The sequence below is a fragment of the Corythoichthys intestinalis genome, chromosome 4, assembly GCF_030265065.1.
Source record: "Corythoichthys intestinalis isolate RoL2023-P3 chromosome 4, ASM3026506v1, whole genome shotgun sequence".
Taxonomy (NCBI): domain Eukaryota; kingdom Metazoa; phylum Chordata; class Actinopteri; order Syngnathiformes; family Syngnathidae; genus Corythoichthys; species Corythoichthys intestinalis.
In genome coordinates this window covers 28,766,215-28,896,481 of record NC_080398.1, presented here as the reverse complement: position 1 = coordinate 28,896,481, position 130,267 = coordinate 28,766,215, and the positions used below count along the sequence as shown (strand labels likewise).

General features: G+C 39.3%; 2 protein-coding genes across 5 annotated transcripts in view; one reads left to right on the top strand and one right to left on the bottom strand.

Annotated features, from left to right (window-relative positions):
* The window catches only part of si:dkeyp-69b9.3 (myocardin-related transcription factor A), a 39,707-nt gene extending 31,738 nt beyond the window's left edge, over window positions 1-7,969 (top strand). Inside the window, exon 16 of the mRNA XM_057833144.1 lies at window positions 1-7,969. This exon is cut by the window's left edge and continues 702 nt beyond it. The gene's annotated coding sequence lies outside the window, so the exon portion shown is untranslated.
* A 70,970-nt stretch (window positions 7,970-78,939) lies between these two features.
* pitpnc1b (phosphatidylinositol transfer protein cytoplasmic 1b) lies at window positions 78,940-129,782 on the bottom strand. Of its 4 annotated transcripts, none has more exons than XM_057834839.1 (10): window positions 129,391-129,782; window positions 118,762-118,905; window positions 112,190-112,278; window positions 111,951-111,958; window positions 111,776-111,847; window positions 103,582-103,674; window positions 98,069-98,224; window positions 94,070-94,133; window positions 86,602-86,679; window positions 78,940-81,737 (listed from the first exon to the last, which is right to left on the bottom strand). In XM_057834839.1, exons 1-10 carry the CDS (start codon window positions 129,393-129,395, stop codon window positions 81,592-81,594), a joined length of 855 nt encoding a protein of 284 aa, XP_057690822.1. In that variant the 5' UTR covers window positions 129,396-129,782; the 3' UTR covers window positions 78,940-81,591. The 4 variants fall into 4 exon arrangements, with proteins under 4 accessions (XP_057690822.1, XP_057690819.1, XP_057690818.1 ...); XM_057834836.1 differs by having other exon boundaries at window positions 118,762-118,910; window positions 129,391-129,773; XM_057834835.1 differs by lacking the exon at window positions 129,391-129,782 and adding an exon at window positions 124,772-124,960 and having other exon boundaries at window positions 118,762-118,910.
* Between the last annotated feature and the right edge of the window lie 485 nt (window positions 129,783-130,267).

The window sequence follows — 130,267 nt, the reverse complement described above, 5'->3', positions numbered from 1 at the left end:
AATAATCCCTGCAACCTCAAGCTTCCTTCTAATATATATTCTTTTCTTTGCTACCTCCTCTTTATAGCATTTCATCTTACCTTTCACCCTTCCTCTAGTTCATCCTTTCTCATACAGTACCATCAATCCCTATCACTTCAACCTTTTCTCTATTCCTTCTAAATGTTACCATCCTTGTAGCCAAAAGCGTCCTTTTCGTCGTTCCCTTCTTTCTTTTTAGTGTTCTTACCTTCCTCCGTGCATGTCTTCAGTATGTTCTTACCTTCCTCCGTGCATGTCTTCAGTAATTTAATCTTTCCTATTGTCCTACTTCTTACCCAACAACCTTTCTTCCCGCCTTGTTGCTTTTCTTTCTTGCTTACTACCTTTCTCTCTACCGCTCCTCTCATCCAATCATCCATGTCTCTTCCATTCATTGACTACACATCCTCCTATTCCTATTTTTCCTCTAATCAGTGATTTACAGTATGCATCATTCCTTCCATCGTTCCTACTTATTTTTCCTTTCTACCCTCTATCATCCGTCCATTCTCTCGCCCTTCTCTTGGCTGGATGGAAAGAAATCCATCCATCAGCGCTGTCAGAATCATTGACTCCACGCAATGTCGAGAGTTTGATTCATTGCAGTGTTGAACTGAAAAAGTTATGATGGGAGAAACACACAGACGCAAACACACAAATACAGGCCGTCCTCAGAAAATGTACTCACCTATTTACTTGCCATTACTCATTTCGTTTTGGTGTGTAATTGCGCACATATTAGTCTGATATGGTAAAATTAAAAAATAAAACAATACATTTTAATTTAATTTAACTTCTCATCCATCTGTTGTGATACTTCCGTGACATTTTTGTTATTCCAGGAGGACAAGTCAAATAAACCCTAACCCTAAACCCAAACCCATTTTCTTTCCAGAAAATCTACTTTTATGTTAGCCATTTTTTACCGCGTATCTAAATGTTCAATATTTTTGTCCAATCCGATTTTAGCTTCGAAAATGCCAGAGCAAGCTAATCTTCCCATGCAAATCAAATGAGTCCTCACATGACAGGCATGCCAACTGGTTAGGGGTGAAAAAGGTGACAAAGTAACATGGACACACGGCATGCAAGTGCATTTCATAGTGCAACCAGAGACATCTCGAATTAAACACAGTACATAATTTAACATATACAAGTCTAAATCTCTCATCCTGAAATAAGAACATATAAGATGCATTAAGTAGCAAATTATACAAAATCTAAATTATAAAATATACAGTATGTCCCATTTGCATTAAGCAGAGAACAGCTTTACAGCATAAAATATGGATTTACAGGTACAGTATAAATTCCATTCACTTAACTATTATGTGATAGATAGATAGATAGATAGATAGATAGATAGATAGATAGATAGATAGATAGATAGATAGATAGATAGATAGATAGATAGATAGATAGATAGATAGAATAAACAAAATTACAAGTCTTCAAAAGCATTAACTGTACTGATCATAACTTTATTTACATTCAACCAAAGCAATTAGTCCCATGGTCCTTAACTTCGATTGATAGGGCATCATACTGGATAAACAGAAGTACACCTGTAGGCTGTTTTATGAACGGGGGTGTGTACGAACAGCGAAGGAATGGTGGTACTTTCAAATGCGACCTGTAGCGGAGCTCTCCGGTTTGATAAACTCTTGATGGCTAAACAAATGAAACGACCTCCACAACAAGGCAAAACTCTTCCCTTTCTGTAATTATCGGAGAGTATAGAGGGGCCTTAAATATCTAGTTGTCAAAAATCATTGGTGACCATTCAGAACTTTACCAACAAAGCCCTGAACATGACTTGTATCGAAGGCACTAGTTCATCACTCTAGTTACCTCATTGCTCATGATTTATTTATTTTTTTTAATCGTTAACAAGCGCTTTACAAAGGGGCCTTAAATAACTCATCACAACGCCAATTGGCGACAATTCAGATCCCAACTGACGTTCGCTAACTTTACTAGCAAAGCCCTGTGTGAAAGGCGCTAGTTAGCTCCTCCGCAGTTAGCGCTACCTCCAGTAACTGCGTTCTACGAGGCGGTGAAATATCGAGAAATATCTGAAGTCAGTTATCAAGAAATTAAGTGAATACTTGTGTTATGGACACCATTACAAGCGCATGAATTGATCAAACGACACGATTAAAGGATTTATGAAGACTATTATAGGCCATCACTCAAACTTTTAGCTTTAAGAAGTTAACAATTTTTGACATTAATCCCTTACCTTGCCGCAATTTCCAACGGGTCCGAGCGAGAAAGTGGGGGGAGGGGGGGTTGGCCTCCTCATTGCTGATTGGTGATAACTGTCTCCCGTCTCTCCCTCTTGTCAGTTATTTGTTGTCACGAGAGGAGAGTGGCGGTGATAGGTCTAGGTCAGACATGTCCAAAGTCCGGCCCGGGGGCCAAATGCGGCCCGTTGTCAAACTTCATCCGGCCCGTTGTCAAATTTCATCCGGCCCTCAGCCTCTATCATAAAATCAATAACCTCTGGCCCGAACACAGACTTAATGAATTGGTCAGCACTACTGCAACCAGCATATGAAGTAGTTTACACACAAAATGCTGCCCCTCATTTACCCACTAAAAGGCAGCAGCACTTTAACCCTTTATTGCCAAATGTATCACATTTGATACAACTAAAATGTCATGATTTTGAGACTAATTTAGAATTTTGACTAGGGCTGTCAAACCATTAAAATTTTTAATCGAGTTAATTACAGCTTAAAAATTAATTAATTGTAATTAATCGCAATTAATCGCAATTCAAACCATCTATAAAATATGCCATATTTTTCTGTAAATTATATATATTCTCTAAAATAAATTGTTGGAATGGAAAGATAAGACACAAGATGGATATATACAGTACATTCAACATACGGTACATAAGGACTGTAGTGGGCATTTCACTCTACTGTCATTTAAATCTGTCTATGCTGTCCTCACTCCGAAGCGTCTACTTTTTCCAAAGCTAGACAGCCAGTGAACGACACCTTAATAATCAGACTTCTTCCTTTTTCATCTGATTTATTAATAAAATAGCCTCAAACCATTGTCCTCTTTAGACCATCATAAAATTACAACAAAAAAAAGTACACAAGCATTGCATTAGCAACAACGTTAGCTTAGCACGCTATACAGGTTCACTAAACATAAACAAAAAGCGTCTCATACAAAAAATAGAACATTTCGCTTACTAACATAACATGTACATTCTTTACAACAACCATACTTACGGACAAATCTTGTCCAAGGATCATATAAGCACAACATTACAACGTAGGCTTCAGCCCGAGACGTCGTGCAGCCATATGAACTGGCAAGAAAAAAATAAACCATGTCGCAAAGCGACCACAAGAGTTCGCTGTTGTGCTGCAGCACAAAAAGCCTTGCTGTAAAACTTACCAAAAGGCAGAATACTGTCTGAGCGGGACATGTGCGTTAATTGCGTCAAATATACAAAATACACATGCATTTGCAGGTTCCATGAGAAAAAAAAACACATGATTTAGCATGGGTTATAGATATAGAGCGCTTATTACACATATTCATTTTGACTTTTCTTTTTACAAACTTGAAAAAAAGGTTTCATTAGGACTTCATTTTTCAAATTTAGGGATTCTCTGATAATTGCTTCATGTTGGAGGTATTTAAGGGCTAAGCAACCTTACTCCGTGTGACCCATTACATCTATTTTCTAAAATGGTGACAATCAACAAAAAAAAGTAAGTTGACTGTGACGGCCGACGCTTCAAGGATAGGTGGAAATTAGACTATTTCTTCACTAAAATACGCAAAAACTGTGTCTGCCTCATTTGCAATGAGACGTCGCTGTTTTTAAAGATTTCAATGTGAGGCGATATTACCAAACAAGACACGCTGACATGTACGACAAGATAACAGGGAAGATACACAGTGAGTAATTGAAGCAACTTGAAGCTAGTTTAATGTCACAGCAGCAGTATTTCGCAAGAGCCTGAGAGTCGAAAGAGAAAAAAATAATTAAGCAAATGTGACACACTGAATGGCTCGCTAAAATTTGCTTAAATATGTTGTTCTACGTAAAGGACGTCAGATAAGGGTGGCCCCCGACATCCATTTTACCACACCAAATCTGGCCCCCTATGCAAAAAGTTTGGACACCCCTGGTCTAGGTCATTGGACTAGAGTGTAGTTTTGAGCATGGACTATGGTTTTGAAGTTAACGGTTTCACTCGCTCATTGACATGCCCCCCCACCACTGTTTTCTCATCGGATCTACGTGAGTCAGAAGAATGACCCATTTTGATTTCAAAACGGCGAAATTTCGCCGAAAGGTGGCAAGTTTGCATGCCTGCATGACCTCAAAGACATCAGCATTTTTTCACTCTGACCGGTTTGTCAGACGACTACATTTATTTTCAAACGTAGCAAAAAACAAAGGTACATGAGTAAAGAGCAGTAAAAAAGTGAGTACATTTTCTAGTACACCCCAAGTAAATACAGAAGCTTTATTTATTCATTCAATGCCAAAGATGTTTTTATGTCCTTATTGGCTGTACGAATGTCTAAGGCTGTTCTACTGTGAATTCCAAGACTGTAGACAAGGTAAACTCATTGGCTGCCATTGACGGCGATAGATGCACAACCCATTTGAACTGTTCAAATGGATCTTTCGTCTATCGATGCCACCAATGAGTTAACAGCACTTGGACTCGACTAGGAACAACAAGATCAACACACGGGTGGATTGACACATAACAGCACGATGTTTGCAAAGCCAACAACAACAAAAATCAAACCTGCCCTTGGCACACAAATGCAAACATGCTTCCAACATGGCAGCACTGGGACAATGTTGCTATCTGACTTATCTAGCTGCTGTTGAATTAGTGAGTCGCAGCCGTGTGAAAGCCAAACAGAACACACGTGAGAGAGTGAAGCACCAGACTTTCGTCTTTATGCCAGACACACAGCCGGTCGGCATGTAAAGAAAGCGAAAATTAGCTGGCAAATGCTTCGAAACAAGCAGCGTGTGTGTAGGAGAGAGTGATGACGCAAGCACATACTGTACGTGTGTTAAACGTGTAACAAAACGGTGCTTTTTGCGGCTTCCATGAATCACCAAATGCACTTCTTCTTATAAGTTTGAGTTAGTTCATGGTATGAATGGGTGTAAATAGAACTGTGGTTTCAAACTCGGGTCTGAAACGGAATGTTTTTTTTTAAGCAAAGCCAGGGCTACGAACAGAAAAAAATGAATTTTGTTAATCTAATTGCGCAGTTGCCAAAACAATTGTTGGACGTTTTGAAAAGCAACAAAACAACACCTTCAACAAAAAAGAAAACCCCATTTGCTCCAATTCAAGCTTTCCGGACTTGGATGAATCTGCAAAAACTATTTAGTAAGCACTTTGGCATTTTTCATTGATTTTGTGAAAGTCAATTAAAAATGATTTAGGCAGTGACACGTATTGCCCTAATCTGTAGAGCATTAATTTTACATTTCCAGAATAAATGAAGTAATCTTCCGTGAACTAAGTTATATACAGTGGGGCAAATAAGTATTTAGTCAACCACCAATTATGCAAGTTCACCTACTTGAAAAGATTAGAGAAGCCTGTAATTGTCAACATGGGTAAACCTCAACCATGAGAGACAGAATGTGAAAAAACAACAAAAAAAAACAACAACAAAAAAACAGAAAATCACATTGTTTAATTTTTAAAGAATTTTTTTCCAAATTAGAGTGGAAAATAAGTATTTGGTCACCTACAAACAAGCAAGATTTTTGGCTGTCAAAGAAGTCTAGCTTCTTCTAACGACTCTAAGGAGGTCTAACGAGGCTCCACACATTACCTGTATTAATTCCACCTGTTTTAACTCTTTATCGGTATAAAATACACCTGTCCACAATTTCAGTCAGTCAGTCAGTCACACTCCAAACTCCACTATGGCCAAGACCAAAGAGCTGTCGAAGGACACCAGAGACAAAATTGTAGACCTGCACCAGGCTGGGAAGACTGAATCTGCAATAGGTAAAACGCTTGGTGCAAAGAAATCAACAGTGGGAGCAATTATTAGAAAATGGAAGACATACAAGACCACTGATAATCTCCCTCTATCTGGGGCTCCATGCAACATCTCACCTTGTGGCATCAAAATGATAACAAAACGGTGAGCAAAAATCCCAGAACCACACGGGGGGACCTAGTGAATGACCTACAGAGAGCTGGGACCACAGTAACAAAGGCTACTATCAGTAACACATTGCGCCGCCAGGGACTCAAATGCTGCACTGCCAGACGTGTCCCCCTGCTGAAGAAAGTACACATCCAGGCCCGTCTGCGGTTTGCTAGAGAGCATTTGAATGATCCAGAAGAGGACTGAGAGAATGTGTTATGGTCAGATGAAACCAAAATAGAACTTTTTGGTAGAAACACAGGTTCTCGTGTTTGGAGGAGAAAGAATTCTGAATTGCATCCGAAGAACACCCTACCCACTGTGAAGCATGGGGTTGGAAACATTATGCTTTGGGGCTGTTTTTCTGTAAAGGGACCAGGACGACTGATCTGTGTAAAGGAAAGAATGAATGGGGCCATGTATCGAGAGATTTTGAGTGAAAATCTCCTTCCGTCAGCTAGGGCATTGAAGATGAGACATGGCTGGGTCTTTCAGCATGACAATGATCCCAAACACACAGCCAGGTCAACAAAGGAGTGGCTTCGTAAGAAACATTTCAAGGTCCTGGAGTGGCCTAGCCAGTCTCCAGATCTCAACCCCATAGAAAATCTGTGGAAGGAGTTGAAAGTCCGTGTTGCCCAAAGACAGCCCCAAAACATCACTGCTCTAGAGGAGATCTGCATGGAGGAATGGGCCAAAATACCAGCAACAGAGTGTGAAAAGCTTGTGAAGAGTTACAGAAAACGTTTGGCCTCCGTTATTGCCAACAAAGGGTAAATAACTATTGAGATGAATTTTTGGTATTGACCAAATACCTATTTTCCACCATGATTTGCAAATAAATTCTTTAAAAATAAAACAATGTGATTTTCTGTTTTTTCCACATTCTGTCTCTCATGGCTGAGGTTTACCCATGTTGACAGTTACTCTCTAATATTTTCAAGTTGGAGAACTTGCACAATTAGTGGTTGACTAAATACTTATTTGCCCCACTGTATTTGAAACGAACATCATAACTTTCCATGGGAAAATTCAATAACAAAATGTAGTTGCCGTTTCAAAGAGTACATTTTTATTTTTACATTTCTATAGCATTTCATATGGAACCCCAAAAGGGTCAAAATTAAATAAATACAAACATTTTCGAGTCCACATAGTAATATAAATACTTTATAAAACCCAAAATGTCAGAGAATCCATGAATCCATCCCCCGGTCCCTGAAACCACTGATCTATACCAACGCAGCTCTGAGTGCAATATAACAAACGTTGTGTTTTGTGCTTCGATTTTTCTGAATCCGAATGTGATCTTGTAGCTCAGTTTTTGTAGTTCTGAATTGTACACTGAGGCGGCAAAGTTGTACATGTTAATTCTCACTGTGCATCTTTTTACGACAATGAACAATGCAGTCCAATTTGCGTTGGTGGTTATGAAAATCGTAACCATCAACAAGCATTTTGTTCTGCATGTAAAAAGTAGAAAAAAAATTAAATAGAAATGAAACTGGCGGGAGAGTAAGATGCTACCTCCTGTGACTTCCAACGCTTTTTTTTTTTTTTTTTTTTTTTTTGGTTCATCTCGTTCCATGTTGTTTTACCAGCATAACTCTAATGATGTATTTCCCTATTTTTGAAACATGAGACAATTTGCCAGCCTACACGTTTGATATGTGTTCATTTCAAGCTGGATGTCACAAAATGACACAGAGGCAATTTTTGCTGCTATGAAAGTGAATTTTGTTTGATTTTATTTATTCTGTAACTTATTGATGCCAAAAATGCATTTGACGCATTGAGAAAATTAAAGTCTTAATAGATTTTCCATGGTCCTCCACCTTGTCATGTTTATTATTACATAGATACAGTATATTCTTAAATCTGGTTATTGAGTTATTAGTTATTAAGTATAGGTAATATGTATTAAATGTAAAACGTATTTCTGCACTATGTTATTTTATAATACAATATATTTGGGCTGTCAGATTTAACGCGTTAACGGTCGGTAATTCATTTTTTAAATTAATCACGTTAAAATATTTAATGCATAAGCAGAATGACCCGCTCATGCATTGCCTCAACAGATTACAATGACGCACTTGAGAGTTAAGAGGCAGAGAAAGGTGTCTTTTTTTGTGTTTTTTCTTCACAAAGGTATACCCCACGCGACGTGCTGGCACTTTGTTTCTTTATTAGCACATTCAGCTTCAACATTAACTCAACTTATGGCTCTCGGCAGGCAGTAATTCTAACTCACTCCTGCATCATGTGAGTAATCAACATTGGCGCCGCGTGCACTTCAAGGTGCCTCGGATAATTCTATATCAGAATATTACAAAAGGCGAATGGACACAGGCGTTCATTGGACCGCGTCGTTTATTGGCATTAGCTTCGGCAACTCCTTCACAACAAACATAAGTATCATTTAGTGAAAGCACAACAAAAATAATATCCCTAAAAAAATGTAATTCACAAAAAGAAAAGTGCTTCAATCTGTATTAATGAGGACCTATTCTCACACAGTTAAACAAAAGTGCAAAGAGAACTGGCATTCCCAATCAAAATAGCTATGCAACATACACATAAAACCTACTCAAGACTTTGTTCAAACACTATTCAAACATTTTGTTTATTTCAACAAATACACTGGATGGCAATATTCACAATATACAAACTATCAGAGGTCAAGTATGTTGTGAAGCCAGCACTCATCATGTGAATTACAATGGATGGACCAGTAAACAGGAAACTACGGTGTCACTCGAGGGACAAAACACACTATTTGGCTTGATTTCTAATTTAATTTAAAACTCGCCATTGACACCTTGTGGTGTATTTAGTGTATCTAGTTTATTTTTTGATGGAAAATGTTTACAAATTTTATTAAAACGAAAACATTAAGAGGGGTTTTAATATAAAATTAGTATAACTTGTACTAACATTTATCTTTTAAGAACTACAAGTCTTTCTTGTGGATCCCTTTAACAGACAGAATGTTAATAATGTTATTGCCGTCTTGTGGATTTATTGTTATAATAAACAAATACAGTACTTATGTACAGTATGTTGAATGTATGTATATATCCGTCTTATTTCTTATCTTTCCATTCCAATTAATAGTTTACGGGAAAAATATGGCATATTTTAGAGATGGTTTGAATTGCGATTAATTACGATTAATTAATTTTTAAGCTGTGATTAACTCGATTAAACATTTTAATCGTTTTACAGCCCTGCAATATATACGAAAATGTAAATACAGGTAGTCCCCAGGTTACAACAAACCCGACTTACGTGATTTCAAATTTATGACGCCGGAGTCTCGTCCGCCTTTTTAGCCCGGGTTGACTGACACGGAGATGACATGGACATTCACCTGGTCGTGGCATGCATGAAGGCAGCCTGTTAATTCCCTGCTCACAGCGCAAAGGCTGATGACGTAACTATCATGGCGGGCCGATCGTTTCCTCTTTCTTCTCAGTAAGATGAAAATCGGTAAACAAACATCGCAATTACCAACTTGGCAAACAAGAAAGATGATTAAAATGAAAACATAACGAAATTAAATTGCCACTGGATGTTAGAGCTAAGGGAGGGAAAGTTTATTGTCCATCTTCGGAAATGTGTGGTTTATTTTGTTGCTGATGCTGACCAAATATGATGTAATGTCCGGATTCTAAAATCTTGTCCCCTGAGCCTCCCCCCACAGAGAGTGCCGAGTTGCCAACAAGTGACAAGTCGGAAAGTGCCCGACCCAAGTAATTCCCGGTACATCTTCCCACGTCTGAAGGCAAGGCAAGGCAAATTTATTTATATAGCACAATTCAACACAAGGCAATTCAAAGTGCTTTACATCACATGAAGATCATAAAAATCACATTTAAATCAACACAACGTAAATCCCGCGTCACATTATGCTCGGATTCTAGTGGTATATATGTCTGAAAGGGGCTTTAGCGTTTTTTTTTTAAAGTCATGTAACAGTCAACTGTCATGTAACTGTAACTTATTTACACTAACACTTCTCAGCATTGATGGTAAGTACAGCACAGTGATCCCTCGCTACTTTGCGTCCTCAGTCCACCGCAGATTAAAGAAAAAAAAAAAAAAAGTATATATGTATATATATATATATATATATATATATATATATATATATATATATATATATATATATATATATATATATATACACATACTGATGAGCTGTCCCGAGCTGATCGCGTAGTCTCACTCTCGCTCCTTCCCTCCCTCTCCCTGCTTTTTGTCAGGCACTGTGGCACTGCACTGGAGTTGCTTGTCAAAGTTAACGATGTTGACAGATGTTTGTGTTTGATCTTGCCAGTCACGAATTTTAAAAGCGCTGCATACGTCAATCATTGTTTAACTTGTTAAACAGTTGCTGTGGCAACTCATTGCGTGTAAGTGAGAGGATTTGAGTAGACTCATTCAAGGAAGCATTTAATAAAACAAAGCATTTTTCTACTACAGTACTTTATTCTTGTTTAAAAATAATTTGGTGGGACAGTAACATCTTTGAAACTTATCATAATTATTACATTTGAAGTGTTTAAAAACCATTCATTAAAATGTATATATACCTAATTTTTAAAATTATACTTTGGGAAAAAAGTGAAAAACATGTCATATGTATCTCTTTCCAATGCTGAATCTGATTTTTTTTTGGGGGGGGGGGGCGCTACTTTGTGGTTTTTACTTATCGCAGAAGGTTCTGGTCCCCATTAACCGCAAAAAATGAGGGGTCACTATCTTATTTTTTACTTTTTAAAAAATTAATATGACTTATTATACACCATTTGGATAGTTATTTTGGAATATAGGAGGAATTTAGGGATACTTAAAGGGTTAATTCCGATTTACGCGGAAATTCGGGTTACATCGCCAGCATAGGAACGGAACTCGTTCGTAAACCGGGGACTACTTGTACATAATATATTAATCATATTAGTGCACAACAACAACAACAAAAATATACTATTTTATGATAGCTAACAATTGTATTTATTTATTCAAACCTAAATAAATGATCAAGAGCAATTCAAAGAGCAAAAGAAGCACACTTGTTTAAATTGTATTACACGGTTAATGATGTGTAATGTTTACTTGTATATGGCCCTCTTTATATACTGTACATCCAACGTTAGGTAATAAAGACTTTCATTATACTAACAACACATTTACACTTTGAAGCAGCTTTAATAGAGCTGCAGCGGGATGTAAAAAGTGAATAAGATCAATGTTTTTATCACTTGTTTTGTGATAGTCTGGAGTTGATACAAATTTCAGTATTTCTTTAATAGGGCACTTAATGGGTAACAAAGAAATACATGAATCTTAATCAAACGACTCCTAAGGCTGAATCGAAAACAGATATTTGGGTCGAAAATTGAAAAACGAAAATTTCCACAGCCCTCGGGTTTTTGACAAGCTTGTCAAATAAGCAAGAGTTACAGTGTATTACAAAAGTGAGTACACCCCTCGCATTTCTGCAGATATTTAAGTATATCTTTTCATGGGACAACACTGACAAAATGACACATTGACACAATGAAAAGTAGTCTGTGTGCAGCCTATATAATAGAGTTAATTTATTTTCCCCTCAAAATAACTCAAAATATAGGCATTAATATCTAAACCACTGGTAAGAGAAGTGAGTACACCCCTTAGTTAAAGTTGTCAATATTAACAAACAACATGTCAACTGTCAATATTTTGTGTGGCTACCACTATTATCCAGAACTGCATTTACTCTCCTGGGCATGGAGTTGACCAGAGCTTCACAGGTTGCTACTGGAATGCTCTTCCACTCCTCCATGACGACGTTGCGGAGCTGCCGGATATTTGAAACTTTGCGCACCTCCATCTTCCGCTTGAGGATCCCCCAAAGATGTTCTATTGGGTCCAAGTCTGGAGAAATGCTTGGGCAGCCCATCACCTTTACCCTCAGCCTCTTCAGTAAAGCAGTGGTCATCTTGGAGGTGAGTTTGGGGTCATTGTCATGCTGGAACACTGCCCTGCAACCCAGTTTCCGGAGGGAGGGGATCATGCTCTGCTGAAGTACTTCACAGTACTTGTTGGAGTTCATGTTTCCCTCAATGTAATGTAACTCTCCACCTTAGCTGCATCTTAGCTGCATCTCAATCTTAGCTGCCTCTTATATTCCTAACCATAAAAAGGGACAAATTCTGCAGCAGAATGGTGCTCCATCGCGTACTACAATCTTTACCTCAAAGTTCCTCAAGGCAAAGAAGATCAAGATCATCCAGGATTTTCCAGCCCAGTCACCAGATATGAACATCATTGAGCATGTCTGGGGTAGGATGAAAGAGGAAGCATAGAAGACGAAACCCAAGAATGTTGATGAACTCTGGGAGGCATGCAAGACTGCTTTCTTTGATGTTCCTGATGACTTTATCAATAAATTGTATGAATCCTTGCCGAACCGCATGGATGTGGTCCTTCAAGCCCATGGAAGTCATACAAAATATCAAATTTGGATTTCACAGCACCACTACTTAATTCGCTTATGTCATGTAACATATTTTTGTATTTGAAGTACATTTTTTTGTTCAATTTTCACACTACTTTCTGTAGGCGACAAAACTTTTTCTTGCCAAAATCTGACCTTTATGTCTTCATTGAATGATAAATCTTTTTTTCAATGAAACAAATATATTTTTGTACATTCAACATCATTTGGGAAGGTTTTAGCTTTCATATGAGCCATTTCTGAAACCAATAGAATCATTAAAAGTCAGGTTATTAGCAATTGTTTCTACAAAATGGATAAGCGGCAAGACTTTTGTCAGGTACTGTATTCCACATACCAATCTGGGAAAGATCCAATCAGGGGAGGAACCTTCCAAATATATACTGCTACGAAAACATCATTTCCCGTCATTATAAAACGTTTAGTGATGTTTGTTGAATCGTTGCTCCTCTTTTGATGAAGCCCATAGCAAAGCACAATTTAAGATCAGATCTTGTTCATGTCTCATTTACATCTCTGAGAAATTATTCAGCAATAATTGAGACCAGAGTGGTTTTCTCAGTTTTCTCAAATTTGTCTCTTGAAAAGTAAGTCTCATAGTGAGCATTACACGAGAGGGTCTTGAGAATAGTTCTGCTGGCATGCTTTTTCAGTAAAGTCTCGCAGTTGTCTCCTTTCAAGATCTGACCAAGAGACAACTATGAATACTTGTGTCTATCTCAAATGTGTCTCAATTTTATCTCCATACTTGGAGTCACGATCTCAGTAATGTCTCAGTAAAAGATATGGATGAGCAAAGTATTTTATTTCTTCAACTGGCCTCAAAGCTGCCTCTTTTACTGATCTCGCGGAGCAACCTTATATTGTGCCAGTCACAAATATTTCTCAATTTGATCCCCTTCCAGTCTGCAATTGCTCATTTTGGGTTTTCAAGATTCTTTCATTGTAAGAAAGAGTAGTTTCTGCTTTGACATGTCCAATCACATCTTAATTAATCTCATGCCAAGATCTGAGAAAATATTATAATTGGCCAAATAATTAAATAACATCTGGTTCATCTTGTTCAATGTAAAAATTAGAGATGTGACTGAAAATTTGGCATCGAAAACTATCGGCCGTTTCAAATGGATTATCGGTTTTTGGTTTCGAAGTTTACCATAAAATAATGTGAAGAACCTCAGTCCTCTTGTTTGATGACGTAATCAAAACAGGCAACACGCTTGCTGACGATGTCTCGCTAAACCTACTGGCTCACAGGCAACATGACTGCGATTTGGAGTTCTTTTTTGTCTTGTTTTTTTGTCCTTCTGTCAATGAAGAAATGAACTGTATTTTTGGTAAAACTTCAGAAATTGAATTATCTACAAGAACCGCTTTGCACTTCGACATTATATTAAAGCAGCTAGTTGCTTCCTGGTCACGTAAGCAGCCCCCGCCTCTTTCTCCTGATTGGCTGGAACATCAGATGAAGTGGAAGTGATTGGACAGTTCAAATGCAAGATTGTACTGCGTGATGAATCAATGAATCAGGAAATACCGTCTTGCTTACTATATACTGTAGTGCATTAACTGAATGCTAATTCTGTCAGTGCCATATTGCCATAATAGCAAATACCAATCAGGCAACTGTTTTCAGTCTTCTGCTTTGAATTTAAATTAGTTTGTAGGCATCTAATCCATTTGAACTGGGATGACTGGTAGCACAGCCTTTTTAATTCAAATGGATTGGACGTCTATCACGGCCAATGGCAGTCAATGGGTTAAATAGTGCAATTTGATACTTCCTCCTCCACAATGGGTGTATCCAAGAAAAAAAAAAACAATGTGCATTCTTTGCTTTGTACACCCTTGGGCCAAGAGTATGTTTTCACAGGGGTAATAGTGCAAAGCTGTGACCAGAGTGTAATGAGGGATTTTCTATGATGGCCTCTTTCTCTCTCTCTCTCTGTTCCACTTCACATCTTTCCAAAAGCACACACACTCTTCAATAACGGCTTCCTGCATGATTTCACGGCAGTCACGGTGAGAAAGGTGCGTTTCATATGAAAAGCAGTGAGATGGTTGCAAAGACGTTTGATGGTTGGCGTAGACGCCTCCCTTTCGGGTCGTGGCTGAGGGGGTGCGATTTCAGGGTGGAGGGGGCATCAGCCAAGCTTTGATCACCTGACGACCGTCACAATGGTTCAAATTCCTCATAACGTTTTTTTTTTTGGAAGATGTGATATAACTTATCTGTAATTTTCAGTGGTGCCTTAAGGTTTGAGTTGAATTCGTTCAGTTACTCAAAAAACTGCCATTGTCAACTGTATATATGTGAGATGTATGGCCAGTGTGCTGCACCTTGTGATGTATCTTGGCCATCTGAGGGCAGTAGAAGACAGATGGAAATACTGTAAATGGAGACGTCTCAGGTTCTTTTAACTCGTTAGTTTGGTCCTAATATTAGTCATTCTTCACAGAGGATAAAGAAGATACGGCTGTTAGTAATGTCAAAATATCCATCGTTGATTAGTCGTTCTTCTGTTTATTAGCTGCCGTTCATGGCAATGGACATCTAATCCATTTGAACTGCGAAAGCAATTATTTGCCAATGAGTTCAAGTCGCTTGTAAAAGAGATATAAGTATTTATATAGTATTTAATATATAACAACCAATAATAGGGTTGTTCCGATCATGTTTTTTGCTCCCGAGCCGATCCCGATCGTTTTAGTTTGACTATCTGCCGATCCCGATATTTCCCGATCTGATTGCTTTTTATTTTTGCTCCCGATTCAATTCCAATCATTCCCGATAATTTTTCCCGATCATATACATATTGGCAATGCAGAAAAAAATGAATAAACTCGGACGAATATATACATTGAACATACAGTACATAAGTACTGTATTTGTTTATTATGACAATAAATCCTCAAGATGTAATTTACAATATTAACATTCTTTCTGTGAGAGGGATACACGGATAGAAAGACTTGTAATTCTTAAAGGATAAATGTGACTTAGTATATTGTGACTAAATATTGCCATCTAGTGTATTTGTTGAGCTTTCAGTCAATGATACTTTAGCCATGCCCAAATGCATGATGGGAAGTGCAACCATGACTGTGCGTAGTGCAACCAATTGATACTGTATATCTTCTCTGCGTTGGGAAATAATTTAGGGTGTTAAGAAAAAGATCAATTACTACCTTTCTTCCCCACATTGCTTCCCACGATATTTCTAATCGTAGGGAGAGGGATTAAAAGGCCTTAGCCAATTAAAAAAAGGCTCCAAAGGCTGCCAAAATTCACTTTACTCATTTTACTCTGCCTTTTAGCTCTCTATGCAGGTAAAACGGCGCCATTACAGACTGAACGCGACAAGGCGTGAGTGGGTCGTGCAGCGCATGCATTAAGTGCGTTAAATATTTTAACGTGATACATTTAAAAAAATATTAATTACCGCCGTTATCGGGATAAATTTGATAACCCTACCTTAAGCCTAAACTAGACACTCTGGATGAGTGTAACATATTGTGTCTGTAACGTTAAATACGATTAGAAAATGATTTAATAAAAAAAAAAAATAAATAAATAAAAAAAGGCATGTCTGATATTTTTTTGCTGATTCCGATACTTTGAAAATGACGTGATCGGACCTGATCGATCGGGACATCTCTAACCAATAACCATCGTGATCATGGATAAGCAGCAGATGACAGCTGTTGTAATCGATGAAGCCATCCCCAATGAGGCCAACTTCAGGAAAAAGGAACACAAAAAACTAGAGAAATACCAAGGGCTCAAGGAAGAGCTGGAGAGAGCCTGGAAGGTGAAAGCAACATTGGTGCCTGTGCTCATAGGAGCACTAGGGGCTGTGTCCCCCACACTGGAGAAGTGGCTCCAGCAGATACCAGGAGAAACATCAGACATCTTCATCCAGAAGAACGCAGTCCTCAGAACAGCAACGATAATACGCAGGACCCTCAAGCACCCGTGCTTCTGGTACAGGACCTGAGCTTGAGATGAACAGGCACCCACCCTATCCTGGCAGATGGAGTGTGAGGGAAGAGTAAGCCGAAAGTAGAAGAAGAAGATATTTATATTTACACAACTACACATTACACTGCACTATACAGTATATTTATATTTACAGTACTGAGACACACTCTCCAGAACAAAGACAAAATGTCAAAAAAGTCAAGAAATTCACAACCAAGATAGAACAGTTTATCCCATTTATTTTCTTTATACTATATTTTATTTCATGTAAAACAAAAAGTGAAAATTTACATTTTCCTACATTGATTTCAACATGTCAGGCAGTGTTGTTTTTGGTAACTCTTTTAATTATTGTTTTAGTTTTTTCGACGAAAGTACTTTTTAGTCTTAATCATATTTTAGTCATTTCGAAATGTGTTCGTCTTCATCCGTTTTTTGGCAACGAAAACTCAGACAAATTTCGTCTAGCTTTAGTCGATAATTACTCAAAAATGTTTTCATCTGTAAAATTACAAATTTTTAGTCCAAAAATAAATAAATAAATCAAGGTTTCCAACCATTTCAAATGAACATTGACAGAGGAGCACATAATTGTAGCATCTAAAAGGACTTCCCCATCTTCTCAATAATAATACACACTCAACAGGAAAATCGTAAATTATTTTCAATTAATGAACCCACCTGGACGCTACAAAGTGTATGTTTAAAAAAACAAAAACAAGCAAGTCTGGAGCCTGCAGAAGACACGGTTGAGTGTGTGTGGGGGCACAGCACTTCACATGAGTGACATGACCAAACACCGCTACGATGGAGGCCAACTACACATACGATAAGAAAAACTCACACATTGTTCACATATGACAGAAACTGTGGCACATTTTAATCTCGATCTCATTTTGTGGGACAAAAACTGGAATTCGTGTCTTAAGCTCGTCATCGTCACATCATTGTCATGAAAAAATTGTTCGACAACGATATATTTCCGTTCTTGTCATCGTTGACGAAAACAACACTGATGTCAGGTATTGATCCCTGAGCTTATGGAGAGGCACTGTTTAAACGACAAGCTCCATCTTGAGTTAAAGCTGAGAATTGCAACAGAGTGTAGACTGAATTTAACCTTCTTGTGCGGACCATATTCAATGATATGTTTTATAATTTACCAATAAAACTGGGCAGCGTGCCGTACTTTGTACACCCGTTAGCCCGTAACTAGGCGTTTTCCATTATGTGTTAAATATAGCGATCAACTTTGGGAATAAAGGCAAGACTGTTGTCTAATAATGCTTTTATTGGATTTAAAGAGCATATGACACCAGAAAAAAAGTCTTAAATGGCATTATTATGTGAATTAGAATCATATTTTGAGACGATTCGACTATATACAACAATTTAGCAAAGCGCAGATGACGAGAAATTAGTCTTTTCATCTGCCGGTTAGCCACGCCTACCATTATAGGGCTTTAGCGTCCCCAACAGGTGGATGACGTCAGCGGTAGACTAGGCTCATCGGTTTTACTATTCAGCCCATTGAGGGGGAATTGTTCAGAACGAGGAAAACGCGACGAAGAGAGCTGCAAAATGTCATTGCTTCAGTCTCTCTACTCCAATATTTTTACAGGATATTCTTTTTATCCAAGTATTTTTCCCCAATAGCTATATAAATGGCTTGAGAAGGACCAGTCAGCCCGTCGAGGGGGAACTATTCACAATGAGGAAAACGCGACAAAGAGAGCGGCAAAATGTCATTGTTTCTGTCTCTTTACTTCCATATTTTTACAGGATATTCTTTTTACCCAAGTACTTTCCCCAATTGCTAAATAAATGGCATGGTCATGACAAATAACAATCTTGTGCTAAATGGAATATAAAATAATAAAAATCCATTTATTCAAGACGAAATGGCAAAATTACTCCATAATGGTCAAAACAGTCGACTTCACCTTTACTGTCACACCTCCCGAACGATATTTTATGACACCTAAATCGGACATATGTAATTTCCCTTCCCCGGCTTCGGAGAATGTAAACAGACCAGAAGGAGTGACAGCTAGCCGACATGCTAACCCGAACCGAGGGATGTTTCAAAGTCTTCGAAGTGGAAAATCACACATAACTAACCTGGATTATTTGACATGATGACCCGGTTGTCGAGTTTCTTTGCGGATCGGCAAACCGCCCGGCGGAGAGCAATTTACAGTTCGTTCCCTGGAGGAGGGTGGCTGGAGTTGTTGTGTAGCTAACGCGCTAACAGCTAACTGCTAATGAGCATGAGGATAGCTTTTTACATGCCTATCAATGATCAAACGTAAGTAGTCCTTTATTTAAAGGAATTTTATAGTGTTTACTTTGTAATCACTGTATTCGTATTTGACATAATACAAAACAAGATGTTTACTCACTTCCTTGTAAGTCCAATGGTCCCACAGTAAATATCCACGGTGAAGGGGAACCTTTTGAAACTCCAAAAAGGCGCATACGCCTCTCCCGCATACAGAATGATTTTTCTGCAGCCGTTTGGCTGGCGTGATGCAAAAAATAAAAGTATTAATCCGCAAAATCAGCTGAATCCTTCGTCCTCATACACAACAGTACACTGTATAGTGAAGAGAACGTCTTCTACCGTACACGTCACAGCGCCCTCCTCCTCAATGCAAGACCGAAGCCGGAAGTCACTCATTTTCATGGCGCGGGATTAAAAAAACTAAATAAATATAGCGATCGCTTCCACACACATCCAAGCGGTCCATATCATTCAGGGGCATAAAATACCGCGTGTATTATGAAATAAACATGCTTTTTCGTGTCACAGGCACTTTAAAGCTGAGACAAAACAAATGAACTTGAATTTCAAAACATGAACTGTGGGATTAAAATGAAATGGAAGAATTTTTCACATTCTGGTCTGACACTTCCAATTCAGATCGCTAAATTCAGTTTCAGTTTTACTGTGAGTACTTAGGAAAAGCAGCCAATCACAGTCAACAAAAGATCTCCTCCAATCAGCACATTCATTCTTGAGCGCATAATTTAAAATTACATAGCAAATAAAGTGTTTTACTCCAAATTATGTTTTATTTATTTATTTATTTATTTTAAACAAACTTTAGAGGTCTTTTTTTCTTTTTGTTTTTGACATTTAAAAAAAAATGTATTTCTAATTTTTCACACAAAAACACAAACACGACATTCCCCACCACCGAATAACACCAACACCAAAACATAAAGAGAGGTCTTTTTAAATTAAAAAAACATCTGCAGATTTTACTTTGACGTCATTTAAACATCCATATCTTTCTTGGAATTTGATAGTCTTGTATTAAAAGGTGGATGATATTCAGCTGGGCCGAGAACCAAAACCGGTATTTGCCATGTGGAAAAATTGATTTTGCCATGTGGCATTTTTTTTTTGCCATGTGGCATTTTTTTTGCCATGTGGCAAAATGGATTTTGCCATGTGGCATTCTTTTGCCATGTGGCAAAATGGATTTTGCCATGTGGCATTTTTCTGCCATTCAGAAAGAATGGAAAATTTGGACGTTCATAGCCGTCAATGGTATAGCCTTATTTGAGTGCCTGTTGAATGTCACCGCGCTGTAATGGTAAGTGCATGGTCAAAAATCACGGCCACACAACTTTTTCTGCCATATAAAAGGAATGGAAAATTTGGACGATCATACCTGTCAATGGCATAGCCTTACTTGGGTGCAGCTGAATGTCAATGCGCTTTAATGCTAAGTGTATAGTCAAAAATCACAGGCACACGTTTTTCTGCTATTTGAAATGAATGGAAAATTTGGACTTGCATAGCCGTCAATGGTGTGCATGGCCTGCAAAAATGCCATATACAAAGAAAAAAAAAGCCACATCCCATAAAAAAGCCACATACCAAAATCCATTTTGCTACATACAAAAAAATGCCACATGGCGAAAAAAAAAAAAAAAAAATGCCACATGGCAAAATCAGTTTTGCCACATGGCAAAAAAAATGCCACATGGCAAAAAAAGAAAATGCCAAATGGGAAAATGCCGTATGGCAAAATCCATTTTGTCCCATTAAAAAAAAAAAAAAATGCCGCATGGCAATAAAAAAAGCCACATAGCAAAATCCCTTTTGCCACATGTACAAAAAAATGCCAAATGGCAAAAACAATGCCACATGGCAAAATCCATTTTGCCACATGGCAAACAAAATGCCACATAGCAAAATCCATTTTGCCACATGGCAAATACCGCTTTTGGTTTTCACTGTCTCTCATAATATTCCAAATGTAAGGCCTGCTGCTGCATTTACAGTATCATAGAAGGGAGAGGAAACGTTTGGCAGCACCGCGAACCGTTCATGGTTGGCGAAATCCATCAAACACTATCATTAGCGCGTGAGCCGCGTGGATTGGGGATGCTCGGCCTCCGGAGGAAAACATGGCAGGCAATCATGACGCGATGACATTCAGCGAGGAAACAAACAGATGAACGAGGAGGAGGTTAACTCATCAACGCTGGACAAGCGACAAATGAGAAGAAAGCGGACGAGGCGGAGACGAAGCAATGATCCACTAAGAGGTGATCCCATCTGATTTTAACCCTTTCCTGCATGGATTAGGGTTTTTTAAAAACCCTTAAAGGTCACTCATTTAACTCATTGGCTGACACTGACAGACGCACAATACTTTTCAACTGGGAAGGGTGAATGAATGAACGTCCCTTCATAATTCATGCATGACTGGGATAAAATCTTAAATTAGGTTAACAAACAAATAAACATGTTATTAGTCATGCTAAATAAAGATTATAAGCGAGGGGCAGTGTACACCCTTGACTGGTCGCCATCCAACAACATACCTCGAGGCGTTCCTTCTTATTAGCCCGCTCAGGTGTGCCCGTAAAGTGACCGAGGCGCCCCTCGAGTGTCAGTTGAGTGACAAATGGCTGCGAGCGCAAAACTGAATTGATTTTTATTCCTCTAATGATGGAGCGCAAAGATCCTCTAAGAGATCCTTGTCAAGTCCCATCAACGATTACATTAAAGGAAATATTCTCAATCGATTTCCCCCCGCGGGTATCTGTGTGCATGTGTGTGTGTGAGAGACCGAGCATTTATAATTTAGAGTAGACATGAATGTTTAAGGGCAAAGGCATGAACTCTTATAATGTGTTATTCAGAACAAGATGTGCACCAGTCAGGTAAAAACAACAACAACAGAGCTGTGTTGTTCCACTCAAACTGAATGCTTCTCATGTGGACAAATCACATGACTGTACTTTAATGGCCAAAATGACAGGCCAGAATCTGCCAGTTCAAATGGATTGGACGTCGAACACTGTCCATGGCACTGAAACATGATCGTTTCCCTCCCATGCTGTTTCTGTAATGCCCAAAATCATGAGGAACCAACCCCAAATCAATAGGAAGTGAAAAATACATAACCCAAAGTAGGGCTGGCCGATATGGACTTAAGTACTTATCATGGTAAATTGAGCAGATTTACCTCGATAACGATAAATGATGATAAATTCGCCCAAGCGGACTGTTATATAATTTGAAAATGTGAATAAATGCATGAAATGAACCATTTCTCATTGATTTATTCACCAGCTTTCAATTTAACATATTTAACAATTGTTCATTCGGGGTAAATATTATATACATATAAAAATATCTTATAAACAATAAGCATTCAAGTACAGTGATCCCTAGCTCCATCACGCTTCAAACTTCACGCCCTTAGTCCAACTTTTTTTTTTTTCCAATTTAATAGAAAAGAAAAACAGAACAAACAAAAAGACAAACAGATGGGCTTTCCCGAGCCGAATGCGTTGTCCCACTCTCCCTCCCTGTCCCTCCCTCTCCCTGCTCTTTGTTGGTCAGGCAGTGATTGCACTGGAGTTGCTTATTAAAGTAAACAATGATTGAGAGACGTTGATGTCTGATGTTGCCAGAGAAGTGAGCTTCAAAGCGCCGCATGCGTCAATCATCGTTTAACTTGTTAAACAGTTGCTTGAGCTCTTTGAATAATAAATATAATTACTTGCCTTCTTTTTATGGCTGGATTGACACAAAAGCGGTTGCGCGACGTCTGTAAACTGGGGTTTCCAGGGTAAAACGGACAATTTAAAAATAGTTCGGGGGCTTAATGCGCCATGAATCTGCTATAGCAGCATATAGACATATTGTTCTATCAATCACAACAGTTCTTTTGGCTTAAAATAAATGGATTTTTCAGTGTTGTCGGTGTTTTCCACCATATATACTGTGTACAGTATATACAGTACGTACATATATTAGGGCTGTCAAAATTATCGCGTGAACGGGTGTTGATTAATTTTTTTAATTAATCACGTTAAAATATTTGACGCAATTAACGTAGATGCCCCGCTCAGAGAGATTTAAATGACAGTACACAGTGAAACGCTCACTTGTTGTGTTTTATGGAGTTTTGCTGCCCTCTGCTGGCGCTTGGGTGCGACTGATTTTATAGGCTTCAGCAACCATGAGCATTGTGTAAGTAATTATTGACATCAACAACAACAACAGCTATTAGTTTATTTTTTGATTGAAAATTTTACAAATTTTATTAAAACGAAAACATTAAGAGGGGTTTTGATATAAAATTTCTATAACTTGTACTAACATTTTTCTTTTAAGAACTACAAGTCTTTCTATCCATGGACCGCTTTGACAGAATGTTAATAATGTTAATGCCATCTTGTTAAATTATTGTTATAATAAACAAATAGTCCTTATGTACCGTATGTTGAATGTATATATCCATCTTGTGTCTTATCTTTCCATTCCAACAATAATTCACAGAAAAATATGGCATATTTTATAGATGGTTTGAATTGCGATTAATTGCGATTAATTACGATGAATTAATTTTTAAGCTGTAATTAACTGGATTAAAAATTTTAATCGTTTGACAGCCCTAAATTTTGTCAATTTGCAATCGCGCTTCAGGAGTTGGGGATCGTGTTGTGGCAGTTTGCATTCGTGCTTTTTTTCTTTTGCAAAGCGTTTACAATTTGGGTTCGTGCTTTTTTCTATTTGCAAAGTGTTTGGACTTTGCATTTCGCCTGACACCGCTCGGCCACCGTAGAATTCTCTTGAAATTGCGTTTTCTAGTTCAGTAAAAGTGATTTAGAATCTGCAGTCAATGTCATTGGCATGTGTTTATTTTCTCTCTTCAAGTTGTTGGCTTTTAGTGTGTATTATTACACTTTAATGCTCTCTAGGGCTTGAAATAATAAAAATATTGTGAGCTCTACACTGAAGTGTCAAAAGGAAGTAAAAACAAAAACAAACTGCTATATTTAACTCTAAAGTACTAAGGCTTAAGATCATTTTTTTCCCTGCCGTGTCTGTCTTTTTGGTTTTCAATTGGCTGTTTAAACATCACGTAAGCCCGCAGTAGGCAGGGATAAAAGTGCAGTTTGGAGAGGTAAATTCACATAAATCCGCAAGGAAGTCGGTGCAGTTAAAGTGAATCAAAAGCTCTGTTGAAGTTGATATTTAGTGCCTGCATGTCAAAGGTGACTTCAAGCTGAAGCGGCACATCAAAAAGTGGTCTCACTCATCACCAAGAGCCGCACCCATGAAGACTTTTTCTTCCCCCTCATTCTTCTAAACATCCAAGACCCGGCGAGGCGAGCCTTGCTTGGTGGCTAATTAGTCCAATTAGTCTTCTCCCCAGCACTAACTGGGTCCAACATCACTTAAAGCCCTGAAAATAACACAAAAAGAACCACACACACACAGTTGGTAAAGCAATACATTCGGTAATAATGTTAAAATGTCATTTTTGTCACTTCATTATCAATATATCAAACTAAAAAATGCAGTTTGTGGAGAAATTGCATGGGAATGCTTTCATTCTGCTTGGTAAACTTCTGTGGATTTGGAACATTTTTTTTAAATTTGGGGGCAATTTTGGGTCACTTCCTGTTGATTTTGAGTTCCTTCCTGTACACTAGAAAATGCATTTTCTGGAGGAAATTCCTATTCATTTAGAGCAGGGGTCCCCAACCGCCGGGCCGTGGACCGGTACCGGTCTGTGGCGCATTTGCAACCGGGCCGCACAGAAATACCGTATTGGCCCGAATTTAAGACGGCTGTGATTACAAGACGACCCCCGCTTTTTCAAGACTCAAGCTTGAAAAAAGACTTTTTGAACACCAAATTAATTTTTATACAGAAAATAATTACAGTAGCCTACATCCAAAACAAATAATTATAACAATATATTTGAGAGAAAAAGCATGTTATTTTGCCTCATTCAAATCCTAATATCTGAACTTTTAAATATGTAAACTAAAGTGCAATCACATTCGTAAATGAATGGCTTCTGGTTTTTGAAATGTAAATATACCAATCTATTGTGATAAAACAACAAAATTGCAATAACTGCATTAACCATCAAAGTGAAGTCTAACAGTAACTGTAGTCTTGAAACAAATCTGAATAAGGAAAAACATTGCAATAAAATAATGCAAACTGGTTAAACTTCAGAGAAGATGAGATCTGTCATGACAGAACATCGCTTAAATGATATTTGCCGCCATCTAGTGTCGTGAATGGGTACAATGTCTAGACCGCGAACATAAGACGACCCCGTTTTTCAGTCTTATTTCAATGCAAAAAACATCGTCTTATATTCAGGGCAATACGGTAATAATTTATTAACGACTGCATTCTGGCCAAATTAACTTTGGCGTGTGCCCCTTAACACACCAGTATCCCTGTCTACTCTAGATATAATTCTACAGGATAGAATGTTGTCATAGAACTGTCATTGGACTGCTAGCAGTACATCTTGTTTTGTATATTTATGTGCGCTTGTCCTCGATAATGATGTATGACGTAGGGCGGGCGTATCACATTTGTTCCTGGAGATAATTAGCCCCCACACTAGAATGACTGAAGAACAGACGTCTTTGGACAGATTTATTACATGAAAAAGGGAACCTAACGAGCCAGAAGATGAGCCTACAACCTCGAAGAAAACAAAATCTATGCTACTTCCCAATCATTGACTCATTCACTCCCAGCCATTTTCACCGGAGTAAGTCCCTTCGCTCCCAGCCGTTTTATTGTATTTTGACTGATTTTGCAAGACCCACAGAAAATTCTGTTCTATTGCTAGATAAAGATGGACCCCACCAAAAGAAAGATTAGACTCTCTTCTTTCAGCAGGAAAAAAGTTAGTTCATATCTTTTGCCATTCTTTAGAAATCAGCATTAGAAAATAGCTTAGTTTGAGCAATTTTCCAATTTCTGATGGAAAAACAGAAATTGAGCTTTTGTGAAAGCATACGTAACTTTGACTTTAACACTGCTATTTTTTGCGTTAGTTATAACCCAAATATCTGAATAATGTTTTCCTTTTACAAAATAACATAAACAACAAGACAAATAGAGCTTTTGATAGCAAAGTAGCAATTTATTTACACATAACTAACTGAGTAATGACGCTGTTGCTGCCGCGACAGCCACTTAAACTTTGCCCTCATAGCCGGCTGTCTAATAAAGATGGAATTTTTTGAGTCTCTGCAGGGTCCGCTTGGCCAACAGCACGGACTCAACGACATTGTCCGCTGCACTGGTGGTCCCAGTCGTTCTGCTCGATCGTCCAGCGCCTGGCATCCCGTGCGTCCTCTCAGTTATTCTGCTCGGTCGTCCGCCGCCTGGCATTCTGCCCGGCCGTTCGTTGCCGTTGAATCGGGTTGTGGGTCTTACCAAATGCACTACTGCCCACCAGTGGCCAGTATTATAGTTTTAAAATGGATTTTCAGCTTTGTGCTTTGGAGCTCAGTTGAATCAGAACCCAGAGATGTCTCTTATGAAAAAAAACAAAAAACAAAAAAAAAAAACAACGTAAATGATGTATAAATACTTCTTTGGGACACTGAAAAAATTAAAAATAGAACGTATTCAGACGTTTTTGGGAGCAAATGAGTTAAAGACCCACGAATTGCGAAGGAATGGATTCGTGACCCGTACTGTATGTGAATAAACCGAGTGATTTGAGCATGTCTGTGCTACAGGAATATCACCTTGTGGAGATCGCAAATCACGGCGACCTTAAACGTACATTTGAGACAACAACTCCACCGAGGTTCTGGATTAAAGTCAGTTCGGAATATCCTGACATCGCTAGGAGAACACTGAAGACTTCCTACACTTTCCAACATCGTTTCTTGGTGAAGCGGGCTTCTCTCACTCTCCCATCTCGGGACCATCTCGCCTCAACGAAACAAGCTCAGGCCTCCCACTGATTCAGAGGGTGAGTTGTATTTTCCCTGCACTTAACACGACGGGGCTAAACACAAATATTATTTTATATTTGCTGTATTTTTCTGCCGCGCATTGCCGGTGTTCTGACAAATTTGGCATGCGCGTCACGTTAAAAATGACCGCGAATGCAGCGATTCCAAAGTACACACTAAAAACTTTATTTAAAGAAAGGAATATTATCTTACGTTTGCCATGTTAGCTGCACACAACAACTGCTCGCAGCTCTCTCACTTAACAACTTTGCCATGTCGTTAAGCATTAATTTACGCCATTTTTGTGTTGCACATGTATGTTTATGGTGTAAAGAGTTTTTTTTAGCACCGTTGGATAACATTGAGAGTCATACTGAATATAAAAGAGGGCTTTTTTCACCGCCACAAAAGCTTTGGGAGTAAAATTTTATAAGGGTGCACAATTTGCCAGTACACCGGTCCGTGAAAAAAGACCAACATCACACCGGTCCGTGGTGCAAAAAACGGCTTGGGACCCCTTATTTAGAGGAATTTCCGGGTAACTTTCCTATTAACTTGTTGGCTGCCATGAGTGTTCTTTTCATCAATGATGACTACAATGAAAAAAATTTTTCATGACGACCACGAGACGATAATGAGCTAAAAACGTGTCTTGGGAGACTAAAACATAACGAGATTGATGCCAGTTTTTGTCGATTTGACAAGAACAAGACAAAAATGCTAAATCTTTGCTGTCACATGTTCACAATGTGCTACATTTTTTGTGTAGTAGTGTATGGTTGTGCCAATAATGGGACGTGCTGGGTCACCAGTGTGTCAGCTCCAGTCTCCAAGCTTGCACACATGGTAAGATTTGTTTTCTTGTCTTGGCCAGAGAAAATATGCAATGTTGCTTTAGCCTATAAAGCTCTGTGCTGAGTGATCATCACACACTAAATGTAACTCGTAGCGTTAGCATAGCATTCACGCTAGCAGTACACTAACGCTAATGGCGAGCATCGTCTTGAGCTCTCGGACAACTTTTTTTTTACATACATTTCGTGGCGTCCAGGTGGGTATAATTAATCGACAGCGATGTACTGTTTTCCTGCTGAGTGAATTATCACCAAGTTGGCTACAATACGTGCTCATCTGTCAATGTTCCTTTGAAATATTTGGAAAGCTTTATTTTTGTATTTTTTTTTTTTGGGAGTAAATTTAATTTTACAGAAGAAAACGTTTTTAGTAAACGTCAACAAAAACTTGACGAAATTATTCTTGAGTTTTCGTCAACAAAAAGAAGACAAGGACAATGCATTTTGAGATGACTAAAATATGACAAAGACCTAACAAGTATTATCGTTGAAAAGACTATGACGAAAATTAAAAGGGCTGCCAAAAACAACACTGGCTGCCATTGACGGCACCCTTCCCAGTCCAAATGGATTGGACGTGTAGCGCCGTCAGTGGCACTAAGAGTTGAGCATTCACGGCCATTTGTCTTGGTTTCAATGAATTGGATGTCTATCGTTGTCAATGGCAGGCAATGAGTAAATTTTGGGTCACATTTTGGGATCATTTTCTGTAAATTGTGGGTCATTTCCTGTTAATTTAAGGGCATTTCGAGGTCACTTCCTGTTAATTGGTCACTTCTTGTTTATTTTGAGGCAATTCAAGGAATTTTTTTGTGAGGGGAAAAATAAGCACCACCAGTGCAGATTTTCTTTGCAGGTCCAATTTAAATATCAACCTGAGTGAATATAAACATTTTTGTGGGAGTTGAATTTACTAATTGTGGCCATTGATGATTGATGAGGATGTTTTTGTCAAATAACTTTTGTGTGCCATTATTTGGTGAACTTTTTATCACATTAATTATGTGAATTGGATAAAAACTGTACTACAACCCATAGCAAAAATTTGCTAGTCATCTGTTGCTTAATCTCGTCTCATGAGACGAATTTGATCATCTCAAATTTATCTCATTCTCTGCTTATTTGTTTCTGAGTTTGTGCTCCTAAGGGTACCCTTAGGAGCAAGTGATGAGTCATAATGAGCAAAGACATAATTGAGACAAAGGAGATTGATTTGAGAAAAACAGATTTGAGCAATATTTGAGAAGAGAAATTCTCTTCATTAAAAAAATGGAGTTACCTCTGAGTTGGGGAACGACTTCTCTGCCACTGAGCCATGCACGGGCTCAGATGCACTGTGCTCGATGTGAGGCGGCACTTCAATGGAAAGCAATTTCAGAAAGTGCGTGGAGCAGCGATGAAGAAAATTTGTTATATTTTGGTTCATTTAATAATATACATATAAATATTTATTTGATATTTTAAAAAAGAATTCCAAATCGCAGACATGTTGCCTGTGAGCCAGTAGTTTGAGCGGGACATCGTCAGCCAGCGTGTTGCCTGTTTTGATTACGTCATCAAACAAGAGGACTGAGGTTCTTCACACTATTTTGTGGTAAACTTTCGGTCTTCGAAACAAAAAAACGATAATGCATTTGTCGCGGCCGATAGTTTCCGGTGCCAAATTTTCGGTCACATCTCTAATTTTTACATTGAACAAGATGAGCCAAATGAACCAGATGTTATTTAATGATTTGACAAACTGTAATATTTTCTCAGATTTTGGCATGAGAAGAATTAAGATGTGATTGGACATGTCAAAGCAGACACTACTCTTTCTTACAATGAAAGAATCTTGATAACCCAAAATGAGCAATTGCAGACTGGAAGGAGATCAAATTGAGAAATATTTGTGACTGGCACAATGTAAGGTTGCTCCGCGAGATCAGTAAAAGAGGCAGCTTTGAGGCAAGTTGAAGAAATAAAATACTTTGCTCATCCATATCTTTTACTGAGACATTACTGATATCGTGACTCCAAGCAAGGAGATAAAATTGAGACACATTTGAGATCGACACAAATACTCATAGTGGTCTCTTGGTGAGATCTTAAAAGGAGACAACTGTGAGACTTTATTGAAAAATCGTGTCAGTAGAACTATTCTCAAGACCTTCTCATGTAATGCTCACTATGAGACTTACTTCTCATGAGACAAATTTGAGAAAACAGAAAAACACTGGTCTTGATTGTTGCTGATTCATTTCTCAGAAATGTAAATGAGACATGAACAAGATCTCATCTTCAATTTTGCTTTGCTATGGATAGTAACACTTTGAAAATTTGAAATGTTTTTGCCATTTGAAATGACTTAAGGACGTGTTTTGGTGCAGGCGTTAAAACAAGGGACCAGACTAAAAAAGAGCCTTCATCACGTTAATTTTTGCAACATTGGAAGTCTAAATGGTGTGATTTGGCCAAATTATGGGTCACATCCATTAAATTTTGGGGCAATTCCAGGTCAATTCCTGTTGCTTTCTGGCTACTACCTGACAATGTGATTTGAATGACCAATGTCACTGTGCAAAGTTGAGTGTGCCATTTGAAATGAATAAGCATTTTTTGTTGAATAATGTACATTTCTGGGGAAGCGTTCATCATTTGGCTTTTTATAATACCACCCTATCCCACGGCAAATTTTGGAATTTTCATGAGTTGGAACGGTTGGAATCGGGTTTAAAATGTGGGAGGAGACATTAGCCTATTGCATTATATGCTTGCTTAGCTGAAGGAAAACAATAGAAGACAAGATTTAAAAACATCAGTTGCAATTCAGGAGCCGTTGGGTGTTGACAAGTAAGCAAATGCAAAGTGGAGCTGTCACTCTACCGGGTGTGTTGAAATCCAGCAGGAGGACTGCGAGCACCAGTGAGTCTCTTAAAATCTACAAGGCTGTGACACATGGCAAATAAGACGTGGGCCTAAACGCTCCAATCATCCCTGAAAGCTTTGGGAAAGCAAATGCTATCATTTCACAGATTCAACCTCTCTCACGCCGTATCTTTTTGTCCCCTCGCTTGTTGTCCAATCTACTGAATGTCACACGCTGCCTGCTGTTTTTATGGCCTTGACACCCTAAGCGGCGTGCGACCAGATCTCTGACAAACTCTGTTAGATTTATCTTTACGACCTCCTCTAAGAAGTCTACTCAGAGGAGACACAGGTCAAGTATTCAAAGATATTCATGTGCTACCCGCTGTGCGCAATATTGAACAATTGCTTATACAGTGGAATTTTATGTAAAGAGTGAAAGATTCTACAAGCTTGAGGGTTGGTTTTAGAATAAAGGAGTAGAAATACTTCGTCCTAGTGTTCTCAAGGCATTGGATTGATTGCTTTTCTGGTTCTCTTGAAAGATTTTTTTGGCTCTCATTCAAGCAGGCTTCATAGGCTGTATTGGCTGAGCCAAAATTGTATTGGTTCGTTCCACTGAAATGGATCTACGTGACCTCTGCATTGTAATTTACATACGTTGCTAATTACGACCAAAAAAAAAGTTCTACTCACGGTTTCCAGTCATTTTTTAGTAATTAGCGTTTTCGTGTCGGTCTTTTTTTCCCCCGTGGCGCAGTGATATTGATACGGCGGAGTCGTATCGTCAGTGTGTGAAGCCATTTTAGGTCACGTGCACCAATAGGAGACGAGGACTGTTGCTATGCGCTTCGATAAACAAACAATATGGCGGCGACCGTGCCAAGCTACAACACGAGCGAAGATGAACCAAAGATAAGAAAACCGCATTCGGAATTTAGTCAAAAGGCATCGAAACGATGCTATATGCATCTCGCAACTGTCCAAGGGCGAAAAAGGGCAGGAATTTGGAAAAAACGTGCAGAGCCCGCGTGGTTGCGTCAGACAATGGCTTTCTTCCCAGGCTCCGTCGGATGATCTTGCTGAAAATGCGTCGACTGGGATTTTTAACGACATTGACTACAGGTAAGCCACACACACGCCTTTTGTTGTGAATAACTATGGGAGTTGTGGGCTTCTGGTCAGATCACATATGAAGTTAAGACTTGCAATGTGAGTTCTGGGCTGTAGCGGTCATTATTATGATGTTAGATTGTTAACTTTGAGCAAAAAGTTTAGATTGACAAATAACATAGTATTTAGTCTGTTTAACCGTAGTTCCAAAAACCTATTTGATAATTTTATTCAGGAAAAAATGGCAGAATAGACAAGCCTATATAATTTGGATTGGAAGATTATGTAAATATGATATGGATGAAACAGTTCTCACATGGTTTATGTGTGTGTGCGTGTTTTTCAGAACTGAAACACCCTTCACTGACAGCTACAACTTCTTCTGTGAGACCGTCGTCCATTAAAAGATTAGAGTTAACCAGGAAGTGCTGCGAATGGACAAGCTTGTGGAAATATGGCTTTATTGGGACCATGGAAAAAGTGCTTAGAAAATTGATTTTTTCAAAGCCAATACCCTCCTAACTTAGTCACCAGCCAGAAATGTATCCTGATGTGAATACACAAAAATACAGATCTAGTGTTGCTGTTTTTGCTTGTTTTAAGTGTTATATTAATTCTGGCAACACGAAATCTTTATCAAATGTCATAAACACATCTACCAAACATTTGAAACAAGTATTGGTGCCTTAGTATACACATAGGTGAATTCAGAATGAGAAATGTAGCTAATTTCTTGAAGGAAACACTTCAACATTAAAGATTTGCACCCAGCACAATGAAATATATATTGAATTAAGCTAAAGGCTTATGTGTCATATTAAAAATATCACAACCTACTATGCAATGAAATATATAAAATAAAAAATGCACGCCATGATCATAAATAGCTGAAAATCAACCCAATTGCTACCACACCCTCCTAGATGTGAATCATGGCAAAAATGGAATAAGACAAAAAAATTAAAGGGTGATCAAAAATATAATGTGCCAAAATCATAAGGTGATACTTAAAAAATGAAAGACATCACAAAAGAAGTGATGGACACGTGTTGAAGATAACTTCCAAGTTTTATTTCATGTTTCACAAGTGCTCAAATGTGAGCACACCCAGCAGCACGGACAAAATCAAGCCACGATGAGAATTCCTCTCAAACGTGTGCATGTCGCAGTTATTGTCTTGATTGCGACTGTTGTTCGATATTTCACATCATCAGTACTTGCTGGACGTGTTGGTATGTTAAAGACAAAGTTCGTTATCCATCTTTATGGCACATAACGTATGTTATACACTAAGTGTATGTTCCACCACTTCCAGCGAATATTGATGACATGAAAGATTACATAACAGACGCAATCAACGCGGGAGGGAGGAATTCTCATGTCAACTTGATGTTGTCCATGCTGCTGGTGATGGCCATATTTGAGTACTATGAAAACATGAAATTAAACTTAGTTACTTCCTACATCTGTCCAAGGTAGTTTTTTTTTTTTATGTTTTTCGTTTTTGACATGGCATTTTGATTTTGGCACAGCCTTTTTTAATCACACTGTATATACACAAAAGGTTGGAATCATTCAAGTATAGTACTGTTGGTACACATTTATTTAAACATGGAAATACACATTATTACACATACAAATATTGAAAAACGAATAAAAAAAAAATAGAAATAAAAGAATAGTAAAACTGTACATGACAACATTACTCCTCGAAATCGCTTTACTCAAAGTCATCATCCCATCCAAGTGTCTTCTGTTTCTTTGGAAACATTCTCACATGCTTGGCACCGATATAAATCAGTACAAGAAAGTTTTGCAGACATACAGGAACATCTTCCCATGTCACAATTGGTTGCCTTTCAACTACAGTTGACTACTTGCAAAACAGTATCGGGCAGGATTTTTAGTCATCCATGTCACTGCCAACTGCCCATCCTCAATGTCCCACCCATTCCCAATGGGTGAAGGGGCACACATTTTAACTGTCAGACAACGTTTCATAATTGCTGCTTGATAGTCTGCTGTCCTGCAATGTTGGTACAGAGCATCAGTTTTGGGGGGAATAGAATGTTCTGGCAAGACTGACGAGGTCATACAGAAAGATCTGCATTTGGCATCATTTTTGGCACATGACTGGCAAAACAGGTGGCACACGTATTTACACAACGTGTTAAATGTTTGTAGGTCAAGTTTAAAACTGCTGCCCAGCTTTGCAAACCCAGTCAGGTATTCTTTTTTATGACGTGCAAAAGAAAAGGTTTTTTTTGCCTTTGCCATGAAAGGCACAAGCAGAGTCACAACCTGTGAATGTATGGATGCCAATGAGTGCTGAACACACACTAGTGCCAGGAGCTGCAGAGACCTTAGAGACGTCAGTCCTCGTTCTGTTGCCTCCTCCTGTGAAAAAATGCAATTTACACTGTAAATCTATCTGCAGACTAACAGCAATCACTGCCACGTCAGTGTCAGGGCTTTTATTGACTACAGCTTGATGTTCTTGAGCCAAAAGGTTTATTTAGCCATTGTCACCCATAACTGGTATGCAATAAAAAAGTTCTACTGGATTCACTTTCGACACACTGTACCCTATATACATTTTATAACAAAGTGGTATTGATATCTGGGCTAAAAAATGGTATCGTTACGACACTAGTTTAAATAAGATTTTTTTTAGCATAAGTTAATAACAATTAACCTTGTAGTAAAGGCGTGCGTGTGGCTTACCTGTAGTGAATGTCGTTAAAAATCCCAGTCGACGCATTTTCAGCAAGATCCTTCGACGGAGCCTGGGAAGAAAGCCATTGTCTGACGCAACCACGCGGGCTCTGCACGTTTTTTCCAAATTCCTGCCCTTTTTCGCCCTTGGACAGTTGAGAGATGCATATAGCATCGTTTCGATGCCTTTTGACTAAATTCCGAATGCGGTTTTCTTATCTTTGGTTCATCTTCGCTCGTGTCGTAGCTTGGCACGGTCGCCGCCATATTGTTTGTTTATCGAAGCGCATAGCAACAGTCCTCGTCTCCTATTGGTGCACGTGACCTAAAATGGCTTCACACACTGACGATACGACTCCGCCGTATCAATATCACTGCGCCACGGGGGAAAAAAAGACCGACACGAAAACGCTAATTACTAAAAAATGACTGGAAACCGTGAGTAGAACTTTTTTTTTGGTAGTAATTAGCAACGTATGTAAATTACAATGCAGAGATCATGTAGATCCAATTCAGTGGAACGAAATCCATTTTCTAAGCACTTTTTCCATGGTGCCAATACAGCCTATCAGCCCTAACTAAGCCTCGATGAATGAACAGATGAAAATTGATCAGATGAGTGATAAAACGCCTTCCAAGACAAAAACTCCAGTGGCATCCTCGTGTTGTACTCAAGAACCGGACCAAGATTTACCCTAAACTAGAAATCACTGAGCCCAGGTCAAACCCAAAACGGAGATCATGACTGAGACTGGGAGGAAAACCAAAAACAAGACTGCGACCGAGTTTGATACTGAGATCAAGACTGAAAAAGCAAAACCAAGATTTAGACAGAAACCAAGAGTGAAATTCAGACAGAGGCCACAACCAAGACTGCAAGCAAAACCAAGATTTAGATTAAGACCCAGGCTGAGACAGAAACCAAGACTGAAAATGAGAATTTGAAACCAAGACTGACACGAGACCAAAACCAAAAGACCAAGAGTGCAATTAAGACCACAACTGCATCTAAACTAAATGGGCTGAAGTTTGAAACCGAGACACGAGATGAAAACCAACAGACCAAGAGTGCAAGTAAGACCACAACCAAGATTAAGACAGAAACCAAGACTGAAAATCAAACTGAGACCACTACCAAGACTGCAAGCAAAACCAAGATTTAGACTAAGATCAAAGTTGAGACAGAAACCAGACTGAAAATGAGAATTTGACTAAGTTTGAAACCAAGACTGACACGAGACCAAAACCAAGACTGCAAGTAAGACCACACCCAAGAGAGCAAGAGTGTAAGTAAGACCACAACCAAAATTAAGACAGAAACCACGAGTGAAAATCAGACTGAGACAAGAACCAAGACTGCAAGCAAAACCAAGATTTAGACTAAGACCAAGTTTGGGACAGAAACCAAAACTCAAAATTAGACTAAGTTTGAAACCAAGACTGACACGAGACCAAAACCAAGACTGCAAGTAAGACCACAACCAAGAGAGCAAGAGTGTAAGTAAGACCACAACCAAGATTAAGACAGAAACCAAGACTGAAAATCAGACTGAGACCAAAACCAAGACTGCAATCAAAACCAAGATTTAGACCAAGGTTGAGACAGAAACCAAGACTGAAAATGAGACTCAGTTTGAAAACAAGACTGACACGAGACCAAAACCAAGACTGCAAGTAAGACCAAAACCAAGAGACCAAGAGTGCAAGTAATTCCACAACCAAGATTAAGACAGAGACCAAGACTGAAAATCAGACTGTGAACACAACCAAGACTGCAAGCAAAACCAAGATTTAGACTATGACCAAGGTTGAGACAGAAACCAAGACTGAAAATGAGAAGTTTGAAGCCAAGACTGGCACGAGACCAAAACCAAGACTGCAGGTAAGACCACAACCAAGAGACCAATAGTGCATGTAAGACCACAACAAAGATTAAGACAGAAACCAAGACTGAAAATCAGACCCCAACCACAAGCAAGACTGGAAGCAAAACCAAGATTTAGACTACGACCAAGGTTGAGACAGAAACCAAGACTGAAAATGAGACTAAGTTTGAAACCAAGACTCACACGAGACCAAAACCAAGACTGCAAGTAAGACCACAACCAGGAGACCAATACCATAGGTGAAACCAAGGCAGTCACCTAAATCAAGACACAACATCAACACAGACTTGTTCACAAGACCGCGACCAAAACTGAGACTAAGACCAACTTCCTTAGATTTAGGACAAGGCTTTAGAATGGAGGTGGCTAATGAACAGATGTTTTATTTACGTATAGGGCAAGAGATGGGGTGTAAGATTTTTGTTTGAGTTACGATCAGGGTTCAGACAGGTTCTGATGGCCCACTTTTACTGTTTGTTCTTCTCAGGTGGTTTTATCATGCAGGAAATCAGGACAACACAACAGTGCCATCATTGGCAGTGAAATGTGAGTCATTTTGACACCACCCGTTTGCTGTCCGGTCTATTTAGTACCAGCTCGTGAGCAAGGCCCTGTGTCAGACACACACTTACACATTGTGAAAGTCCTTGTCTCCATCCATTGTAAAAATGAAAAATATATGGCAAAATTTTGTGCAGACGCATCATTTTCTCATGTACACGCGTTCTTCCTCTGCTATTATTTTGCGGGGAACCAGGGCTAAGGTGTATCCGCCTGATGGCCATGCTTCATCCATGTTAATGAGGATCCGAGAGCTCACGTTTCTCCAAGGTTACACAAACGCAATATTGCAGCACTGTAGGGATTAACCATGCCATGCATCTTTATTCCGTATGCTCGCGGTTTGTCCACGGGTACTCACAGATTACATTGACCTTGCCGCTTGCCGGGATCTTGCTGTGAAAACAAATGCATGCATGTCCATGTTCAGGCGGCGGCTATGCTTGCTTACACATGTGATCAGCAAGGGCCCTTTGCACAAACAATCATTTAATAAAAGCAACCCACTCTGTTACCGCTCAAAGGTGCAACCAGTTTTTCCTCTTAACCTGGATTGGTTCCAAGCCAATGTGAAGCATGAAAGATTTGAGCATATTGTTACACACCACATCATGAGATAGAACATTACAACACATCCAAATGCAAGCATCAGCCCAAAAAGGCAATCTTAAATCCCTGTTTCAAACATTGGTTTGAAGAAAGAAAACCCAAGAAATATAATTGCACTCAAATGGAAATAAAAAGACAGACAAAATAAACAAGACAGCAGCGTCAACGTCAGACAGTCCGAATATCACCAAGCAACCAAAACAACTGTCTGAAGGTCAAAACACACATTAAACAATAATAGGTTGAACACAGAAAGCGCTCACTGAGGACACGATTTACAGCCAAACACAGTTCAATGACAACTGCATCTAAACTAAATGGGCTGATGATTTCTGTTCAAATAGGCATTTGATAAATAGGGGTTGTTAATTAATGTTGTTCCATGTTATTTCATGCATCAGCGAGACGGCAAATCGAACTTTGAGAGGCAGCAAACATGAGAATTCATGTTACAAATACAACATGGTCAATACTGACTGACTCCACGTTGTATTGGTTACAAAAACATACTAAAGCAAATTAATTCCGGACTTAAGTTACAATTATCTTAGAAACTTTGAGTAACTAGCTGCCATTGACAGTGACAGATGATCCAGAGTGGTGAACTATTTTTTACACTGAACCGGTGTTTTTTTTGGCAGCTTTTAATTTTCGTCTTGGTCTTGTGGATGAAAATACTTATTAGTCTTAGTCATATTTTAGTTAGTTTAGTTAATTTCAGATACACTACGAATAATTGTGCCTTTTGCTGTTGATTTTCATGTTTAAATACTATTTTCATAGTGTAAAATATGATGCAGTTTTTGTTTTGTTATACTTCCTCATACCAAGTGCGGGTCAACCTTCCACTGAGCAAACCACTTTCTCCTCCCAATAGATCGAGGGCTAGCAGTTGAAAGAAATGGAATGAAGCCTGTAAATTGGGGGCAAGCCAGTCTGAAACTTAGTCTAAAACAACACTTTGCCTTTAGTCAGTGTATGAAAATAGGGCCCTGTGTTTCTTAACCTTCGCCGTACCCCTTAGACTTCCTCACCGAACCCCTGGTGTTCGATCAAACCCAGGTTAAGAACCACTGGGCTAAACAAAGCTAATGACCCTCTCTTAGGTGCTAGTCACATGATCTGTTCGAAAAATAATTTCGACCCATTATAAAATTTTTTTTTTGTTCATTTCATTCATTTTTGTTGTTTTATTGCTTTACGACTTTTATAGACAACATTTTACCGGCAAAGTCTTAATTTCAAATTCATATATTGGAAAGTGACATTTTCAGCCACCAGCCCCCCGCCCTGGTACCCCCGCTTTATCTCCGCGTATGTAAGTGAACCAAAATCGCGTCAACATTCCAGTCCAAGTGGACTAGACGTCTATAGACCCTACCCACGTGACGTCACAACTCCGTCCTCCTGACTGGTGCCGCCCAATTGTCCGTCAACACATCGTGTTTACCTGTTACGGCTACGTTCATTCCTCTTATTTACGGCGTGTTTTTCTGCTCGTTAACATTAATAATCAAAATGGTGAAGGCGTGTGTGGCGGTCGGTTGCAATAACAGAGAAGATAGACGGAGAGACTTGAAGTTCTACCGGATTCCGAGAGACCCCAGAGAGGAGAGCGAGATGGGCTGCTGCAATTCGACGAGAAAACTGGGCTCCAAACGATTACCACAGATTATGTAGTAGTCATTTTATATCTGGTAAGATGCATTTAATATATATTTAGAGGGTTTTGGGCTGACAACCACAATTAAGATCATTGCTAGGCTAATCGCCGACAACATACACGTATGTATGTAGTGAGAGTGCTATCGCTAACCCATATAAAAATTAAAAGCCCTAGCTCCATTGACAAATGACATGAAATACATTAGACTTGACAGTGGATGTTAGCAAGAACAAAAGATTTTGAATTGAAAATTTTGTAACTCACCTTCCCGAGCACACGATAGATTCCTGCCAAATTTTCGTGGACGAGGACCTGTTTCACCCAACCAGCAACGAAGTATTTATAAGCCTCCAAGCTCTTAAAGTTTTTCAAACTTTCGTGAGAATAGGCTGATTTTGTGTGGACAAGATAGTTGTAAATATCAGGGTAGCTAGCAGATGTCAGGCAAATATGGCGAAGTCAGCGGGTCGAAAAACATCAATTTAGGCATCAAATATGGATCTGGCGAATGGATAAACTGAAGCTTTTCCACATAACGCCTTTTATGCAACGCATCCAGTGAGTTTACGGCATCCGAAAGCACCGGGTCTTCCATGAAATGCATTATAAATTGCTCGATCAATTGAGACCATTGATAATACAGACACAAAATGACGGACAAGGGGGCGGAACAATACAGCGATCACGTGATTTTGTGACGTCGGTGGGTAGGGTCTATTGCAGTCAATGTCACTGAAACATGGTCATTCAATGCCAGCCATGGCAGTTCAAATTAGATGTTGTAATGCTGTCATGGGCAGTGAATTAATTTTTAATGAATGGTCAAAGATTTAACTCATTCACTGCCATGTACAGTGCCCTCCATAATTATTGGCACCCCTGAAAAAGATGTGTTTTTTAGCTTCTAATATTTTTTTTTAATTCAAATAATATGGGACCTTAATGAAAAAAAAGAGAAAAATCCAACTTTCAATACAAGTGCATTCATTCAGTGGGGAAAAAAATCCCGCATAAAGAAAAAATAATTTGACATCAAATAATGTGTGTCACAATTATTAGCACCCCTAGTGTTAATATTTTGTACAACCCCCTTTTGCCAACAAAACAAGGTCTGGGGACTGAGATGGCCATGGGGGGAGCTTGATTTTGTGTCTGGTGAACCATTTCTGTGTAGATTTGGCCATATGTTTAGGGTCATTGTCTTGCTGAAAGACCCAGTGACGACTCATCTTCAGCTTTCGGGCAGAGGGCAAGAGATTTTGATTTAAAATGTCCTGGCATTTCAAAGCATTCATGATGCCATGCACCCTAACAAGGTTCCCAGGGCCTTTGGAAGCGAAACAGCCCCACAGCATCACTGACCCACCCCCATACTTCACAGTTGGTATGAGGTGCTTTTCAGCATGTGCATCTTTCGTGGCACGCCAGACCCACTTAGAGTGTTTGTTGCCAAAAAAGCTCAATCTTGGTCCCACACAAAAATATACACGGTCCCAGGCTTCAACTGGGACCGTGTGCTTTGGTCAAATGACCAAATGTATGTATACTGTATATGTATACTCGGATTGACAGTATCCACACACATTTCAATGAGATTGGATAATTTGAGGTGTGGTGAGGTGTTGCGAACATAGTTACAGAACAAATTAAATTTGACTAATATTGAGCTGTTTTTGTCATGGAGCTCCTCCTGCAATTTCTGGAAGGTGTTTTTCCTTTTTTTTTTCCTTTTGGTGCGATAGAGTGTCAGTCTCCAGCGGTGATGGTGTCACCTCGGTAATGTGGAGACCAGATGTTGCGGGTCTAACAGACTGCGATGTTCTATTCTAGTCTGGAATCTGAATATGCTTTGGCTCGGTATTGAAAGAAGAACATTAGCGGTGTGCGAGGTCAACTTAAGTAATCATGGCTGTTTCCTGAGCTCAATGATTTTTGAAATTGATTCTTATTCCACTATTAATCAGAATGCTGTGTTTTGATTAACATACTGTATATTCTCTAGTAGAATCAGCGGCTTTTCTATGAAGTCTCACTAAGAAGCTGAGCATCTGAGCACACATTGGCGCAACCTCACATCGGCCAGGCGCTGCTCTTTGATACCGGAGCATTTATACCATTTATTTCCCTGCACATCCCATAATACAGGAGCGTGTGGGCTGACTTTTCCCTTGCCTGGTCATCAGTGTAAAACACCTCAGCGCTGTAGACAGAGACAGATGGAGAGCGCAGCCGCCAGCCTCCTGCTCTGCTCCTATGATTAATGCCCACACATACACACACACACAATACATGTGATTGTACATCACTGGCGAAGATGGCATGCATAAATAGGCAAGGACTCGCTTGATGACACAGAGCCGAAACGCACGGCAGCACTTGTCTAATGTTCATGTTAAATGCCAGCGCACCAGGCTGTTTTATGGTTGTATATATATTTTAAGGACATCTTTGAAACATTATCCTTTATTATGACAGCGAAAGAGATGCGGTTTTACATTCATCCATCCAGAGGAGAAAAAAAAGTGCTTTTCTCTAATGTTGCAGGCCATTTTGGTGCAATATAATAGTACTGCAAATGCTCTTTTATGGAATGGAGAAGCGTTTCCCAACCTTTATGCAATAAAAATCTAACAGCACCACCAACAAACAAAAATATTGAAAATATGATAATCTCGTCTCAGTTTACTCATTGTGAAAACTTGACTGGTTTAATTGAACAAAGTTCGTAAACTTGTGGAAAGCAATAACATATTCCCTTGTTTGATTGGCAACAGGTGGTTGAACAGGTTTATTGCTGTTTCGGACAAATTAAGTAAAATTGGATAATTTCTCCTGGAAACCTTGATGATCTTTCACGACACATTTGGGTGCCACAAAATCTTGCTTGGGAATCACAGTGAGCGAGAAACCATATAAAAAACATTTGTAATGGTTTTATTATTTTTTTAATGCTTGAAAAAAATTTACAATTTGGCCTTGTTGTTTTTGGTTCCTTATAAAGTACCGTAATTTTGGTAATATAAGGTGCACCTACAATTACATGACTAGAAAACTGAGGGGCCGTTTACATGGTGACTCTCCGAGAAGACGAAAAATTTCATGTTTGCATTTATATGGGCTCGTCTCCATTCGTCGCATGTCGCAATTTCGCATGAAAACGATGTAGAATTCATGCCAGGCCCTAGGGGGCAGTGCAGAATTACAAGGCGACAGTGAATGATGCACTTTGACCCCACCAAAGTTCCTCAGCCCAGAAAAAAATATGCCCGCCCACTCGAAGCGATGGCATTTTGCTTTTGTTCAAAAGGGCACAAAAATGGAAATATTCAACATATTTAATTTGAATATATTATTAAAACAGTAAATTAAAGCCGACATTCCGCCATATTAGCTGTTTTTAATGTTTAGTAGCACCGCTGCGCACGCCCAATGTGACGCGTACGAGTGCTGACGTTATCGGCGCAGTGTCGCGCCGCGGGAGCCTTTAATATGCATGCGGAGCAAGCCCCCCTCCATCCCCTGCAATCGAATTCTTCCACTTTCGAGGCAGGATTCAGAATTTTTCGTCTTCGCCGACACCATATGCACGCGAGGCCACTCCGCAACACAGTCATTGCGTCTTCGTGTCCTAGAGTCGCCATGTAAACTCCCCCTGAATATGTCCACATGTAAGCTGCACTCCACAGGTGTTCACATTGTTATGCGGGATATTTACACTCAAATACATTAAGCTAATTTGCTGGTAAGAGTCAATAAATTTGCCACAGCAGGGTTCAAAATGTGGGAAAACATTAATCAAATCAAATCTAATTTATTTCTACAGCCCTTTACAACAACACGAACGGTTCTCAAAGTGCTTTCCAACAATACAGTTCATAATAAATAAAAGGCAGGAAAGTATTATCCAATGACATTAAGAAAAAATACGAAAACAAAAACAACGCATCGCATAAAACAATAAAACAGATTAAATCCAAAGCATTAAAACCCTTAAGAAATCAGGCTACCCTAGTCTGGATAAAAGGCGAGTCTAAAAAAGTGGGTCTTTAATAGTGATTTAAAAAGGCCTAGATTCTTAATGGTGGAGATTTCAGGGGGCAGGCTGTTCCACAATCTTGGGGCAGCAACTGCAAAAGATCAATCACCCCACTGTTTTAGGGGCCGTTTACATAGTGACTCTCCGAGAAGACGAAAAATTGCATGTTTGTACTTATATGGTTCCGTTTCCATTCGAACAATGTCGCAATTCCGCATGAAAACGATGTAGTATTCATGCCAGGCCCTAGGGGGCAGTGCAGATTTACAAGGCGACAGCGAATGATGCACTTTGACCTCCTCAGCCTGGAAGACAACATGCCCGCCCAGTCCAAGCAATGGCATTTTCTTTCGTTCAAAAAGGCACAAAAATGGAAACATTCAACCTATTTAAATTAAAAATATTATAAAAACAGTAAATTAAAGCCGACTTCCCGCCATATTTGCTGTTTTTAATGTTAAGAAGTACCGCTGCGCACGCCCAATGTGACGTGTACGAATGCTGACATTATTGGCGTGGTCCCGCGCCGCAGGAGCTTTTGATATGCATGCCGAGCAAGCCCCCCTCAAGCCCCCGCAATCGAATTCTTCCACTTTGGAGGCAGGATTCCAAGGTTTGCGTCTTTGCCTTCCGTCTTCCCCGACACCATATGAACGCGAGGCCACTCCGCAACACAGTCATTGCGTCTTCGTGTCGCAGAGTCGCCATGTAAACTGCCCCTTAGTCTCGCCCTTGGAACTTGTAAAAGAAGTTGGCCGGTGGACTATACAGGACTGATGTAGTCCTGTATAATCCGGAAAATACGAGTAATGACTCAAAATTCTTATTAAAAAGAATGTGTTCAATCAGTGGTTCCCAAAGTGTGGTATGAATACTACCTGTGGTTCATGTGCACCCTGTGGTTCGTAACCTTGCTCAAGGTACCGAACCCTTCAAAATTGAATAATAAAGCATTTTTTTTCCAAATTCAAAACGGTTATACCTAAGCTCACAAGCTAATATCTAAGTGAATTCCTGTTCAAATTTACTATGTATAATTTTGCCTTTTGCTGGTGATTTTTATGTTGGGAAATTTGAAATGAAACTTCACTTTTTAAAAAGTGAGGCTGGAGGGTGTGTTCCAATTATAGAGGGATAACACTCCTCAGCCTCCCTGGTAAAGTCTGTTCAGGGAGAAGCAGTGTGGTTTTCGTCCAGGCCATGGAACAGTGGACAAGCTCTACACCCTCGGCAGGGTCCTCAAGGGTGTATGGGAGTTTGCTCAACCAGTCTACATGGGTTTTGTGGATCTGGAGAAAGCGTTCGACCGTGTGCTCGGAGAGTCCTGTGGGAGGTGCTCCAGGAGTACGGGGTACCGAGCCCCTTGGTAAGTGCTGTTTGGTCCCTGTACGGTGGGTGCAGATGACATAGTGCTGTTGGCTTCATCAAGCCGTGACCTCCAACTCTCACTGGAGTGGTTCGCAGTCGAGTGTGAAGTGGTTGGGATGAAGATCAGCACCTCCAAATCTGAGACCATGGTCCTCAGTCGGAAAAGGGTGGAGTGCCCTCTCCGGGTCGGGGATGAGATCCTGCCCCAAGTGGAGGAGTTCAAGTATCTTGGGGTCTTGTTCACGAGTGAGGTAAGAGGGAGCAGGAGATTGACAGGCGGATCGGTGCAGCGTCTGCAGTAATGCGGACTCTGCACCGGTCCATAGTGGTGAAAAAGGAGCTGAGCCGAAAGGCCAAGCTCTCGATTTACCAGTCGATCTATGTTCCTAACCTCACCTATGGTCACGAGCTGTGGGTAGTGACCGAAAGAGCAAGATTTCGGATACTGGACGCCTCCCTGGTGAGGTGTTCCGGCCATTTCCCATCTGCGGCAGACCCTGGGGACGACCCAGTACATGCTGGAGAGACTACAGGACTGTCTCATAAAATTAGAATACACAATATTCTAATTTCCTGAGACAGTCCAGGACTGTCTCAGGAAATTAGAATATTGTGTATTCTAATTTTATGAGACAGTCCTGTATGTCTCTTGGCTGGCCTGGGAACGCCTTGAGATTCCGCCGGTGGAGCTAGTTGAAGTGGCTGGGGAGAGGGAAGTCTGGGCTTCCCTGTTAAAGCTGCTGCCCCCGCGACCCGACCCCAGAACAAGCGGAAGATGATAGATGGATGGATGGAACTTCACTCGGTTCCTTTTTTTTTTTTTTTTGTTTTCATGTCTACATTCTCATTTTCTTGTCCCATCCTTGCATCACATTCTATTTTTATGGTGTACAATGACGCAAATGTTTTTATTATCTAGGCCAGCCAAGCTGCCTTTTAGTTTGTTATACTTCCTAATACTAAGTGTGAGTCAAACTTCCACTGAGCAAACCAGTTTCTCCTTCCATAAGATAGAGGACTAACAGTTGAAAGAAATTGAATAAAACCTGTAAATTGGGGGCAAACCAGTCCAGAACCTCGTTTAAAATGACACTTTGCCTTAAGTCAGCATATGAAAATAGGGCTGTGTGGCTAAACCTTTGCCAAACCCCTTGGACTTGCGTATCGAACCCCTGGGGTTTGATTGAACCCAGGTTAAGAACCACTGCTGTGGTACAAAAATATTGACAAAATTACTGTTGTATTCACCTTAAACTCCAAAATATTAATGTCTATTGTTTATGAACAGTTTCTTTTCAAATATTTAGTAACAACATCTAAGTCTAATAACATATAACCAGTGGTGGATGCTCGTTTTCAATGAGGAGAAGCTCAAAATATGTCCGCTTGTGAGTGCTTTGTGACGGTAGCGGGTCTCAGAGGCACCCGCTTTTCGGTAGGGAAAGAAACTAGAGTGCCAGAAGTCAAGTCTCTAAAACCAGAGGTCGGGAACGTTTTAGATAGCGAGAGCTAAAACCCAACATATTTGAAAATATGATTCCACAGTATGTGCGTATGTGTATGTTTGTATATACATACTGTATGTGTATGTTTGTATATAAACACACACTGTAAATTCTTTGTTCTTTTTCCAGCTTGTCCGAGTCAGTTTTGTAAGCAGTTTCTTTCGTGAACGCATTTGAATGCATTACACTGGAGGCAGAGGGTGGTCAGGCCCTGCTTTTACAAGCAGTCGCCGAGTTACGATTGAAATTGACAAAGAAAGTCCAACATCGTTACTTGGGGTGTGACAATTGTTGTGCAGTTGTGCACTCACCACAAGGAAAATAATAAATATAAACATAGTGTGGTGGCGCGTAAATTTCCTGGAATAGGAAACCACAATCGGGGACAACAAGGGGGACGTGGCCGTAACAGTGGCCGAGACAGGCGGAGCCTTTCTGGGCTGTCGTTTTGTGAGTCTCGCTGTCCCTGGAAGTGGCGACAATTTGACAGTCCAAAAAAATCATGTAAGTGAAGTGCCTGTGTGACATGGGGTACCCCGCGGTTTCCTTTCGTGGTTTGATATCCCCATATGTATTTTTCATATACTCCAGTTCGCTCGGCATCGAGTCAGGAGGGGTTGGCCGAGTGGTGACTTAACACACAAGGCGATCTCGCCGATCCCCGCGCGACCAGACTTGAAGCATATTATTGCGATGCGCATTTGAAGTGTCAGAGTTGGAATGCACCATCAGCTCATCATAGCTGGTTCATGTCAAGCGAACCGGCGGATTCCACATTTAAGATGACGGGTTGGCAGAGAGCCACATGCGCTCATCAAAATAGCCATATATGGCTCGCGAGACATAGGTTCCCGACCCCTGCTCTAAACACAAGCAGCTAACCATTGAAAAAAACACCAGACAAAAAGTAGATTTTTTGCTAGTTGTTTTAAAATAGCAAGTGTCGCTAAGATGATTATAAAAAGTCTCTGTTTCAACTCAGGACGATGGAATGAAAATTGAAAAATGCCTCCCGTGGATGTTAATTCAACAAGATCACTGATTCGTTCATTCTCCTGTCAATCAAAAATGTAGTGGTACTTGCTGTAAAATGTTTAGGAACCACTTATCTGAAATTTTTACCCGCACACAACTGGAAACCAAGTTATTCAGAGAAGACAGTGTTTGTTTTTAGCGCCTTGTGGTCTGGGACTGGGAGTTTGAAGCTGTGATGGTGTTGCAACAAGAACAGGCATGCTGAACATAAGGCAGTGCTTTGGCAGTAAGGTCATCGTGCACACCGCCCTCACCTTATCACCCATCCCTCCTTCTCTGTGCGCACGCACACACACACTCGCAACAGCTAGCTTGCTGGTACACACATGGGGATGGAATGTGGGAAACAAGGATGGAAATAAAAAGGCTGTGGAGAGGTTAGACAAGGAATGAAACACAACGGGAATGATAATCTGTCTTTCCAGAATTCACAATTCTTGAAAAATAAACCTTTACTATTTTGATTTTCTACTAACATATTCATGAATAATAAGGGACACACTATCGAAAACTTGATTAGCTAAGCTTACAAGTCTGTTGTAGAATTTCTGACGTTACGTATTTGGTGTTTAAAATGCTTAACTAATATTAGCCTGCTCTCAGGAGTAGAAGCTAGCTTTTTAGCTAGGATGACAGTAGTAGTAGTAGTAGTAACAGCTAGCTGCTAGCTAAATTATTGTCATATTGTGATCATATGCATAACTGAGTTACACAAGGTGGCGTGAGACATTAAATCAAGGCTAACTACAGTGGTATGAAAAAGTATCTAAACCTTTTGGAATTTCTCACATTTCTGGATAAAATTACCATTAAATGTGAGCTGATCTTTGTCAAAATCACACAGATGAAAATACAGTGTCTGCTTTAACTAAAACCACCCAAACATTTGATAGGTTTTCATATTTAAATGAGGATAGTATGCAAACAATGACAGACAGGGAAAAATATAAGTAAGTGAACCATCTGCCTAAGAAGGCATAAAAGAGCAATCTAAACCAATTTTTACCAATCATCTTAAGTTAGGCGTGTGCCCAATCACTGATGAGTGGTTGAAAGCTGCCCTGCCCACTATAAAACACACACTAAGTAAAAATTGTCTTGATGAGAAGCATTGTCTGATGTGCATCATGGCTTGGGCAAAAGAGCTGTCTGAAGACCTGCGATCAAGGATTGTTGATTTGCATAAGGCTGGGAAAGGATACAAAACCATCTCTAAAAGTCTGGATGTTCATCAAACGACAGTCAGAGAAGTTGTCTTCTAATGTCTACTAAGTTTGACACTGTTGCTTCTCTCCCAATGAGTGGCCGCCCACCAAAGATGATGCCATGAGTTCAGCGCAGGATACGCAGAGAGGTAAAAAAGAACCCTACCCTGTCTGTTAAAGACTTATAGAAATCACTGGCACAGTCCAATATCTCTGCACAGATCAAATATATGTAAAACTATGGCCAAGACTGGTGTTGATGGTAGGACTCCACGGAGGAAGCCACTGCTGTCTAAAAAAAAATCATTGTTGCTCGTTTGATGTTCGCAAAAAGTTTGGCAAAATATTTTGTGGACTGATGAAACCAAAGTTGAATTGTTTGGGAGTAACAGACAGTATCTTGTGTGGAGGAAAATTGGAACAGCTCACCACACCGTCAAGCATTGTGGAGGGAGCATTATGATTTGTGGTTGCTTTGCTGCCTCAGGGCCTGGAAAACTTGCAATTATTAATGGAAGAATGAATTCAAAAGTTTATCAGGATGTTTTGAAGGAAAACCTGAGGCCGTCTATCAGACAGTTGAAGCTAAAAAGAGGATGGATGCTGCAACAAGACAATGAACAACATAGAAGTAAATCAACTTCAGAACGGCTTCAGAAGAACAAAATACACGTTCTGGAGTGGCCAAGTCAAAGTCCAGACTTGAACCCCATTGAGATGCTGTGACATGACCTAAAGACAGCGATTCATGTCAGACATCCCAGGAATCTGACTGAACTACAGCAGTTCTGTAGAGAAGAATGGGCCAAGATTAATCCTGATCGATATGCCAGACAGATCTGCAGCTACAGGAAGCGTCTGGTTGAAGTTATTGCTGGCAAAGGAGGGGGTGGCACAAAATATTAAATGTGATGTTTCACTTACTTATTTTTCTCTTCTGTCATTGTTTCCATACTATCCTCATTAAAATATGAAAAGCTTGGGTGGTTTTAGTTAAAGCGGACACTGTTATTTCATCTGTGTGATTTTGACAAAGGTCAGCTCACATTTCATGGTGATTTTATGCAGAAATGTGAGAAATTCCAAAAGGTTCAGATACTTTTTCATACCACTGCCTAAAAAAAACAATGAAATTTGAATTTCATTTTAAGTGTTCAATTTGGTCACTAGGTGGGAAAATAGAAAATGGTATTTTAGGGGCTACTCCACATATATTTGGTATTTTCAAAACGGTTTGCAATCATTATTCACAACAAAATGGCATGTTATAATACTTTGTATGTGGATTATTTAAGATTTAAAGGGTAGGAAATAAAATGTCATCCAATTCTGGAATGACTCTTTATTTAAAAATCTCTACCTAACTGCCAACTACGAAACCTCCCTTACTCATCTTAGTTGGTGGTGTTGGAGGTGCTAGAAGGGCAAATTGTAGCTTCGAGTAAGAGTGACCTGTTTGTCTGAGCAAGTCTCTGATGTCTCTCTAATAGGACGGCGAGCGACTGATGCACGGCTTTGTTCCAGAGCGGACGCTTTGGGGAATTCACTGGAATTTCAGCTAATGAGTTAAAAAGTTGATCTGCAGTGACTTGCTGGAAACTCGGAAGGCACAGAGGAATAGCAAGAGAAAAAAAGCTTATACTGTCAATGCAGACTTACATTCCAGCAATTTAGTGGTTGAGCAATTCTGGAAAGAGAAATACAATTTTTTCCAAAATGATTTATATACTCATGTATAAAATTAAAGTCCTGCATCAGGTCACAGACATTGTATCTCAAGAGACTAGCACTTGTTATAGCTTTATTACAGCAATAAACTTTGGAAACAACCATTGTGTGGTGTTTTGGGGGGTGCTGAAATAGATTCACGGCAATTCAATTTATCATTGTCATTTGAAAGGTGTGTACTTTTACTTCATTCTAGTTTGATTGTACTTTTAACACTTGTATGACATTTAAAGAATGTTCCAATGTTATGTAGAAACAATAAGGTCAAGGAACCTCTGAACAGGAGGAATGAAACTTGCATTTTAAAGCAAGTTTTTAATGTAAACTAACAAATTATAACAAGTTCACAGTTATATCACAGTTCATGTTTGGTTTGGTGGAAGAGTACAAAAGTCTAATGGAAAGTTGCCCCATTGACATTATTATAATGTTGCTTTGGCATTATTGTTAAAGGCCATCAATGTATTAAATGTCATACTTTAAAATCCCGCAGTTGTTTTCCCAAAGATCATGCAGATGTCGTGTTTGGCATCACAATTGAGAGAGTAATATTATAACAGAGTTAAAAATATAGAGTGTAATATAATGCATTTAGAGTGACTGATAATGTTGTGGACTTTTGTGTTATGTGCTCTGTGATTTACTGGCATCTGGTTCAAGGATGTACGCCATAAAATGACAGTTATAATAATATAATATAATATAGTATATAATAATAATAATAACCGTATGGCGGAAAACACAGACAAGACTGAAAAAGCAGTTTCTGCTCTTGCACTCCTCTTTAATTAAAAGAACTGCTTTATTTTAAGCCAAAACAACTGTTGTGTTTGATAGAACAATATGTCTATATGCTGCCATAGCAGATTCATAGCGCATTAAGCCCCCAAACTATTTTTAATTTACGCGTTTTTTCCTGGAAACCCCCGTTTACAGACCGTTTTTGTTTCAATCCAGCAATGAAAACAAGTAATTATATTTATTATTCAAAATGTCTGTCATTTTAAGCTTAGAATCATTAATTGATTTCTAATATTTTGTTTAAAAAAAAAAAAAAAAAAAAAACGACTTTAAAAAATTATTCGCTCGCATATTTTAAACTTTTAAACAAATTAAGTCACAATGAAAAAAATGGTGTCTGTAAAAAAGTCACAGATATCTACTTCATAACTATCGCTAAATTGTATTTTTTGTTACTGTCGTATTTCCCCTGATATGTTAGATGATAAATAATCGATCCAAACATAGAAAAATTGAAAAAAAAAAGTTTAAAAGGGTAAATATATGAAAAAGAAAACTCGACCACTCCTTGATGTCTGCGATTTCTGCATTGCGGTCCTGGTTATATTACCATGTTTAACCCATAAAATCCCCCTCAAATCCAGCTGGGGCCATTCACGGCTGTGTCTTGACACTCAGTGATACATGCGACAAGGAGTTTTTGGATCGAAACAAGGTAAGTACGCGATAATATCTCGTTAAAGTCATGGCGTCTGTAATTCTCCACTCGCGTGCTCTCACCTTAATATACAGTGGGACAAATAAGTATTTAGTCAACTACTAATTGTGCAAGTTCTCCCACTTGAAAATATTTGAGAGGCCTGTAATTGTCAACATGGGTAAACCTCAACCATGAGAGACAGAATGTGGGGAAAAAAACAGAAAATCACAATGTTTGATTTTTAAAGAATTTATTTGCAAATCATGGGGGAAAAAAAGTACAGTATTTGGTCAATACCAAAAGTTCATCGCAATACTTTGTTATGTGTCCTTTGTTGGCAATAACGGAGGCCAAAAATTTTTTTTGTAACTCTTCACAAGCTTTTCACACACTGTTGCTGGTATTTTGGCCCATTCTTCCATGCAGATCTCCTCTAGCGCATTGATGTTTTGGGTCTGTCGTTGGGCAACACAGACTTTCAACCCCCTCCACACATTCTCTATCGGGTTGAGATCTGGAGACTGGCCAGGCCACTCCAGGACCTTGAAATGCTTCTTACAAAGCCACTCCTTTGTTGCCCTGGCTGTGTGTTTGGGATCATTGTCATGCTGAAAGACCCAGCCACGTCTCATCTTCAATGCCCTTGCTGATGAAAGGAGATTTTCACTCAAAATCTCTCGATACATGGCCCCATTCATTCTTTCCTTTATACAGATCAGTCGTCCGGGTCCCTTTGCAGAAAATCAGCCTCAAAGCATGATGTTTCCACCCCCATGCTTCACAGTGGGTATGGTGTTCTTCGGATGCAATTCAGAATTCTTTCTCCTCCAAACACGAGAACCTGTGTTTCTACCAAAAAGTTCTATTTTGGTTTCATCTGACCATAACACATTCTCCCAGTCCTCTTCTGGATCATCCAAATGCTCTCTAGCGAACTGCAGACGGGCCTGGACGTGTACTTTCTTCAGCTGGGGGACACGTCTGGCTGTGCAGGAGTTGAGTCCCTGGCGGCGCATTGTGTTAATGATAGTAGCCTTTGTTACTGTGGTCCCAGCCAAAATACCAGCAACAATGTGTGAAAAGCTCGTGAAGAGTCACAGAAAACGTTTGGCCTCCGTTATTGCCAATAAAGGGTACATAACAAAGTATTGAGATGAACTTTTAGTATTGACCAAATACTCATTTTCCACCATGATTTGCAGATAAATTCTTTAAAAATCAAACAATGTGTTTTTCTGTTTTTTTTTCTCCACATTTTGTCTCTCATGGTTGAGGTTTACACATGTTGACAATTACACGCCTCTCTAATATTTTCAAGTGGGAGAACTTGCACAATTAGTGGTTGACTAAATACTTATTTGGCCCACTGTAGGGTTTTGCTGTTTAAAAAACATTTTTTTAAATGCCCTCCTGTCCCAATTTTTTTCTTCCCCCAGAAAATTGAGATTTTAAGCTTTCCAATGATGTATCACACATGCATATCAGACAGTTTTGAAATTTGGCCAAATTGGGGGTCGCAGAGCAGAACTTCAAGTCACCTGAGTGTTTACCGCCGTATACAAAAAAAATCTACCTCATTGTAAAACCAGCTCACAATTTGCACCTTGTTAAAAGATTGTCGTTTATTTACCACCGGCAGCTGGTGCACTGTTTGCTGCTGCCCTTCAACAAGTCCGACAGGGAGCAGATTCAGTTCACCTTGGAGTGAACCGAACAATACATAGGTGCTCCAGTTTTCTGGCTCATTGCACTACTCTGTGGGGATCAGCGATACATGATTGACTGGGTGGAGAATACAGTAAGTTGCTAAAGGCTTCATTTGGAGAAAAAAAAAGTCAATTTGTTTGTGTAGAACTACAACGGCCCCATTTAAATCCAGAAAATGGGATAGATGCAGTGGTAAGAGTAAGAGTAAGAGTAAGAGTAAGCAAGAGTAGCGTTACTTCAAAAATAATATTACTCAAGTACAAGTAAAAGTAGTCGTCCAAAGAACGTACTCAAGTACAAGTAAAACAGTATTTGGTTATAGAATACAATGAGTAACATTGTGAGTAACTGCTTATATTTTTGTTGGATTTTTTTGTTTTTTTTTGTCTGAACACAAAATTGTCCATATGGACTGTTGTTATAATGATACTGTACAAAAACCCATTATATAACCACATTAAGCCAAAGGGGGGGGATCATTGAATTCCGACTAGAGGAAGAAAAATTACATAAATGAAGCATTATTCGTCCAGAGAGTGACTGCCCTCTGGTGGGGAAAATAGTTCAGAGTTTGAATGGTGAAGAGTTCCTTCATTATTACTATTTTGAAATTAAAAGGATTATATCTCCGGTTTTCCATGGTCAATCTGGGAGAGAGGTTAAAATCTACGCTTTTGAATCATGTTGAGGGCAGCGCTCTATGTTAAATACTTCATTTTTTTTTGTGCTTTAAAGACACCACTTGATTAAACAAGCTGTCGTGAAGATAGAACGGCATGCTTGCGTCTGATCGGTATAATGGACTCATTCGATTATTGTTGCGATGTCGCCTTGGTGAAATCGGTAGAGCTATCCAGGTAATACACTCTTGGCATTGCTGGCAATTTTTTTTGTTTTTAAACTATTATGTAGACAAAAGAGGAAAAATGTAACAACTCTTGTATAGCCCAAAGTAGCGGAGTAAGAGTAGCGCTTTTTCTTCACAAATCTACACAAGTGTTTTCCGAAATTTCCAGGTTAGCGGTGAATCAGTAACAGGCACACTTTTGCTCAACAGACAATGTTTGTTGATTAAAAAATGCAGAATAAATTAGATTTATTGATTACATTCCCACAAGGGCAAGCAACAAGTATCAAAAACAAGCAAAAACAATGGTAACGTGACGCTAGATTTGAGTTTGTCAATCCCAGAATCCCCGTGTTTTCGTTACAGCTCAACTAGTTATCCCTTAGCAATGAAAATCGCTTACCGTGACAAAATGAGTGGGAAGCCAGCAACACTCCAGTAAAGCGGCAAAAGGACAAAGCTGGGCGGTCCCTACGCTTAATCCACCAGGGGACTTCACGGGTCGCCCGGAAACGTCCGCCTTCGTAAGGAGGCGGAGAGGCCAACTTCCGCCTCCGAGCGGTGCGGCCCCGTCCAATGACAAACATTAAAGCTACTTTTGGTTCAACCCCCTTGAAAAAGAACTTTTCACATGGGACAAATGAGCTGTGCTGCAACAGATGCAACAAATGGTAAATATTATGGGTGCAAAACAAGTTATCTCGTGAGATTCCATCCTAGTTATGGAACTCAGGCGCGTACTATGGTGCAAAACAAGTTCTCTCGTGAGATTGCCTACTCAAGCGCGTCTCCTAACTATGGGAACAAGGTGAAAAACAATAGATGTTGTTACAATCTATGTCACAGAAGCAATCATACGTCACAAAGGCATAATGTAATATTTTCCCCCATCATTCCGCCCTTTCACCCGGATTGAATTTATCATAAGGCATAATGTGCTAATTCACTTCGGGTCACATAATATTTTCTCCATCAACAAGTAAAAAGTGTAGCTTGGTAAAAATACTCTTAGAAGAACATTTTTCTCAAAAAGTTACTCAAGTAAATGTTACGGAGTACATGTGATGCATTACCACCCACCTCTGGATAGACGGCTAATGTTAGACATGAGCGCTAACCACTAACTGGCGACTGAATTGCTATAATTTTCTTTTCCTTCTTTTGCTGATTGTCCAATCCGTAATATGAATATGTCGTTCAACCCGAATTGTCCTTACACCAGAATCAGCTCGAAGACATGATTTTAATGCATCGTACACTAGGGATGTGCCATCTTATGCACCCCATGATTCGATTCGATTACAATTCAGGGTGTTTCGATTCGATTATTGAACGATGATCAAGGTATTGATGATGATCGCGGTCATTGCGATTATCACGATTATCGCAATTATCGATGCATCGTACATTACTAGTTAATACAATAGCCAAACAAATTTATGTCCATTACTTATTTAAAATATCCTCATGATTCAACAGGAACGATGGAAACATGCCAATACAACAAAAAGCTGCCCTTAAACTGCTTTTTTATTTTTTTAAATTTTTTTCAAGAAAGTGCAAAAACATTAGGCTAACCATTTTAAAGGGAGTACTTATTTCTCTCAACAATACAATAAAATTTACACATTTGCAATGAATTCCACATTTTCTGGAAACAAAGTGTCTTTAGAAATAAGACTTCTTTAACCAATGTACCTTGTTTTCACAGATTTCTGTAAAATTTCGCATGTTTGTAGCGTTACCGCTGTATTTATTCATGATTTTACACGTTCTGCATATGAAATACACTTTAGCGAATTTGCTAATTAGCTTAGCGCTCGTTGCTAACTATTAACATCTCAAAAACAACAACAATAAAGGCTAAACAGTACAAGAGAGTTCGTGTACTCACCTCTAAAAGATGCACACGGGTCTTACAACACACTCAGGACATTTTTAAATTGAAATGCCTTAAAACTACTGCTGGACATCTACAAGACAAGGAGCAACGAATTATCTCTCTTCCCCTTTTGCTCTAAAAAAATAACTTGTTCCTGCCTGCCTGTCTCATACACAAATTTATTTTCCAGCCTTTTCAAAAGGAGTGAATCTTTCTCTCAGTAACAGGCATCATCCATCATAACGTGAGTGCGCCCGTTAATGGTGCCCGGGCGGCAGACGTGCCTTCAATTTCGTTCTGCTATGAGCGGCTGCCATAAAGTTATGAGGGAAAATCATCGTTTTTGAACCTTTATGAATTGTAATCGAACCGTCACGTGTTGAATCGCGATGCATGTAATAATTGACTTTTTGGAACTCCTCTATCGTACACCGAGGGTGTCGGGTGGCTGGGGTTTTGGTGTCGGGACAGTTGCCCTTGTTGTGACAGCTGGGGGTGTGGAGTCTTCCACTACCACTTCGTAGGTACCATAGCAACAATGTATTTGTTGTTGTTGTTTGTTCTTCTCCTCTTCTGTCCGCCTCCTTCCTTTCTGTCCTCCCATAACCCCTTACTGCTCACTGCTTTCTCCTAATAAACAAAACACAATGAAGAACCACAGTGGTAGTAAATCAAACTCCCATGTGATACATTAAAACTGCTCAGACCATAAGGACACTCAGATTTCTATTCTCCATGTCAAAGCAGCTGAGCAGGACAGGTAAAAAAAAAAAAAAAAATTGAAAATGGGTCGTAATATGAGATCATTTGCTCTGAAAATGTTTGGCAATTAGTGTTCAACAGTTTACATGTTATCGTAAAAATTACACACAGTTCCAATTGACTTATCAATGTCCCAACTTATAAGCTAAATGATGTCTCTTGAACTTTCTTTTTTGCCTATTTATATTAGACACACAAAAAAAATGGCGTAATTAGGAAAGTGTAGCATCGATGCAGGTGGTTAAGGATAGCCACGGTGACCAAAGCACTTTCAGAAGCTTATTGAACGGGACAAACAACTCCGACTCCAAAGCACTGAGCAGCTAATTAGATCCTCAGATATGAATGTAAAAGTCAATATCCTTCGTACCTTGTGGTTTTGTTAGAAATAGGTTATCAATACGCTAACAAAACAATCAAGCTTAGAGTTCATTGTCTTCAAGGGATCCTAGGATTGAAAGACTTGTAGTTCTTAAAAGATAAACGTTATTATTCGTTAAAATAATTTGATATTAAAACCCTTCTTGATATTTTTGTTTTTATACAATTTGTAAAATTAATTTAACTAGTAGATCGCCATTGTTGCTGATGTCGCAGGGCTGGGACCTCACTGGGTTACGCTGCCGTACTTCCACTGTGTCACTCGTTAGCTACATAAACATGTCATCGGTTCTGCCCTTCCAATTTGAACCTGAGAGGAACATTAGTGAGCATTACAGCACTGTTGATATTTCACAAAACGAGCAGAAAAAGCAAAATGAACAGGAAAGACGGGATGAGACGAGAGTATGACAAAACTGGTGTTCTGCCAAAATGTGGTACACCGGCGAAATGTCTACATGAGGCGAATATGACACCCAAAGTACCAAAGGCGCTTTCAGCTTGTTTTGTTTAGATGAATACAGACAGAACATACTAAAGATGTGCTACACTGGCGAAATGTCTACATGAGGCGAATTTTACATCCAAAGTACTACAAAGTACTACAGTGCTACTGCCTTAAGAAAATACTTAAACATAGTAACATCAAATAAGGGTGGTTTAAATACGCTACTTGACTAATGTGGTCAACAAATCAAACAATCTGCTTTAATGCTACCACAAGAAAGCGCAATGTGCAAAAGTATGAGATGGAAACACATGCAAAAAGTATTTTGAGGTAATGAAAAGGTAATAAAAGACTCAATAAAAACACAAGTACCCTATTGGCCCGAATATAACACGGCCCTGATTATAAGATGACTGCCTCTTTTTCAAGACTCAAATTTGGAAAAAAAGACTTTTTGAACACCAAATTAATTTTTATACAGAAAATAATTACAGTACATCCGAAACAAATGATTATAACAATATATTTGAGAGAAAAAGCATGTTATTTTGCCTCATTCAAATCTTAATATCTGAACATTTAAATATGTAAACTAAAGTGCAATCACATTCGTAAATGAATGGCTTCTGGTTTTTGAAATGTAAATAAACCAATCTATTGTGATAAAACAACAAAATTGCAATAACTGCATTAACCATCAAAGTGAAGTCTAACTGTAACTGTAGTCTTGAAACAAATCTGAATAGGGAAAAACATTGCAATAAAATAATGCAAACTGGTTAAACTAAAAAGAGTAGCTGAGATCTATCATGACAGAACATCCCTTCAATGATATCTGGCGCCATCTAGTGTCGTGAACGGGGAGAGTAGCTGAGATCGGTCATGACAGAACATCGCTTCAATGATATCTGACGCTATCTAGCGTCGTGAATGGGTATAATGTCTAGACCTTGAATATAAGACGACCCCTCTTTTTCAGTGTTATTTCAATGCAAAAAACACCATTTTATATTCGGGCCAATAAGGCAGTAAGTACTCGCCGCTTTTAACTGATGTGCTGGACATCTCGCTGCGTAGAAGGAATTGCAGAAGACCAGTAGTGTTCGTCTAGCGAGTGACAAACTACGTCATCACTCCGAGCGTCCATTGCGCGCGTAACACATGGCGCCCTCCGTAGGCCAAAACATGTACTAAATATTATAGATTTTTAAATCAGTGGTAATATTTTATGTGTTTCTAATCACATATTTTAATGAAAGAGAAAAATTGTGGCTTATTAGAGCCTACAAGACCATAAGTCCGAGGTTCCCTTTCAGAACTTGTTTTTATGCCATTCGGGGAGACTGGTCCCTACAGTGGACATCTACAGTATTTAAAGTCATCAGTAGTTTCACTCATTCATTTCCAGCCCTGGTCACAGAATATGTGTTGTAGTCGTTAATAAAAGAGGGAAATTGAAATTGAAAACACATATTGATAGCAATGGACGTCCAATCCTTTTCAACTGGTATGGGCTAAAAGCGATTGAAGTTAAGATTGATAGGACGTCTAGTGCCATCAAAGACAGCCAAAGAATTATGGTATGTGAGGTCACAAAAGATTTATAAAAACAAAAAGGCCAAACGTATTTGAATTTGTCTTGATACTTCATTTTTTGCCAAGACGTTGGAGCCTGGAAGTCCTAGCTAGACAGTGAGCCAAGCTCTGAAATGATGATGTCAGACATCCGTGTGGTTTGCTGCCTTTATTCAACTGCTCATGACATCAAAACTTGCAGAATGAAACTAAAATAAAATGAAATTAAATCAGTCTCATCTTCAATAACAGCAATTCAAATTTGCGTTTACAAGTAGCTGCTGATACAGCAATAACAAACAATTAGCATGCATCAGTTAGCGTTCGCACATCATCAAAAACAATCACATAAGCTTACCGCAAGTATTCAACCACAATTGAAAACGCACAATAGTACAAAAGGGGTTATATACAGCTGTCGCCTCTGGACGCTTCACAAGCAACAAATGTGCACGCAGGCTGTCACCTCTTCACTCGGCTGCTTCCTCATGTGTGCGTGTGCCGTCACTGCCGTGTGTGGGGTGGGCGGGTGTGCAAACGCTTTCGCGCGCGGAAGCACAAGCTTCTCTACGCTTCCTGCACCAAAGTAAAAGCATGCATCACAAAACAAAAGTCATCATTAAAAAAAATTAAAAAAAAACAAAATTATGAGATACAGGCATCTTAAAGTTGAAATTGCGTAAGTCAGGTCTGTCGTAACCCAGGGACTACATGTATTTGGTTTTCGGTTTCGGCCAGAATTTTGTTTTCGGTAAATCCATAAAAATTTATATAGTGCGGAACTCAGGTGACTTGAAGTTCTGCTCTGAGTCCCCCAATTTTGACAAATTTCAAAATTGTCCTATATGCATGTATGATACGTCATTGGAAAGCTTAAAATCTCAATTTTCTGGGAGAAGAAAAATTTTGAACAGGAGGGCATTTGAAAAAAAACAACCCTAATAACCCTAACTGGAGATGAGAGCACGCGAGAGCAGAATTAAAGACGCCACTATTTTAGCGAGATATTATCGCGTACTTACCTCTTTTCGATTCAAAAACTCCATGTAGCATGTATCACCGAGTGTCAAGACACAGCTGTGAATGGCCAGAGCCGCATTTTGGGGGGATTTCATGGGTGAAACATGGTAATGTAACAAGGGTCGCGATGCAGAAAACGCAGACATCAAGGAGTGGTCGAGATTTTCTTTTTTCTATATTTACCCTTTTAGACGTTTTCTTTTTCTCACTTTTTCTTTGTTTGGATTGATTATTTATCATCTAAAATATTGGGGAAAATGTGAAAGTAACAAAAAAGATACAATTAAGTGATAGATATGAGGTAGATAGCCCTGACTTTTTACAGATGCCAATTTTTTCATTGTGACGTAATTTGTTAAAAAGTTTAAAATATGCGAGTGAATAATTTTTTTATGTCGTTTTTTTTTTTTAACAAAATATTGGACATCAATTAATGATTCTAAGCTAAAAATGACAGATACGTTGAATAATAAACATAATTACTTACCTTCTTTTTATGGCTGGGTTGGAACAAAGGCGGTTGCGCGACGTCTGTAAACCGGGGTTTCCAGGGTAAAAGGGACAAATTTAAAATAGTTCTCGGGCTTAATGCGCCATGAATCTGCTATAGCAGCATATAGATATGTTCAATCAAACACAACAGTTCTTTTGGCTTAAAATGCAGCAGTTTATCTTATGGAGGGTTGCAAGAGCAGAAACTGCTTTTTCAGTCTTGTCTGTGTATGGCGGAAAACACTCTGGTGACTTGAAGTTCCGCTCTGCGACCTCCAATTTGGCCAAATTTCAAAATGGTCCGATATGCATGTGTGATATATCATTGGAAAGCTTAAAATCTCAATTTTCTGGGGGAAGAAAATTTTTGAACAGGAGGGCATTTTGAAAAAAAAAATTTTTTTTTTTTAAAGCAAAACCCTAACTGGAGGCGAGAGCATGCGAGATCAGAATTAAAGACGCCACAATTTTAACGAGATATTATCGCGTACATACCATGTTTCGATCCAAAAACTCCATGTAGCATGTATCACTGAGTGTCAAGAAACAGCTGTGAATGGCTACAGACGGATTTTTTTTTTAATTTTATGGGTGAAACATGGTGATATAACAAGGGTCGCGATGCAGAAATCGCAGAAAACAAGGAGTGGTTGAGATTTTCTTTTTCATATAGTAGCGTTTTAAACTTTTTTTTTTTTTTTTCAATTTTTCTTTGTTTGGATGGATTATTTATCATCTAATATTTCAGGGGAAATACGACAGTAACAAAAAAATACAATTTAGCGATAGTTATGAGGTAGCTATCAGTGACTTTATTTTTCAATTTATTTTATTTTTTTTGTTTGGATCGATTGTTTACCATCTAACATATCGGGGACGTAATTTGTTTAAAAGTTGAAAATATGTGAGTGAATAATTTTTAAAAATCTTTAATTTTTTTAAACTAAATACTAGACATCAATTAATGATTCTAAGCCAGAATTGACGGACATTTTGAATAATAAATATAATTACTTACCTTCTTTTTACGGCTGGTTTGAAACAAAAGCAGTTGTGCGACGTCTGTAAACCGGGGTTTCCAGGGTAAAAGGGACAAATTAAAAATAGTTTGGGGGCTTGATGCGCCATGAATCTGCTATGGCAGCATATAGACATATTGTTCAATCAAACACAACAGTTCTTTTGGCTTAAAATACAGCAGTTTATCTTATAGAGGGTTGCAAGAGCAGAAACTGCTTTTTCAGTCTTGTCTGTGTATGGCGGAAAACACTCAGGTGACTTGAAGTTCCGCTCTGCGACCCCCAATTTTCAGTCTTGTCTGTGTTTTCCGCCATATATATTTTTTATTGCCTATTGCAAAATAAGTGGGGACAACATTAATACTACAAGTGGATGTGAAATGGCAGCCGCAAAATACTGTCTCATGGGCCGCAAGTTTGAGACCACTGTCCTATGCATGTAAAATGCATGAACGGATTGAAATATGGTCAGCCTGAAAAATCTAGCTCCATGAGAGCAGCTCAAAATCCCAAGCGTTCTGTATGTAAATCCAACATGTATTAACAGCAACACAACAAACATTAGCTTGCAAGCCCTTTGCTTGTTGATAAATGAAACAAATTACTCCCGTAATCAATACAAATTAAAACGCAACCCAAGTTTGGGAAACCTTGTTTACAGCAATACAAACATGCTATTCTAATATATTTCTCTCATGCTGGCTACAGTTATGTAATTAATACTGCTGGTGCAGCAATTAAAATTGCTAAGTTTTATGGCCTTTGCTGATTAAGGCGTTGAAAGCGCGACGCGCCCGAGGCCCTTATTTTCTCTTGTTCATTCTCATTTCTATTTTGTTTAGCGCCTGTCGGGAGGGGGCGGGGGGGTTTAAACAAGACGGCCTTGTTATGCGTTTGTGTAAGGGGGGGAGAGCGAAGTGACAAAGACTTTTTAACACTTGACTCTTTCGTTAGCTGCTACGCAATTAATTACCAGCCGGAGTAGCAGCCATGGGATCAACTGCTAAGAAAATGAAAAGACATCAGTGTAAACACAAAAGCTGCCTCCACTATAGGAGGTTTGTGGCGCAAAGCACATACACACAGGCGCACGCACATCCATTTGCGTTGACACTCATTATCATGTGAAAACAGCAGCGCCGAAATCTATTCCATTGGGGACTTGCGTGCATGTAGTGCCACACTAATCCATATTCACTTTCCTAATTGCCTATGAGTTTTTACACTCTGCCCGCTGCCTGATAAAGTCCGGTTCAAGTAATCCTGGGCTGACGTTACAAATTGGAGACCAAACACGCACACGCAGAAGGATTTCAAGTCATTTACGTGGTCGAGTGGGTTCAAAAGTGGATTGCTAACACTATAATGAGGGGAGGACCTTGTTTGGTGTTACACTATGGGATCTAATGGCAATCCAATGTAGTAAAAGGCTATAAGGGGAGGTTATAACTTTTTTACAAAGGTATTATTAGGGCCCGAGCACCAACTGGCGCGAGAGCCCTATTGGAATGCAAAGCATTCCGATTATTATTATTAGAGATGTCCCGATTGATCGGGATGCCGATCGATCGGCATCCCGATCAATCGGGTCCGATCACGTCATTTTCAAAGTATCGGAATTGGCAAAAAAATATCGGACATGCCTTTTTTATATATATATATATATATAATTAAATTGTTTTCTAATTGTATTTAGCATTACAGACATAATGTGTTACACTATTCCAGAGTCTTTAAGCTTAAGGTAGGGTTATCAAATTTAGCGCGTTAATGGCGAGAATTAATATTTTTTTCCATTTATCACGTTACAATATTTAACGCAATTAACGCATGCGCTGCACGACCCACTCACGCATTGTCGCGTTCAATCTATAATGACGCCGTTTTACCCATACAGCATATAGAGCTAAAAGGCAGCGTAAAATGAGTAGAGTGAATTTTGGCAGCCTTTGGAGCCTTTTTTAAAATGGCTAAAGCCTTACAATCCCTCTCCCAACGATTAGAATAATCGTGGGAAGCAATGTGGGGAAGAAAGGTAGTAGTTGATCTTTTTTTTTTAACACCCTATGTCATTTCCCAATGCAGAGAAGATAAATCAATTGGTACCACGACACACAGTCATGGTTGCACTTCCCATTATGCATTTGGGCAGAAGTTAAACGGCTACAGTATCATTTACTGAAAGCTCAACAAATACACTACATGGCAATATTTAGTCACAATATACAAAGTCACATTTATCCTTTAAGAATTACAAGTCTTTCTATCCGTGGATCCCTCTCACAGAAAGAATGTTAATAATGTAAATGCCATCTTGAGGATTTATTGTCATAATAAACAAATACAGTACTTATGGACTGTATGTTGAATGTATATATTCGTCCGAGTTTTATTCATTTTTTTCTTAATGCATTGCCAAAATGTATATGATCGGGAAAAACTATCGGGAATGATTGGAATTGAATCGGGAGCAAAAAAAAAGCAATCGGATTGGGAAATATCGGGATCGGCAGATACTCAAACTAAAACGATCGGGATCGGATTGGGAGCAAAAAAAAACATGATCGGAACAACCCTAATTATTATTATTATTATTTTTTTCATGGCAAATGAAAATGGCCAATTTTGAGGCCTTTAACATGCACGAAAACTCCCAAAATTTGCACACACATGCGGCTTCGTGTAAATTTTGATAATTTTGCAACATTGTGACAAAATGTAACAAAATGGCTCAGTTGCGCCCCCTTGAATTTTCAAAAAGGCCTCTCCTATTAGGTTTTTTCAACGTAGAGCAATGAAATTTGGGGAGTAGATACGCTGTGCAAAACTGCTCCAAAAAGTCTCTTGCGCCTTATTCCAAACTCAACAGGAAATCGGGTATTTTAGATTGAATGTGAAATTTTTAGCGATTTACAGAGTGCACATTTGAGACCTTGGCGCCTAGATAGTTAGTTGGATCCTCCTCAAAACTGGCAAGACTGTTCATGCGACATAGTAGATCTTAAGTAATCAAAATGGTGAGTTTTCAATCACGGGCCTGACCTGGGCGGGGTTCCAAAGTCTGCCATTTTAATGGCAACACGCCATAATCAGTAAATGACTAATAACTCCCTGATACAAGGTGCAGTCTTTTTCATATCTGCCATGTATGAAGGGTATCCCAGACTGAACATGACTGCAATGAAATATTTACCCATTAGGCCTGGTGCCCCCTATTGGGAACAGGAAACGAAACCAAAATTCCCGTGCTTGGTGAGAGTCGCACCCTGAAGGGTCATGTAGGGATCATTTGCATCAACTCTGCAGTGACAACTAGTGGCATCAGAAAGTCACTCTTTTACTTGTCCATACATACATGTCCAGTTCTTTTCAATTTGGTCATTGTAGTTACAAGACCTTTTGTAAAACTACATTTTAAGGTCCATGTCCACATGTCTCTGTCTGTTGCCATGACGACTCTCTGTTCGCCATCAAAAGTAAGCAGATTTTTTTTCATGGACTTAGGCAGCCTATAGAGCCACGAAATTTGGCACACTTGGTCGAATCGGCTCCAAAATGCGAAAAACAAGGGAATACAGAGAATTTTCTTCACTGTATTCCCCCGTTTTTCGCGTTTTTCCGCGTTTTTCGTAAAAACCACAAAAACCGCGAAAATCGTGAAAAACGAAGGAATACAGTGAAAAAAATCTTCACTATACTTCCCTGTTTTTCTGCGAAAACCGAGGGGATACAGTGAAGAAAATGTCACTGTATTCCTTGCATTTCCGCAAAAAACGTGAAAAACAAAGCAATACAGCAAAAAATTTGTTATTGTATTCCACTGCTTTTCCGCGAAAAACGAAGGAACAGACACAAAAATTTCACTGTATTCCCCCGCTTTTCCGCAAAAAACGAAAGAGTGCCGCGAAAAAAAAATCCCTGTATTCCCCCGCTTTTCCGCAAAAAACAAGGGAATACAGCGAAAAAAAAAAATCACTGTCAAAGCACGCACATGTGGACACACTTTCAGCTTCCCCTCATTGAAAGACCAGCATCCACAACTGACATAGTGTATACTACTGTTTGTTCTTGGTCTTTGAATAAATAAAGTTCTCTTCAAAATTGCGACTTACTAATAAGGCATACATGGACAAGAAGAACGACTGCTTACAAGACACAAACCTCAGGGCTGACGAGATGGAAACTTACCGAGCATGACAAGACAGGAACAAGGGACACGGGAAAACAAGACAACTTGAAACAAAACAAAAAATAATCCAACTCTCCACTTATTGGAAAATGCATAACACAAACTCCTATTGACATAGTACAACTTTTTTTATTCACACTTCTTCAGGGACGCAGCAATTACAAATTGCAAGATCAATACTGGATGCCGATAGCTACAGTATACGATACAATAGCAGTGTAGCTAAATGGTGGATGAAGAGCAAGGAAATTTTGGAAGTCAGATCTCGCACACAAAAACATTATATGCATGCACCCCCACACAATCAGACAAATGAGGTACTATTGTCCATCTTCTGAATGGAGAGCCCCTATTGATTAGGAAGAGAGGCTCGTTCATCAGCGTGGTTAGGCCAAAAGCAGTTACGCTGGAAGGGAAATTACAGTATATTGTATGCAGACATCCACTCCTCCAACACACATTCAGTAACATTTTCCCGGACCACATTTTGGTTGAAAAAATTACAATAGGTAACTCGTCACCGTACACCAAGTGATTGAGCACTGTACATCTAGCGGTCCACTACAATAGATAGACAGTGACCCAATCAAGTTTTAGGCTCAAACATTTTTTTTTACTTACTCAATCCTTCATGACATTAAATCCTTTGTTGCATTTCGACCATTTTGAGGGCAGTAAAAAGCATGAAAACAGAGAACACAAACAGAAAGGAGGCTTCCATGTTGCTTTGCATTGTTTACTTCCTTGAACTGAAAGAATTCGGTCGCACTTTTCGAAGCGCATCTTAGCGTGCTGACCAGGGGTGAAAGTGGTTAGAATTTCTTGCCGGAACTCCCTGACGTGAAGGTCGCCATGGAACCAGAAATTTTATTTATGTATTTCTTTTTCTTTTTTGGGGGGGGTCAAAATTACTGAAATGCAAAGAAAACTGTTTCGGTCAGTTATTTATATAACACATGCAAAAACTGATTTTCATTCCAAATTGTTTGTAGTTTTTCAATGATTGCAAAATAAAAGTTAACAAAAACAGCAATAACCCCAACCTCCATCTCCTAATTTTTATTTTACCTCATTTCCTCACATACTAAATGCCAAATTTTAACTACTTAAGAACATACGATGTATATTAAAATTGAAGTTAATGTTAACATTTACTTTTTGCTGTGTTTTTTAATGATAAAGATATAAGTAACATAAATTCAGAAAAATAAGTACAAATGACTTATATTATGAAGAGTAATATGGATTACATTTTGAAGATCGTGCAAACGTTGACTTTTTTAAATCATAAGGAAATGAATAAGTAGCCTAACATAAATGAACAAATATAAGTTCAAAGTGCACATTGGCAGCTAAGATGTTTTCAACCTTCCCATCAGAGCAAATACAACTAAATATGATAAATAAGCCTCCTTAACTCTTGCATTGCTCTTACAGTATTGCCTTTTTTTTGTTGCATCAATTCAACATTTTTTTTTTTTTTTTTTTGCTGTTTCAGAAAACATGCACATTTGAACCAATCAGAGCTAACTATCTCTGGTGATCACATTTCAGTATGTCAGCCAATTGAACGGATAAATGAGTCCAGGCGTTTTGCTTTGCTGCGTCCATTCGCACATTGATGTGACTCGTCATCGTCAGACTGAGATAACTGCAGCAGCTGGGGAAACCTCCATGCTGTCCGTGCGTGGAATAAAATAAATAATAAATATCGGAGGAAACCTCATTACGCTATAAAAGCCCTTTATTATGCTTGTTGTTAACACTTGTTTATGTCAATCGGATGTTGGTAGATTGCTTTCTTCTTGGAGATAAATGCATGTGTGGCAGCTTTGTATTTATTTATTATTATTATTTTTTTTTACATAGCGTTTTGACAGTTGCCGTCATATTTTCGGAATCAAAGCATCGTATACCGGAACAGCGTTCCCGACCTGAATCTTATACCGGAACTGCATTTCTGACCGTTCTGGCCCACTTTCACCCCTGGTGGTGACGTCACGTAACCTTACGCACGGGTGAGGAGGGGTGAGGGGGTTAGACGGGTGAAAAAAAAAAAGAAACGGCTTTTTTTGCAATGGGAAAGGTGCCAAATGCCAATTGCTAGTGGGTTGCATCGGCTTGGAAAAAAACACACGTTGACCCACTAATTTCAGTGGGAAAGGGGCATTAGTCATATTTAAAAATGTGTTCTTCGTCTAGTTTTAGTCAACAATTCTCAAAATGTTTTTGTCCATAAACTTCAAATGTTTTAGTGCACGAATAAATAAATAAAAAGTTTCCAACAATTTTGAATGAACATTGACAGATAAGCACATAATTGTAAAGTCTACAAGGTCATCAAAGTCTTCATGATAATAGACACGCTCAGCAGGAAAACTACATCATTTGCAATTAATTAAACTCACCAGTTCCAAGAGTTTAACAGTGGAAGTCCCAGAGGTTTTTTTTGGCTATAAAGAAATACCAGAAAAGCTCCAAATGACCCCGATACCAAACTGACTACTTTGCTTTGTCAAACAATAGACCACTCAAACAAGCAATCAAGCAGCCTTGGTGTGAAGGGGGCGTTTCACTCTGGATAGCTGCAACTAGAATCTTTTAAATATTTGCAAATACAGACTTGTTCACTCCTGATTTAGTGTAAAAATGATGAGAGGGCCATGTGGCATGAAACTAAGACTAGCATCCAGAACTTTTTCCATGAACTGTAGCTAAACCAGACTGTCTACATTTTAGAAAATTGAGTGTTAGAACATCTGGGACAAATTCCATCAAGCACCTTTTCTATGTCTTGACAAGTCCAACATTCAGTTGTCAAGGTTCACAGTTTATTTTGTTGAAGCACACATTAACCAAAGAACTTTCCACAGCAGCTCAAACAGCTGTTTTGTCACAGCAAACACAAGATTCAGTATACAGTACATACAGTAAAAAGGTTGTCCGCCCGATTGCCTGAATGAGCGGTCCACTGTCCAACAGAGCCAAGGCAGCCCTGCCTTGCAAACACTCAAGATGCTAATTGGAGCAATCCAACCCTGTGGTTTTGCGAGTGTGAATGGGAATGACTAATGAGGATCTCAATGCTCACAAAAGATATGCTGATTAGAGACGGATGACCCTTCTCTGGTAACAAAAGTGATTTGTATCAACTGATCCACCCTTGGTAGTTCTACTGTTAAGAAGACACTCACCGAGTCACTGCGCTAAATGCTAATGCTAATGTGAACGCTATAAGTTAGTTTAGAAAATATCACACACTGTGAACTTATGACGGAAACTATTGCGAATTTTTGTCTCGTTCTCGTCTCGTCAGGCAACAACTGGCATTCATCACGTTATGTTTTAGTCCCCGAAGACACGTTTTTAGCTCGCCATCGTGACATCATCATCATGAAAAAATTGTTCGTTATAGTTTCGTTATCGTCATCGTTGACGATAACAATACTGCATAAATCAATTCAAAACAGGGGCCTCTAATCCAGATCGGTTGTATCATTACAACCCAACAATTTACATTGCAATAGTATTATATTTTGTAACTAGAAACAGCAATTTCTGGAGAAATTACTCTGGGTCTTTGCTTTGTGGAGATACAGATCTTTGCCCCGCCCAGGTTGGTTTGGGGACATTTTAGGGACATTGTCAGGTCTCTTCCTGTTGATTTGGGGACATTTGGTGGGCGCGGCCTGGTCATATAAGGTCATTTGGGGACAATTGGGGGGCATAGCCTGGTCAAATCAGGTCATTTAGGAACATTTGGAGGGCGTTGCCTGGTCATATCAGGTCATTTGGGGACATTTGGGTGCGTGGCCTGGTCATATATGTCATTTGGGAACATATCGGGGCGAGACCTCATCAAATCAGGTCATTTGGGGACTTGGGGGGGCGTGGCCTGGTCATATCAGGTCATTTTGGAACATTTGGGGGCGTGGCCTGGTCATATCAGGTCATTTGGGGACAATTGGGGGCGTGGCCTGGTCATATGAGGTCATTGGGGGCGTGTCCTATTGATATTGATTTCCTGTTGATTTGGGGACATTGGGTTTTTGTTGCCATTGAAAATGAATGGGAAAAAACACAAAATGAACCTTAAAAACACGGTGCAGTTTTCAAGAAGGAAACGGACATCCACAAATAGAGGAAACTGCTGACAACAAAGAGAGTATTAAGTGATATTATAAAACATTTTTTCACAGTTTCTTCTATTTCATACATTTGAAAGTCACACACAATGATTAATTACTTGTGTTTTCTTGTTAAGCTGTTTACTCATAAGCTTTTTGCATTTCCATTTGATTAGCCTCTGAAATGATGTATTATTAATGCCTTCAGCATGAGTGACAAGCCACCCCTGCTGGGTGTTGCTTGTCTTTGGCTTCCAATTAGTCTTCCCACTTCACTCGGTCCTCTCTCGTCTGTTTCCACCGAGCAACACGGACTCAAAGCTCAAGGTCCCCGCGTGAGAGTTAACAGCAAGTAGCTGTGCAGCCGACTCCGGGGAGCCTCCCGTCTATTCTCTACTATACTATTTGTGGGAAGTGATGGGCAAAGTGGGAATAGTGGGATGATTCAGAGCTGCGGGGTCAGGATCTATGATAATGTACCGTGGGGAACATTTCCATATAATGAACACGGTACATCTTCCTTAGCCGTGCTCTGAAGGGAGGCCCCACGAAGGAACATGAGCGATAAAGAGCGAGATGGAGGGAAGATGACAAGGAGGTGGAGAAGAAGCTCAGGAGCAGTACACTAATGATGAGAGAGAAAATGTAATGGCGGCGACAAGGAAGTAAAAGATGACGAGGTAATGTTAATGCAGTGGAGGCGGCACTTTGTGTTCCCTCTGCAGCCCTGACTGCGTCGAGCACTCGCTCTTGCATATGAGCCTCCTGCTGCCACTGCAGCAAAACATTCTGACACAGCGGCTTGGTGCAGAAAGTTCAACAGCGGTGGGCTGGCCGAAATGCAAACACAGGCACTGACCTACATTCGCAGACTAAATTCCAATATTTGTTTCATAAGATGGTATTGTTTTCTCCCAATGGTATTCATTTAGTAGCATTTCTCGAGGCTGCACGTCTGTGGATGTTGTTTTTTCCCCCAGTGAAATTGCAGCTTGTAAGGTGAGCAAAAGGGTGTCAAACTCTTTGTCTTTGTTACGGGCCACATTACGGTCATGGTTCTCTTCGGAGGGCCATTATGTCTGCCAACTAGGGCTGCTGTAATGAATCGACTAATCAGCAACTACAGTTATGCCTCGCTACTTTGCGCGTCAAACTGCGCCCTCAGTCCATCACAGATTTTTTTTCAATTTAAAAAAAAAAAATGCAGGATTTTAAAGAGATGTCCCATCCAGTCACGTACAGCCTCTCACTCCCACTCCTGCAGCTTGTTGATGTAATGATGAGTGACAAGGGGGCTGCTTTGAACTGGCCAGAGAACTACCTTTAAAAAAAGCTGACTCGTTTAACTTGTTAAACACTGGCTGCAGTGTGCTGTGGCAAATCATTGTGTTGTGCTGTGTGCAACGGACGGTGACACACAAACTTGACCGCCAAAATCTGCAACAGAAGAATTATCCTGAACAACACCCAGGCGAAACCTTTGTCCGGCCCACCGTACCACAGACTTCAAAAAGACTGAAAGTTTAGCTAACAACTGTCGCTTCTTGGGGACATTCCCATGTGCTCGTTGTTTTGCTGACCCTGGATCCAGAATAGCCTCTCTGTTGGGGATCTACCGTAATTTCCTGAATATAAGGCGCACCCGTGTATAATGCGCACCCCAAATTTACTTGTAAAATCTAGGGGAAATTATTGTACCCGTTTATAACGCGCGCCCTAATTTTAGCACCAATAAATAGAAGAATACAAGAAAACAGAGCTCGTGAACAGATACAGGAATGTCATTTTACTGAATGGTGAAACACAGCTCAAGCATAGCATATTGGTAGTTCAAAACATTACCATAAACTGACAATATTTATGGTAATAATATGATTTGACAACTTCTCCAACTTACTAGGAGAAAACAAAACAGATGTGACTTTTCTTTTAAAGGCCGCTGTATAACTTGCTTGTTTCATCATGATGAATAAATGTTTCTTCCATGGATTGATACGGTAAAATGAAAGTGAGAACGTAAGTCGTAAATCCCAGACAGCTCCTCACTGTCGACACGACAGTAACAATAGGAACTATTGTTATTTCGGTTTGTTTCCCGAGGGACAGATATAGTTGACGGACACACACAGGAAGTCTGTGTTGTTACGTTTGTTATGGTCCGAGTTGCGGAGTTCAAGAAACTAAATTCTGTACTTTATGAAGAGTGAAAAAAGCACAATTTAACACAGACTAAATCATTCGGCCGATCAGAGTGAAGTATTACCGAAACAAAATGGTGACGTCACGTACGGTAATGGTCGGCAACGGATCGCCGCTTACGTTTCTTCAACACAGCGTGGCCGTGTCAATAAAAAGAAATCGCTTTATACGTATATACATCTATATATCTACATCTCTCTCTCTCTGTCTCTCTCTCTCTCTCTCTCTCTCTCTCTCTCTCTCTCTCTCTCTCTCTCTCTCTCTCTCTCTCTCTCTCTCTCTCTCTCTATATATATATATATATATATATATATTAGGGATGTCAAACGATTAAAATTTTTAATCGAGTTAATTACAGCTTAAAAATAATTAATCATAATTAATCGCAATTCAAACCATCTATATAATATGCCATATTTTTCTGTAAATTATTGTTGGAATGGAAAGATAAGACACAAGATGGATATATACATTCAACATATGGTACATAAGTACTGTATTTGTTTATTATAACAATAAATCAACAAGATGGCATTACCATTATTAACATTCTGTTAAAGCGATCCATGGATAGAAAGACTTGTAGTTCTTAAAAGATAAATGTTAGTACAACTTATAGAAATTTTATATTAAAACCCGTCTTAATGTTTTCGTTTTAATAAAATTTGTAAAATTTTCAATCCAAAAATAAACTAGTAGCCCACCATTGTTGATGTCAATAATTACTTACACAATGCTCATGGGTGCTGAGGCCTATAAAATCAGTCGCACCCAAGCGCCAGCAGAGGGCGATAAAACTCCGAAAAACACAACAAGTACATATTTCACTTTGTTGTCATGTTAATCTGTTTGAGCGGGGCATATGTGTGTTAATTGCGTCAAATATTTTAACGTGATTAATTTAAAAAATTAATTCCCGCCCGTTAACACGATAATTTTGACAGCCCTAATATATATATATATATATATATATAATTTCTCTCCCCATCCATGTACCCGTTTATAATGCACACCATGATTTTACAAGTTGATTTCGAGCAAAAAAAGTGCGCGTTATATTTGGAAAATTACGGTATTTGCTGTTTGCCTTGCTGTTTGATCGCTGTTGACCTGAATAAATTGTCAACTTGTGTTTCAAAGCCTTCTTCCGGCTTTCAAATTGGAGTCAGTACAAGGGGTTGTTTATTGTTTATTGTCATCATCATCGGTATCATTGACAGCTACAAGATAGCATTGTGATAAGATTAATTAACCCAAAGAAAAGACAAAGGCTGACAGGAGAAGCCTGGGCTTATTAAATCCCGTTCCCAGTAAACCAAAGGACGCAAATCTTTGCATGATAGTATAGACATTTCACATTGTGATACAAGAGCAGTTTTTATTAAAAAAAAAAAATTATACATGAATTATCTTCCAAGTAGTCATTGCTTAGACGTGGCACTTGGGTCATTCAGTCAATCATCCGTTTGCTCATTGATTCGGGGAGAATTTATCTGCTAGGAAATCTTCCAGTTGATGGAGGACAGCCGATGGAGACACGGATGCCCTCCTCCGCCACATATGGGCCTCAGCTATCCTCCGTAAATCCAGAAGTGAGAGTGTTGGCTGGACATGGGCGTTGGCTCGATGTAGGTCACATTGTTGAGAAATTCTTGTCCAAGGTACTTAGGGACCAATTAAGCAGTTCCATGACTCCATGGTTAAGACTAAGGCGAACGTGCGGAGTATGGCCTTTTGCCTGGGTTGTCGGAGTTTCGTTGGAGCTGCGTTAGCACGGGTCTGGCGGTTCGGCTGGCGTTATTCTGGTAATCTGGCTAAAAGGTCAGATTCCTTCAATTGGGGAGAAGCAAGAGAAACAAAAAAATGGCAAAAATGTACCGTTACTGCGATTAAGTGTAAACGGGGATCATCATGTTTGTTATTTGTGTCATCTTTTTAGGAATCAAAAGATGGTCACCCTAGATTAATATAGATCCAGCATGTGTAGTTATTTGTTTTGATGCTTCTGCGCATGCGTAATACTGTATTTAATGGATTTAATCGGAATTGTGCATGAAGCCCTGCGCTCTGAACTGAGCCTTAAGAGACTTTGTGTCACAATTTTCCAAATCCTCATCCTATCATGAGCTTTTAACGGCAAATATATTCCTATGTATTCCTCGATTTTAATTTAACCCCTTCAGACCCGCATAAATCTTTGCTGATTTTTATTCTACTCAAATACCAGAACAAAGTGCAATTTTTTTGGTCGGGGATATTTAATGCTTTTATTGGTTATTTTTTAATATTACATTGTTTTTAATAAGAAATGAGCACTCACGTTTGCCCTTTTGCAGTTGCATTGTCTCAGCCATTTTCAAAGACCCAAAAATAGCTAAGAAGGCGTGCTAAACCTTATGATTTGATTTAGATGGGTAAAATTTTGTACAGTCATCTCCGAGAAGTGGCAAAAGCAATTACCTTCAGTGTATTGATTGATTTAGTGACACAAATGCATCATGTCCTTCAGCAGCATGCTCAGGTCTGAAGGGGTTAAAAAAATTAATTTGAATTTATTTTTAGTTTTTGTTTTATTGTCAAAAAAGGAAATGTCTATTATATTTTTAATTGTTATCATTGTATTAATTTTTAAAAAAAAAAAAAAAGATGTAAAACAGTATATATTTTTTCTTTTTCTTTTTTTTTAAATGACAAACTGTAAAATTATTTCTTCAATAATATTTTTCTCATCATAAGAAAAACATTTAACACAACTATTCTCTGATTACAGTGGTCCTGTGGTTTTAATATACTGTATACAAATGTAATCACTAGAGATGTCCCGATCATGCCGATTGATCGGGTCCTATCACGTCATTTTCAAAGCATCGGAATCGGCAAAAAAATATCGGACATGCCTTTTTTTAATATATATATTTTTTAATTGAATCGTTTTCTAATTGTATTTAACATTACAGACATAATATGTTACACTCATCCAGAGTCTTTAGTTTTGGCTTAAGGTAGGGTTATCAAATTTATCCCGATGACGGCAGTAATTAATTCATGTTAAATCATGTTAAAATATTTAACGCAATTAATGCATGCGCTGCACGACCCACTCGATTGTTGCGCTCAATCTGTAATGGCGCCGTTTTATCTATATAGAGAGCCAAAAGGCAGTGTAAAATGAGTAGAGTGAATTTTGGCAGCCCTTGGAGCCTTTTTTTATATGACTAAAACCTTACAATCCCTCTCCCTACGATTAGAAATATTGTGAGAAGCAATGTGGGGAAGCAAGGTAGTAATTGATCTTTTTCTTAACACCCTATGTTATTTCCTAACGCAGAGAAGATATATCAATTGGTAGCACTACGCACAGTCATGGTTGCACTTCCCATCATGCATCTGGGCATGGCTACAGTATCATTTACTGAAAGCTCAACAAATACATTAGATGGCAGTATTTAGTCACAATATACAAAGTCACATTTGTTCTTTAGGAATTACAAGTCTTTCTATCCGTGGATCCCTCTCACAGAAATAATGTTAATAATGTAAATGCCATCTTGAGTATTTATTGTCATTATAAACAAATACAGTACTTATGGACTGTATGTTGAATGTATATATTCGTCCGAGTTTTATTCATTTTTTTCTTAATGCATTGCCAAAATGTATATGATCGGGAAAATTTTATCGGGAATGATTGGAATTGAATCGGGAGCAAAAAAAAAAGCACTCGGATCGGGAAATATCGGGATCGGCAGATACTCAAACTAAAACGATCGGGATCGGATCGGGAGCAAAAAAACATGATCGGAATAACCCTAGTAATCACATTATAGTGTCACTTATGAAGTCAAAGCACATGATTTACTTTAGTGAGCCACACCAACTGACCAGGATCGTCGCCAGCCTTCACCACGTTTTGGACCACTACTGATGACGTCACCCAGTTTTTCAGGAGCAAAGCATGGAAGTTCGACTGTCCAGCGATTTCAAGGTAGGGTTTTTCACTTTATACGCAATTCCCCTGTATTCTAGGAAACAATGTTACCTGCCTATCAAGTCTGAATGGAAGATAACGGCATCTTACACTATCGTTGCGGCTATGTTACCGCAGACAGTGTTATTATGTTTTAGTAGCCAGCTAGCCAAACCTGAATAGCATTCACGAACCCTGTTTTGCATAATTATATTTGCACTTGTTATGTGTGCTATATGTAGCCTACAATAAAAAGTGCAAGCCCAAGTTCACATGAGCATGATATATAATGTAATTTTGCTAAGTCACGCATGACATTGGTTATTGCCGTCAAAGTATCAAACATTTCCATGCCTTCCCTGTTCCCATTGTTTGCAAAAGTGGCAACAAACGCTGGACTGCATGCGGGCAGATGATCATTTACACATCATACCGGTTACGAACATACAGTGGGGCAAATAAGTATTTAGTCAACCACTAATTGTGCAAGTTTTCCCACTTGAAAATATTAGCGGGGGCCTGTAATTGTCAACATGGGTAAACCTCAACCATGAGAGACAGAATGTGGGAAAAAAAAACAGAAAATCGCATTGTTGGATTTTTAAAGAATTTATTTGCAAATCATGGTGGAAAATAAGTATTTGGTCAATACCAAAAGTTCATCATAATACTTTGTAATGTACCCTTTGTTGGCAATAAGAGGCCAAATGTTTTCTGTAACTCTTTACAAGCTTTTCACACACCGTTGCTGGTATTTTTTCCCAGTCCTCCATACAGCTCTCCTCTAGAGCAGTGATGTTTTGAGGCTGTCGTTGGGCAACACGGATTTTCAATCCCCTCCTCACCCCGTGGCGTCAAAATGATAACAAGAACGGTGAGCAAAAATCCCAGAACCACACGGGGTGGACCTAGTGAATAACCTACAGACAGCTGGCACCACAGTAACAAAGGCTACTATCAGTAACACAATGCGTCGCCAGGGACTCAAATCTTGCACTGTCAGACGTGCCCCCTGCTGAAGAAAGTACACGTCCAGGCCCGTCTGCGGTTCGCTAGAGAGCATTTGGATGATCCAGAAGAGGACTGGGAGAATGTGTTATGGCCAGATGAAACCAAAATAGAACTTTTTGGTTGAAACACAGGTTCTCGTGTTTGGAGGAAAAAGAATACTGATTTGCACCATACCCACTGTGAAGCATTGGGGTGGAAACATCATGCTCTGGGGCTGTTTTTCTGTAAAGGGACCAGGACGACTGATCTGTCTAAAGGAAAGAATGAATGGGGCCATGTATTGAGAGATTTTGAGTGAAAATCTCCTTCCATCAGCGAGGGCATTGAAGATGAGACGTGGCTGGGTCTTTCAGCATGACAATAATCCCAAACACACAGCCAGGGCAACAAAGGAGTGGCTTCTTAAGAAGCATTTCAACATCCTGGAGTGGCCTAGCCAGTCTCCAGATCTCAATCCCATAGAAAATCTGTGGAGGGAGTTTAAAGTCCGTGTTGCCCAACGACAGCCCCGAAACATCACTGCTCTAGAGGAGATCTGCATGGAGGAATGGGTCAAAATACAAGCAACAGTGTGTGAAAAGCTGGTGAAGAGTTACAGAAAACGTTTGGCTTCGTAATTGCCAACAAAGGGTACATAACAAAGTATTGAGATGAACTTTTGGTATTGACCAAATACTTATTTTCCACCATGATTTGCAAATTAATTCTTTAAAAATCCAACAATGTGAGTTTCTGTTTTTTTTCTCCACATTCTGTCGCTCATGGTTGAGGTTTACCCATGTTGACAATTACAGGCCTCGCTAATATTTTGAAGTGGGAGAACTCGCACAATTAGTGGTTGACTAAATACTTATTTGCCCCACTGTATATCTCTCCAAGCATATCGAAAATAACGCAAATACAAGTGGTATGGTTCTGCTCATTTTAGCACATCAAATGTCTACTTCACTGGGCACCAGAGGTTAGAGCAGCCAAAAAATTTACTTAAGTAAGGTTCTGGGTCACTTCCTGCTACTTACTAAAAACTAATCCAAAAATAAATGATGTTATATTTCCCCAAAATCAACAGAAAGTGACCTTGAATTTGCCTCAAACTCAGAAGGAAGTGACCTGGAAATGCCTCAAGATAAACAGGAAGTGACCATTCATGATCGTACAGTGATATTTTTCTCATGTAAAATATGCACTATATCTCCAAGGCTGGGTAGACAATGCATCAGATATTAATCCTTTTGAGTGGGGCAAAAAACAAAAAGCATTGCTGAGACCCTCATAGCTCATACAAGCACACAAATAAGAGCGCAACTTATTTTGATCATCTTAAAAGGCTATGGCGTATTATAATAATGGGATTATTCGAAACCCCCAACAGATGGATGAGTTTGCTGCCTTCACCAGGGCTCCGCTCCCATTGGCTGAAACCCCCGGTGGTGCAGGGCTGCCATGCAGCACAATACAAGCACACACACCACACAAAGTACACGAGCGTGCATGATGCATCTGTTAAATTTCCATTCTCTTCTCTGCCTGGCCTCATTTCACGTGCACTGCCGGCTCGTTCTACACGGAACCGCCGGTGTAAAATCAGGGAGGCGTTGGCATGCGGTGCATGTGATGGCCCGAGCAGCTGGTCTATCCATGCGGGTCAATATTGATCAAACACGCTTGGCGACATGCGTTGGAGTCCATTCTCCTCACCTATCTGTGCTGATTTCACACCTACAGTGAATAATTGCAAAGAAATTGTATTTAATGACACAAAATACACCATGATACATTTCCCACTTGATTCATAGAAAAAAGTATGCTACATACAACAATGTGCTAATTCATGCTGTCTTTTTGTTTTTTTTCTCTCAATGAAGCTAATAATCTTGTAAATGGCTACATTATTGACTCATAATTGAAGGCTAGCCCCTGCCTGACCCATTTGCAACTCTCAGCCAAGAGATCAAGCCCCGATACAACGCCTCAGCGCCTCGTGTCAATACACCTGCTGTGACCTATTGGCCGAGATGCGGAGGGAAGCAGATCCATAGCATTGACAGCCTCCCTCTTCTTCCCCCTGCGCTCTCATTAGATCCACTCTATTAAACACCTTATGCATCTGTCAGTAGGCTGCAGACTGGTGGCTGGGACACAATACTGGAGCCTGGTTGGTGGTCCGCAGAATTCGTTACAGCTATGACCACCAGGCAAGGGAAATTGATAAATAAATCACCATTTTTTAGCTCTTTTCTAAATTCCAAGGCATCCTGAATTTTTCAGGGGTGTTCATTCGCCTCTGTGGTAGTCTTGGGAATATTTTAAAAAGCAAGCCCCTGAAGCCAGTTTCACTTATCTACATAAAATTTGGTGGAATTGTTGATCGTGTGTAGACTCGCAAAAAACAAGTCTCAAAAAACTATGTTAAAAAAAAAACACAGAAACCGTTTTAAGTTCACTTTGGCTATTTCTAGAGGTCCTTGAATAGCAAACTGGTAGTGCTGGAGATTAATTCCAAAGATTAATGTGAAAAAATGTTTGATTTTGACATTGTGTGTGGGTGGAGCATGTGGCAGTAAAATTTGATGACTCGTCATAAAACATGAAACTGTAATAACTCAAGTCCACAAGGTCAGAGCTGAACAAAACTGTGTGATGAAGGTCCCGCACTTGAGATTAGCACAGAATGAAACCATACAGGTTTGATGAAAAATGTGATTAAAATGTCTTTGATAAGGATTTTTTTCTGGAAATACTATTTTCATAAATATAGGTATGTACATATGAATTAGTATTGTTAGGCCTCGGTAGCAAAGTTGCAAACAGGTGAGCAGTTACAGCTTTTCAAGGTTCAAGTAAATTCCAAACAAGGTAAAATGAGGGATTTTGGGAAATATTCTAAATTGAATATTTTCAGAATTCAGGGTTTGTGTGGGTCATTAATAAGCATTAAAAGTTATTAAGTGGATTTTGTCAAAAGTCAGACCTTTAAAAAAGCATTCATAAGCATTAAACTAAATATTCGAGGCATTCATAAATAGACGATTAGAGTATTAAAGAAACTTATTGACGGTTAAAGAAATTTGTTTTGCATAATTTATTAGTTGTCCGATATTATCGGGTAGCTGATAATAATGCCCGATAAAATCATTTAAAAATGATATCGGATAATCTTGACATCTATTTTTCATTATCGGTTTTGGGCGAATATGCAATGTGCCTTCAAATTGAATGTAGAGGCCTTCTGCCTTTGTTCAAGGGCTGGTCACAGCCTAGCACTGCATTTATGCTGACTGACTATGAGATGTCTCTAAACTAAGATGCTTTGTTTTTTTTATGTGCGCACACCATTTGCATTCATGGTGCAAAAATTAAATGGACAATAAATGATTGAAAAATAATTCATTATAAACTCATTACATAACTCATTCACTGTACTGCTGCGTGCCTTTATTATTATGTGATATGGCAGTGCTTTATTGGCATTTTGCACTTGCACTTGATGAAAAAAAAAGCTAATGTTTGCACTATTTTGATGTCAACAATGAATATAGTGGTGCCATATAGGCACATTTTCCAAAACCTCAGTTGAAGTTGTCCCCTTATTTTTCACAATGTTTATGGGAAAACCTTGAAGTTGTTACATTTATCATTATGAAGGTATCCTGTGGGGCAATACAATACAATTAGCCATAATATGTTAAGTCTGCGACCGCATCTAACAGTATCGAACTTTTGAAGTTTAACTATGGGGATATCGGTTATCGGTTAAAAAGTCATTATCGGACAACTCTATGAACAATTTATGCGTGTGAAACTATCTGCAGTTGGGCAAGGGCATTAAATTAGTTTAAAGTGGCATTAAAAAGCATTAAATCAGATTTGCTGATACCTGTAGAAACCCTGGAATAAGAATCATTTTTGTGGGCTTAGAATGTTTTCATTGCCTTCATAGTTGCTCTTCTAGTACTACAACTATCAGCATCTATTACATTCCATGGGAATTATGAAGATTTAGGGTAATTAGGTGCTAATTTAAATGCAAGACCTCCTGGCAAAATACATAGCTCGTGAGAATATCCAAAATGTTCTTGTACCTCACATTTTGCCTCGCCACATACACAAAATATAAAAAAAATACTCATAACTTACACATCTTGTAAATTTGGCCACTCAAAAATCAGGGTAAAATATATATTATATTGAAGTTCTAAATTAAAAAGCCAAGATTCAGTTTTGTGTATCTCTAGTTTATTCCCATTAATTCCCATGCAAATTTTCCGTTTGAATTTTCCAGTTCTACTTGATGGAGGCCTGGGCTCGTTCAATTGCCATTGATGTCCAATGACCATATTATTGACAGCTTACTGAAGAAACATATTTGTGTTTTATGTACATGACAGAAGAAACACAAGTCACGAAAAACATGGACTGTGTTTGATATTGTGTGCGAGTCCTCATTCAGAAGAGGTGGAGCTGAGTCGGCTCAAATGTGGAACGTTGGAATCCACCGAAGTTTCGGTGCTTCCCATTTTCCTCAAGGTACGTTCGTCCGTCACCGACATGGAACGAGAGAACATGGGAGCTGTGGATGTTGGAGCACCTAAAAGAAAGAAATAGCTTTGTGTTCACTAACCAGATTGAAAATGACTCACATAAATTACATGAGAATTGACTAGTTTCCACTATAGTCAAATCTACTCAGGATGGGATTACAACCTACCCTACCTGCACTGAAGTCAGACTTGTGATCGGCTCCGTGCTATTCCAGTAACACAAGCCAACTTTTTACGACTCACCGGAGTAAAATGACATCCATTTAATTTTATTACAACGGATGAATGAAATTAAATTTGCAAATGTGTCTGTGTGCTCAAGACCGGCGAGTAGCGACTGCAAGCACGGGTCATGGCGGCGCGTGCCGAGCTGCAGTCGCTTGAGCAATGACTGCAGATTTGTTGCACCTTGAAGTCTCATCATCTCACACACACAGGAAAGGGAGGATGGAGAGAAAGAGAGAGAGAGCGAGGCCACACTGGGAATTCTACCTTTGATATTGCTCACATCAAGATGGTGATGAGAAACTACATTGATAGTACTGTGGGATTTTGCTTGTATTGAAATATATGTAATATACTGTAGTGTTTTACAAACATATACTGATAACTCTCTGCTTCTCCAGACTGAAAATAATAAACGTGGGGATGCCTTGCAAAACAATCTCTTCATACTGTATTTGCAGAAATATTCCTTTGTTTTTGAAACGTTCAATTACTTAATGTGACGCAGGATCTCTTTGGATTTCACCTCTAATGTCTATGGCTGTAACAAAAACAGGTTTTTCAACAACACACAAAAAAAGCTCTATTAATTTCAAAGGCCAAAAACATTTAAAATTCCAAACTGTATCTCGTCCAACATTTTTTTCCGATTCACATAATTTACACATTAAGAAAAAACAGGAAATGAAAAGGCATAAAAATGTGGTCTACAATTTTTGCCAAGAACGTACGGTTCCACAACAATTTGCCCAAAACACCTCCATTTATTTCCAATGGTACCATTACAGGTTCCTGGGTTACAAATGAGTTCCAGTCCTACGTTGGCGACATAACTCGAATTTCCACGTAATTCGGAATTAACCCTTTAAATACCCCTAAATCTCAAAATAGCTATCCAAAAAGTTTGTAGTTACTTGTATTTTGTTTAGTGTTGGAGGATACACTGCCCTCTGGTGGCAGCGTTGGGTCTGGCTGGACTGTCACCTTGTATGACTGAGAAGCAGACACGTCTGACAAAGATAAAGGACAGCTGCGCTCTGGTATGGCCCACATTAGCCTGTAAGTTGTTTCCACTAATATATTTTGTGCATGTATTTGTAAATTAAGTTTAGAGCAACAGTTTGTGCAGTTAAGTTTGAGCAATTTGCTATGAGAATTGAAAATACTTTAGCATTGATAGCATTTAAACTAGCGGACTTTTGTTAGGCAAATTAGGCTAATTTAATCTACTACATTTTCATAGTGATGAGACTAGATGGACGTTGGAACACCAATTGTTTTGTGTCAAGCGTTTTATTGTAAAAAATGCATGTTGTTTTGAACATAAGTGTCCATATTTGTGTTTCAGCTTTACAAATTGAAGGAAGTAAAAAGGTTCAGAAAGCACAATTACCTTGTTTTGCTGCATGTCAAGCAGAATAACTTTAGTCAGGACATGTCATATTGATAAAGTAAAGCAAAAAATAAGACACTCTGAGGTACAATAAGGTACTTTTTACACGTTACACGTAATTAAAAAAAAAAAAAACGGCTGGAGAAAACATGGCGGCCGGGACTCCGGCGTCGTAAAGTCGAAATCGCTTAAGTCGAGTACGTCCTAACCCGGGGACTACCTGTATATGCTTTCAAATAATAAGCAAAGTCTGTAATGTTAACTTTCTCTGACCAATCAGAGGGAAAAAGGGTACAGAATCACTCCATTCTGAGGAAATAAAAACGCATATTGGAGCCTTGTCATGGACCATTTTCTTCTCCATCCCCCACATATTCTGACTTGGATTGAGATCTGAATTAGTCACAGGCTAAGGCATTGACTTTCCATGTGTGCTTTCACAGACTTTGCACGATGGCAAGATGCATTTTCATCTTGAATATATATTTCATAATCTTTAGTCTTTCAACTAATTTGATAATAATTGAATCCAAAATGTCACATAAATTTGTGCATTTATTGACGATGTAACAACACCCATCCATATTTTTTTTTTCTCCATTTGCTTGGTTGAAAATTTAAACGTTACCGAAACTCTCTTAAAACCAGAGAGTTGCCATTTGAAACGACTTTAGTTTTGGTTCATGTCAAGGATCAGCTTTTTTCCCCCGACACAATAAAACAACAGAGCGAACATCCTTCAAGACAAGTGATTCCATCTTTTTTTTTTTTTTTTTTTTTTTGCCAGTGGTTGTAATGCCAGCTCTGCATCCAGTTGATATGTATGACAAAAACCAGCAGGGGGCAGGGTGCCCACACACACACATCTACACACATGCACATGCACACACACGCCCTGACATTTGCAGCTAAGTACTGCAATGTCTGCTTATTTATGTGGTGAAGGTCTGGTGACGGCACAAGTTCACCAGGTGGCTGCATTACACTGTTTATCAGAGCCACGTAGCGGCATAATCCCTCCATGAGAGCCAGCCTGCAAAACAATCCCCCCCTCTGTCCAACCTCTGCCCACCACCCAGCTCACTCTCTGTTCCTTGCATTGCGAAAATGCCTCCTGACTGCTCTTGCCTCTCGATTTTGTTCTCTCGCAGATGCACGGCAGCCATCTGGGAAAGTGCTGCACCCGGCCTCTGTTCAGCATCGGAGTTATTAATTCACACTGTAATGCAGTCGTGTTGGCAACACTGCAGAACAAATTCTAGTTTAATGTAAATTTCTTATCATTTAAAATGTGAGCTTCCAATGTTATGATTAAGTCGGTCTACATGCTGCTTTTTTTTTCTTCTTTTCTTCAATACACTCAAAGACCTTGTGACGTAAGTTAAGGACTTTTTTATTTCACAAATTAACTAGGGCTGTCAAACGATTAAAATTTTTAATCGAGTTAATCACAGCTTAAAAATTAATTAATCGTAATTAATCGCAATTCAAACCATCTATAAAATATGCCATATTTTTCTGTAAATTATTGTTGGAATGGAAAGATAAGACACAAGACCGATAAATACATTCAACATATTGTATATAAGTACTGTATTTGTTTATTATAACAATAAATCAACAAGATGGCATTAACATTAACATTCTGTTAAAGCGATCCATGGATATAAATACTTGTAGTTCTTAAAAGATAAATGTTAGTACAAGTTATAGAAATGTTATATTATGTTAATGTTTTCGTTTTAATAAAATTTGTAAAATTTTCAATCAAAAAATAAACTAGTAGCTCGCCATTGTTGATGTCAATAATTACACAATTCTCAAGGTGCTGAACCCATAAAATCAGTCGCACCCAAGCACCAGCAGAGGGCGACAAAATTCCGAAAAACACAAGTAACAAGTGCACATGACCCTGAGCTGTCATTTTAATCTGTTTGAACGGGGCATGTATGTTAATTGCGTCAAATATTTTAATGTGATTAAACTTAAAAAATTAATTACCGCCCGTTAACGCGATAATTTTGACGGCCCTAAAATTAACATTTTTTTTTTTCAGGTAAAAGAGGTAGTATTTGATTTAAAGTTGATGACTAAACAGATGTGATTGTAGGCACATTTGTCAGGAATTCACAAGGCTTGCTAACAACATTGTTCACTGAACTACAAATTCAGTAGTGCCTAAATTGATGTACAGTCCCTGACAAAAGTCTTGTCGCTTATCCATTTTGTAGAAACAATTGCTAATAACCAGACTTTTAATTATTCAATTGGACAGGGTGGAAGGCAAGATAAATAGTCTGAAATATCAACAAATCTTAGCTGCCTCTTACATTCCTAACCATAAAAAGGGACACATTCTGCAGCAGGATGGTGCTCCATCGCAAACTTCAATCTCTACATCAAAGTTTCTCAAGGCAAAGAAGATCAAGATGCTCCAGGACTGGCCAGCCCAGTCACCAGACATGAACATCATTGAGCATGTCTGGGGTAGGATGAAAGAGGAAGCATGGAAGACGAAACCCAAGAATGTTGACGAACTCTGGGAGGCATGCAAGACTGCTTTCTTTGATATTCCTGATGACTTCATCAATAAATTGTATGAATCCTTGCCGAAGCCCATGGAAGTCATACAAAATATTAAATTTGGATCTCACAGCACCACTACTTAATTCGCTTATGTTATGTAACATATTTTTGTATTTGAAGTACATCCATCCATCCATCCATCCATTATCTTCCGCTTATTCCGGGGTCGGGTCGCGGGGGCAGCAGCTTCAGCAGGGAAGCCCAGACTTCCCTCTCCCCAGCCACTTCAGCCAGCTCCTCTGGCGGGATTCCAAGGCGTTCCCTGGCCAGCCGAGCGACATAGTCTCTCCAGCGTGTCCTGGGTCGACCCCGGGGCCTCCCGCCGGTGGGACATGCCCGGAACACCTCTCCAGGGAGGCGTCCAGGAGGCATCCGAACCAGATGCCCGAGCCACCTCAACTGGCTCCTCTTGAAGTACATTTTTTGTTCAATTTTCACACTACTTTCTGTAGGCGACAAAACTTTTGTCTTGCCAAAATTTGACCTTTATGTCTTTATTAAATGATAAATCTTTTTAAAGTGTAACAAATATAATTTTTGTACATTCAACATCGTTTGGGAGGGTCTTAGCTTTCATATGAGCCATTTCTGAAACCAATTGAATAATTAAAAGTCAGGTTATTAGCAATTGTTTCTACAAAACGAATAAGCGACAAGACTTTTGTCAGGGACTGTATGTATGCCACCCATCGCATTCCTGTTCTTACCAATGTTTTGTTTGACTTTACTGTTGGTCTTCTTTTGCATCATCTTTTCATACTCTCTCACCTCCTCCAAGCTTAGCCCTGTGAGAGGGAAACACATAAATACACAGATTATTTTGTCAGTCTGCCTTATAAAGTAAACATCACATACTCCAATATTTAATCCATTTTTATTACTGCTGAGCAAATTTGAAGTCTGAACAATGGCAGGCAACCTATCTGTGAAAGTGACTCACACAATTCTACTAGCCAGTTGGTAAGAGGTAATTCATTCAAAAAAAGAACGCTGCAGCAAAGTGGAGACCGTAGAGTTTACTGTTATTCAACCTAATTTTCTACCTGTAAATTCACCTATCGATAGATATTTTTAACCTTACGCAATATTCGCTCTAAAACTTGCCCGAAGATGCCACTAGAGACTGAAACTTGACATTTCAATTTCAGCTAAAGTTTCAAAGTTCCAGATTCAATGGGATAAAAGAAAACACTGTAAACTCAACACTCTAAGTAAACTGGACGTCAGTTAAGTAGTTTGAACTAAACATTTTAACAATCCGATCATTTGAACGAAAATGGGGCCCAATCGCTTCATTTTCAGAGGATCAGAATTAGGTTGTCAAAAAAATCGTGTTTTTAAAATGTTCAGTGATCCTTTGTATTTTTGCAGTTAGATAAGATTTAAAAAGTGCTTGTCTTTATTAAGTGTTTCATTGAGTGAGTCCACTCAAATCTGCTCAAGCTGCTCACTTACACACAATGAGTTGCCACAGCAACTGTTTAACAAATTAAATGATGTTGACGCATGCGGCGCTTCGAAGTCTCGGCTTACAGGCGTCTCTGGCAAGATCAAAGCTTAACTATCTGTCAATCATCGTTAACTTTAATAAGCAACTCCAGTGCACTGCCTGACCAACAAAGAGCAGGGAGAGGGAGGAAGGGAGAGTGACACTACGCAATCTGCGATGGACTGAGGGCGCGAAGTTTCATGAGGGAAGTAGCAAGGAATCACTGTATTCATTTTTATTTAAGTATCAACTCATTGGTTGCCATTGACGGTGAGGCTAGATTCATACCGCAAGTCTTAATGCACAAATCCAATTTTTTCGTGTTTTTCCGACTCAAGTGAGGCATTAACTTGACGGTCTGAACGGGACAAGTTGCATAAAAGTGGACCATTTCAAATCCGATCCAGGTCACTTTCATATGTGGTTAAAATTCGATCTGTCTACATTTTTCCTGAAAGTGGCTGCTGTCTGAACTGTCAAGTCTCCTAAATCGGAATTTATTCAGCAATTACATTATACACATACATTCACATACATGTCTGTTATTTGTGTCAGCTTTTTGTAAATCAAAATATGATCACCCTGGAATGATGTAGAGCCAGCATGCGTAGTCATTTGTTTTGATGCTTCTGAGCATGCGGGTCAGCTTGATCAACGTGTATCGAATTAGTGCGCATGCATAATACTTCAACGGTCTGAAGGGAATAGTTAACTTTCTCGCACACACCATATAACTGTTTGCATTACTCTAACACACGTAATATAATTAATCTGGGAATAGTATCATTTCGCATATTTACTGTAGGACTGTACTACTCTAACACACCTAATATAAAATAAATAGCACACCATAGTTTAATGAAAAGAAGCAGAATAGATACACAACGCCATCTCATCAAAGAAGCCCAACGTGTGCGTCACGAGCAAGATTGACGCCACTCCTAGGACAAAGAGCAGGGCGCTCTGTCCTAAAACAAGTAGCGTCTCGCCCAGCCAGGATAACAAAGTTGATAGTGGGCGCTTGGGACGTCAAGACCAGCATCGGTCGCTGTGGCAACCACATCCCATCCACGCACGAACCTAACCGCCCAAAACCGGCCACAGAGGGATTATCCCAAGACAACACTCAGCCACACCTTCTGCCCGGCCCACTCCACCGTAGCCTTCAAAAACACTGGACACTGAGACAACAAACGATTCGCTGCTCGGAAACATTGCTATGTAGCCGTTGTTTTGATGACCCTGGATCCAGAATTGTCCCTCCGTCGTCTGTTTTTGCCTTGTTTTTTGACCATTGTCGACGAATAAATTGTCAACCTGTTTTCGGTGAGCCTTCTTCAACCTTTTGGAACATGGAGTCAGTACAAAGGGTTCACAAGAGGTGAACGCACGGAATATCGGCCCTCCTGGTTGACTCGCGGAAGCGGTAAGCAGCGGAGCACCATTTCCGTTCGGCTGTTGCCGTTTCCGTGCGGCTTGGCCGGGGGGGGCGAATTCCTTCAGTTCCCAATTGACAAAGGCAGTTTGAACTGGCACGCCAAAAAATCCGATATGACAAAAAATTGGAACTGTGCATTAAGACCTGCTGTCTGAACCTAGCCTTAGACTGGGAGGACTGGCAAAATTTAAGTGTAATGAATTTGCAGCATTATTTTGTGTGGCACAACTTATTTGCACATGAAAAAAAATTGTGGATTGTTTTTAAATAACCCTCTTATATGCAATAATGTTGGGAGATCTTTATTAGAATTAGGGGGGGAAAAAACAGTTCAATGTGTTTTTTTTCCTGAATAGACTTCAAAGGCTAACTTCAATTCCGAAGATCCTCAAAATCAGGTGACTCGGACTCATATGCAAAAATATGTGGGACATTTTAACTATGGACTAAATATATACATAATATTTTGCTCCTACTGGGGTTTGAACCCCGGCTGCCACCTTGGTAGTGGAGTGCCCTGACAACTTAGATAAGCACCCTGGCAGAATGCCCAGGTGACTGCGCTCTTTTGAAGGCATTCAGAGTGAGGCTAAAACAAAGTTCACGCAACATAAAATTTCTAGTTCAGTTTACTCATAAAATTAAGTTTAGCCCACACTTTAATTCAGATCATCGAATCAAGTTCAGAATAATAAATTGATAAAATGAGTTAGAAATACTCAAAAATGTGTAAGAGAACTGAAGAATTTGAGTTATGTATACTAATAATCTTTAGTTAGCATGACTATTTGGATGTATTATTATTTTTTTTAAATGTAGTGAAACACCATCTGGTACCAACTTGCAACTGACCAGTGTGCTTTCATATTCGTCACCTTGAAACCAATTGACTCAGGTAAATAACGTCAATTCTGCAGATTATCTCACCTAAACTTGGTCAAACATCAACTAAACTTGATGTCGGGCTCACATTTTATGGAGAAAATACGGAAATTGGTTACGAAGACATTACCATTAGTGAATATGTGTCTAAAAAATCCATAACAAGACAAAAAACTCAAGTACAGACAGTAAATGCAAAAATGTTGCTCCTGAGCTGAAAAAGCATGTATTGACTTACCTGTCAGTGGAAAAGCATCAATACAGTAGGAGTAGGCTACCCATGAAGTGGGAAAGTTACATGATTCTTTCTCATTTTAGATGACTCTCAATATTGTCACCATGAAATCATGAAAATAAAAATCCATTGATGGAAAAATGTGCTCATTCAGTACATTCATCTTGTCAGCTGACCCAGTTTTGGTTTCCTTTGTGGCTCTGTGCTTACTCTGATAGGCCCATCATTCCAGAATAGCTTCACTTGGGACTCATCAGACCACATGCTCCAGAGTCCAATCAGCGTCCAATCTTTATGCTCTACTCGCAAAAAGGATTGCGTTTCCCCCCCATTAGCCTTCTTAAAAAGTGTTTTTTCTTCAGGCTACACAGCTGTTTATACCCAGTCCCCTGTGCGTGTGTGGAAATGTTCTTACTTTCTCATATTAAACTTCTACTGCAGATTTTTAACATTTCATTACAGCAAACCTTGAAGTAATGACCACGTTTCTTTTTTGTTGTGGCTCAGGCCTATCCATCCGGGTTTTGAATAATGCGTTGAGTGTGCGGTTTTTGACCCAATTCCAGCAGAAAATATAGAGCCGATACTGCCATTAAGCTTTGAGGTGGAAAAACAAAAGTTGGCATTGTCCAAAAACATTGTCATTGTTATAATATCATAGCCCCTGGGTTACGACGTACCTGACTATATGATGCTCTTCCGCCATTTGTCTCCAGTCGTTCTTCTTTTTTTTTTTTTTTTTTAATTTTTTTAAAGTCGCTGAACAGTGTCTTGTCCGCCACTTCTCAGCAATGATAGAATATATTATTTGTCATTCATGGAGGACTTAAAGACTTGTAAGCTGTAATAAGCTACGTTTCTTCTCTTTTACTAAAACATGTTATTAGAAACATAAAATATTGCCATTGATTTAAAAATCAATAATATTCAGTTCATGTTTTGACCTACAGAGGGCGCCATGTTTTATGCGCGCAGTGGACGTTCGGGGTGATTACGTAGTTTGTCACTCACTAGACTGACACTACCGGTCATCTGCAATTCGTTCTACCTGGCAAGACGTCCGACACATGCGCACATTGGGTAAAAGCAGCGAGTATACTATTTGTGTTTTTATTGAGTCTTTTATTACTTTTTCATTGCCTCAAAATACCTTTTGCATGTAAGCATGGTGTTTTCATGTAGTAGCTTTAAAGAAAATGGTTGATCTGTTGACCACATTAGTTACATAGCGTATTTAAACCACCCTTATAACCCTTATGTTTAAGTATTTTCGTACGGCATTTTTCGTATGTTCTGTCTGTATGCATTTAAACAAAACAGGCTGAAAGCGCACAGTAGTACTTTGGGTGTCAGATTCGCCTCTTGTCAGACATTTCGCCGGTGTTGCACATTTTGGCAGAACACCGGTTTTGTCATACTCTCGTTTCATCTCGTCCCATCTTTCCTGTTCAATTAGCTTTTTCTGCTCGTTTTGTGAAATATCGACAGTGCTGTCATCCTCATTAAGTCATTTGCTCCCAAAAACGTGTATGTTCAATTTTTAATTGTTTCAGTGTCCCAAAGACGTATTTATACGTCTTTTATGTTTTTTTTTCACAAGAGACAGCTCTTAAGTTCTGATTCAACTTAGCTCCAAAGCACAATGCTGAAAATCCATTTTAAAGTAATAAAACTGGCCACTGCAGGGCAGTAGCGAATTTGGTAAGACCTGCAACCCGATTCAACGGAACGAATGGCTGGGCCGCACGGCCGGGGCGCCGGCGGAAGACGACCGAATGGACGTTCAGAATGCCAGGCGGCGGATGACCGAGCACAACAATCGGGAGGATGCCCGGGATGCCAGGCGCTGGACAACCGAGCAGAACGACCAGGACCACAAGTGCAGAGGACGATGCCGTTGAGTCCGTGCTGCTCCCCGAGCAGAGCCCACACCGCCGTGCTCGGCCGTTCGTGTCACCTGCACCCTCCAGTGTCCCGCGACTCAGCCGGAAACGCGCACGGCCAAACCAGTTCCCCCCCAGGAACACAAGTTCCCCAGGCGAACTCCGCCACGAGGCAGTGGTCACCACAAAAGAAAGACTCAAAAAAATCCATCTTTACGAGACAGGCGACGATGGGGAAAAGTTTACTCCGGCTGTCGCAGCCACAACAGAGTCATCTCTCAGTTAGTTATGTGTAAATAATTTGTTACTTTGCTATCAAAAGCTCTATTTGTCTTGTTGTTTATGTTATTTTGTAAAAGGAAAACATTATTTAGATGTTTGGGATGTAACTAAAGCAAAAAATAGCTGTGTTAAAGTCAAAGTTTGAAACGATGCGTTTACAAAAAGCTCAATTTCTCTGTTTTTTCATCAGAAATTGGAAAATTTCTCAAACTTTCTAAAGAATGGAAAAGATATGAACTAACTTTTTTTCTGCTGAAAGAAGAGAGTCTAATATTTCTTTTGGTGGGTTCCATGTCTATATAGCAATAAAACAGAATTTTCGATGGGCCTTGCAAAATCAATCAAAATTATATAAACCGGCCAGGAGCGAAGGGGGTTGCACCGGTGGGAGTGAATGAGTAAATGTTCCTCTCCGGTTCAAATTAGAAGGGTTGAACAGATGACATAAGTCACACTCTGGAAACCCGGCAGTGTAACCCAGTGACATTACCGCCCTGTGACGTCAGCAACAATGGAGACCTATTAGTTAAACTAATATTACAAATTGTACAAACAAAAACATCAAGAGGAATTTTAAATATCAAATTATTTGAACTCATAGTAACGTTTATATTTTAAGAACTATAAGTCTTTCTATCTGTGGATCCCTTTAATTTTGTTATTAATTAAATGTTAATGGTTGATCTCTAATTGCATATTGCACATTGTTGCACTCGGACCCGTTTGACATCAAGCCAGCGCTACTGCCAGTTTCGAGCGTTGCTTTCACATTGGGAAGCGGGGTAAACGCCAGTTGACATTACAAGAAGGCAGAGAAAGGGTAAACTGTGCAGGCTTGGTGATGCCCCCTGTTAGCTCGCTATTAGCCCGCTAGCTTATTGAACAGCATTCGTTTTCACCGCTGGACTGGTGGCACTTATAGCTGGCGTTGTTTTCCTTGTTTAATTACCCAAGATTTGGACCGTATTTTCCCCGGTATTACTGTGCAGCCTTTTAGGTAAGTTTTTGTAAGCAAATATGTCCGTATTGATTTATTTAATAGCATTATTGTATGCTCTGTCATGATTGTATTTTCTAAATGTGTGTTCATAGTTTGACGGTGACAAATAAATAAATCACAGTTGTGAGAACTATGGTGTGATTGATGTTAAGCCATCTATCTGTTTATCTATCTATCTATCTATCTATCTATCTATCTATCTATCTATCTATCTATCTATCTATCTATCTATCTATCTATCTATCTATCTATCTATCTATCTATCTATCTATCTATCTATCCATCCATCCATCCATCCATCCATCCATCCATCCATCCATCCATCCATCCATCCATCCATCCATCCATTTTTTTTTTTTACTTTATTTTTTTGTTTTGTTTTTGAACAGTTATTTTGAGATTAAGGGTACTTAAAGGGTTAATTCCGTCTTGCGCAGAAATTTGGGTTACGTTGCTATTTTGTTGAACTTCAATGACAATGCTGTAATTTTGCGTTTTAGATGTCATTTTCAATGTTATAAGCATCACCATTAATGATTTTTTTTTTTTCATTTCCAGTTTCAACACATTGTAATGTCTCTCTTAATCCATGCTGTGCTGTGCGTTCCATTGTGCATGCGTTTGGGGATTTTGCTTGTGTAATGCAATAATGGCAAACAGCATCAATTGAATTTGCCCAAAGGGATAGTGAAGAACAGCTAATTATTATTTCAATTACTATGGACATCTTTTTTCCACGGGATATGACTTCCCACATGATTATTTAAGAAATGTGACGCTACTCATTGCAATGATTCGGGTTAAATAACTTGCTGGCAGCAGTAATTATTCAATGTAATTCTTTTGAATATTTGTTTAGTTAGACTGGGGTGGTGACTTGTTTTTGCATAACTATGAATGCTTAAGGAATAAAGTCATACAAGGACGATATGACCGATGTGTTTTTTTGTGTGTTCTTTGACCCACCGTGCCATTCGTCCACCCAAGCGACTGCTTGCCTGTGACCAATCAGGAGAATGTCGCGGATGTTCTAAAGAAAACAGAGATAACAAGATCATAAAACTCCTCGCCTGTCCATTATGTCACATCCTTTCCCTGTAAATGCACTTGTCCATCAAAACTACGTAATATTTTGTTCTTGGGTTTTTGTGTTTTGGTGTTCATTGTTTTCACAGTGACACCCTAATTAGTATCATCCTCTTAATGTAATAATGGCGACTGGAATAAATATTTCCTTTTCCCTACAAGCCTTGAATTTTGACTGTCTCATTCACACAATCAAGAGTTAACTGCGGAGGCAATTTGAACTTAGTTGTTAACCAAAAGGATTTACCGCATGTTGTAAACAAGATCCCTACCCGGCGTTAAATATGATTTTACGTTATGGGAAGATTTAATGGTCTTTCCTGTAGACTTGGGATGTGATGATTCAACTATGCCACAATGTTGTGTGCCTGTTTATGTTTCAGGGACGTTTGTGAATTATGGGTGAATGTATTCCTCCATAATATTGCTTAGATTTTAGTTTAAACTCCAGTTACACTTGACATAAATAGTGTAGTAACTATAAAATATCTTCTTCCATTTGAAAAAAAACCTCATCAAATTAAATACTTGAAGTATACATAAATCAAATGCTTCAGTTCTCTTAAATAACTTGCTGTTTTGAGTAGAGTTGACCGATGTTATCTGGTTTTCATTATCGGTTTTGGGCCAATATGCATGTTGCCTTCAAAGTGAATGTAGAAGCCTTCTGACTTTGTACAAGGACTGGTCAAAGTGTAGCACAGCAGTTATGCTTATTGACCATTAGATGTCTCCAAACTAATATGCTTGGGATTTGTTATGTGAGCAGACAATTTGCATTCTTGGTGCAAAACTTAAATGAACAACAATGATTGAAAAATAATGAATATGTTAAGTCCGCGGCCGCATCTATCAATATCGGTGTCGGATTTTTGGAGTTGGACAATATCGAGATATCGCTTAAAAGGTCATTATTGGACAACTCTAATTTTGATGACAGGTAGTCCCTGGGTTATGACCAGGGGTCGCGTTAACCGAATATTTTCCGTCGTTGACCGGTTTTTTAAAACGGTGACGGAAAAAACTGAAGTCCGTCCGTCATTTTGACAGGTTGCAATTCACACCCCAGACCACAGGGTGGCGAGTGAGCATATTAATTAGCTATTGTCTCTCTTAATGCATGACGTCGTTGGCTATTCTGTCAGAATATTGTAGCGTCACTGGGTTCTGGCGGCGGCACCGTGATTGACACATCAACGCGAGGTTCTTATTGGTGCACCCGGTGTGCCAGCGCGTCATCCAATTGGTGGACTAGATTGCCGCCTGTGTATAGACCCCAATCACATGACGTCACAACTCCGCCCCCCTGACTGGAGCCGCCATATTGTGCGTCGGCTGTGTTTACACATTACCGCTACGTACACGCCTCCTATTACGGCGTGTTTTTCTGCTCGTTAACATTAATAATCAAAATGGTGAAGGCGTGTGTGGCGGTTGGTTGCAGTAACAGATAAGATAGACGGAGAGACTTGAAGTTCTACCGTATTCTGAGAGACCCGAAGAGGAGAGCGAGATGGACTGCTGTAATTCGACAAGAAATCTGGGCACCAAACGATCACCACAGACTATGTAGTAGTCATTTTATATCTGGTAAGATGCATTTAATATATATTTAGAAGATTTTGGGCTGACAACCACAATTAAGATCATTGTGTGACGTTGGTGATTGGGGTCTATATAGTTGCCTCTTTTTCTTTGGGGGCGGAGTTGTTGTTTTGTTGGTGTTGGCGGTAAGCAGAGTAAAAAGAGGGAGAAAAATACCACGACTTCCGTGTCTAATTTTTCGCCGCCAAGCAAGCGTTACAATATTAATTAAAAATGAATGAAAACTAAATACTATTGAATATGTCATCATTATCATTTTAAAAATTTAATTGACGGGTAAAAATAGATTATGACCGGATTTTTATGACCCTGTCAGTCAAAATGACAGACAACGAAAATGTCTAGCGCAACCTCTGGTTATGACATACACGACTTACATGATTTCGACTTTACGATGCTGGAGTCTCGTCTGTCAAGTTGTCTCCGGTCTTTTTTTTTTTTTTTGTCGCGTAAACAGTCCCTTATTGTGCCTCACAGTATCTTGTTTTTTACTTTACTTCATTAATATGACGTGCTCTATCCTCATTAAACGTGAAGTTGTTCAACTTGACAGACGGCAAACAAGGCAATTGTGGTTTTGAGGTTCTTGACTTCCGTCACTTTTGACAATTTATAAAACTGTAATACACATAAGAATGTACACTTATGTTTAAAACAACACACATTTTAACAATAAAACACTTGACACAAAATAATTGGTCTTTAAAGGGCCATCTAGTCTGATCAATATGTAAATTTAGTAGATTAAATTAGCCTAATTTGCCTAACAAAAGTCTGCTATCGTAAATGCTACGAATGCTAACTTACAATTCTCATAGCAAATCGCTCACACATAACTCCACAAACTGTAGCTAGAAACCTAATCTTAAATGCATACACATACATTATTTTAGCTGAAACAACTTACAGCCTTATGTGGGACAAACCAGAACGTAGCTGTCCTTTATCAATGACGAGTCTGCTCCTCAGTCATACAAGGTGACAGTCCAGCCAGACCCAACGCTGCCACCAGCCGGCAGTGTATCCTCCATCATTAAGCAAAATAGAAGTCTCTTGGACTTTTTAGATAGTTATTTTGTTATTCAGGGATACTTAAAGGGTAAATTCCGACTTAAGCGGAAATTCGGGTGACATCGCCAGCACAGCAACTGAACTCATTTGTAATCCAGGGTCTACTTGTATTCCTAAATCATCAATTGTACGATCGCTGCCAATTAGGGGTGTGACAAAATATCGAAATGGTGATATATCGTGATACTTTGTATCCCAAAAGGTTATTGATATGCTTCTGCCAAGAATCGAGATATCGTTTGAAAAGGCTTCAATGTTGCTAACAAAATCTTCCACCATAATAGTGTCTCTGTTAACTCTAAGGCTCCATTGACGGTGCTCGACGCCCAATCCATTTAGACTGGGAAAGTTCGTTCATTCGAACAACATTCATTCTGTCCGATTTTCAGGGCATTTACAGGTCACTTGGTGTTCATTTTAGGGCATTTACAGGTCATTTTCTGTTGAGTTTGAGTAACTGCCTATTCATCTGGGTGACTCCCAGGTCATTTCCTGTTCTGTAACTCAAAATACACAGGAAGACACCCATAAAATACCCCAAAATCAACAGGAAGTAATTGAACATGAACAGGTAAATGACCTTAAATGGCCCATAATTACCTCATTGCCTGGCATTGGCTGCCACTACCGGCAATAGACGTTCAATCCATTTGAAGTGGGAGGGTTGGCAGCGAATGATTCGTTCATTCGCTGCCACCCTCCCAGTTCAAATGGATTGGACTTCTACTAATGATAAACTCATTCCAATTCACAGCAGAAGCTTGTTTTCTGTGTATTAGTTGTTTGTAAAATATCCTAGATGGATTTGCTGACTGCTGTCGTTGTATCGCCATATCGTCAGATCATCGTTATCGTGAGCTTTGTATCGCAAATCGTATTGTATCGTGAGGTACCATGAGTTTCCCACTCCTACTGCCAATCCCTCCCAGTCAAAATGGAATAGCAGTCTAACGCAGTCAATGGCACTGAAACATGATCTCAGTTAGATTTGACATTGATCTCTGTCTATGGCAATGAATGGGTTAAAAAAAGTACTCCCAATTAACATTGTTACGTAAAGAAACAATCTTGTCTGCTAATTGAAGAAATGCGGCAGATTGAATATGCTTGCACTAATGAATTCAGTAATATTTGAGTGCATGCATAAGCAAAATATTGCCCAAATTCCACTCTTTGTGCATTTAGACAAAAGCTCAGGCTCACTTTGTGTAGGAAATCCTCAGCCATCGTCTGGAGGCCCAACACTTCGAAACTGCACTGCACCCTCTTGTAAGAGCACATGATGGGCTGGTGGTCTTCCCTCCAGCCCTCCTCCAGAGGCCCTCGCTGAGTCTTACTTGACCGCCAGCGAGAGAGGTCCTGCGCAGAGCAAACAGAGGTCTTATAAGAAAACGTGCTGAACGAGCGGAAAATTCGGCCCTCCGAGGCGTGTGAAAGGAATAAGTTTGCCCGCGTGCGAGCATGACGCAGCCCGTAAAGTGTCACTGCATCCTCCAGTGTTGAGGGTGATTACCATGGTGATTTTAATACTCTCGCCGTGCTGTTTAATGTGTGACTCTTGTTTGCTTTTGCTAGTTTGCACGCTTGTTATGATAGCACACGTGACAGTTAAAAGAAATAAGGTAAGCTGCACTCTGAAAATAACTCCGGATTTGGCAGAGTATATGCTTTTTGTACCTTTTTGTTGCACTGGCTTTCCTCTCATCCCCCCTCTGCCGGCCCACCTGGCTGCTATTGCTTTGTCTGTTCTTTACCCCAGCTGAGCACGAGTGGGGAAAACATGCTCTGCACTTAGTAGGAGTTTTGTGACTAATGCCAGAAATCACTCATGTCAGACATTATTATGGTGTCTTTGTACCAGTATATACAGTGCCTTGCAAAAGTATTCGGCCCCCTTGAATCTTGCAACCTTTCGCCACATTTCAGGCTTCAAACATAATGATATGAAATTTAATTTTTTTGTCAAGAATCAACAACAAGTGGGACACAATCGTGAAGTGGAACAACCTTTATTGGATAATTTAAACTTTTTTAACAAATAAAAAACTGAAAAGTGGGGCGTGCAATATTATTCGGCCCCTTTACTTTCAGTGCAGCAAACTCACTCCAGAAGTTCAGTGAGGATCTCTGAATGATCCAATGTTGTCCTAAATGACCGATGATGATAAATAGAATCCAAATGTGTGTAATCAAGTCTCCGTATAAATGCACCTGCTCTGTGATAGTCTCAGGGTTCTGTTTAAGGTGCAGAGAGCATTATGAAAACCAAGGAACACACCAGGCAGGTCCGAGATACTGTTGTGGAGAAGTTTAAAGCCGGATTTGGATACAAAAAGATTTCCCAAGCTTTAAACATCTCAAGGAGCACTGTGCAAGCCATCATATTGAAATGGAAGGAGCATCAGACCACTGCAAATCTACCAAGACCCGGCCGTCCTTCCAAACTTTCTTCTCAAACAAGGAGAAAACTGATGAGAGATGCAGCCAAGAGGCCCATGATCACTCTGGATGAACTGCAGAGATCTACAGCTGAGGTGGGAGAGTCTGTCCATAGGACAACAATCAGTCGTACACTGCACAAATCTGGCCTTTATGGGAGAGTGGCAAGAAGAAAGCCATTTCTCAAAGATATCCATAAAAAGTCTCGTTTAAAGTCACCTAGGAGACACACCAAACATGTGGAAGAAGGTGCTCTGGTCAGATGAAACCAAAATTGAACTTTTTGGCCACAATGCAAAACGATATGTTTGGCGTAAAAGCAACACAGCTCATCACCCTGAACACACCATCCCCACTGTCAAACATGGTGGTGGCAGCATCATGGTTTGGGCCTGCTTTTCTTCAGCAGGGACAGGGAAGATGGTTAAAATTGACGGGAAGATGGATGCAGCCAAATACGGGAACATTCTGGAAGAAAACCTGTTGGTATCTGCACAAGACCTGAGACTGGGACGGAGATTTATCTTCCAACAGGACAATGATCCAAAACATAAAGCCAAATCTACAATGGAATGGTTAAAAAATAAACATATCTAGGTGTTAGAATGGCCAAGTCAAAGTCCAGATCTGAATCCAATCGAGAATCTGTGGAAAGAGCTGAAGACTGCTGTTCACAAACACTCTCCATCCAAACCTCACTGAGCTCGAGCTGTTTTGCAAGGAAGAATGGGCAACAATGTCAGTCTCTCGATGTGCAAAACTGATAGAAACATACCCCAAGCGACTTGCAGCTGTAATTGGAGCAAAAGGTGGCGCTACAAAGTATTAACGCAAGGGGGCCGAATAATATTGCACGCCCCACTTTTCAGTTTTTTATTTGTTAAAAAAGTTGAAATTATCCAATAAATTTTGTTCCACTTCACGATTGTGTCCCACTTGTTGTTGATTCTTGACAAAAAATTCAAATTTTATATCTTTATGTTTGAAGCCTGAAATGTAGCGAAAGGTTGCAAGGTTCAAGGGGGCCGAATACTTTTGCAAGGCACTGTATTTATGGCTTACCAGTCTTAATGTTTTATCTTTGAGTGGGACCGAAAGGGGTTGGTTGTCACAATCATTTCGAACGTTTGATCACTGCCAGCCCCCTCAGTCGCATTTTTGATAATTTCATTGCCCAACACCATCCTCTGGTGTTTGAGTTATCACAAGTGTTACAACCAACCCCGTTCTTCCCCTATTAGCAGGGCCAGCCCAGGCCATTTGGGGGCCCTAGGCAAAATAATGCCAAGGGGCCCATATTTTTGTAAAAATGTATTAAAATTGTAACTTTATGTGCATCTTTATTGATTCTTGATCTCATAACTATGTACACGACATTGCCAAGCATTACCTTGAATTGTACATTTGGAGAAATAATCATCTTGTGAAGAGGACGGCACTCCACCTCCAATTCCAAGATACTTCTCAGTAGCTCCTTTGAATCATCCAAAGTACAAAATATGATTCCATGGAACAAAATTCACCCCAGGAAAATATTCGTCAATAAAAACGTGTACGGGAGTGCACAACTAATTAAGTAGATTCACCGTAGGCATACATGGCATACTACTTGATAATAATGTCCGATATAAATGAAATGACTATCTACGTCTACACTAGGACAGATAATTTTCTTCAGGGCATTTTGCCGACTATTTTATACCTGTCCACACTTCGTTTAAGGTGCGTTTAAGGGCCGTCCCGCTTCTGCGAGGTACGCCTGCAATTGTGCAAACTACGCATGCGTAAAAAGGAGAATCCTCATGTGTTACACATCGCCCGCTCGATTTATCTCTGAAACGGAAACTCATTCCTAGCCCACGGAAAATTTTGAAATTACTACTCCTTCTAGACTGTCATTATTTTGTGATCACTGTTTTTTTCGTGATCGCAATTAAACGCATCACACAGGAGCGAGAGTGGTAGGGAAAGCACGCTCTGCTTTTACGTGCAGGCGCCATGTTGTGATCGAAATAAATCTTTATAAAACAACAGAAGCCTGATATCATTACTTGGGATGTTACAATCAATGCTCAGCTGCGCTCTCACCACTTGGAAAATAACAAATATAAGCATACGGTGTGGCGCTGCGTATATTTCCCGGAGTGCTTGTGCATAACAGTGGCGATCTTGGAAGTGGCAACAGTTTTGACAGGCAGAAATGTCTGATCGCGAGCCTCTTTGACTGGGGGTACCACACAGGTCACTTTTTGGGGTTTAATTTTCCTCTACGCATTTTTATATACAGTACTCATGTTCAGTCGGCATTGAGTTGGGAGGGGCCAGCCCCGCGGCTGGCTGATCGGAGACAACTCAGGAGATGAGCTCTGTAAAAAATGCCCATCTCCACCTCTTCTGCGATGGGAGGACCCCAAATGGGCACTGAATTGAAGCATATTATTGAGACGTAGTTTGAAGGTTCAAGAAAAATGTATGGAAAAGAAAAGAGCAGGAATGCCACGTCGTGATCGTCCGCCTCCATTGTCATGCCGCACTAAAAACAGCGACGGCATGATGTCCCTTGCGGAGTATCCGAATGTTGTATGGTGACAGCAGTCAATATTAGGCGGAGCGTAGTTGGCGGGTAACATTACCCCCTCACAACTAATCCTGATAATAAGCATACTAGTGTCACCGACAGGTGGTATAGTCCAAGTAATTACACGTTTAAGGCCATTATCCGTCCTAGTTTAGACGTAGCCTTACTCAACAACAACAACAACATGCTTTATTACCTTGATACTGTTGTTTCTTTTTTCTCCGATTTTCTTCTTCTTTCCTTTCTCTGCTCCAGAAGGATAAATTCTCTTCGACATATTCGTGCATCTATTTTCCAAGCAAGTTTGAGCACCAATCATCGCAAAGCAGGCTTAACGTCACTCCCCAGGTTGCCAGATTGTAAGGACAAGAAAATGGATGTTTGCATAGATAAACGGCAATGCGCGCCACATTATTCACGATGCTCTGTTAACAACGTATAAAATGAGGTTGCCAAACTGGGGCCCTCTTAGTGGTGGCCCTAAGCAGCTGCATAGTCTGCATATAGGCTGGGGTTGGCCTTGCCTATTAGTGAACATAAAGTGAAAAAGTAATGTACAGTGATCCATCGCGACTTTGTGGTGCATCACTGGGTTTTAAAAACTTTTCATCAAAAATCAAAACGAAAAAAATACATGTTGTTTCATTTTGAGGCGTAAGACGCATTGTTTCGCAGCAAGGCAAACAGGACTCAGAGGCTTTGTACATACAAGGTTTGTGATTGGTTCCTGCTGCGAGATTGACAAATGAGAGCACCAATGACCACCATTGCAGTCCTTCCCATTATGATCAACCGATAAGACCGCCAATAAGAGTGGCTTCTTCCCGTGAGTTGATTGGCTGTGTACCGTTGCAGCTTCCTCTATGCTGATTGACAAATAAGAGGACAAATGAGGAGTGGATTTATCTCGTGAGCTAGTTGTTGCACACATCGCAGCCACGCCCAGCCTCTTACCTTGTTCTATCTCCAGTCTGACAGGGAAATTTCAACTAGAGGACCTCCCGGGTCCTTTTCAGCAGTACTTTTCACTATTTTAACCCAGTTAAAGAGTAGCCAAAGCCCACTACAAACCTCCACAACCTCCAGGGGAGTTTTAACCTTTTATTCCCAAAAACAGAGCACTATGTCCCCGCCAAACACCTCCAGGACCTCCAAGGGGATATTCGGCAATACTTTTCACCTTTTTTTTACCCGCTTTGAGAACACCCAAAGCTCACTACAAACCTCCAACACTTCATGAGTTTTAGCAACTTTTACCCACAAATGGCCCACTCTATCCCCTCAAAAAACCTCCGGGGTCATTTTCAGAAGTACTTTTACCCATTTTTACCCACTTTTAGAGTACCCAAAGCCTGCAACGACCCTCCAACAACTCCGGGGAAATTTTAAGTTTTATTTTCCCTGCAACTGAAGCATCATATACCTGCTACACGCTCTCTTCACTTGTGACTGGACCTATACAACATCCAGGAGATGTGCCAAGTCCCCCCCATGCATCACGCAGGTAGTGTAATTAAATCTTACATTGCGGATTTTCACTTTTCGTGTGGGGTTCTGGTCCCCATTAATTGCAAAAAATGTGGGATCACTGTACTGTAAAAAAAAAAAAAAAAAAAGACAACTGCTGTACATCCTATTTTGATGAATTATTAAGGCTAATTGTTGTTTATTTTTATTTGTGTAATAAAACAGAACACACCTCTGACTCTTTGTAGTGTTTTTCAGGAATGGGGTCACTCAGGATATCCAGGTAACTCACATTCTCCGTAGATGTTGGCGTGTCCATGAACACCTTTGTCCAAAATAGATAAAAGCATGTCAGAAAAAACACACAAAAGACCCGAAAATGTCGGTTGGTGTCGTTAAATTTTTAAAAAATGGAGCGTAATTCCCATTTCAGAATTGTGTTTCAGGGCAAAAGTACACTGGAGTAGAAAAAAGAGACATTGATTTAGAGAAGGTTGTATTTTAGAGACCCAATCTGGACCAAAATATAGAAATTTGAACTTGTTAGACAGACATCAGCTCGGTCGATGTGCCCTTGCGAAATGGTTGCGGCAAAACTACATTTTGACATCTCTGCCTCGATGCCCATGTACAGCGTGTAATATCGTACAAAAAAACATGAGTGTGAATTGATTTTCACCGAAGGGATCATACAAGGTAGCAAAAGGAAAAAAAACAGGAGAACTCCGCTGCAAATAAACTTGGAAAAATAATATCTTTTACCTGGAGAAAATATGAATACTTTATGTACTTTTAGCTGACTTTGTTTCAAATGAACCCAAATGTGTTGCTTTATGTTGTTTATTGGGTAAAGTTCTATAAGAATCCCCTTTACAAGTACAATTTATCCATACTTTGGTGTGATTGAATCACAAAGAATGGATTGATACAGTGGGGCAAATAAGTATTTAGTCAACCACTAATTGTGCAAGTTCTCCCACTTGAAAATATTAGAGAGGCCTGTAATTGTCGCCATGGGTAAACCTCCACCATGAGAGACAGAATGTGGAAAAAAAACCCAAACAGAAAATCACATTTTTGATTTTTAAAGAACTTATTTGCAAATCATGGTGGAAAATAAGTATTTGGTCAATACCAAAAGTTAATCTCAACACTTTGTTATGTACCCTTTGTTGGCAATAACGGAGGCCAAATGTTTTCTGTAACTCTTCACAAGCATTTCACACATTGTTGCTGGTATTTTGGCCCATTCCTCCATGCAGATCTCCTCTAGAGCAGTGATGTTTTGAGGCAATCGTTGGGCAACACGGACTTTCAACTCCCTTCACAGATTTTCTATGGGGTTGAGATCTGGAGACTGGCTAGGCCACTCCAGGACCTTGAATTGCTTCTTACGAAGCCACTCCTTTGTTGCCCTGGCTGTGTGTTTGGGATCATTGTCATGCTGAAAGACCCAGCCACGTCTCATCTTCAATGCCCTTGCTGATGGAAGGAGATATTCACTCAAAATCTCTCGATACATGGCCCCATTCATTCTTTCCTTTACACAGATCAGTCGTCCTGGTCCCTTTGCAGAAAAACAGCCACAAAGCATGATTTGTTTCCACCCCCATGCTTCACAGTGGGTATGGTGTTCTTCGGATTCAATTCAGTATTCTTTCACCTCCAAACACGAGAACCTGTGTTTCTACCAAAAAGTTTTATTTATATTATCTGACCATAACACATTCTCCCCGTCCTCTTCTGGATCATCCAAATGCTTTCTAGCGAACCGCAGACGGGCCTGGACGTGTACTGGCTTCAGCAGGGGGACACATCTGGCAGTGCAGGATTTGAGTCCCTGGCGGCGCATTGTGTTACTGATAGTAGCATTTGTTATTGTGGTCCCAGCTCTCTGTAGGTCATTCACTAGGTCCCCTCGTGTTGTTCTGGGATTTTTGCTCCCCGTTCTTGTTATCATTTTGATGCCACGGGGTGAGATCTTGCATGGAGCCCCAGATAGAGGGAGATTATCAGTGGTCTTGTATGTCTTGCATTTTCTAATAATTGCTCCCACAGTTGATTTCTTTACACCAAGCGTTTTACCTATTGCAGATTCAGTCTGGTGCAGGTCTACAATTTTGTCTCTGGTGTCCTTCGACAACTCTTTGGTCTCAGCCATAGTGGAGTTTGGAGTGTGACTGACTGAGAGTGTGGACAGGTATCTTTTACACCGATAATGAGTTAAAACAGGTGCCATTAATACAGGTAATGAGTGGAGCCTCGTTAGACCTCTTTAGAAGAAGTTAGACCTCTTTGACAGCCAGAAATCTTGCTTATTTGTAGGTGACCAAATACTTATTTTCCACTCTAATTTGGAAAGAAAATCTTTAAAAATCAAACAACGTGATCTTCTGGGTTTTTTTTCTTCTTTTTTTCTCCACATTCTGTCTCTCATGGCTGAGGTTTACCCATGTTGACAAATACAGGCCTCTCCAATCTTTTCAAGTAGGAGAACTTGCACAATTGGTGGTTAAATAAATACTTGTTATTTCCCCCAATGTATGCTGGGTGCGACACAAAAAGTGCCCCCTAAAAGCTGTTTTCTTTGTTTTATTGATTGTTCAACTAAAGATTTGGATTTAAAATGATTCATCCCCTTTCACAATACAGCATCCATAAGTTGTAAAAGCGTCCAAGAGGAGGATTTTTTTTTTTTTTTAAAACATAGAATAGTGTTTCCTCAAGATTGACTGGTAAAACCTAAAATAACAAACCCAACAGAAAACAGAAACAAAAAAGTGTATTTATTTATTCTATTTTTTTCTAGTTCCTTAGACACACTCACCTTGAATAATTGTATACGAATACAAAAAATAAAAATCATTAACACAATTTGAGTCCCATCCCATTTCTCACTGTCATTTCCAGCCAGATGATATACTGTACATTCACACATATTAAAATTTACTTTTAACCAAATATTTGGCTATGGATTTATTATTATCTGGCACACGGCCAGTTTTCTCAGCACACGTGAGACTCAACATTTGTGCGTGCAAAGAGTTTCTTTGCTCTCTGATGCCAACATTTTATCACAGCAATAACAATCAACACTAATAATTACAACTCAGCTCGTCTAGTAAATGAAAACAGCTCATACAGCAGTTTGTGCTTTTTGTTATCTTTGGAACTCGTTCAGTGCTGTTGACGGTGATAGATGTTGAATCCATTTTTACTGGGAGGGCTGGCAGTGAACATTGACAGTGCTTGAACAGTATTATAGAAATCACAGGTGTGAAACTCTGGCCCACCACTCATTTTGTGGGCCCTTTAAATTTAATGATGTGCATTGACTTCATGTTTCTTACTATAATATACGTTCTTATAACATTTCTGTAGTCTTTGAGGAAAGACTGAGGACACCATAAGTAAATACTTTAAAAAGTTTAAGAAAAAAAAAGAATATTTACTTTTTTTTCAGTTTTTGAAATGTAAAAACAAAAAAATTTACTTTTTGCCCCATTATTTTTTTTAGATGAAAATAAAGGTAACTATGTTTTAAAAAACTAAAATAAAGAAGAAATGAGAAAAATACTTGGCATTAATGTGTTCAAAAAGAGGATCTTTAAGTCTCTACAAAAAATCAATTATCAAAATAGTTTTTAATACATTTGATAATTAATCAATCATTTGTCAATAATTAAATTTATTATGTGGCCCTCCGATGAAACTAAACCGTTGCCCATGACATATGGAACACCAAAAGGGTCAAAATTAGATGAATAAAAACAACAGTTTGAAATAAACATTATTTTGATACATAAAAGATTGTATATTATGGCCCTTAAATTGTAAAATAAGGTAATATTGTCAGAAAAAAGATTATACAAGATAAAAATCGTTTTTACAAAAAGTTTTTTATTTTATTTTATAATGCCTTTTCCACAATAGCCTTTTTATTTCACAATGTCGTTTTTAGGCACAATGAGATTTTACAAGATAAAAACCGTTTTTGGCAGTCATTCTTTAATAATGTCTTTTTCCACAATGGCCTTTTTATTTCATAATGTTGTTTTTCAGCACAATGAAGCGTGTGCTGTCAATCAAATACATAAGGCGGAGTATTGACTAGATAGGCCTGCTGCGCTAGCATTTGGTAACAACGATGAACTTTTAGGGTAAACTTCCAGAAAGCCTCTGATCAAAAACACATTGCTGCTGAATTCCTCGCTCAGGCTGAGGTGAAAGCCATTCATTACCGTCCAACCGGTTCACAAATTCTCTGAGTAACTTTGAAAGTGACGCTACGAAATGCTAGCGCAGCTTTTCGGACTCCACGATCCATCCAGCCAATCACTTAACTGACTCCGCCATGTGTACACTGCTGGCCAAAAGTATTGGCACCCCTGCAATTCTGTCAGATAATGCTCAATTCTCCCAGAAAATGATTGGAATTACAAATCCTTTGGTAGTAATATCTTCATTAATATTACTTGCAATAAAAAACACAAAAAAAGAATGGAAAAAAAAACAACAAAAACATTATCATTTCACACAAAACTGAAAAAATGGGCCGGACAAAAGTAATGACACCCTTTGAAAAATCATGTGATGCTTCTCTAATTTGTGTAATTAACAGCACCTGTTACTTACCTGTGGCACATAACAGGTGGTGGCAATAACTAAATCAGACTTACAGCCAGTTAAAATGGATTAAAGTTGACTCAACCTCTGTCCTGTTTCTTTGTATGTACTAGAGGTGGGAATCTTTGGGCACATAACGATTCGATTACGATTACAATTCAGAGGATCCAATTCGATTATAAACCGATTATTGACCCCCCCTCGCAACCCCCCACCCCGCGCGTTTAATGTGTTGTACATTAGTTCCAAATTGTTCAAAAATCCTCTCAGGCTAAACCAAATTAATATTTCATCATCAAGTTAACAGTTAGAAACAGTAAATAAAATACTCCAGTCCCCATTCTGTATCAGCAGTTTTAAACTACATTCAATTAATTTAATGATGTGAATCAAACGTTAAAGTTGTTCAAATTGCTATCGTTATTCCATAATTTCCCTTCCGTCTACTTTCGACATGTCAATGTTTTAAAACTGTTTCTTCATTTAAAGATAGATTCAAGTCAAGATTTTGTCGATTTAGGAGTATTTTAGATAAAACGTTATTTAGATTCGCTGCAACAGAGCCTTCTAGAGAAGTCTACTGCTTTAAGATGGCGGCTGTTTACAACGCGGCAACTAGTAAACGGCAAGTCTGTAACTTTGCATCAAGGTCTCTTTATCTGTTTTAACACCGCCGTCTGTCATTTTGCATCTAGTTCTACATATATGTGATATCTGTTATAGCCGTATGTGTCTGTATGTTTTTAGCAACTAGCAACTGGGCGTTGTTTGAAGCAGCTGTCGGCCATAGTCAAGTATTATTGTTTTTTTATCTGGCGGCATGCGTTGTACATGATATTTACTCTCGGTCCGTTCTTCATTGCGTCCCGAAGACCGCGCTGACTGTGTTTTAGTTCTGCTTTACCTGGTATAATTCAATAATCGGAATTTTGATGTTGTGAATCGTTCTCGAATCTTTCACGGCCGAATCGCGAATAATCTAAGAATCGGAAATTTTGCACGCCTCTAGTATGTACCACAGTGAGCATGGAGAAAAGAAAGAAGACCAAAGAACTGTCTGAGGATTTGAGAAGCAAAAATGTGAGGAAGCATGGGAAATCTCAAGGCTACAAGTCCATCCTCAAAGACTTGAATGTTCCTGTGTCTACCGTGCGCAGTGTCATCAATAAGTGTAAAGCCCATGGCACTGTGGCTAAACTCCCTAGATGTGAATGGAAAAGAAAATTGACGAAAGATTTCAACGAAAGATTGTGCGGATGGTGGATAAAAAACCTCAACAGCAGTCCGAGGGTACAACAGTGTCAACCCGTACTATCCTTCGGCGTCTGAATGAAAAGGGACTCTATGGTAGGATACCTAGGGAGAGCCCACTTCTGAACCAGAAACATAAAAAAGCCAGGCTGGAGTTTGCCAAAACTTACATGAGAAAGACAAAAACGTTTTGGAAGAATGTTCTCTGGTCAGATAACATGAATAGAGTTTTTTGGGAAAAGGCATCAACATAGAGTTTCCAGGAAAAAAAAAAACGAGGCCTTCAAAGAAAAGAAAACGGTCCCCCTGGTCAAACATGGCAAAGGTTCCCTGATGTTTTGGGGTTGCTTTGCTAGCTCTGGCACTGGACTGCTTGACAGTGTGCATGGCATTATGAAATATGAAGACTATCAACAAATCTTGCAGCATAATGTAGGGCCCAGTGTGAAAAAGCTTGGTGTCCCTCAGAGGTCATGGGTCTTCCAGCAGGACAATGACCCAAAACACACTTCAAAAAGCACTAGAAAAAGCTTTGAGAGAAAGCACTTGAGACTTCTAAAATGACCAGCAATGAGTCAGACCTGAATCTCATAGAATACATGTGGAGAGATCTGAAAATGGCAGTTTGGAGACGGCACCCTTCAAATCTCAGAGACCTGGAGCAGTTGGCCAAAAGAATGGTCTAAAATTCCAGCAGAGCATTGTAACAGTCTCATTGATGGATATCGGAAGCGGTTGTTCGCAGTTATTTTGTCTAAAGGTTGTGCTACCAATTATTAGGCTGAGGGTGCCAATACTTTTATCCGGCCCATTTTTGGAGTTTTGTGTGAAATGATAATGATTTTTTTTTCATTCTCTTTTGTGTTTTTCATTGCAAGCAAAATAAATGAAGATATTACTACCAAAGCATTTGTAATTGCAATCATTTTCATGGAGAAATTGAGCATTATCCGACAGAATTGCAGGGGTGCCAATACTTTTGGCCAGCAGTGTATTTGATTGACAGCACACACCTCATTGTGCTGGAAAACAAGATTATGAAATAAAAGGCCATTGTGGAAAAAGACATTTAAAAAATGACTGCGAAAAAAAAAAATCTTTTAAAATCTCATTGTGCTGAAAAAGAACATTATGGGAAAAAAAAAAAGCTTTTTATCTTTTGAAATCCTTTTTAATAATAATATTACTGTATTTTTCGGACTATAAGTCACAGTTTTTTTCCCCCACACTTTGGCTGGGGGTGCAACTTATACTCAAGAGCGACTTATGTGTGAAATTATTAACACATTATGATATCATTTCACATGTTATTTTGGTGTTTTGGAGTGACACTGATGGTTTGGTAAACTTGTTAGCATGTTCTTTATGCTATAGTTATCTGAATAATTCTTAATAGCTATGGCCACTTAGTGTTCTGCCTTTGGCAATGTCTGTTCAATTGTATTATTGACTTTTTTATATTGAAATGCATGCTTTTAGTTTGTGGCGCTTTCACGCCCACGTGAGGGCGCACTCGCACTTGTTTACGTGAAGAAGACCACTCACACGCCAGAAGCAGACGGACAGCTACGCAGCTTGAGTGAGTAGGCGAGTTAGCGAGAGAGAAACATGGCTGCGAATCTCCGTTCATTGTTTGTGCTTGAGGCAACGCTTGTGTGTATCATCTATTCTGTTGTTGTTGTGTGTTTTCCAGAGGCGATCGGACAATTAATGCCAGTTGTGTGGTTGGTTGAACGATGTGCTAATGCTAGCGAACGCATGCTAACCGTTTGTGTCATTGCTGTAACAGCTCCTAATTATCATTAATTTACGTTGATGCGAACTTGTTTGGTAAAATCAAGGACGAAATCGATTCCGCAAATTATACGGACGTCAAGCATCGTCATTTGGGAGTTTAACTCGCTGTATAGCCAGGACCGAGCTGTAGCGTCCTGGTGAGGACAGTATATTCGCATTTCGTTGTTCACACACTGTACACTTATTGAGCATGTTGTTCTTTATTGTATTTTTTATATTAAATTGCCTTTCAAGATGACAGACCTGTTCAATGTGTTGGATTTTATCAAGTAAATGTCCCATAAAATGTGACTTATACCCCAGTGCGACTTGTATATGTTTTTTTTTTTCTCTTCGTTGGGCATTTTATGGCTGGTGCGACTTATACTCGGGTGCGACTTGTAGTCTGAAAAATACGGTAGATTAATTTACAATTTAAGGGCTTTAATACCGTACACAATTTTTCTGTTACTTGTCAAAAAGTATTTATTTCAAAATGTTGTTTTTATTTATCTAATTTGGACCCTTTTGGGGTTCCATAATGGTAAAGTTGAGTTCGACACTCCTGAAGTTATTCAAGTAAATTTGTTCATGCAATTGTTATTGTAAATTCACTGCAATATGATACGATTACCTATTTGCCATCTGCTTTTCATATGGTGTGGAAAAACCAGTTCTCGCACAATACTCTGTTGACTTATTCTACGTAAAAAGTCCTAATACCCCAATTTATATGCCAGGTTTTTAAATAATTCCACCTTAACCATACTCACATTGTCATTACAGCCATTGTTGTTTTCGAATCGTGTCTCAATACGTACGCTGAACTTGGGGAGGAATGATACCTGAAAAGTGAAAAGAAGTCAAAATTTAGGAAAAAAAGTGAAAGAGGATAAGTGCAGTTTCATTCGATGTCAAGTACAGCACATTATTCAGACAGAGACTTACTGAGAATTCTGTTAGACAGCAGATGTTCAATATGGAAAAAAAAAAGAGTGAAAATGTGTTAACATCTTACACATGCATCAGCGTGCAGTTGTTGTTGTGCATTCATGTAAACACTTAACAGTTACTAGAGAAATAGATGATGCATGCTCGGTGTTACTCACAAAAACATCTGTTAAAGCAAACATGAATTCATGTGAAAGTAGTGTTCAACGGTGAGGGTAAAGAAAACAAACAAGAACCTGTGATGGTGTATGGGTAGAAATTCCAGGCCTTCTCCGTCACGTAGAAGAACCGCGGGGCAAATGACTTTGCCCAGCCTGGCAACTTACTGAAACAAAACCAGAAAGAATGAGGACAGGGAGTGGAGAGACAGCACGCAGATTGGGAGAAATCCAAAACAAATTACTTTCATAGGCAGATTACCTGTAGGCAATTTAGCAGCATTATTGTTTTGTGTGACTCATGTGGCAGAAAGAAGTCCAAACATTTTTTGGGTGTGATTATGTGGGTGTCATGTTTCTACTTTCGTGGGCACTAAATAGCATTCTTGGAAACGTAAAGACAACATAAGGTTCCTCTCAGGTCATACTTAAACAAGGTTGGCTAGGGTTAACTTAATTTATTAATTTATTATGCTGACATGGGCAGTGATAGACATCCAATCCATTTGAACTGTGTGGCAGCGACCATTCACGGTCAATGGCAGTTACCGTATTTTTCGGACTATAAGTCGCAGTTTTTTTTCATAGTTTGGCTGGGGGTGTGACTTATAATCAGGAGCGACTTATGTGTGAAATTATTAACACATTATGATATCATTTTACATGTTACTTTGGTGTTTTGGAGTGACACTGATAGTTTGGTAAACTTGTTAGCATGTCCTTTACGCTATAGTTATCTGAATCATTCTTAATAGCTATGGCCACGTTCGCGTTCTGCCTTTGGCAATGTGTGTTCAATTGTATCATTGACTTTTTTATATTGAAATGCATATTTTTAGTTTGTTGCGCTTTCACGCCCACGTTGGGGCGCACTCGCACTTGCTTACGCGAAGAAGAGCGCTCACACGCCAGAAGAAGACGGACAGTTACGCAGCATTTCTGTCTGAGCGAGTGGGCGAGCGAGAGAGAGAGAGACATGGTTGCGAACCTACGTTCATTGTTTATGCTTGTAAAATATCTCTCCAGAGGCAACGCCTGTGTGGATCATCTTTTCTGTTGTTGTTGTTTGTTTTCCACCCGCGATCAGAAACTTAGAGCCAGTTGTGTGGTTGTTTGAACGATGTGCTAATGCTACCGAATGCATGCTAACCATTTTTGTCATTGCTGTAATAACACCTAATTATCATTTATTTACGTTGATGAGAACCTGTTTGGTATCGTGGACGAAATTGATTCAGCAAATTATATGGACGTCCAGCATCGTCATTTGGGAGTTTAGCTCGCTGTATAGCCAGGACCGAGCCGTAGCGTCCTGGTGAGGACAGTATGTTCGCATTTCGTTGTTCATGCACTGTACACTGTACACTTATTCAGCATGTTGTTCTCTATTGTATTTTTATATTAAATTGCCTTTCAAGATGATATATCTGTTCTATGTGTTGGATTTTATCAAATAAATTTCCCCCCAAAATGCAAGTTATACTCCGGTGCGACTTATATATGTTTTTTTTCTCTTCTTTGGGCATTTTATGGCTGGTGCGACTTATACTCAGGTGCGACTTGCAGTCCGAAAAATACGGTAAGTGGCAGTTTGTATGAAAGAATCTTTTGAACCACTCAGAATGAAACACACCACTAGAAGATGGAAACATGACTAAAGGTAACAGAAATTACCAAAACATTTATATCTTAAGTATTTTTGTCCCGTCATGGTGGGGGTGTGTCGTGTCAGTTCATGTTTGATTTTGTAGGCTTCACCCTCGTCATGTCTGCATCCTTGCCCTTCCTCATGTCACCTAATCGCCTATTGTTTCCACCTGTTCACTATTACTTCTTGTGTATAAATAGTCTGCATCTCCCTTATCTTGTGCCAAAGGGTTTTCTCGCTCATGTCGGTCTCATTTCTTAGGGGCCGTTTACATGGTGACGCTCCGAGAATACGACAAATTTCATGTTTGCATTTATATGGTTCCGTCTCCATTCGAACGATGTCGCAATTGCGCATGAAAACAGTGCAGTATTCATTCCAGGCCCTAGGGGGCAGTGCAGATTTACAAGGCGACAGCCAGTTATGCACTTCTTTGACACCATCAACCTCCTCAGCCCGGAAGACAACATACCCGCCCACTCCAAGCAATGGCATTTTTCTTTTACTCCATAAGGCACAGAAATGCAAACATTAAACATTTTTAAATAAAAAATATTTTTAAAACAGTAAATTAAAGCTGACATTTCACCATGTTTGCTGTCTTTAATGTTTAGTAGCAGCGCTGCGCACGCGCAAAGTGACTTGTGCGAGTGCTGACGTCAATCCTCAGTTCAAGCTCAGTTGTTGTTGAAGCTTTTGAAAGCTTAGGTTTAAAGAAATTCTAAATATCCATCTTGCCTCCTAAGCTGTAGTTTTGGCTAAGCAAAGCAAACGATCGTCTCTAAGGTGCTATAGTCACATGATCTGTTCGAAAAATAATTTGGACCCGTTATGAAATACTTTGAATGATTCTTGTTCATTTTGTTCATTTTTGTTGTTTGTTTTATTGCTTTACAAGTTTTATAGACAACATTTTAATGGCTATATTAATATCTATATTTAATGCTCTTCATTTTAAAGGGGAAGCTCAGAATTTTTGACATTTGGCTTAATCTTTGAGTTAGCCGGGGTTTAATTAGTCGTTACAGTTGATTTGAACAAATTCTGTGCAGTTTGTCAGTTATTTGTCAGTTTCAGGGCTCTGGAGTGGCTAAGCTAGCGGGAGTCAATGGTGGTTGAAATCAACTCCTTCAACTACTTAAACCCCCACTAACTCGAAAATTTAGCCTTATGTTAAAAATTCAATTACATGCGATGACATTTTTCTGTTGTCATTCTTATATTGAGGCTGCAAAGGGAGAAAAATTGGTAAAAAGTAACTGATAAATTACTTTTAAAGTAACTTAATTACTTTGATAATAATCAGTAAAGTAACTAGCTTACTTTTTTTTAGGCGGAATCAATAATCAGTAATTGATTTACTTTTTCAAGTAATATGTGACAACACTGATGATGGTATAGCAATTAAAGCTCTAAAATGTGTTGTACCAGCGTTTTAGCAAACTCAAAATCACCCCAATACTGAGTACACCTTCGGAACCTGAATGTATGCATAGGCTACCGGCAATGACCTGCCCACATGGATGGTTTTAGTTTGGTCGATTTATTCCAGTAATTCAGCAAACAGTTCACTCTCCAATGCAGCTCATGCTACGGCGTGTAATGGTAAAAACCGTGTGTCCACCAGGTGCACTGATTAGCACTTCTGCTCTAGGCGCACCTTTATAGTAAAGTACCTAATGACATTGGTTGTGCCCCCTGGTGGCAAAACAATAACACAGTTTCAGAATAAACAAATTGATGCAGCAAATTGTTACAGTGAATATGGCTTCTACATGTGTTACTTTGAGATATCTGGGTTTAAAAAAAAAATCCATTGAACAGGATTTTTATTTTTCAAAATATATTAGCAAATTGGAACATAAGTATGATATGAAGTTAAAATAAATATATAAAATAACAAAGACATTTTAGGTGAGTGTAAACTTGCAACCACAGCTTAACATTATTATCATCATAAAAATATTAATTGAATTATTTTCCAAGCACGTTTGTCAGACTCGTATCATTTTTACAGTATACGCACATATCTCAACATAGACAGTTGTTACAGAGAAAAAATACACGTTTTACAAACGCTAAACACGGTGGAGTTCACTCTCGTAGCTGGTGGGAAACGTTCATGATAGTGTTTAATAACCTTTAATTTTGTATAAATGTGAAATCATACTGGAGGTATTGCCTCTTCAGCAGCCACCCTGCGCAAACATGTTTAACATGCTGGTTGGCCCACCTCCTCTCAGCCGTATGTAAATCTGTAGCCAAAGTATTCCCATACCAGTGATTTTGTTTACTTCGATGGGGAAAAAAATTCAGGGGTTTTACCTCCTCCAGCCATCGTGTAGCACAGCTGACTCACTGACACTGAGCAACAACCATTGGGGGAGGGTTGAGGCTTGCAGCTGCAAGTGAGAGATTTCTCCCTGCATTTCTGGTACATAAAAAATAGCTAATACCTTAGGGACGGTATGACGGAAAATTTTTGCGGTTTAGAAACCAGGACGTTTTCATACCACGGTATACCTTGAAACCGGTTATCGGCACATGCCTATAAAGGGAATTATGACGTCTCGAGGAACGGTGGCCAATCGGGGATATTCACATTCAATTGAGTAAAATGAGAACAGCTTTCATAAAATGTCTTTCCCCTTGTCATGGGACGATTTCATATTTTTTATGGCTTTTTCTGTAATGTTCTCTAATGTTTTTTTCTCTTATATCATACATTAGAAAAATGAAATTCTGTGTTTTTTTCCAATTTAACAAATAACTTTTTTTGCTTGGATATACTTGATTACAGTGTTGTCTTTCCCTTTAACTAATGAGCTGCCATTGGTGGTGCTAGACGTTTGCATTTGTGTATTTAACAGCTAATTTTTCCTCACTGATGACGAATGTATGTTTTATGGTTCTGCATCGGGCTGACGGTGTAGCTACGGCGTCGACACTACGCTCTTGATGAGCATTTGAAGCTCTGCGTAGAAGTGACGCATTGTGCTGTAGCGCACCGCACTGTCACTAAGGGGTGTATGCTGCAGAAATCTCGTTTCGGTACATACTTCGAATTTGAGGTCACGGTTCGGTTCATTTTCGGTACAGTAAGAAAACAAAATGCAAAATATAAATGTGCTAGTTGTTTATTACACACCTTTGTGCTTTCAACAATAGGAACATTAGCCTATACAAAGCTAGAATTCTGCTCAAAATGAAGCGGGTATTTAAAGATAATCCAAAAACAATTTGCCTTTCAGACCCTGCGTATTGGTCAGCTTTCTTTCTGAAAGAAAGTTCTGTACTAAAGAGAAAAGCAATCCCAATGACAAAGATTTTAACATGTATTTTACAAATGAAATGCCTCAATGAATCTTTTTTTTTTCTTATGAATGGTTTTCAAAAGCTTTATTGGTGGATTTTCTCAAGTTAAAGCGCCACACAGAAATTAATAAATTTGATTGTGCAAGCAGGATCTCTGTATTATTCTTATTATTTAATTACAGGTGTTTTAGCTCATTTCAATTTATTTTGTTTAAATGGGCTATTATTTATTTTATTATGTATTTATATTTTACAAATGTAATGTAGTATGCATTTATATTGTATATTTTATGTTGTATAACTGTAGTTCCGATGTGAATGTTAGTTCCTACTTGTTTTGTTGTGGTAGGATGGTTTTGTATTGAACATGGGGCCGTGTTGGTTATTATTATAGCAGAGAAGACAGCAGTAAATCAACAAAGACAAGTCAACTGTGCCCCGATCTACCATTCCGACCGGATCCACCGTATTTTTACACGAGTGACTTCCGGTCCGCCCGATCCTAGCTACCGGTAGTAGTATTGACGCAGGAGGGTCGCGTCTCGCTTCAAATAATAAACTCTGCCGTTCTTTTCGCGTGTGTCGTGTTGAGCCGCTTCTGGGACGTGTCTAACACCCGGCCGCACTGCGACTGGTGTGCATTGGTTGATTAACTTTAACGCCTGCGTTTCACTGCGTTCTCGCGGCGGCCACGTTATTGCACCATTGACGTTTCTGGGTTATACTGTCGTATAATGGTCCTCATTATAGAAGAGAAGACGGAGTAAATATAATCTACACAAAGAAACTGTAACCCGATCGACTCACAGCCTTGAAAAGTAAGGGTTACATTACGTCAGAAACTCGTTCGGTACGCCTCCGTTCCGAACCGAGCACCATGTACCGAAACGGTTCAATACAAATACATGTACAGTTACACCCTTAGTTCATAAACTGCGTTTTTACCTACTAGGGGAGAAATTTTTGTGGGTGAATTCACAATGCGGAGAGTACATTTGGGCATGTTTATACTTTGGGACAGGGTGGTAAAATTTCAGCATATGTGTGCAACTTCTGGCATATCTCTAATGAGGACCGAAAGTCCCATAAGCACAGAAAGATTAGGAAAATCCTTCTCAGTGTGAAAATTTCTCAACTTCTTTTAGAGTTTATTTTAGGATTAGTTGGCAGCTTTAAAGGGGTGATTAGAATAAGAGTTGAGGTTGCTTGAGGTTAATGAGTTAGGTGAGATTAGGGGTGTGAAATTAATTTAACAGTTTAAAGAGAATAATGGAGTATCACTATTATATTTCTTAATGGTAGCATTGTCATTGTTGTCAATTATTAGAACTTATTTAGCTTCTGATTCACCTTCAAGTCTTTCCCCAAAACTCCACAGGTACAAACACGTTGGGAGACAAAATATAAAAATAGTTAGTGCTTATTATAGACAAAGGGACAACATGTTCTTTTACTAATATGAGCCTCAACATGTTGCTGGCATTTGGACTTTGCATGCAGACCAGTCAAACGTCACACTGCGAGGTGTTGAAATTGCTTTACTGCACGCACTCAGTGATACGTGGATCACAACGTGCAAAGTTAGTCATCAAATTAAACATAATTCGATGCCAATGTCAATCACCAGTAAAATAGAAACCAGAAGGGCTGGTGATGGTGCGTCAGAGTTATACACTGATACCCGTACCTGCTGAGGTAGATTCGTTTCTCTGTCAACTGTCCTGGGCCGTGCTGAGGATGAATGTCAGGTTCATTCCTCACCACCTCCACTCCTTCTCCACTTCCGCTCTGATCGAAGCTGTGCTTGCTGATCATGTATAGCTGCCCTATTCTGTACTAGAGACAGAGGAAGATTCATGATTTTCAGGGTAAAATGGATCAAATTTAAAGGACAAAAAAAAAGTTGGAAAGAAATATGACAGGGTAAAAATAAATAGTCGAACACAGGCCACTACACAGTGAAAAATAAAACAAGTCAAGCCAACGTAAGACTAAGTACTATACATATGTAGTATATATACTTTGTTATGTACCCTTTGTTGGCAATAACGAAGGCCAAACGTTTTCTGTAACTCTTCACAAGCGTTTCACACTCTGTTGCTGGTATTGTGGCCCATTCCTCCATGCAGATCTCATCTCAAGCAGTGATGTTTTGGGCTGTTGTTGGGCAACACGGACTTTCAACTTCCTCCACAGATTTTCTATGGGGTTGAGATCTGGAGACTGGCTAGGCCACTCCAGGACCATGAAATGCTTCTTACGAAGCCACTCCTTTGTTGCCCTGGCTGTGTGCTTGGGATCATTGTCATGCTGAAAGGCCCAGCCACGTCTCATCTTCAATGCCCTTGCTGATGGAAGGAGATTTTCACTCAAAATCTCTCAAAACATGGCCCCATTCATTCTTTCCTTTACACAGATCAGTTGTCCTGGTCCCTTTGCAGAAAGCAGTCCCAAATCATGATGTTTCCACCCCCATGCTTCACAGTGAGTATGGTGTTCTTCGGATGCAATTCAGTATTCTTTGTCCTCCAAACAAAAGAACCTGTGTTTCTACTAAAAGTTCTATTTTGGTTTCATCTGACCATAACACATTCTCCCAGTCCTCTTCTGGATCATCCAAATGCTGTCTAGCTAACCGCAGACAGGCCTGGACGTGTACTTTCTTCAGCAGGGGGACACGTCTGGCAGTGCAGGATTTGAGTCCCTGGCAGCGCATTGTGTTACTGATAGTAGCCTTTGTTACTGTGGTCCAAGCTCTCTGTAGGTCATTCACTAGGTCCCCCCGTGTGGTTCTGGGATTTTTGCTCACCGTTCTTGTTATCATTTTGACGCCACGGGGTGAGATCTTGCATGGAGCCCCAGATCGAGGAAGATTACCAGTGGTCTTGTATGTCTTTCATTTTCTAATAATTGCTCCCACAGTTGATTTCTTTAAACCAAGTGTTTTACCTATTGCAGATTCAGTCTTCCCAGCCTGGTGCAGGTCTACAATTTTGTCTCTGGTGTCCTTCGATAGCTCTTTGGTCTTGGCCATAGTGGAGTTTGGAGTGTGACTGACTGAGTTTGTGGACAAGTGTCCTTTATACCGATAATGAGTTAAAACAGGTTCCATTAATACAGGTAATGAGTGGGGCCTCGTTAGACCTCGTTAGAAGAAGTTAGACCTCTTTGACAGCCAGAAATCTTGCTTGTTTGTAGGTGACCAAATACTTATTTTCCACTCTAATTTGGAGATAAATTCTTTAAAAATCAAACTATGTGATTTTCTTTCTTTTTTTTTTTTCCTCCACATTCTGTCTCTCATGGTTGAGGTTTACCCATGTTGACAATTACAGGCCTCTCTAATATTTTCAAGTAGGAGAACTTGCACAATTGGTGGTTGATTAAATACTTATTTGCCCCACTGTACGGGTCACAAATCCACTGCTTCGCAGTTCGTGGGTCTTTAGTGATTGTGAAGTAGCATAGATTTTGTTTCCATCGAGGTTGTAGGCTCATCTTCTGGCTCGAGAAGTTCCCTTTTCCCCGTAAAATTTCTGTCCAAAGACGTCTGTTTTTCAATCATTCTAGTGTGGGGGCTAATTATTTACGGGAACAAATGTGATGGGCGACGACCTAGGTCATACGTTATTATTGAGGCCAAGCGCACAAAGATATACAAAACAAGATGCACTGCTAACAGTCCAATCCTTTCATTTCTATGACGACCTCCCATTCTGTAGTTGTATATCTAGAGAAGACAGAGAAAGAAAGTCAATCGGCCAGAACGCAGTCTTTAATAAATTATTTATTATTTCTGCGCAGCCCGGTACCAAATGCACCACGGACCGGTACCGGTCCGCAGCCCGGTTGTTAGGGACCCTTGTTTTAAACCATCAAATTTCAGTTTCCCTGCCACATCACTCTACATCACAATCACAACCCAATAAAAGTGCATTTACTATTTGATTCCCAAAGCGTTTGTAGTTTGTGCATAAAAATATCTCGCTAAATTTAGACCAAGTTATCTCGCTTGTTTGTTTGCCAAACTTTGAGCGTGTACACAAATATTTTAATTTTTCTGGTTGGCTGCTTTGTTCATTAGCTGCATGTTTGTCCAGTGATGGCAAATAAAAGTACGTTTGATGGTATTGTAAAACAGAACCGGAGGTGTTGTCTTGATGCTAATAATGATACATACTGTATGTGTTGGAGATCATAGAGGTGTGTACAGTGTCTGTGTGTGTAGTTTAGCCTTTTTTGATGGCCTGACATAATCAGTTATCCTCTCAACCTTTCATGAAGTTCAGGGTTGACACGTTCATATTTTTCCCCCTGATGCTGCTATCCATCCATTTTTCCTCCGCTAAACATTATTTCTCATTAATAGGTCTTGTCTACTTTGATTAAATCGAGCTTTGTTGGTAAAGGGGGCGGGGAGCATCGTAAACAAAATGTAATTAATTTCTGTCATACCAAGGCAGATGACTAAAAATTTTTTGAAAATGAGATCTGGGACATTATCCTTCATGGGTGACATTTCAGCGATACTTCTTGTCTTTTCTCCAAATAAACACTCAATATTTACTTACTTTTATTAAAAATGTTTTTTTTTTTTGACAGAATGATCATTGTAGGTAAAGAATTTCCCACCTAAGATTTGGATATTTGTTTTCTTTTAGAAAATCTCAGTATGATGTGAAACAGGCTCGTCTGCCTTTATATTTTATGAACGCAAGCGCCAGAGAGAACTCGGCATTCATTTCCTTCCTGCAGCTTCAGAGAATAAAGGTTAGGATTGCTTTGCAAGCAGTGAGCCTGTTGTAAATTCCTGTATAAACATTATGCAGCACAGGGACAGACAAAAAAAAGGGAATTTTGGATCAAAGTGAGAATCATATTTAAAATAAATATTCAACAAAGCTTGTGGATAACTTTTTTCTTTCGAATCATGAAAAAATGATTTGTATATTATTATTTAAGACCTGGTCTTCTTAATGACAAAACACACTCAATGAAACAATTAGGTTTCAATCAAATGCAGTTCAAATACCGTATAGGCCCGAATATAAGACAGTGTTTTTTGCATTGAAATAAGACTGAAAACATGGGGGTCGTCTTATATCCGCGATCTAGACGTTTTTATACCCATTCACAACGCTAGATGGCGCCAGATATCATTGAAGCGATGTTCTGTCATGACCAGTGTTGTTTATAACGGCGTTAGAATATAACGGCGTTACTAACGGCATTATTTTCTTCAGTAGTGAGTAATTTTAATTATTTTTCTCATCTTGGCAACGCCATTAACGTTACTGCGGCAGAAAAGGTGTGCGTTACTACGTTGGCTGACTGAGCTACAAAAGTCTGAGAAAGACGGACTCACGGAGACGAGAGAGCAGCGCAGGAGTGGGGAGGAGGCAAGTGAGGGTGACGCCGTTGCAAAAGCAATGCTACTATGCTAGGTGGCTCCAATAATACCTGACTGTAGCCGATAGCCTACAAACTACGCCCACATGATGCTTCAGTAGATATCACATATATACAGAACTTGATGCAAATGACAGACATGGCTGCATTTGCAACATGTATAATAAAGAACCAGATGTGTTTTAAACAGCCGCCATCTTAAAGCAGTAGACTCCTCTCTGTTGTAGAGAACCTTCCTAGCAAACCTAATTAACTTTTTATCTAAAATGCTCCTAAATCAACAAAATCTTGACTTGGAAACTCAGAAACATAAAAAAAAGCAGTCTTGCATGCCTCCCAGAGATCATCAACATTCTCGGGTTTCGTCTTCCATGGTTCCTCTTTCATCCTATCCCAGACATGCTCAATGATTTTCATGTCTGGTGACTGGGCTGGCCAGTCCTGGAGGATCTTGATCTTCTTTGCCTTGAAGAACTTTGAGGTAGAGATTGAAGTATGCGATGGAGCACCATCCTGCTGGAGAATCTGTGCCTTTTTATGGTTAGGAATGTCAGAGGCAGCTAAGATTTGTTGATATTTCAGACTATTTACGTTGCCTTCCACCTTGCAGATCTCTCGCACACCCCCATACTGGATGTAACCCCAGACCATGATTTTGCCACCACCAAACTTCGCTGTTTATTGAGTAAATCTCAGATCCATGCGGGCTCCAGTAGGTCTCCTGCAACATTTGCAGCGACTGTGGTGTAATTCAATGGAAGATTCATCTGAAAAATCCACCTTTTGCCACAAAACAGTGAAGTTTGGTGTTGGTGAAATCATGGTTTCAGGTTACATCCAGTATGGGGGTGTGCGAGAGATCTGCAGGGTAAAAGGCAACATAAATAGTCTGAAATATCAACAAATCTTAGCACCTCTTACATTGCTAACCATAAAAATGGACAAATTCTGCAGCAGGATGGTGCTCCATTGCATACTTCAATCTCTACCCCAAAGTTCCTCAAGGCAAAGAAGATCAAGATCCTCCAGGACTAGCCGCCCAGTCACCAGACATGAACATCATCTAGCATGTCTGGGGTTGGAGGAAAAAGGAAGCATGGAAGACGAAACCTAAGAATGTTGATGAACTCTGGGAGGCATGCAAGACTGCATTCTTTGATGTTCCTGATGACTTGTATGAATCCTTGCCGAACCGCATGGATGCAGTCCTTCAAGCCCATGGAAGGCATACAAAATATTAAATTTGGATCTCACAGTACCACGACTTAATTCGCTTATGTTATGTAACATATTTTTGTATTCGAAGTACTTTAGTATTAGAAGTATTTTTTGTTCAATTTTCACACTACTTTCTGTAGGCGACAAAACTTTTGCCTTGCCAAAATTGGACCTTTATGTCTTCATTAAATGATAAATCTTTTTTCAGTGAAACAAAAATTTGTACGTTCAACATCATTTGGGAGGGTCTTGGCTTTCATATGAGCCATTTCTGAAACCAGTTGAATAATTAAAAGTCAGGTTATTAGCAATTGTTTGGATAAGCGACAAGACTTGTCAGGGACTGTACACCGAAAAATACAGTCATTGTTTTTTTCCCCCAATTTTGTAAGAATTATTTAACGTGATCCATGCATAATCCGTCTTGAATGTGGTGGTGACATAACGGCGGTCCTAGTCCCATTCTCCACACTTTCCAAATGGGACTTGAACTCATGTCGTCATTTTGGCAGTGGAGCGTGCTCACTATGGAGCTACTGAAGATCGGTTGAGAAAGTGCTGTATATACTGTAATAGTATATTGTAACTAGACTGGACTGTTGGCTCTGTAGTCACCACACTCAAAATCCATGGTAACAATGGTTGATTTTGATTTGAAGTTCAGATGTAGTAGGTTACGCATTTTGTGTCTTTGTGTTTAGTAGTTTGTTTTGCTTTTGCATAGTGATTGGTACTGAGGTGTTTAGACAAGCTTTACTCTACATAGCTTACACAATGTTGATCATGTGTAAAGGTACCTTGAGGCTTTTGTTTTTCTGCAAAACGCCGTCATGTAAATCAGTGCGCAAATTAGACTCCATGACTTGCGTGTTTCCGGGCTGAGAGAGTGCACGGAATGTGAGTAGCTAGCATTGTCTGTCACAGTCAAGCTCAAGTGTTGTTCAAGTTGATAGCTCATACAGAAACATCAACAGTGCACCTTTTAAATTCCGAGGAAAGGATTTAAAGACTGGGGCTAAGTGCCCTGATGTGACAGCGTATTAAATGAGTTGCAGTCATTCTTTGATTACCTGCGAGCCAAAGAGGATTTGCCGCAGGATGAAGCATCTTTGAGTTACAGTGATACAGTAAATCCCATCTTGGACTGCCGTCATTTGTTAACAGGTAGAACAACCAGGTGGGGGGACGGTGAAGGAGCCAACCAGGACATTCCTCCGTCCATCCCTACAAAAGGATCAACTTCGAACTTGAAAGCCCTCAGATTTTTGTTTTTGCTTTGGGTATCACTAAACCGTAAACCAGTCCAACTTGTTTGTGCAAGGAGTGCTTCAGAATGTAAAGGAAGAGAAGGAAGTAACAAATGAGGCAGATAACGTGTTATGTAAACGCAATGTTACGATGCATGCTGGGCAGGTGTTTTCCGTCAGCGTTGCCAAACAAGTGTCGAAGCTTTCTGAACACATATGATTTAGTATTGAACACCAGGAGACCAGTCAAACAGATGAAAACCATGATACTCAAGTCAAACTTCTGCCAGCCACAGCTCACACCCTGGCATATGCAGACTTGATGTTTAACAATACCTACCAAACCTTGCTTTTGAAACCTTTATAGGGCACTCTATTAACTAATTGCTTTAATAATTATCGTTGTCCCGATCCGCTACTTAGTATCGGCGCCTATTACGGCTATTTTTAGATTAGCAGACAGTATCGAATTTAGTCAGAAGATCGCTTCCGATCCAGTCGTCACGTGTTTTTTCCGCATAGTTTGAGCTTTTCGGCTTCTGGAAATCAAACATTTAGGGAAACTTGTCAGCTGCGAGGGACAACTTTTTATAATCCAAAGACAGGAAAAGAGCTTCATGTAATATTTGTAAACAGAACATTTCTCAAAAAGGTATCAGCAGGAGTCACTTTAATACAACAATATGATTTGTCATTTACTAGTTGGTATAATTTTTAACGGTTTAAAATTTAATGTATCAGATTGGTAGCGGAAAAACACCTATTGAAAAAATAGAAATGGATTTAATAAAAAAAAAAAAAAAAGACCGGGATCAATAATATTGCAACATTATTAGCAGTGTTGTTCATCTTACTTTAAAAAAAGGAATTAATTACGGTTACAAATTGCTTCTCCCAAAAAGTAATTTCGTTAGTAACTCAGTTACCTGAATGTACGAGTAATTAGTTACTTGGCAAAGTAACTGGTGATAATTTTCTTTTCTTTTTTTTTCTCACAAAAAAAAAAAAAAAAACAGGTCACATAATGTGAAGTTTAAAGGGTTTTTGGGACAACTGGCCCTAGCCCAATCTTTACCCTAAATTTAACTAGACACAGGGGTACTGCGGATATTGCGATAACTAGATAGTAACCTTTGCTATGTGTGGAAGTCATTTAATGTTGTGAATCAACCGTTAAAGTTGTTAAAATTGCTCCCGTTATTGCATTAGTTTCCTTCTGTCATATTCTAACGGCGTTATTAACAACACTGATTATTAGCAATCCTTTATGCTGCCTTTTGTTGTGATACCTTATGTCATACGCAGAGTTTAACATGCCCCCCCGATGGCCGCAAAGTCTCATTGCATGTAATTTACTTTCCTATATATGATTTTAAAATTAAGAGTTTTCCAATAAAAAGTTGTCTATAAAAGTTGTAAAGCAATAAAAAAAAAAAAAAAAAAAAAAAAAGTTTTATAATGGGTCAAAATTATTTTTCGAACAGATCATGTGACTAGCACCTTAGACGGTCATTTGCTTTGGCAATGGTTAGCCAAAACCACCTGAGGACCGAGGAGGCAAGATGGATATACGTAATTTTTTCAAACCTAAGCTTTCAAAAGCGACTACAACTACTGAGCAAGAACCAAGGATTGAAAATGTGGACCATGAAACCAAAATGGTGAGCGGAGTTTCAATTTGGCCAACGAAAGACGCTAATTGTACAACAGAGCCACCACCGGTGGGCGTACCATATTCAATGGATGACAATCTTGGCGAAAATTAGAGCTGTCCATAAGCAGCCTAATTTAAAATTCCCCTCAAAAATGATGGGAAACAAAGAAAATTTTCAACTTTTTATTATCAATATTCTTGTACCGTATTTTTCGGACTCTAAGTCGCATCTGAGTATAAGTCGCACCAGCCATAAAATGCCCAACGAAGAGGAAAAAAAAACATATAAGTCGCATTTTTTGGGGAAATTTACTTGATAAAATCCAACACAAAGAACAGTTATGCTATCTTGAAAGGCAATTTAAAATAAAAATATAATAGAGAACAACATGCTGAATAGGTGTACAATATGATAATGTTACATGATGCATGAACAACGAAATGCGAACGTGGCCGGTATGTTAACGTAACATATTTATTAAGAGTTATTCAGGTAACTATAGCATAAAGACATGCTAACAAGTTTACCAAACCATCAGTGTCACTCCAAAACACCAAAATAACATGTGAAATGATATAATAATGTGTTAATAATTTCACACATAAGTCGCTCCAGAGTATAAGTCGCACCCCCGACCAAACAATAAAAAAACTGCGACTTATAGTCCGAAAAATAAGGTAAGTTAATTTTACTGCTAACACTGCGTTAAGGGTCATCAACATGTTGTGCCCCAAAAGTCAAACTCCGCCAATGCCTTATGTTACCATTTTTCAGCAAAAAGTGTATGTAAAGTAAATATGTAAAGTGTGGTAATTATTCCAATTGCGTTACATCTGTTAAATGTTACTCCCAATGAAAGACATAATCAATGTCCAAATTAAACATGTATTATCATTTCTTGAGAAGGGGACCATGCCCGTGTTTTAATACAGGTACATTTTGTGAACACACAATGTGCAAAATGTAGGTTTGATGACCAAAAATGGTACTGCAACTAGGTTAAAATATTGACTAGCGCAAAACGTCCTCCCCTTCGAATTGCCAGAATACCGCTTCACATTGGAGAACCTGCAGGTAAAGAACTTTAAGTGGCAAGCGATGAGTCCTCTGCAGAAGGGGCATCTTATTTTTAATTTCCATGTAAGATTTTTTTCAATGTGATAATGACGATTAAAAGAGCCGTGATATGCGGTCCAAATTAGTTATGTCACCATGACCGTAGTGAGGGAATTCTACTTTTCTCAATGTTTAGCACACTGGCAAAGAAATATATAATTTGGTAGTTCATTGACAGCATCCAAAAGAGTATTTTATTGCTCCATCCATTTAAATGTCAATTACAGACGAAATACATACATGCGTAAAGACTTTACCTTTGCCCGGATCAATGGATCGACATGCTAATTTACGTAGCGCCGGTCAATGGATCCACATGCTAAATAACGTAGCACAACCTCACCGAATGAATGCAAATGCTTGTTTTGCTTCTCTTGTTGTCTTAATTCCTTTGGGATTCGTCATGATGTTTTTTTTTGCTTGTGTGGTCGACGTAATTCAGAATGTTTGTGAAAGTTGGCACAGCCTAGAGACTGAGTTATGCTTCTGTGGTAGACCTACGCCGTCAAGGCAGACCCGATTTATGACCCTCCGCCGTAGCCTGACGTGCAGCTGTACAAAATTCTGACTACGCGTCGCGTCAACGCGTGTTGACGTGACGCAAATGGACTGTGATTGGTCCGCTTAGACTGTTGTTTCAGGTTCAGCGCGAAATCACCACCATTTTCAAACATTCTTACGCCACAACATTTGTTGTTCAATGTTGATGAGCTGAACATCCACATTCAAGCGTTCCATCTCCGTTGTGTAACCTGGAGAAAACCAGAGGAAGTCGACAACAGTCCACCAAAACCGTACAAACACAACACCTCACCCCTCTAGTGGCTTGGCGGTGAATTACAGAGCAACGCGTTCCCTTACCGCAGAACTATCGAATGCTCATTGACGCGGTAGTCACTACGCTGTCACCACAAAGCAGCGGCATAACTCAGGCTTTAGTTTACGGGGCATAAAAAAGCCAGGACGAATGCTGGAAACTGGTCTCGTGATTGGCTGATGATGAACACGGAAGCAAAACAGAAGCAAATTTGTGATGTGTAAATTGTCTTTTAAAATCGGAAAATATCCGCTTTACCATTGAGATTTGTTCTAGAAGTATTTCCCAAAAACATGATTCTTTAATGTCTATTGAAATATTATGGCCATTTCATGAAAAATTGAAGCGCAAATCCTAAATCGTGCACCTTTAAATGAAAGCAAGTCAAAGGGAACACCCTGGATTGGTTGCCCAACTCCAACTTTCACACAGAAGGCCAATTTAATTCTTTAATGAATGCAGACGTAACCAGTAATTTACATATTTCTGAATGTGGGTGGAAGCCAAAATAAACTTGTGTAAGCAGAGAGAAAATGAAAAAAACAATCAGGAAAGTGAGGTTTTGAACCCAGAAACTTGAATTGAAATGACATAATTCATGTGAAATATTACTCCTGACATTAGTTTCAAATGATTCAAGAAAAATTGAGCATATCTGTACACGTAATAATCCGTTTATTAAATAAAACATGTACAATTTTTGGCCCATGTCTCAACCATGTACAAAGTTTCGTGGAAAATTCTCAAGTAGTTTTTGCATAATCCGGCCAACTAACATAGTTCTTGAGAGATCTAGTTTGACAGAGGTGATAAAAGCTTGTGTCTCAGAAGGAGTGGGTAAGACAAACACTTACCTCATCCACAGTGAGTGGCATGCATATGCGGTACTCTTTCATCAACATTGTATCGTTGTAGTTTGTCCGTCTTGCATACAGATGTCCTCGGGCGCTGACCTCTTTAGACACGCTATTTGTTGCGTTTGCTTTTTTTCTGCTGATGTCAGAGTTCCATGCACTTCTTTCTGTCAATTAGTTTCACGTTTTAGTCCTTGCAGATCTTCATTGAACTGGACTTTTAAGTGTTGTTCGTGGCAGTTTCTTCCTTCTCACTCGTTTGTTTTGTTGTCACACCAACAGAGAGTCAGTTGTGGCAAACAACCAACTATACCTGTTCCACTCCTTCTCTCAGACACTGTGTTTTGTCTGTGTCATCCAGTTTCCACGTGTGGTCTTGCAGTCTCCTCCCACTCCAACCTTTGCTTTTTTTGTTCCCCTTCCGCTCACATTCCTTTGCTTGCTCCTATCGTTTTCTCTGTTCCTCCCTCCCCCACAACTGTATTTTACTAGCTGCTCACCTGTGCCTCCTCCCATTTTCTCCAAGTTCTGTTCCCCACCCTCTCCCTGTTCCTGTTTGGCTGCCTTCAAGGAAAGCTGTTCAAGTTATTTAATATCCTTGATATCCACCTTGAGGTCCGTGTACTAGTAGGCTGTTTGTGCTCACTGGCAAGGCAATGTCAACAACTAGATCACATTTTGCACTCTCGTTGAACAACTTCTTCTTACCAATGGCACAAAACAATGCACTAGTTGACATATACACACTACAAGTACGACTTGTGAAGTATCGTATTGGCCCGAATATAAGTGTTTTTTGCATTGAAATAAGCCTGAAAAAGAAGGGGTCGTCTTATATTTGTGGACTAGACATTATACCCATTCACGACACTAGATG

Coding starts and splice junctions, on each gene's coding strand:
- pitpnc1b (XM_057834835.1), bottom strand. CDS start 124,855: ATGACGGCAGTCCAAGATGGGATTTACTGTATCACTGTAACTCAAAGA. Junction 86,680..94,069: donor TTGGGTGGACGAATGGCACG/GTGGGTCAAAGA, acceptor TCCCTCTCACAG/GGCTAAGCTTGGAGGAGGTG. Junction 81,738..86,601: donor TAAAGTCAAACAAAACATTG/GTAAGAACAGGA, acceptor TCTTTCTTTTAG/GTGCTCCAACATCCACAGCT.